At 31.7% G+C, this 116,629-nt stretch overlaps 5 protein-coding genes and 1 pseudogene across 7 annotated transcripts; 2 read left to right on the top strand and 4 right to left on the bottom strand.

Moving 5' to 3' along the window:
- Positions 1–18,028: 18,028 nt before the first annotated feature.
- LOC148194189 (putative aspartyl protease At4g16563) lies at positions 18,029–19,554 on the bottom strand. Its single transcript, XM_088096599.1, has one exon. It carries the CDS (start codon positions 19,552–19,554, stop codon positions 18,190–18,192), a length of 1,365 nt encoding a protein of 454 aa, XP_087952725.1. The 3' UTR covers positions 18,029–18,189.
- On the top strand, positions 19,427–40,276 carry LOC124834683 (protein TRANSPARENT TESTA 9-like). 3 transcript variants are annotated; one of them, XM_088096596.1, is made up of 22 exons: positions 19,427–19,568; positions 20,989–21,369; positions 21,574–21,625; positions 21,705–21,781; positions 21,865–21,998; positions 22,200–22,296; positions 22,541–22,598; positions 22,906–23,014; positions 23,109–23,229; positions 23,332–23,524; positions 24,458–24,792; positions 25,457–25,545; positions 25,641–25,696; positions 26,391–26,450; positions 26,643–26,783; positions 34,408–34,513; positions 34,838–34,912; positions 34,990–35,039; positions 38,226–38,382; positions 38,465–38,631; positions 39,080–39,350; positions 40,087–40,276. In XM_088096596.1, the coding sequence occupies exons 2-21, from the start codon at positions 21,317–21,319 to the stop codon at positions 39,347–39,349; spliced, it is 2,400 nt and encodes a 799-aa protein (XP_087952722.1). In that variant the 5' UTR covers positions 19,427–19,568; positions 20,989–21,316; the 3' UTR covers position 39,350; positions 40,087–40,276. The 3 variants fall into 3 exon arrangements, with proteins under 3 accessions (XP_087952722.1, XP_087952724.1, XP_087952723.1); XM_088096598.1 differs by lacking the exon at positions 40,087–40,276 and having other exon boundaries at positions 25,460–25,545; positions 39,080–39,507; XM_088096597.1 differs by lacking the exon at positions 40,087–40,276 and having other exon boundaries at positions 23,335–23,524; positions 39,080–39,506.
- Positions 40,277–49,070: 8,794 nt separating this feature from the next.
- Positions 49,071–53,677, bottom strand: LOC148194188 (protein SMAX1-LIKE 3-like). Its single transcript, XM_088095640.1, has 3 exons — positions 51,943–53,677; positions 50,984–51,224; positions 49,071–50,509 (listed from the first exon to the last, which is right to left on the bottom strand). Exons 1-3 carry the CDS (start codon positions 53,451–53,453, stop codon positions 49,358–49,360), a joined length of 2,904 nt encoding a protein of 967 aa, XP_087951766.1. The 5' UTR covers positions 53,454–53,677; the 3' UTR covers positions 49,071–49,357.
- A 16,832-nt stretch (positions 53,678–70,509) lies between these two features.
- On the bottom strand, positions 70,510–71,442 carry LOC148194187 (uncharacterized). Its single transcript, XM_088097137.1, has 2 exons — positions 71,335–71,442; positions 70,510–71,301 (listed from the first exon to the last, which is right to left on the bottom strand). Exons 1-2 carry the CDS (start codon positions 71,440–71,442, stop codon positions 70,510–70,512), a joined length of 900 nt encoding a protein of 299 aa, XP_087953263.1.
- A 1,825-nt stretch (positions 71,443–73,267) lies between these two features.
- LOC148194186 (protein TRANSPARENT TESTA 9-like) lies at positions 73,268–79,163 on the top strand. Its single transcript, XM_088097669.1, has 7 exons — positions 73,268–73,403; positions 73,728–73,802; positions 73,880–73,929; positions 77,114–77,270; positions 77,353–77,519; positions 77,968–78,238; positions 78,974–79,163. The coding sequence occupies exons 1-6, from the start codon at positions 73,328–73,330 to the stop codon at positions 78,235–78,237; spliced, it is 795 nt and encodes a 264-aa protein (XP_087953795.1). The 5' UTR covers positions 73,268–73,327; the 3' UTR covers position 78,238; positions 78,974–79,163.
- Positions 79,164–87,958: 8,795 nt separating this feature from the next.
- Positions 87,959–92,574, bottom strand: LOC148194185 (protein SMAX1-LIKE 3-like; annotated as a pseudogene).
- Between the last annotated feature and the right edge of the window lie 24,055 nt (positions 92,575–116,629).

Below are 116,629 nucleotides of genomic sequence, written 5' to 3'. Positions count from 1 at the left end.
TAAAGGGCGACGTTAAAGGCCTTTTTTGCACTAGTGTATAACCACCATATATAAACAAATTTCATTAAAGATTAATATTTAACACATCAAAATCGAATCAAAGAACTTGATGTTAAGGTGAAAAAAAAAATCTATAATCGAAATCTAGATGTATATATACTTTTATATATATATATATATATATATATATATATATATATATATATATATATGCATGTATGTATGTATTACTAGTACAAAAATAGCGTATAACGTCACGTGTTCAACATTTAACCACTGAATAGTCAACGTTAAAAATGACCGGTGACATTTTTGTAAATAAATGCAATTATTAAACGTCGTTTAGAATTGTAATTCAATGTAAAAGGATATAAAATGTCGAATGCTCCAGTGTTAGACGTTAAAAGGTTAGTGAATTCAATAAAAAATTGAACGGGAGATTGAAAATTCATTTACTTTATCTTAGCGCGCGAGATCCTTTTCTCTTCTCAAACTTTTCTCGAACGAAATTTGACGACCATCACATGTAATTTTTCTTTCATTTGATACAAATGCATGTTAATTAATTATTTTATGTATGATTTTCGTTTGTTTTGACCGATTATTTTCGTGCTCTTATCCTTCATAGGCGCATTCTACTTTTTGTCACTGGTGACAACACTTTATTCTGACGAACGTACCTTTTGAAGGTTAGTTTTCATTTTCGTTTTGAAGAAAACTTATTTGTTGAACTTGTTTGTTGTTTCTTTTGTTGAACTTGTTTGTTGTTGTGGTTTGGTTGAATTTGTTTGTTGTTGTTTGATTAAACTTATTTGTTTTTGGTTATTGTTGTTTGTTGTTGATACTACACTACACTTTCATAGTTATTCCTTTATAAAATACCAAAAAAACTGAAATTTATTGTTTTTCTGCTCAGGTCTTGTAAAGTTGAAAAAAAGGATCACAATTAATTAAAAAAAATAAGATAAAATTTATTAACGTCGTATATTAACAAAATTCAACGTTAAGTTAATGTCGTATATTGAAAAAATTCGATGTTAATTTAACGTCAAATTTTTTAAATTCGACGTCAATTTAATGTCTCATGATATGACGTCGCTCGCGAGTTCGCCGTTAAAAGCCCAAAATATTCGACATTATACGCGATTTTTGTACTAGTGGATGTATGTATAAATTTACATCATACCAATATATATACGTACATTTTAACTATCCATCCAAGATTCACCATCCACAAAGGATGTATATCATACTTATAACTAGGGATGACAATTTTACCCGCGGGCATGGGTATCTGCGGGTAAAATCCGCGGCGGGTAGTAACTATCCGCGGATATTTACTACTCGCGGGTAACAGGTATTTTAATACCCGCTTCTAAACGGGTCGGATACGGGTAGTATACTACCCGCCCCGCGGGTACCCGTTACCCGCAAAAAATTAAAAAGAAATAATTTATATATTTTTTAATTAAATTTAATTAAAAATTAAATAAAATGATATTTTATTAGTTTAAATTTAATTAAAATTAAATTTTAATTTACATTTAATTTATATTATATTATATTTTATATATATATATATATATATATTTGTATTTTTATTTAAATTTTATTTTTAAAATATATTAAATATTTTCTTTTATTTTTTGCGGGTATCCGCGGGTACCCGCGGGTTTTAAAATACCCATGGATATTTTTTAAACGGGTACCCGACGGGTAGCGGATACGATTTTATCCGGCGGGTCGGGTTGCGGATAGACAGTACCCGTGCCCGACCCGACCCGTTGTCATCCCTATTTATAACATGTCATGTATCTCAATATCAATTATATATGTCTATAGAGAGAATGTATAATTCGATTTTATCTAATATACATCACATCTTCAAAATAATGTGTGCATAAACGTTTTAAGTAATATCACCATATTTGACCAAGCTACTCTTCCTCAAGTGACCTCGTTGTTATATATAGAATAAAATATATTTTTCTTCATTGATATACACCTATTGTTTAAGGAAAATGTAACCTTAACAAATTCTTAGGTCTCTCATAACTTAAGTGTGAGTGGCTTAAGTGTTACAACCAACACTCAAGTGACGTTCATTAACGGGTTAAAATTCGTTGGGAAGGGAAATTGTCATGATAATCCCGACCGTATAATCATTTTCATTATTTTCTCATCAAAAACAAAGTCAAGACTAATGTTGTTAGTGATTATTAATGATTTTCTTGTTTCATATATTTGTTCACAAAATAACATAACGTGAATAGAAGAGAAACTTCTATCTTACAATGTGGAAATTGAATATTAAAACTATACTTAGTTTAAATATGTTATTTTAATTCCCAAAAATTATTAACTAAGAGTCATGAAATACATTTATAGAAAACAAATCTAACAAGTTACAAAGAGTTTTTCTATTTTAGGGTTTTTTTTTATTTCTCATATTTAAAAACATTATTATTTTGGTGAATGAATTGATTATAAATATTTGTTTACGCTTTTGATTTGATTTTCTTATATTAATATTTGATGTTATAGGTTTTTATTTCTTATATTAAAAGAGTTTTTCTATGTTACAAATATTAATTTTCTTTTTTATTATTATTTTTATCATTTTCTATTGTTTGCAAAAACTTATCACTATTTTTATTTTGTTTTTTTTGTCCTGTGACTCTCGGTTCTTGTGCGTCCAACCATGTGTAATATTGTTACACTTTGTCACTTTTTTGTCAATTTTGGATAAGTGTCTCAATTCTGAACGCAGGCATGAATTTTTATTTTATAGCAGACATGTATGATACTTTTATGTGAACACGCCAATTCATTTCTTTTCCTTTTTGGTGTCAAACTCAACGCTTCTTAAGGCTTTGTTCATTCTTAAAGAAAGTCTAGTTCACATAAATTTGCATAAACGGATTAAAGTCAAAATTCGTGTTCGGTTTGAATAGATTGTTTAAAAAAGAAAGGTCACTGAATACAGGATTGTCTTCTTTTTTATCATTCTATAAAAGGTATGATTTGAAAAGATTTATGATTATTTCTTATTTTCTTAATATTTTTTTTAAGATAACGATATTTTGATAATATTTTTTAATAATATTTTAATATTATATATATATATATATATATCATAATCAATAATAATTATAAAAATTAATATAAATGAATTATAAAATTAAGTATTAAATATTATAAAATATATTGTAAAAATATCATTATCTTACTTTTTAAGTTATAGCTTTGAAACAAAGCTACGTAACATTAGATTTACTTGCCTCATCTCCATAAACTGTGTGAAGGAAATTTCTTTACAAACCAACAGAGCCTAAGAATTTTTTAATTTTTTCTTTGGCTCATCTCCATAAATATCATTATCTTACTTTTTATTGCTTTCTTACTTTTTTTTTATTTCCAATAGTTTCTTAACGTGTAATTTTAGTTCTAATAAATATATAATAAGATGTTTAATCTTTTAAATCTTGGAAGTTAAATAATTTTTATTTGATATTAATATGTAATCTAACTTTTAAGAAAAATATTAGCAGGGTTTAAGTTATAATAGATGTTAAAGTTCATCACTAAATTTTCCTGTTAATATCTTATGTAAATAGGTGATTAACATTGTCACTGCTACCATAAGGTATCTTATATTTTTTATAATGTAAAATATTATATTGAGTGAATCAAAATTGTTTAACTCTAAGAAAAATTAGATGACAACAAAATGGGCCAATGTCTTTTTTCTTTGTTGATAACTGTTTCCTTTTAATATTTCATAGTTTTAATTATTATCGAAAGAATAATGTTTGTATCTGCAGTGAATTTATTATTTTAAGACTAAAAGTGGATTCAGAATATATTTTAGTTTGAATGACGATATTTTAACAAATTTCGGACAATAAATTATATGTCACTGTTTTTTTATTTGTATATTTAAAATCGATTAATCACAAACTATTATGTAAATTATTGTAAAAACTTGTTATAAAAAATTGTTAAAAAATTCTCTTTTTTAGCTTATGAAATTTAGAACGAACGACTTGAAAGATAATTTTTATATAATATTTTAAATATTAAGGGACTAAATTGTTTTTCTTTTTCTAGTATTGCAAGCAAATTAGTCTGTCTCTCGAAGACTTATTAAGAGAAAGAAACACAGCATCAGCAATTTCTTTAAAGAAATTTAAATAAAATTTCCAGATATATTCTTTATTTTACTATTTAAAGTTTTATTGATTATTCACACTACAAATTAATGTTTATTCTTTTAAATTTCTTTTTAATATTTTTATTATTTAAAAACTTAAAAGTAAAATTATATTAAATATTTTTATTACTTCTGTATTATCCTCTTTGTTCTTTTTTAATCTGTTAAGTAAAAACATGTCAGAATTCTTCCTTTAGGAGCTTCATTCCCACTATTCATATTTCAGAATTTAACTTCTTGATAAACAAACTATAGTTATTGACAATAAACAAGTTTACAGGTTTAATTAGAGTAAAAAGGAGCTTATTGTAGTAATTTTCATTGAAAAAAAGGTTTAATTGAGAACAAAAATTGAAGTTTCATTTTATCTATAACAAAAGTGGAATATATTATATATAGTTTTATTTTATCCGTGTAAATGGAATTATTTTTTATTTTCCATTTTGGTGTGTATTTTATGTGATCTATGTTTAGAGTAGCGTAATAAAGATAAAGGTGAAGTGCAGAAGACGTCTGTGTCAATAAAATAAGATATACTGTGAGTAGTCGTGTCGATGGAAAGAAGAATGATGAAGAAATGTAATGCAATGAAGTGTGATTGGACATTCGAGACAATCCAGACCTGCAACTCCTGAACCTCAACTTTTACATTTCAGAATTATTTTCCTAATTTTAAATAATATTTCATTTCTCTTTAGTTTTAGTAACTTTCTAATTTAATCATAAATACATCTAATTATTTAGTAAATTATTTTATATAATTTCGGACACGCAACAGATGGATTTATTTAGAAGAACAATCTTATAGTACGGTTCAGAACATCAAGAACCACAAACAAGATCGAAGGATGTTGTAGTTACGTCGACTTGTAAAAAGGTACAAAAAAATCGGTGTCGAGACCAGCACAATCGAAAGATGAAATCAAATAGAGAAACTTTTAATAAAAACATTGAAAGGAGTTTGACAGGTACACAAGACATACGACAAGATCAAAGCAAAGAACAATGTCAAGAAAAAGAGGATCGAAACGAGATTAAAACTAGTTGGAAAAGAAGTTACATGTAACAATTATAAGAAAACGTGAAATCAACAAAAATGCATGATAAGATGAGGATAATTTTAGGAAACTTACTTTTATTTACGTATTTTTTTTCTTTTATTTTACAGTGTCAAGTAATTATTAGAATAAGGAGGAAAAATACAAATTTATAGTCAAATTAAGTATAAAATATGGGTGATAAAGTGTACACACAAATTCAACATATTTATGAAAGTCAGAAATATAAAGAACATATCACAAGAACTAACTTGAGTTAAAAGCTTTTATACGTTTGATTCATAATATAAATGAATTGTCTATAAAATTTTGTTGTTTTTATAGTGGATATGTAAAACACTCAAACACTTTCAATCAAATTGAAAAATATAAAATTTGCTAATTCATTATAAACAAATTTACATTGAGAATGATAGCTCAACTTTAAAAGAAAATTCATTGAAAAAAAAACTCTAAAATGTCAAGCTAAAAGCTCATGAATGAAACCCATGGAAAAAACCACATGGTTGACCAATTTGATTGGAGTTGGAGCAATACTTAGTTTTTCTATAAAAATAGAGCATACCTATGTTATATGCATGCTGATTTTGTACATCATCTTAAGAGAAATTCAGTAGAGTTCTTAGGTATATATTAGAACATCATTAGAAAGCTATTATATGTACTTGCTTTAAGATCATTATGAGCAACTTTTTTTTTGCTTTGATGACTTAGTCAAGCATGACACTTCATTCGCCTAACACTAGTAAAAAAAAGAGGTTTTTAACTTGTACATTACGCTTCGGTTTCAAAAAAACCCGAAGCGTATCAAAATACGGTGGCCATTTCGTTATTTTTACGAAACAATATGTCTCGATTCAATTGGAATCGATGCCTAAAGGGTATACTGCCTCGGTTCTCTGACCAACCGAGGCAAAAAACTCTGCTTTCCTTCTGCAAATTAGTTTTTTCACCTGCCAACATTTTCAAAATAGGCTTACTGCCTCAGTTCTGTGCAGAACTCAGGCAGTATGTCCTGCCAAAAGCTGACAACCTATGTATTTGAACGTTTCAAATCAATTTTGTTAGCCTTTACTGCCTCGGTTCCATTTGAACCGATGTCATAAGACCTTTATGCCTCAGTTTAACCGCGAACCGATGCCTATAATTTTTTTTTTGCCATTTATAATTTCTTTTTGAATTTTTTATGATAGGTTTAGGCATCGATTTTCTTTAGAACCGAGGTAGTAGAGTCTTATTACCTCGGTTGTCTACTTAATCGAGGTAATAGCTTCTTCGATTTTTAAATTTCAGACCTTTCATTCTCCCCTTCCATAACCTTCTCACCACCACCATCCTCAACTCCCACCAAACAAACTTAACATTAGACTCACCATCCTCAACTCGCTCCGCCGCCGCTGCCTCCACCATCGGTCGTCGCCATTGCCTCCACCATCGGTCGTCGTCGTTGCCTCCACCATTGGTCATCACTGTTGCCTCCACCGTTGGTCGTTGCCGCTGCCTCCACCATTGGTCGTCGTCATTGCCTCCACCACCGATCGTCGCCACTATCTCTACTTCTCTCACGCGAACTACGTTGTTCGTTGTCGCCTTTGGCTGTACGTCATCGGCACTGGCTGTTCGTCATCGTCTTTGGCAGTTCATCATCGCCTTCAGCCGTTTGTTGTCGCCTTTAGCCGTTCGTTGCCGCCTCCGTTGTCCCAAATAAAAAAGAAAAAGAAAATAGTTTGAAAAGCAAAAGTCCCCATTTTTTGAAAAAAATAAATAAAAAAAGGCATCTACCGCCTCGGTTCAAAACCAACCGAGGCAAAAAACTCACACATATTGCCTCGATTCAGAACCGAGGCAAAAAGGTTACCCCTTTTTGCCTCACTTGTATATACCTCGGTTCAGGAACCACAGTCATAAACCCAAAACAACCGAAGCAATAGCCCTTCGTTGCACTAGTGTAAATGCAGTGGGAAATGCTTTAGTATTTAGATCCAATCAAAATTTCTAATATTTGGTAGATATAAAGGATGAATCTATGACTTTAGTTGGTTTAAATAGTCTTGTTCATTAATGCAAGGGTTACTCCACCAGGGTTGATCCCTAGCTATCGCGTAAAGGCTGAAATGATGCCAACGACGACGATGCATCATCAACATACCCCAACCATCCTGTAGACTCCTCAAACGAAGAAAGACAAAATGTTGACATTATTACATTGAGAGAGAAAGAGAACAACAAACTAGAAACAACAAAATAAAAACATAAAAATGACAGTTTAACCCTACCCTTATTTATAGAAGTCGGTGACTCCATTGTCACAAAGTCTCAACAGTCAGATATCGCTACATCTATGTGTCCAAAATGATCATACATTTTGCATTCTCTGATAAGCATAAAGTTCAAAATATCCTAATTGTTATCCTCAACGATCATGATCCACCACAAATGATAGATATTGGATAACAGACATAGAGTGTCAAATAGCTTGTGTACGGTATGTCCTATTCGGTTAATGAGTTGACCAGATAGTCAACCTATCAGTAAGCCAAGTGATATTTTTACTATATTAATCGAGCGGACAATATGACATTATTATCAAAAAGACTGAATGGCTAAAATGGAATAACTTAAAGTATAAAACCGTTTTGATTAAACTCTTAAAGGATATTAATGAAGTTTAAGTGACAGTTAGGCCGACAAAAATAAAAATATTACTATAAAAATTACAAAAGTCCAAGATAAAGTAGTGACAGACTAAACATTAAATACACATTTATTATTATGACCTTCTAACCGAACTAATTTTAACATCTAATAATCTTTAACAAATACTAAATAGTCGTTGATTAGTGTTAACAAATAAAAACTACTGAACAACCTATGTTTAAAAAGAATTTCATCGACCATACAATTTACCAAGACAAGTCCCTCACTAGTACAAAATATGTTTTTTATAACGATTTTTTATACCTGTTAAAATCCACCATGTATAAAAAGTAATGCGGTGGCAATATCGTAAATAAAATAATTTTTTATACCTATTTCATTAAGAACAAGTATAAAAAATAATGAATAAATTTTTTTATATCAGTTGCACTTGAAACAGGTATAAAAAAATATTTTTCTATGTCTATCAAACTTATAATAGGTATAGAAGTAATGCTTTAACAAAAGTATGACAAAAATATAATGCTGAAAAACTTCTTCTATACCCTTAGAAAATATAATCAGTGTAAAATTTTTTATATTGTACCTAAATTTATTTTCTCGGTTCATTTTCTCTTATGCATCTTTCTCTCTACGATTCCTTTCTCTCTACAATCCTTTTCTCTCTTTTGTAGCAAGTGTGGCGATGCTCATGATTTGGGATGTATCAGGTTGTGTTCGCGTTTGCTGCTCCGGTGGATTGTGGTGGCTTTCGTAGTGGAGATGAAAGTAGTTATATGAAGGTGTAACATATGTCGTGAAGAGGTGTTGGAAGTCCCACATCGACTACAAATAAGGCAAAATTATAAGGTTTAATAGCCAATTTAGTCCCCACTTTGGTTGAAAAATCTCAATTTAGTCCCTCGTTATAAAAGTGTTTTACATTAGTCCTAACTTTTAAAATAGTGGGTCAGATTGGTCCCTTTCGTTAAGTATAAGTTAACGAAATTAATGGATGATGATGTGACACAGCTTAAAGCTGATGTGTTAGATTGGTCCCTCGTTAGCTTTAAGTTGTGTCACATCATCATCCATTAATTTTGTTAACTTATATTTAACAGAAAGGACCAATCTGACCCACTATTTTAAAAGTTATGACTAATTAAAAACACTTTTATAACGAGGGACTAAATTGAGATTTTTCAACCAAAGTGAGGACTAAATTGGCTATTAAACCAAATTATAATATAGAAGTGGGTGCAAACCTCCCCTTACAAGTCGGTTTTGTGGGGTTGGGTTAAGCTTAAAGTCCACTTCTTAATATGGTATCAGAGTCATGGTTAGAGTCTTTCCTAGCGAGATCTATGTGTGCATTTTGTTCCAACCATTGTCGGACCACTATCGGATGACCCATTAATTCCATTATCACGCTCGAGATGTCTATACCTCGGCGAGCAGGGGGTGTGTTGGAAGTCCCACATAGACTAGAGATAAGGATATATTATAATATATAAGTGGGTGCAAACCTCACCTTACAAGCTAGTTTTGTGGGGTTGAGTTAGGCTTAAAACCCACTTCTTAACATGTTATAAGAGCCATGGTTTGAGCCTTTCCTGGCAAGATCTATGTGGGCATTTTGTTCCACCAGTTGTCGGGCCACTATCGGACCACGCATTAATTCTACTATCACACTCTAGATGTCTATACCTTGTTGTGAAAGAGGTGTGTTGGAAGTCTCACATCGACTAGAGATAAGACCAAATTATAATATATAAGTAGGGTGCAAACATCACCATACAAGTCGATTTTTTGGGGTTGAGTTAGGTTTAAAATCCACTTCTTAATATGGTATCAGAGCTATGGTTAGAGTCTTTCCTAGTGAGATCTATGTGGGCATTCTATTCCACCTGCTATCAGATCGTTATCAGACCACCCGCTAATTTCTACTCTCACGCTCGAGATGTCTATATCTCGGCATGAAGGGGTGTGTTAGAAGTCCTACATCGACTAGAGATAACGCCAAATTATAATATATAAGTGGGTGAAAACCTCACCTTACAAGCCGGTTTTGTGGGGTTGAGTTAGGTTTAAAATCCACTTCTTAACATGGTATCGGAGCTATGGTTAGAGTCCATCCTAGGGTGATCTATGTGGCATTCTGTTCCACCCGTTGTCGGGCCACTATTGGACCACCCATTATTTCTACTCTCACGCTCGAGATTTTATGGGGTTGCGTTAGGCTTAAAAGTCCACTTCTTAACATAGTATCAGAGCCACCATTAATTCTACTCTCACACTCGAGATGTTTATACCTTGGCGTAAAGAAGCTCTGTTGAATGTTCTATATCGACTAAAAATAAAATCAAATTATAATATATAAATGGAGTGTAAACCTCAATTTAAGAACCGATTTTAAGAAATTGAGTTAACTTTTACAATGAACCAGTGGTCTATGTTTGATTAGTCATCTCAATTATTCTTTCTTCCATATTAATGTCCAATATTATACAATTAAAATATAGTCACCATCACTCCATTTTAGGGTTTTCAAACTTCTGTGTCTAATAGTTCAACAATTCTACAATTCAATCACTTTTCACTTTAGGTGTCTCTGTCCTTTCACATGCATCTTGATTTCACGATAATAACATATAGTTTAGTCATATTTTACTTGGTTTTTTATGATCGGTGCATTCTTCCTGATTTCACGTGAGGGAAATATTCTCCAACTTGATAATAAGACAATAAAATGAAACAATAATTATCAAATAAACGAAATCTCGATCGCTTAACATGTGAATAAGAAAAGATAAATTAATTTGACTAATAAAATGAACCACATTTTAATTTTTTTCTTTATACAAAAATTCTTCTAAATATATTCACAGTCCAATAAATTCACCAATACATGTATCCAAATGTGCATTCAAAAATGAAAATAGCTGAAGCGACATACGTTGATGCAGTTGTGATGATTGAGAAGTCAAATTAAAACAATAATAGTTATGAAAGTGAGCAACCTTTTGAAACTGTTAAACTTGAAGAAGATGAACAAAGGTAAGCAAAATGCAAGTTCCTTTCAATTGAAAATAACATCCAACGGTTTATATATCATAAGAGTGTTGAAAATGTCTTTGGATTTCAATTTTTCATTATTTTTGTTTCTTTCATATGTTGATTTTTTGAAATGATATTTTCTTTTAAATGAAAAAGAAGAAAACTTGTTTATGTAAATCCAGTTTACAAAATAAAGTTCGTTAATTATAATCAACAAAATTTCAATGCAAGCAATCATTAAATAGACAAACCAACGAATATTAAAGGCATGTTCAAAACTCTACTTACTTTTGGTCTCCTAATAAAGATGCATATATTTATTGGTATTCGCATAATTTTTTTGTTAGCTTGTTGATAATTAAGATGTAATTCTTAAAATAAATTTGCCGACAAATAATTTTATAAATATTATTCTCATATTGCATATTGTCGACGCTCAAATTCTCTCATTGCTTTCCTTCTGAATCCATTATTTCCTTCAAAAGCTTTAGTCAAACATAAGTGTCTTTGGGTGAACTTTAGTAAACCAAATTGATTTTAAAGTGAAGCATTTACGTTAAAACATCGTTCTAAAAATAAGTTAATAGTACCATTTTTTAGGATGTCATTGAAAATCTTCCCAAAATTAAAATGAACTTTGGATTTATTATCAATTTCTCAACATTTAGAATCATACATGTTAACTGGTTTTTTAAAGAAAGAATGATAAAACATCTAAAATTTTTCATGTGAACGAACCTTTAACTTATTAAAAATGTTATCACATGCCAAGTAATTCAATAAGTGTAAAATGGTCAACTTGACTAAATGAAAGTTGGTCCATCTAACTCACCCTTTTAATCCATCAAAATTTAAGTTACATATAAATAAATTTACATATTTATATATGCATACGTATATAGGTAAAACGATGAGTGATGGATTAAAAAAGAAAAAAAAGAAAAACTTGATATTTTTATATTAAACAAAGTGAAGTATATTTTTCAACTCATATTTCAACATTGTGAATTTGTCTCATACCATATATATATATATATATATATATATATATATATATATATATATATATATATATATATATATATATAGTATAATAGATTACATATATATTTTTTGACTGGTCTAAGATCTTCATAATGTCAATCTTTTTCCGAAATTTCTGCACACTAATCATACGAATCAAACTATAGAAAAAAAAATCAATTGCCTTGTGATAATAGATTTTAGGACAAAACTGTTTTAAAAGACCATAACAGGCTCCTAGCACAAAATAATACATTTGAATAGTTCCATTTGACTTGTATAAAAGATTTCACGTATGTTAACAATAAGATTAGTGTATATTGAGTTTAAAATATACATTTAAAAGTGGTATCAAAATAATTTAAAATTTATCCTAATAAAATTGATTGTTTGTTAGATCTCAATATGATAAGATTACATAAAAATAAAAATTATAATATATAACTAAAAACAAATCTTACATTTTAAATAATTTTTTAAAATTAAATTAAAAAAGTTTCGTAAATTTTGTTTTGTGTTGAGAAACCCTAAATCCGAAAAAAATAATAATAATTTGGTTTTAAAAAGTATTTTTGATATATTAGAATGGTTTTAGGATTGAAAATAAGGATACCGACTAAGGTGAGAGAAATAAGAGCGGCAATGTGTGGTTTGAAGTGTTTAAAGATTGAATGTGCAAAACGACAAGGACAGGAAAATTCACACGACAATCTGTAGTAAGCATCAAATCCAACAGTAGAGACAGACATGTTGAATGAATCTCCTAAGATTAACTTAGATTTTTTTCGGCACTTTCCAGTACCACCGTCAATTATCTTTTTCAACATTATCCCTCTCGATATTGGGAGATACATATCAGTTATTTAGATCTATCAGAAATAAATTAAAATCAGTTATCCATTATAAAACTGCAACTGTTTGAAAACACTCTTCCTTTTTCTATTGGTTCTTCTCACTTTTATTTTTTTTCCTGATTCTTGCTCTCTTAATTTTAAAGCAGAAAACACTTCGACGTTTAAGTCAGAATTTGTTCTTGTAAGTTCATCGAATTTTTGTCAAAACAGAGAGTTTACCTTTTCAATCAACTATTATTTATATGGTTTCAGAGAATATTGTCTATTAATTTATCTCTTAGTGGCATTCAATGCTCACTTTAACTACTCAACAATGACCGTTACTTCATTGATTACGCATTCATGATCATTTAAACGCTGTCTCCAGCAAACGACTGGAGAGGCTCGACCGAACAGATTAGACTGTCGTTCCCACGTACTCGGTATTGTCTAAACACATCCGATCGATCAATCCTACTTGATAATAACAAAATATAAATATATATATATATATATATATATATATATATATATTCTTATAAAACTATATATTTTAATGCGACAACATTTTGACGGTCCATACGTATTATTTTTTATTTTATATAACTTAAACTAAAAAAAACTCCATATATAATTTTTTAAAAGTTATATATAGATATCAAAATTTCATTTTTACTAATTTCATTTAAATTTTAAAATAATTAAAATGTAACATTCAAACTTTTAACGGTTTATCACTTATAGGATAAAAAATTATAAAATTAACATAATAAAACGTATTTGTCATATTATATCAGTACACTTGTTTAAAAATAACAACTAGAATAATAAATATTTTTAAAATAATTAAAAGTAACCACTAGACTATCAAGAAGACTTTTGTAGTATTATTGTTCTCCACGAAATGCTAACACTTAAATTTCATCTATTCACATCAATAAGATGATTATCGCAAAAGAAACAAAAAAACACACCAAACATAACCAAGAGACAACAAAATGGTTCAAAGAAAAACTTCATAAACAATTTAATACATCACATATTAGTTCAACATTAAAAACATTTTATAACTCATCTAAACATATAATCGTTTGACTCTAGACTCAATTATCCATATACATGATTCGATATAGACTTCATTGAAGGTGTGCACAAGTTTATCAACCTACTACTCATGAGGTTAATCTTTCACTCTTAAAACTAAAAAGTCTAAGGTAAAGATCTTCTGTCATTTTCTTCCCTACCTCGTTCTTCTCTACATGAGGTGAATTGTTGGTAGAATATTAAGATATCTCCTTTCTGAAATCTGTATGTCAACCATACACTACTACTTTCTCAAATCATCTAATCTCTCCTTGAGATTCTTCTCACATCTCATATCATTCATACTTACAACCATATTACCATCTATAAAAAAAATTGTACATTTAAGTACACTTTAAATCAGTTCAAACAAATAATGAATCAGAAAAACATAAAAAGTATGAAAAAACTTGAAAAAGGAGACGCCCAGTGAATTAAAGGAAAAAAAAGCCCAAACTTGAAATGGAAAAGTGACGCTCAATGCTCAAAACCACCGCTCAGTGCTTAAAGAAAAGAGAGTTCATTGTCTTTGTAGCGCTCAATGCCTCGCTCAAGCGTTGAAGCCTAGTAACTCTCAGGTTTGATAGCGCTCAACATCACACAAGACTACTCAACGCTATACTAGAAGACAACAACTTTGAAACTTGATATGGATGCATTTAAGACCATCCAAATGACCAAATTGGTATTCTTGACATTGTAATTGATTTGAAAACATGTGTATACCTCAGATTGAATACCCATTTGCTCAATTGGTCAAGAGTCGGTCCATTAGATTAAACCAAGTAACCAAAAGCATACCCCGAATATCAAAATTACTGAAAGAATAATCCCTCTAGAATTTCACTTGTCAAAATCTCACTTTTTCACCAAAAACAAGTTATTACTTAAACCTATTATTAAACTAAAGTTCAATAGCAACTTACATAAGCCAAACCAATAATTCTCAACTTATACAAAATTCAACGATAGAATTCAATGCAATGATAAGCTAAATCATTCAATCATCATAGAGATTGAAACACATGTAATTCACAGACCAGCTCCAATATTTACAATCCAATTCAACAAGCCAAAAATCATTAGACAACCCAATTACTCAAATTAATTGTCATACAACCATACAAACATCAATTAAAACTTGTCTATTAGTTAAAATCAAAGTAACTAGCTCCATTACTTAACAGGCGACCAACTAGCTCTAGGGTCCTAAAACAACTTCAAAAGCTCAAGAAGCTCTATATGTTCCTATGAACAATAGAAACACAATCAAGGTACACCGTTGATCAGCAGAGACTCAAACTGAAGACTCAAAAGACTCGTCTAAGTTGAGCAGGATCCATATGCAATAGATATAAGAAAGGATTAAGAAAAATGGTTTAAAATTCAACTTACTCAAATTGAGAAATTGGTCAGTCCAGATTAAAGAACTCGCTACAAGGATCAATTCTACCATCTTAGTTCTTCAAATAGTCTAACAGCGAGGAAAAGCCATTAAAAGATGTCAGAAAACTCTAAAAAATAGTTTATAAAGAGACGGTGTGTTTTAAAATAGTAAGAATAGTTTATAATGAAATTATTTATAATAAAATAATTTAATAATAAAATAATGGATTCTCACTATTTTTAAACAATTATCACTTTTAAAATAAGTGATAAAGTTAATATTAATTGCTATCATTTACTTCTTATTTTATAAATTTATTTTTTTAATAATTATTCAATTAGATATTGATGTTAATTTTTTTATTAAATAAATATGTATAACATTTTTTAAATATAAAACATATATTGAATTCCAATTAAAGTGATAATTGAATTAGATTTATGATTTTTTTTATTATACTGAAAATAAATATATATTTACTGTACTGAATTCATTATTTAATTGCTTAACACTTTATTTTACAATAATTATATTAATAAAATTAGAGTTATGATGTGACATATGCATTCCATTCTTTCTTATATCTTAAACATGGCGTGTTGTAGTTTACTTACTGGTTTTCAAATTGAAGTCGGGCCTAATCCCTTGAAAGAGGAAACAGAAGCCGAAATTTTAATTACTGGGCCGTATTCATTGGGCTCCCATTTGAATTAGTCATCATATTAGAAACATATAAAAGTGTTTTAAGTGATTCATATCTCACTATAAAAAAGTGAAAAATGTTTTTTGACATTATTAACAACTCATTCTTTTACAATATTTTAGTCATTGAAAAAAATTTAACTTTTTAAAATAATGACAAATAAAATAGTAATTATAAAGTGTATGTAAAAATTTATTGAATGTGAATATCTAAAAGAAATTATGAAGCATACTGATGTTTAAATTTGTCAGTTTACAAAATTATAAATATAAATCATATTCAATGATCTATTTAATATTTTTTTTGATAGTATATGCTTATTTATTTATTTGTAAAAAATAGTAAATTAAGTTTACTTTTTTGTAACGGTTATACTTGTATTAACATTTTATTTTTTTAAGATACTCAAATTGGAAATTAAAAAAATTACAAAAGACATTTTATTTTATTTTCAGTTTATGTGGTGCAATTTTGTAAAACGGATCAAACTTATAAACTTGCAAATGTTATTCAGATCAGCTCATCCCAATCCATTTTCAACTTTTATTGTGATAACAATCATTATTACTTTTATCATTAATTCTGTTTTGGCATTGTTATAATCTTCGTTTGTGGGTTGTATTTATAATTTTCATTGCAACTAATATAACCATCATCATTACCCAAATTTATTAATATTTGATTTATATAATAAAACATACTAAATATATATGATTAATATTTTGGAATTTGCTATGCCTGACTTATAAAATATTCAGTAATTTAGTCCATGCTGTGCAGTATTAATCGAAGGATTATAGTAATATTATCTTTATATTTTATCACATTATGCTCTTTATTTTACATTTTTTTTCCTTCTCTTCGTCTCTTTCACAATTATAAAAAGAATCGCTTTACAAAAGCGATTTGTCTTAATTGAAGAATAGAAGAAGAAAAAAAGTGTTCTAAGACTTAGATATTAAGCAATCCAACATGAACAAAACCATGAAAAGTTAAATATAAGTGATGATACATTTAGGACCCATGCACCATGAAAATAAGTGGGGTTGGTTCTTTGAGTGCAAAGGAGAAATATAAAGGAAAAAATAATGGAAAAGTGAAGAAGGAATAAAGATAACCCTAAAACTTTACCTCTCATTCTCGAAAGAAAACTTTCCCAAAGAACATTAAATAGGAATCGATTCCTTTGGAAAGAAGTTCCCTTTTCTGAACTAGCACGAGAAAAGAAGAACGAAATAAGTGACTAAGGAATATAATTTGCAAACCTTTCTTCAATTCATATTCATATTCAAAACGGTATAATTTGTTTCTGACTTATCAAAATAAATTAAACGTGAGCCATGTTTTGTAGATACAATTTTCATTTTTATAAATTTTTAATTAAAGTTGTCGTTAGAAACATGATTTTAATTATTATTATTATTATTATGAAATTGAATTTTGTGAAAAAACCCCAAGTCTAGTTCTTCTTATCAATTCTATTATAGTGAACAGGACATAATTAAAAAAAAAAAAACTTAAGATTTCAGTAACTTTGTGCAAATAATTTTTAAAAAATATTGATACAGTGAAACAACCATCTTTACTTATAATCATCTTATGCTTATTATTTTTAAAAGGTGAAGTTATACAACTACTTTTAAGGAAAGGTTCTGTAGCTACCAATTTATACTCATACCAAATGTTTATGTAGGAAACCTGAGACACATCAATCTATCGAATATATAATAATTAACAAAGTAATAATATTAATATAACATTTTACTTAATTGATCAAATATTTTACAAATATATGATATTAAAAAATATTATGTAATTAGAATTTTAAAATTTGACTATATAAATATATAAATATTTATACCAATAAACATATATATATATATATATATATATATATATATATATATATATATATATATTAATTACTTTATGTTAGTAAGGATGAATAGATCTTATTGAATCATATAACATATTTGTTATTTTAGACCTGACACCAAATAATTTTTTTTGTTTAATATAAAAGAAAATAGTCTATTATAAAAATAACATTAAAAACAAGTGTATTCACTTCCCATAATATATACAACAGTTATTGAATAACAATAGATCAAGAAAAGTAGAAGAAAAGTAGCACCATGCAAGCTACTACAGCTCTGCAACTAATTTGAACGTTGTCAAATCCTAACTAACCTAACTTAAACGCGCGTTTTGCAACTCTGACTCCGAAACCCGAACCTCTCGTTTCTCAAGTCATACTCAACGTAGAAATTCTGCTGCTGATAGTTCCCCAATATCACAGCGGGCCCACCCGCCACGTCATCATCAGACACAATAGTCAAACACGCCACGTCGGATTTCCCGACCAACGAAAAATAATTCGTCAGAGGCTGACTCATCTTCGCGCCGCCCCTGAACTCAAACCGAAGCTCCGGAAACGACGCCGTTCCAGACACCACAAAGCACGGACTCAGCCCGGATTGTTTCTCCACCTCCCTCGCGCGCGTGTAGTTCACCTGCTTCGCAAACTCTTGTGCCACCGAATCAAAAATCGGCCTTTCCATGAACGTGAAGGTGGACCCCGAGTCCACGATAGTCCCACCGTTACCGTCAACGTCAGGCTCTAGAAGCCTCTTCGGAACCCGCACGCGCTTCTCCCCAACGACGATTCTCCTGAGAGTAAGGTAATAGTAAGCACCGAACGCGGGGTTTTTGCTCGACGGGTTTTTCCGGAAAGGCGTGTAGCTGACGCCGTTTGTTCTTTTCTTGTCGGAGGAGGAAGTGTGCAAGACGAGGTCGCTGGATTCCGGCGATTCGTCGAACTGGTGTGGGAGTAAGCAGTAAGAGAATCCAGTGAGGTTCATCTGCGACGGAAGGGACTCCGGACCGCGGCCGAAGCCAGCGATTCCGGCTGGCTGGTAGACGGAGACGATGGAGCAGCCGACGAGAAAATCGGGGAGGATCTTCCCGGGAAAGTTGAGATTTTCCGAGAGGAGAAAGCCCGCGGTTGAGCCCAGCCCGTATTGGACAGTGTAAGCAGGGCATGTGAGTGAACAGTTGGCGGTTGCAGTGTTTTGTTTGCAACAGCGCGATTCAACGTTGGCACCGAAGAGCCACGTGCATTTGGGGTTGGTGCAGCCCACTAACTTGGAGGAAGTAGAGTTCTTGGGGATGAAAGATTTGGGTGCATTGTGGAAGGAGTTGCAATTTGAGCAGAGGTAGTGGGAGGAGCATGGGAGCCAGACGAGGGTGCTTCCGGTGTCGAGAATAAAGGAGAAGGTTTGTGGCGGAGTTCCGAAATTGAGGTCGATGGAGTATCCTCCGTATCTTTTGGGGTGGATTTGGGTTTTTAGTGGGTTGGGTTGGTGATTTTTGAGGTGGTGGGCTCTTGTGATGGAAGTTGAAACAGCGAGTTTAAGGGTGTGGAATGGCTGCGAAGAAGGGTGGTTGGTGAATACGTGGGAGAGAGGGAGGGTGATGGTGTTGGGTGTGGATGATGAAGTGAAGATGAAGACAGAGAGAAAACAGAGTATAGAGAAAACAAGAGAAGGAGGAGGAGGCATTTTAGCATGCGAAGGTTAGAAAAATTTCACAGGTTTCAGTTTTGCCGTTTTGGTAGTTTATGCATAATGTATGTATATATATATATATACAATAATGGAAGAGTGCGATGCTCGAGAGAATCGTGCTCCATTCATGGGTTGTTGTGTGTGTGTGTATATATATATATATATATATATATATATATATATCACAATGAGAAGCAGAGAATCTGAATTTCATGAAACTTGAAACCAAAGAAAACGGTGGTTCTGACGTGGAAGTAGTAGCACTTGTAACGAGAGAATGTTAATTACTAGTAGAAATGGTGGAATTTTTATGTATTATCATTCTTAGGTGAAAGAAGTATTACTGCTACACAAAAATCCCTTTCTTCTGTCTCAATTATATCAAATTTACGTGTGAACGTGAACGGCGTGTGTTTACCTGTTGCGGCTTGTTTAACTTTAATCCATGTTTAATTAGAATTTAGATGCAAACTTTATTTTGAATTAATAATTTCTTTTCCTCTTAAAGTATTATGTTCTATCTTATGGAGCCATGTCTGTGGACTAATCTGTTGTATCTGCTGACAAGTCTGTTATGTTTGCGACACCAAGAGTAACTTATGATGTTTGGTAGATTTTACTTTGGTGTCGTTTATTTGCAGAATTTGAGGACCCAACACGAACCAAATGACAATGAGAATTTATTTATTTCTTGGATTAGAGCCACTTAAAAGCAGGTTTAAAAAAGAAGCAACCGTTGCATTGCTAGTGCTTACTTTTTCATTCACTATTATTCATTTGAAAAGGCATTGTTTATTACTATAAAAAAGAGGAAAACTTTAATACAACAAACACGACAAAAGATATAAACAACTTGATATAAAAAGACATTCTTTATTAGGATAAAAAAAAGGGACAAACTTTAATACAACAAACACGAAGAAAGATATGCACAGAAACTTACTAGATTGACTAGATCATCTAAATGATGTGCTAGACATATGTTTAAGGTTGGGTATATATGAGATATAGTAAACGGGGAAACTTCTAAGATTCGAAATAGGAACAGCAAAAAGTATGACATTTGTGGCTATAAGAGTATAATTATTACAAATATCTTTTATGTTTTTGATGATGAGTATAGGTATTATGATATTCAAGCTATTAACGCATTTGATTTTTTTAAAAAAAAAAATCAAACTAGAATTATTAATAAAAAGCATTAATATTGAAGAATAGTTTAAAATTTAATTTAATATATTTATATTTTTATTTAAACTTTTAAACTTAATTAAATTTTAAAAAAGTAAGTTTTCAAACCAGGTAGATAATGACTAATAAATGAAAAAGAGGATGAATGTATTAATGTATTAAAAGAAAATACAAATATAGAATATAAGATATTAAAGAGAAGAGGAGCATATAACTTAATTTAATTTAATTTTTCAGAGTGTGGAAGTACAGAAGAAGTGAGAATGTTCCTTGCAATACTGCATGGCCATTTTCCGCGTTGCAAAAGCATAACCGAAAGCTTTGTTTGGTTATGTGAAGACTGACTTGAATTTCATACATTGAAAGGTAGTTAGTTGGGTGCGACTGCAACTCGCTACCAAACAGGCAACAAAATCACTGTCAATAGCAATTCGCATTGCACCATTTGTTTTCGCTCTACAATGCGATATACTATCACAGCTTCATCCAAACGCTCTTCAACCTTCACGTTGCACAGCCACACCTCATCACTCTCTTCACTCTCATTCATTCCATCTCCGTCGCCATGTTGCGCTCTCTCTGGCGATCCACCGATCGCTTCTCCGTTCAAAACTTCCAGTAAGTGATTGATCGAATTCGCCTAGAGATTTCGTTGCTATTTTCATCGTTTACTTCATTGTTCGTAAATTTCGGTGACAAATTGAATGTCTACGATGCATTTTAAGGTTTTTATTGTTTTCAGAGTGCGGACTTGTTTCTTATGAATAATCTTGTGAATTGTTTTCGGTGCTCGTGGATTTTTACTTGTTGATGTGGTTACAGACATGTAATAAACGAACTGCGGATGATCAACGTTGTGGACAAAAGTAACAGGGTAACAAGCGTCAATTTCTGTGAGCGTTTTCTTTTGCATGAGAAAACTGTAATGTATTTATGTGTGCCTTTTATTGCAGGAGCTTGTGATGGATTTATTGCAGTCCGTTGTGGAGATTGTGATGTATGGTGATAGACAAGATCCGCAAATTTTTGAGTATGGATCTGTTTCGTTCTTATGTCGTTCTTGTTTTCTGGACAAGGTTTTTATAATTGTGACGGATTGAAAATGTTCTTTAGATGTTTCATGGAGCGCCAAGTGCTGGCGGACTTTGTTCACATTCTTAAGATCAGTGAAGATTCGAAAATTCAGGCACCACTGCTTCAGTATCTTAGCATAATGATTCAAAACATGGACAGTGAACATTCAATTTGTAAGATGGTTATTTTAGTATTTTGATGTCAGGTTAAGTTCATTGACTCCTGAGTTTTACTTGTTTATGCATAATTAGTTGATATCTGCATGATGCATTCACTTTACAAATCACAGTGTTCCTCTTCAGTCCTTGGCTCTTTGGCTTAGTACTGTCACTGGTATTTAGTATAAATTGGTGTCTCTTATTTGCATGGTGCAGACTATTGCTTCAGTAATGGTTATATTAACAACATTATTTCACATCCCTTCAAATTTGATGGACAAGACCTAGCTCCATACTATGTTTCTTTCCTAAGGTATAGTCCTTTCCTCCTCTCCTTTGCATCTCACTTTTTCACTTCAAAATATATTGCAAGTTTTCCCTGCTTGTTTGAAGACATGCAGTTATGTGTTCTACATTTTTTTCCTTTCTTTATTTTAAATAGTATTGGGAAGGGGGTCAATTTTTTAATTTCTGATATTTGTTTCACGTAATTTTTTCTTTGTTGTGTTACAGTAATTTATAGAATAAATTAACGTTTTGTTTGTTTCTTCATTCAGGGCCATTAGCAGCAAAATAAATGGGGACACACTTTGCCTTCTTGTGGATATTCAGGGGGTAAGTGAAAAACATACAAGTGCCACAGTTAGCTGCTATCTGTTAAACTAAGATCATTACCTCCCCACTTCTCATCAACAAATGTAATGCAATGCTATTGAAGTTGAGAAAACATATTGGATGAAGTTACATACTTGACTCTAGCAGGAATTAGTGTTTTGAGAAAACTTTTACCCCTTGTGGATGCACTATGAAGGGAGAACAATCATCTTCAGTTAATTTCTACTGTATATCCGAGATTGATTTTTTGTCCAGCAAAATTCAGCAAAAGTATTTTAAAATTCTTTGTTAAAATGTTTGACTGCAGGATGCTGTAGTCTCCTTTCCCTTGTATACTGGAGCTCTAAGATTTGCTCAACATGAAGAAAAGATGATTCAGACAGCTATACGTGCAATTGTTCTGAACATCTACAACGGTATACTTCTCTATTTGAATAGCTAACAGGTTATAAGCACGCCTTAGTGTAATATATTTCTGAATTTTGCATCATTTTTATCTTTTTTCTACAGTGAGTGATGAAAAGGTGTATCAATTTATATCAACTCCACCAGTTTCAGAATATTTCTCTGACCTGATTTGTAGATTAAAAGATCTATGCTTTCGGTTAGATGCTTTTGTCAATGATAAAGAGTATGTTAACTTGACTATTTTTTTTTCATCAAATAGTTGTTGGTACTTTATAGGCACTGAAGAAGAGTTTTATCTTATAGAGCTAACTGCCTTATACTGAAGCAGGAAAATGGACACTCAGAAAAGAAGAAATGGGATTATTCTTGAATCTGAAAAAATTGCAGATGAACTGTACTACTTCAAAGACATTCTTAGAGTTGGCAAGCCTCGTTTGACTATACTGGTTATGGAAAATCTTTTGAATGGCCTTGTGTTGCCTCTACTATGTTCATTTATGGCTTCAAAGAATAAAAATGTGAGATGAGAAAATTTCCTGCAAACTAGTCTACCTTTTAGTTCTAGTTTCTCTCTGCATTTGTGCCATCCATATGTTAAGTTAGGGTTCAGGTATGTTATGATAGGGTGGTTCTCTCCAATTTGTGAATGCTTGGGAATTTGACTCCTCTGAAGTGAGGTGTATAAAGTGAGAAAGTAAGAGTGTATCTGTTAATATAAGGAGAAGAGAAATTATTTAAGATAGTTAGAATATTACTTAGTAACTCAAGGTGCTAGTTAGATATAAACAATGGGAAGGAGGAAAGGAGAGAAAAAGGATGTTAATTTTGTAGATTAAGCATTAACTCTTGGTGAAGGGGGAAACCATTGGAGGAGAGAGTGCTCTCCTATTTCTTGTTCTTTTCATTCCATTCAATCAAATTCTTTCTTTCCTTTCTCTTTTCAATTCTTGGTTCCAAGCAGTATCCATGCTTGATTTTAAATGAGTTAAGCATACTAGAACTTGAATTATAATCATGGTGAACACATCCTTACTTTCTGACTTTATTCCCCTTCTTTCTTTAGAGGTCTTAAATCCAATATTTAATCTATATTATGGTAAAATGGAAATTTTGTCTTCTACGCAATTGAATGAGAGGAGAAAATCATCATTTAAACTAACCACAAAGTCCTCCTTCATACTTCTCAGTAGTTCATTCATTTTTTAGATTTGATTATCGAAGAGATTTGTCACACCATCATATTTAAATAATTTTCTCTCCCATGTGCTTGTATTTTCTATGCTTCTTAAAGTGTGCCAATTGAAAGGTTCAACACAGATTTGTTATGAAAGGAAAGAAATATGAAGAGAAGTCTGGGTGGAAACTCCAGTAATTTAGGCTTGTCATACTTGCATTTTATTCTAATTTTTTTTTTCACATGGTTACTCATTAAAATTATATCTTTGCCCCAGGGATCTGACTTATCTGCTATCACTTCGCTATATATCATATCCCGCCTTCTCCAGGTTGTTGGTGGAAGAAGCACGATTAACAATGTGGCTTTTGTTCTTCTGTATCATATATTGAACTTCAATGTGAAAAGTCTGAGTGAAGGGAATACTTCTGATTTCCATTATGATATTGTAACCTTTTCAAAGTGCTTGAATGAAGTGGAAAATGTTATATCTAGTGCTTCCGAGTCAAAGGGATCTCAGAGTATCAACGGCACCTATTTAGGTGCTCATTGGGAAGGTTTCATGTCTAGTATCAATATTTATAATCCAAATGGTGAAATTTGTTCCCAAAGGTAGGTGATTTGTTGGTTGTGATTGTTTTGATGTGTAAATTTCATTGTAGACCTTGATACTGTTGAGAGATTTTCCCTTTACTTTGTCTCATACTTTTTTGTTTCCGAGCATGTCTACCAGTAGGAAGACCTGCGGGGGGAATCAGAGGACAAGCCTTACTAGTATATGCATATTGATTTCTGATAAATGACTTTTCCAGATTAGAAATAATAGGAAATGTGTTGGTGGTTGATGTCATGTTTTGTCCTCGTTGGATATTATTGGTTTCTATTGATTTATTGAAGATTTGCATAAGGTGATCATCATCTTCATCATAATATATTATTATTTACCTGAGCCTTGGAATGTATTGTGTTTTTCCTTTATTTCTTGTTAGTTTAATGATTTTGTTTGAGCTTTGATACAATAGTGATGCATGAGAAGGTTAGATCCAAAAATTGTTGAAGATTGTATTTTCATTTTACAATTCGACTTTAATTTTCTCTTTTTCTTGTGATGCAATTAATGCTTCTATATCTTCATCAAGAACCTGTTCTTCAGCATGGGTATGCAGCTCCTGACATCAGGAGGAAGCATTTACTGAGACAGATCATTAATGTATTTAGGAGTGGTCATGTTCCAGTGTATTTAAGTATACATATAATGAAATTGCTACTTTTGCAGCAGTGGAATATTTGCTTTTCTTTTCTGTAAGGATCAAAGCCTATTGTTAGCTTCAATATTTCTCTTGCTTATCCTGATTGAGAGTAAAGGTAGTGTAATTTTGTTCATTTATGTAGTCTTACAGTTATTTATTATAAACACTGAGTTATTTGTTGTTTATTTCAATTTCATGCAAGTTTTGTAGATCTTGATTGTGACTTGTCACTGATGAGTAAGCTATCTGAGATGGGGGATGAGATGGTAAGTATTGATGGACATATTCGTTTAAATTGAAGAGGATCATCAATTTTCAGAATGTCATGGTGTGGCACATCTATTACTGACACTGTAAACTGTTAAGGATCATTTATTCTAAAAACAGTATATTTTGCTCAAACAATTTCAGAGCTTTTTATCCGTTCTAAAATACAACACCAACTAGGTTGGATTGACTACATTGGCCAAATGATTCCATAATGTTCTATAGTGAGTCCATCATGCCTTTAGACAAACCATTGTCCTTTAAATCTTTTTTAATGGTTTTGCCCGGTGTTTTGGTCTTCCTCTATCTCTTGCAATATGGCTACCCTCCAGTCATATATAATCATCATCTAGCCTCCATAATCACAAATTGATGCTTGTTGTTAACATGCTTTTTTCTCTATTTATTTTTGCTTTTAAAACCGATTATAGGACTACATGCATTTATAATTAGAAAATTACAAAGAAAAATTATTTCTTTGTAAAAATATTATAAATTTTGGAATCTGCGGCATTTGATGTGACTAAAACCTATCTTGTTAGGAGTGGATCTCAATTAAATCTAGATTGGATTTTAAAAAATCTAATACATGATCCATTATACGTTTATATCTTGTTTGTCAATAGCTGATACCAGTTTGTTTCAGATCCATTATACGTTTTATATTTTATTCTTTCTTTGTACATTTTTCAGACTCATGGCACAACATCTAAGACTGTGGATGGAAGTATCTTCGTTAAGTTTATACCTGAGGTATATCTAACATTATTATTTTATGTGTTAGATCAAACATTAAATTTATGCCTTAGGTATATCTAACATTACTTTTTAGGTGTTAGATCAAATTGTCCTTTTTATTTACTACTGTTTATGTTGGTTCAGTAGAATTGGGTTCTGTACAACATGCAGAATAACAAAGTTACCATCTCCTTTTAAATTTAACAGATTTTAAAAGCACTGCTGAACGTTTTAGCCTTCCAGCAACCCCTCTCAACAATGATGCTATGGCATGCGGGATGGTGCCTGCAAAAGCTACTGGTCTTCCATAAAATGGAGCTTGACAGTGATAATCTTCTCCTATTCACTGTAAGTGCTCAACAACTTAATCTAATTTCTTAACATTTGCAACTGGATGTCTCCTTGCGTGGAGAAATACTCATATTTTACTATTACAAGTTTGGTTAGGTAAAGTAAATTTAAAGATGTATCAATTTTGGAAACTTCCATAGCTTTTGATTATTTTTCTTTCTGGTGTTTCGGTTCAGTAATAATTCTACCATCAGTTGTCAAGTCTAGAAGATTATCTAGGTACTAATTTAGGTACAATATTTTAGTCATTATGCAGAAGAAGCGTATCATTAATCTCACGATTAGTTATGAAATTATGAAAGCTGCCAGACCAAAAACTGTTTCTCCTAATGTTCTAGGACTATAGGTTCTACCTAGAATTTTGTCTTTAAATCTAAAGATGATCGATTATGCATGTTATTGTCATCATGTCACGTTGTGTGGGTTAAAACAATGGTCATATCATTGCCCAGAAACATATTTAGCGATGGTTTTTTTATCATGTATGATAGATGACAAATGTCACAAAATATATAGCTATTTTGATAACAGAAAGACGCCAACTTACGTACGTAAATATTCGTTCAAGCTAGAATTTTGATTATAAATTCCGGAAAAGTTATTAATGTTATTCTTATGAATCAACTATTGGTACAAATATACTTGTCAAATGTAGGTGTGAATGGTTTTATATTACAAATCTTGTTCATCAACCACACGAAAAAGTCCTTTGGGTTTGAAATGTCAGCAATACACATACACACCTCATATCTTGTGCCGAAAAAGAACTTCTATTAGGAGAATGCGTTGTAGAGATATGGACTTTAATGCATACAGAAAACATTTCAGCTGAGAAAAAAATCCTATTACAAGAGACGAGAGGGTTGAATAATTACCATTAGATATTAATATATCAGTAAGGATCGATTGGCATAAAGGTTTTAAATTACATACTAACAATTCTCGAAGCAATTTAAATATGCAAAGACTAAGGAAGAATTCTATCTTGAAATATTGGAGAAAAGTTCTTAAGCATGAATCAACTGTCCTAAAACATTTCTAATGTCATGCATGAAACACATTGTTAAATTGAAACACATGAAAGATTTTATGAAAGGTCATGCAAAAGTTCTTCAGGTTTGTAATGTGGGTAACACACAAATACACCTGTCTTATGCCAAATTTCAACTTTTCTTAACGGGGTATGAAAGAAGCAGAATTTAAACCATTAGTCAGAGAAGCTTTAATGACATGTTAAGATGAACAAGAAACAAGACACATGATGAAACCAAAATTTGAACTAAACAATAGAGGGTTAATTGTTATGTTATATCTTTTTCTTTTGTTATCAGCAATACCAAATATAATTAATAAAGGCAATTGGGTTGCTTCAACCCATTTAAAAAAAGGAGAACAAAAGCTAAAAGAAGAAAAACTTATGATCTTCTCCCATAATCTCTCCATATAGATGTAGATTTTAACATTTATGATTCTGCCAAAAAGAAAAATGAAAGACAAAACATGAAGATGTCTCCTTTCCTGTGTGCATATTGACCACTGGATCAATATTGTTCTCTTGTCCAAATGCACAGTTTGATTTCTAAACTTAGTTTCCGCATTCAAGTACATATCCTGACACATTGAATTGTTATGTTATGTTACACTCAAGCATGGCATACTAATGAGTATGTTGCTGATTGTATTGTATTGTTTTCTTGATCATATATGCTTTTGGTTCTCCCTCCAAACTTCCAAAATTTGATTTCCAATTTCCAGTTTGAAATTTATGCATAACGCCTCTTGCAAAATTGTAAACAACATCCACACAGCATAAAATTTTTGAATTTTGATTCCCTAGTTCTGACCCCATCGATTCTATACCAGCATGTAAGACAGCAATATAACAGTAATAAAATTTGGGAAGGAGAATGAAATGACGTTATAATGGTTTTCGTAATCCTCTGTAAAAAAACGTCCTCCAAATATTCTGAGTATTAAAGTTCATATAACAGAAAGGGAAATGGCAGCAGAGAAGAAATGCACAGGACAAAAGAAGAAGTCAGAGAATACGTGAATGACAGCACCCCCCTCCATCCTCTAACAAACTTCTATTTAATGAATCCCCGTCCAATCATAATCATTGAGTCTAATATTCTTTTTCCTCACGCGCCTGCTTCCACGTGTTTCTTCCACCCTCATGTTTTCATGGTCTTTCCTCGTTACAATTCCTCCTCCTTTAAAATTAACCTTGTCCTCAAGGTTGAATGTTGGATAGGCTTTACGTAAGGCATTTTCATCTTCCCATGTAGGAGCTGATTCTTCTAACCCTTCCCATTGGATCAAAAACTGTTTTACTATCGTATTCCCTTGCATAATTTGACGATCTTGAAGCACAACAGCAGGTTGAATAACAAGGGGAGTCTCAGAATCAATAGTGAGTGCTGGAACATATTGCTGAGTATGATCTCCCCTGCAAGGTTTTAGTTGAGAACAGTGGAAGACAGGGTGAATTTTTGCTGTTGAGGGCAACAACAACTTATAAGCAACAGAGCCAATTCGTTCAATGATAGGAAATGGACCAAAGTATTTCATGCTTAATTTCTGATTCTTTCTCAGGGCCACTGAATTTTGTCTGTACGGTTGTAACTTTACCAGCATCATATCACCAATCTGAAAGTCCATGTGCTTCCGTTTGACATCAGCATATTTTTTCATGTGGTGCTGTGATCGTAATAAATTCTGTTTCAGTTTGCTGATCAGTTCCTGTCTCATCATAAGGTCATCTTGAACTGTTGGAGGATCAGAAGCATTAGGAGTGTATTTAGTCAATTGTGGAGGATCTATCCCATAAACTACCTTAAATGGAGTCATACCACTGCTGTGATGATAAGCAGTGTTGTACCAGAACTCAGCCCAAGGTAAAAATTTGACCCATTCTTTAGGAGACTCATACGTATAGCACCTTAAATACATCTCCAAGCATTTATTAATAGCTTCTGACTGTCCATCGGACTGAGGGTGGTAAGCTGTGCTCATGTGCAAGGTAGTTCCACTTAATTTGAATAAGTGTTGCCAGAATTGACTTACAAACACCTTATCCCGATCTGAAACAATGGTCTTTGGAAACCCATGTAATTTGATGACAGTTTTGACAAACGCTTCAGCTACCTGTTTACTGTTGTAATCCGCTTTCAAAGGGCAGAAATGAGCATATTTGGAGAGTCGGTCAATCACTACCATTATCACAGTATAGCCTTGAGAATTTGGAAGGCTGGTGATAAAGTCCATTGCCACATCCTCCCAGATCTGAGTTGGCACTGGTAAAGGTTGTAGTAACCCCAAGGGAAGAGAATTAACTGATTTTGCCTGCTGACAGATCAGGCAATTCTGAACAAAATGTTTCACATCCTGCTGCATTCTAGGCCAATAGAATTGCTGAGCAAGTCTACTAAATGTTCTCGTGATTCCTACATGCCCACCAATAGGAGAATTATGAAATTCTTTTAGCAACTTGTGAACTAATTCAGGAGATGCAGGTATGACTATCCTATCCTTCCAGTAAAGTAAGCCATCATGGACTGCATAATGTGGAGCAACCTGCTTGTTGGCTACACAAGCCGTAATGACTTTTTTTGCTTCTTCATCTGTATTTAGAGCCTTTCGTAATTCTGGTAGGAAATCTAGTTGGGGCTGTGACCATGCCATAAGAAATGATCTGGATAAAGAATCAGCAACCACATTGTCCTTGCCCGATTTATATTCTATCGTAAAATCGTACCCCAACAATTTATGTAACCATTTCTGCTGTTCCGGTGTTTGAATGGCCTGTTCAGTAAGACTTCTTAAACTTCTTTGGTCTGTTCGAATCACAAATTTATGCCCTAAAAGGTAATGTCGGAACTTGGCTACAGCTTCAGTAATGGCAAAAAACTCCCTTACGTAAGCAGATTGGCGTTGAAGTCGGGGGTTCAATTTCTTGGAAAAATATGCTATGGGATGTTTGTTTTGAATCAGCACTGCTCCAATAGCTGACCCTGAAGCATCAGTTTCCAACACAAAAGGAATGGAAAAATCTGGAAGAATTAGCACAGGGGCTTGAGTAACCGCAGCTTTTAAAGCATCAAAAGCTTGAGTGGCTTCGTCAGTCCATATAAAACAATCCTTCTTTAGAAGATTAGTTAGAGGTTCAGCAATAGAGGCATATTGCCTAATAAATCTTCTATAATAACCTGTGAGTCCCAAAAACCCTCTCAGTTGCTTGAGATTGGTGGGAACTGGCCATTGCATCACAGCTTCAATTTTGTCCTTGTTCATGGTCACACCTTTTCCAGATACTGTATGACCTAGATAATCAACTTCTTTTAGGCCAAAAGCACACTTTGATAATTTTGCATATAATTGATGATGCTGTAAAGTCTGTAGGACTGTCTCAAGATGTTGAAGGTGTTCTTCCCAAGTGGGACTGTATACTAATATATCATCAAAGAAGACTAAGACAAATTTTCTTAGAATACCTTGAAAAATGTCATTCATGAGGGCTTGAAAGGTGGCAGGGGCATTGGTTAAACCAAATGGCATGACCAACCATTCATAATGCCCTTGATGAGTTCTAAAAGCTGTTTTGTGCCTATCCTCCTCTTTAATCAATATTTGATGATACCCAGACCTTAAATCTAGTTTAGAGAAAAATTGTGCCCCATACAACTCATCAAGTAATTCATCCACAGTAGGAATAGGGAAACTATCTTTAACTGTTATAGCATTCAAAGCTCTATAATCTGTGCAAAATCTCCAAGTATCATCCTTTTTCCTAACCAATATGATTGGTGACGAAAACGGACTGGTGGATGGAATAATAATTCCTTCCTGCAACATCTCTGAAATCATTTTCTCAATTTGCAACTTTTGACTGTGAGGGTATCTGTATGGACGTACCTTCACAGGTTTAGCACCTTCAACTAAGGGAATAAAATGATTTTGTTGCCTATCAGGGGGTAGTCCTGTTGGAAGGTCAAAAACTGTTTTGTATTGATGGAGCAACAATACAATTTCCGGCTCCATATTCTTTGGAAGATCCAGCCATTGATCTTGTATGGTGGGAGAGGTTTTAACCTGCAAGGTAAATAACTCAGCAATTCCTTTGGTATGGCACATTCTCTTGAAGTGGTTGAATTGAGCAGGCTGTGGCAGGGATGAATGATCTCCATGCAGAGTCACAAATTTATTCCCAACATAAAATTTGATAGATAAGCTGCTATAATCAGAAACATGAGGTCCTAAAGTTGCCAACCAAGCGGCTCCTAACACCAAATCAGCTCCTGAAATGGGAAGTAAGTATACTGGCAATTGCAGCAAGTGACCTTGAATCTTAACTTGTAAGTCCTTGATGAATCCTTCAGCTACCAAGGCATTACCGTTGCCCACTAACACTTGAAAATTGGGAATAGGCTCGACTGGAAGTTTCAAACAGTGAGCAATTCTGGGTTGCAGGAAATTATTTGAGCTTCCACTATCTAATAAAACCTGGACCATCATGCCATTGATAGACCCTTTAAATTTCATCGTGCCAAGTCCTGAAGACCCTTTTAATGCATTGTATGAAAGGTGCTGTTCCACGATTGATGGAGGTTCAGCCTCCACAATGTCCTTCGGAGGGTCATGTTGAACATCAATAGGAACCTCTTCATCCACTTGTAAAACAAAATACTGCTTATTGGGACACCTATGATTCATGGTGAATTTCTCATCACATGTAAAACAGAGGCCCTTCTCCCTGCGTAATTGCATTTCTGCAGCAGTAAGTTTTTTTATGAAGTTGGGTTTGGGGTGGGAACTGGATGTAGATGACTCCGGTAAGGATAATAAGGGAGGTAAGGAGGTTGATCGTATGGATTGTGAGGTTGTGGGGATGGTGTTTGTGGCTTGTGTTTTGGGATAATAGGAAGTGTTTGGTAACCTGGTTCTGGGAATGTACTTCTCCTCATATAATTTGGCTAAGGACACACAACGCAGCAGAGAAGTGGGGTTTTGGGCAATAACATCACGTTTGACATCTGGTTTTAAGCCTCCTACAAAGCAATCGAGGAGAGCCTCCGTTGTGATGCCTTGGACACGGTTGGCCAGAGATGTGAATTGCGTATAATAGTCATGAACAGATGATGTTTGGGTGAGTTTAAACAAGATGGCCCTGGGGCATTCATATGGTGAAGGACCAAATTCAGTTTCCAAAGCACGAGTAAAAGCAACCCAAGTTGGAAAGGCATTGGCACGATTTTGCATCTGAAACCAAGGGATTACCTCTTTCTCCAAATGAATGGAAGCTATGATCAGACGTTGATCATCGGTTGTGCGGTAGTAAGTGAAAAACTGTTCTGCTTTGAAGATCCATTGAAGAACGTCAGTACCGTCAAAGCGAGGAAAATCAAGTTTAACATTACGCACTTGGAACGGTGGTGGCTCAGTGGAGGGTGGTGGTTTCGTTTGAAGCAAGGACCCCAACGTAGATTCAAGTGTTTGGAATCTGTTTTCTGTATCTTGTTCCCGTAATGTCAAATGTTCCATCCACTTTTGTAACTCTCGCTCACGTCTTTCCATGGCCTCCGCGATGCGACAAACTTCCGCCGGAAGGTCCTTGAGACGAGCTATTTCAGTAGCTAGTTCTTTCAGTCTCGTGTTTTCGGCCATAGTTCAGAGAATGAAAGCACCAGTGTAAGACAGCAATATAACAGTAATAAAATTTGGGAAGGAGAATGAAATGACGTTATAATGGTTTTCGTAATCCTCTGTAAAAAAACGTCCTCCAAATGTTCTGAGTATTAAAGTTCATATAACAGAAAGGGAAATGGCAGCAGAGAAGAAATGCACAGGACAAAAGAAGAAGTCAGAGAATACGTGAATGACAGCACCCCCCTCCATCCTCTAACAAACTTCTATTTAATGAATCCCCGTCCAATCATAATCATTGAGTCTAATATTCTTTTTCCTCACGCGCCTGCTTCCACGTGTTTCTTCCACCCTCATGTTTTCATGGTCTTTCCTCGTTACACAGCATTCCCCAATGAAAACCTGAACTTAGGCAACTGCCATTGTATAAGATCTTCCCTTTTTCTTTTCTTTTTTTCATCTCCATTCATTTGCACGTTCTTCTGCATAACCTCTTCTCTCTCTTTTATTTAGCTTGTTCTTCTCTGTTGTAGTTTAAATGCCTCTTAGTTACGTATGCAATAAACATAGATAAATGTATTCACGAACTATGCTTGACATGTTAACTTATTATTTTGGGTATACACGCAGTCAATTTATTACATCTTTAATTTTGGATAAGGTATACATGTTATGGGATTTAACATTGATTTATCCATGTTATTATAAGTTCATGAGTACTGTCAGAATATGTGGAAATATTATATATTTATTTTATTATTTGAAATCCCTAAAATTAGGTGATTGGGATTTTTATTTCAGGAGATTTATTTCTTTAATTAGGATATTTATTCCTTCTTAAATACCTATGTATTATTCCTCAAATAATCAAGGAAAATTATTCCACAATTATATCTCGTTTTGTAACAAGTACCATTACAAAAATTTCGTTTATGTTCAAAATTTCTAAAGTTTTATAGTTTCTAGTTTCCATCGGCAGACTTCCTATGATCAGTCACGTGTAAAGTTTATGAAAGAACTTGAAGGAGTTTGGTTAGATCATATTCCAGATACACTAATTGCAGAATTGGAAAGCTGTAAAAGAGGTATTTATTAATTTGTTCACATAGAGATTGAGCCTACTATCTTCTTGAGTAACTTGGTATTTGAACAGTTAAAACAAGTCTAATAGATGCTTAAAATAGACCAACATGGTGCATACATATTTTTGTAATTGAATGGAAAAAAAGGAAGGTCATTGAAATTTTGGTTTTTGATAGATTCCGATGGCGATGTTTGATTCAGGTAGAACAGTCCATCTGATGGGATTAAGATTGTACTACTAATATAAATTACCTTATACTAATATGAAATTAGCTTACAATGGTCTATACTTTTTTTCTAATGCGCATCCCTGTTATTGCATGCAGTTCTTGAACAACCTACTCAATACAAAGATCCATTATTCATGTTGGAGCTTGTTCTTCACCAACAACCGACCAATGGTATTGTCATTACTTAATGTTGGGCAGAACCAAGTACTATTTATATTTATGATTTCATAAAAAAATGTTTGTGACAGGTCAAAGAGCTTCATATTTTGCATGGCACAGGATGGTTGATGTAGTGAAGGTGCTGTCATATTTTTTTCCAATTGTGATTCATATTAGTTTGATTACTTTGTTCGTTTTGAATATAAATTACAAGGATAAGAAGTTTAAGTCAGATTTCACTGTTTCATACGGCATTTGATACATTTACAAGTACATGTTGTAGTTGATTAGCTAAGACGATTAAACTCTAAACTTGGGTTGTAGAAAAAGGCTTTTGAAATTTCTTAAGTATGTGTATGGATATGAAATGTAAGTTCAACAAGACATGAATTAGGTTTGATTTAGAGGTGAAAATTGGTGATCAAACACAAGTTACATATAGTTTATGCATCTTTGGATCTATATTACAACATCATAAGGATCTTATTAAACAATAGGAAAGAGAAAGATATTGAGTTGAAACTCTGGGTTTTTTAGACAACAACATTGCTCTGTTTATATCGAGAAAATGATACCAATATAATAAATAGAGGATATTTGATTCTAATAATAGTGATATGATACAAGAAAAAAAATCAAAAAGTTCCTAATAATACATAAATGATTTGCGCCTTATTTCTATAATTATTACACTTCTCCTCAAGCTTGACCAAATAAGTTGTATGTGCTTAACTTTTGCAAATATGATTGATCCTTGGTCCTCTTAGAAACTTAGTGCATACGCCAGTTGATTTTTCTTTGGACTTGACAAATCTAGTAATGTCTCTACACTCCAACTTTTGTCCTATGAAATGACAATCTACCTGAATATATTTGGTTCTCTCATTATGAGAGACATGATTAGAGACAATGTGTAATGCTGCCTAGTTGTCACATATAAAGTACATTTGAGAATTTCTTCAAATTTAAGCTTTATGAGGGGTTGCTTTAGCAATATGAGCTCAAAAGTAGTGACTAATGTTGTTGCTTGTTTTCTACTCCCACACTTGAACTTGACATAACATTTTGTTTCTTAATTTTTTTATATGAAGTTACCTCCAACAAGAATACACTGTCCCGAAATGGAGATGAAGCTTGTTTATTAAGACTACCAGGAAAAGACAGAAAATGTTCTGTAACTAACATGATTAACAATTCAAACTAGAGAAATGTTTTGAACTTCACCATCTTCTTCAATTTTGTCAACCCAAGATGTCCTAATTGTGCATGAATTATCATTCGAAAGACTGCAAATGCACATACCGATGGTGAAGAAAAGAGATAGTAAAGGCATGTGACTGACATGCAACACCAAACTATTCTACCTGATATCATACGGTTGGGTCAATCGAGTCTTTTTTTTTTCTTTTATAGATAGGCAAAAGATATATCAAAAGTAGAGCACTTGGGTGTTCTAACCCTTATCCAAAAAATATTTACATAGTTCCCCTCTCCTAGATATTCTTATGGTTTCTCATGAGATCTTTATATTACAGACCAAAACAAACCTACTCAAATTCATTTTTGTACTTTCAGCACTTTTTCTTTTTCAAAGACCTATAATCCTGGAACCTCCTTACTCTCCAATTTGTCAAATAATTATGCAGACCATGCTCACATTTATTATCAATATATGTGTTGGAGATTTGCGACAGGCCTTTTGTTATGAGCCAAACTGGGTGTGCATAGCAGTCCCTGATGTTGAAAGAATTGCTTCACTCGTAGCTATACTAATAGAGCGATGCTGCTTCTCAAAAACCACATTAAGTATACCTCTTTCCTTGCACACACGTCATTACAGCCCAAAGCATGTTACGAAAGCAGCTTCTCTGCACCAACTGGTATTTAGGCATCTTCTCTGCACCAATGCAGCCCCATTGCATCTTTCCATGTTCTTACTTTACATCAAGCCTTGGCACTGGCTAGTCATGGGCACACTGGAGCAAAAAGACAATGTGTATATGTTACAAATCTGCATGGAAAACATACTACGTCAGGCAATTTACAATAATGGATGGGAGGGGTTAGGTGATTCTAATGCTCGAAGATTTTTTTTGTCAACCATAGGCAAAATTGATGAAGGCAAATTGTCTATAGCAAAGAAAAAGAAAAGAGAACGATTACCGGATATATGATTAGTTGCACCGAAGTCAATGACCAACAGAAAGAGATTGAGATGGACAAACAAATGAATTACCAGTGTGTCACCAAGGCACTCTTATTATTATATCACGAGTCTCACACCATTTGATAATATTTTCATATGTTGCCGGAGTCATAGGAGCTAGATCAATTGGAAGTGTAGGAGTAATAGTGAGTCAATCGTAGATGCCTGGAAAATATTGGGCGGATGAATAAATGTTTCACAATTGAAATAAAAGAGGTTCCGACCAAAATTAGGAAAATTTAAGTGGACATGTATTACAAAAATGCTTTATGGTAAAGAATATTTGGTATGACGGTGCGAACAGGAGTGAAAAACAAATTGCAGAGATGAGATTGTTGTGTGGGTAAAGGGAAATATAAGACAGGGTTACAAGTGTAAAAAGTGTGTTAAACATAAGATAGTTTGAGTAGAAGGGATAGAAGACCGGATGATACTATAGAGGAAACTAGTAAAAGGAACGGAGTGATTAGTTTACTCGCATCCCCTGAGGTCAGTACGTACCCTACCGACATCCCTACTTTTTGAGAAATTACCCAATATCACTTACATTATGTAGTATGTACTCTCCTTATTGCTGTACCTTCTGATTTTTGAGCAATTACACATAATAAAGGAGGTAAGTGTACCTTTCCAAATAAAAAAGTTTATAAGGCATAATAAATGCAAAGTGAGGCATATATTGCCTGTGCTTCTTCTGTCAAATGGAATTCAATATGACTACGTTGTAAAACTGGAGCATCTTTTACGTAGTGTTTGGTTGGAGGAAAATATAGGAGAGGGGAGGTATTTTTTGAATCTGTTTTGTTTAATGAACCAGAGAGTCCAATAGTGAAGGCTGTGAATTGTTTAATGAAATATTTCATCGCACCCTTGTGGCATTGAAGTTGACTTGATAAACTTTGTATCACTTTTCTTTTACTATGCATGAAGTTCTGCCGAACTTTAATATAATCTCTGGTATTTGGCTCTGGATTCTCTTTTTTCTCTTGTTTTTATCAAATTTATCTTAAATGCGTACGTTTCCTGCATTTTTGGCGGGGATTTAATCAGCTCATGAATTTCCTTGTTTGACCAAAACATTACATTGTTCCATACTTCTAATACCAGTTGTTTATTCAGGCTTTTGTTCTCCACATCCAGTTGAGGACATTTATTTTCAAAGGAGCATTGCCAGAGAAGCCATTGTTGAACATGATTTCCAGTTCCACCAATGATTCTGGAGTAATTCGTTCTTCAAATATTTCATCTGCTAGCTTTGGGTCCAATGTTTCGTTGGGTAGGCACCTGTCTATATACTTGGTTCTGCCTCCGGCATTTCTTTTTCTTCTGTAAATTCTAACCATATGTAACTGTTGCAGAGTTCGGACTACCTTGTGGAATTTCATTTTCAAATTCTGAAATTAGGGATATATATGTGATTCCAGTAGCAAGTGGAATAGTTGGAAAATTGCTTCTAGCAGAGAAGCACCCATTCCGCAGTCGACATGGTGTTGTGATTGCAATTGCTCCGTTGGCAGGGCTATGTGTACGTGTACATTTCTGTGGCCTTCTGAGCTTTTATAGTCTTTGATGATGTTAGTCTAATTACATAAGTAGAATAATAATCATGTGAATATGTGAATATACTTTCTGTTGTCTCGTTTTTTAAATTGGTCTTCAAAGCTACCTCTTTTTTCTGAGAGATATACAGGTAGAGTGCTGTCAAGCATTACGGTTTCTGCTGACATTTTAGAGTTTTTTTCCTCTCTTTTTTGTTTTGTTTGAGAGTGCACGCATGGCCTTATATAGTTTTATCGTAAGCACTCCAATTTTTCCATGTCAGGTTTTCATTTTTAAAATTCAAAAGACAATAACAGAGAAATCCATAAATTTTTAGCTTTTAGGGGGGCAAGGGTTTGATAATCTTTTATCAACTCATCATGTTTTCATTTCTTCGTTGTGTTTCACTGACCCCTTTCACCTGGTTGATGCAGCCTAAGATAGATGAGCAGCACTCCTCATGGTTGCATCTTCGAATCAGAGAGTTTGACCCACAGTTTTATTCAATCAAAGGTAGAGGAAACCAACTGAGCATGCCTGATCATTATTGGGCAGATGGGAGTTGGACCCTTGGTTTCCCAAATGCAAGAGCTTGTGAGGAAGCTCAATTAGCGATTCTGAATGAAATGGGCAAACAGAGATCAGCCGTGGAGTATATGCTTGCTCCATTACTTGAGGATGATTTTGGATTAGCTCAAAACTGAGGTAGTTAAGTTGTTAGAATCAGTTTTCATGGTTAGTTTATATACTTCCCCTCTTTTAATTATAACGTGTTTGGAAGAGATAATTTAAGAAAGTAATAATTTATTTATTTTTGAGATAAAATAAGTTGTTTGGAATCAGAAATTAAAAGAAAATTTAAATTTTAAATTTTTAATAAAGTATTTATTTTAAATAACTAAAACAATGAAATTTGAAATTCACTAAAAAAAAAAAATTCAATTAGTCACCCCTTCTTTATATACACATTAAGCACACACATTTTAAAAAAATTGTTATATATTTAAATTGAATTTTAAAATACATATTTTCAAAATGAAATGTTATCTTAAAAGAAAAAAATCAATTATTTTATCCAAATAAGAAATTTAAAATGTAAAATATTTAAATTAATGTCTAAACATAATATTTAAAAAATACAAAGATTTTAATTATAAATAATTTAAATATTATGTATTTCAATTTTTTTAGGTCATTCAAATTTATTTTCCAAGCACACAAGGTTACATACTTTTGTATATTATTTTAAGCTACGATGTTTTATGCTGTTACCCTCCACAAGCAATGCTGTTACCCTCCACAAGCAAAATTGTGAAGTATATAAAGTATATAGTTTGTCTTGGCAGTATATATTGTTTCGGTAGATATTTTTGTGGGACCGAGACACTAACCTTTCTAACGTGGTTTTCCTTTTTCTGACCTCTGAATCTCTTGCTTCAAGTTCTTCAAGTCCGAACTGAGGGGAGAGATACCTGCAAAAGGCACTCCGACGCTCAAGTTAGGCGTCTGTTGAAGGAGCTGTTGCTCACAAATGGATATTATGGTAATTGAGTATTATGAACTCAGTATAACATGAGTAGAATGTAAATGGAATGTTTTGGAGTATGAATTGAGCCTGCCTGGTTGATGTCCCTGACCTTGTATTTATAAGTTGTCACAAGCCAAACAGACTTACCATAAATTCGGGTGGTTGAAAACAGACTTCCCTTAAAATCCGGGCGATTGCTCATAAACAGCTTTATGAATATCTTTTAACCAGATATCTTTGACTATTTTGATCATTCACTAGACACTTGGCCCAATGAGCGCTAGCCCAATTTAATAAAATCGATTGCCTTTGTTGGCTATAGTGGTGACCGAACGGTGCTGAGTGTATGACCGTTCGATATCTACATAATTGACGAGCATTGTCGCGGTTTGTCCTGGCTGACGAGCGTTGTTGTCGATGAGCGCTGCTACAGTAGATAGACCGATCGGTCTTGGATGCTAACCGTTCGGCCTAGATATCATACTATACATAATGCTCCCTAAGTACGAGTTAACCGTTTGGCTTTAGCCAAGGTTAAGTATAGGACTTATATGAGCTTGGGGAAGGTCGTCCTTGTTCTATTGGCCGATCGGCTTGTGATGGGAGTTCTTTTTAGAACTTTTTCCCTATGTTGACTAGCAACTTTGATAGCCTTTTGTTTACCTGCAATATGAAGTCGACTGACTGAATACTTTTTGGACCAAATGGTCGAATGTCTGTGAAGTCGAACAGTCTAGTACTTGTGAGACTGCATGGCTGAGCACTTTTGAGCACTTTTGAGGCCGAATGGCCGTGTACTTGTGAATGCGTATGAGCGAGCGTTCGTCGAGGAAATGCCTTTATCGTTCGGATGATAGTCCATGAGGGACTATCTTCACCGCTTTGGTTTATATAGTCTAGGGAGGACTGTCGTTAGCGCTTGGTTTATAGTCCATAAGGGACTGTCTTTGATTTATAGTCCATGGGGAACTGTGTTTGATTATAGTCCCCGGGGAACTGTCTTTTGATTTATAGTCCATGAGGGACTGTCTTTGATTTATAGTCCATGGGGGACTGTCTTTACTGCTCGGTTTATAATCCATGGGGGACTGTCTTTGATTTATAGTCCATGGGGGCCTGTCTTTGATTTATAGTCCATGGGGGACTGTTTTTACTGCTCGGTTTATAGTCCATGGGAGACTGTCTTTACTGCTCGGTTTATAGTCCATGCAGGACTGTCTTTGATTTATAGTCCATGGGGGACTGTTTTTGATTTATAGTCCATGGGGGACTGTTTTTGCCGTTCGATTTTGAACGTTCCCTGAGTTTTGTGGACGACCCTATAAAGCCGATTGGTCGAGTATCTGTGAGGCTAACGGGACCGAGTGCCTGTGAGGCCGGATGGTCGAGCGCCTGTGAATCCTGATGGTCGAGCGCCTATGAGGCCTGATGGCCGAGCGCCTGTGAGGCTGGATGGTCGAGCACCTGTGAGGCCTGATGGCCAAGCGCCTGTGACGCCGAACGACGGAGTCGAATGCATGGGATGCTGAATTGCTGAATACATGTAAGGCCGAACAGTCAAATGCATTTGATAAAGCGTGATGGCAGTGTCATAAAGGTTTTATTCCAACAAAAGAATTTAAACAACAAAAGTCTATGCCTTAAGAAATTGAAATAAGCATGATAGTAATGTTCACGTAAACTTTGCGAGTTGTTGCTCATCACATGTTAGGAAGGAATTTTTATCATCTCTTTTAGTCGATACGGCCCCGAATTGAGCGGTAAGGGCTCTGACTGCAGCTACGACTTCGCCTGTGTCTTCGTTCGGTCTTCGGTTTCTCTATGCTGAGACTTTTTTCTGGTAGGACTTTTTGTTCGGGTTCTTTCTTCTACAAATCTCTGCAGGTGCCCCCCTCGGATGAGCCTTTCTATCTCATCCTTTAATGCATCACATTCCTATGTAGTATGTCCTCGGTTTAGATGAAACCGACAACTTTTCCTTTTGTCAGCGTCTTTTGGAGAAGACTTTTTCCGAATTGTAAGAAGCTCAGTATTTAGAGCTTCCTCAAGAACTTTTACCCTGGGTGTGTTGAGGGGAGTGTAATGATTATACATGGGTGTTCGGACGAAATCCTTGTGAAACGTACCTCCATTCCTGTCACTACTGTTGAATGACTGCTTGCCTTCTTTCTTGCTTCCACCTGTAGAGATTTCTTGTTTTTTCTTTCTTTGCGAGATTCGCATGTCCTCCATACAGACGAACTCAGTTACTCTTTCTTGGAGTTCCTCCATAGTTTTTGGTGGTCGCGCATATAATATTTCAGCAAAATATCCTGGTCTCAGGCATGAAGGTAAATTGTTAATAATAAAAGAGTGACTAACCTCTTTAACCCGCCGTGCGGTTTCGTTGTACCTTTTCATGAAGGCCTTTAAAGTTTCCCCTTTCTCCTGTTTAGTGTTTACCAATTCCGCCGGGGTTATCTCTTATTTTTTATTGGAGGCGTATTGCCTTCTAAAGAGGGTTTCTACTGTGGCGAAACAATCCACTGTGTTTGGGGGAAAAGTGTTACACCACTCCAATGCCTCGTCCTTGAGTGATAAGGAGAAGGCTCTGCATATGACCGGATCATTGTCCATGTAGAACGCCATTGCGTTGGTGAAGATCTTGAGATGATTGTCGGGATCTGTCGAGCCATCATACTTCTCTAATGTAGGAGGATTCTTCTCCAGCATTGGAGTTTGTATGATGTTTGTCGTAAAAGGGAGTAAACTGTTAGGACGAACAGTTTGGAGGGGCGATGGTTCTCTCCTTCCTCGACCGTTCGGGTTGGTGTGCTGGGATGACTGCCGAATACGACTTCTCTCGTTGTCATTCTCTTGGTTTGAGGCGGACCGCTCGGTACGGGCTCGTTCCACCCTAAGCTCTGCAATCTCCTTTGCATGCTTTCGTTGCAACTCCTGTTGCGCTTGCGCCTGTGCCTGTATGGTTCTTGCCTGGGCTTGTATCTGTGCTTGCATTTCTGCTATTAAATCTCTGGTATTCTGTTGTTCGTCCATGCTCCTCGTGGTCACCATTTGGGCTTCTTCTGCTTGCTCTCGGCCCCACGGTGGGCGACAAAATGTTTGGTAGATATTTTTGTGGGACCGAGACACTAACCTTTCTAATGTGGCTTTCCTTCTTCTGACCTCTGAATCTCCTGCTCCAAGTTCTTCAAGTCCGAGCCGAGGGGAGAGATACCTACAAAAGGCACTCCGACGCTCAAGTTAGGTGTCTGTTGAAGGAGCTGTTGCTCACAAATGGATATTATGGTAATTGAGTATTATGAACTCAGTAGAGTATGAGTAGAATGTAAATGGAATGTTTTAGAGTATGAATTGAGCCTGCCTTATTGATGTCCTTGACCTTGTATTTATAAGTTGTCACAAGCCAAACAAACTTACCTTAAAATACGGGCGGTTGAAAACAGACTTCCCTTAAAATCCGGACGGTTGCTCATAAACAGCTTTATGAATATCTTTTAACCAGATATCTTTGATTGTTTTGATCATCCACTGGACACTTGACCCAATGAGCGCTAGACCAATTTAATAAAATCGATTGCCCTTGTTGGCTATAGTGGTGACCGAACGGTGCTGAGTGTATGACCGTTCGGTATCTACATAATTGATGAGCGTTGTCGCGGTTTGTCCTGGCTGATGAGCGTTGTCTGGTTGACGAGCGTTATTGCGGTTTGACCTGGCTGACCAGCGTTGTTGTCGATAAACGCTGCTACAGTAGATAGACCTATCGGTCTTGAATGCTAACCGTTGGCCTAGATATTGCATATTTTTTTCGATCATGTGTGAATGTGGTTGTTTGTTATATAGTTTTTTGTAATTTCTTACTTTTTCTTATTATTCTAATATACCTAATATATTAACATCATTCATAGGTTTTGAGGTTTTGATACTGCATCCCTTATTGACTTCCTCATAGTTGGGGGTGTCTCTGCCTTTTGTGTTGAAAGGAACAAAATTAGCATAAACAACAAATACAAACTTCTCCACTTTCATTGAGGCGCATTTATTGATGTAGTTAATGCATTAATACTCTTTAGAAATGAAAAAATAAAATTAAATAAAAGGGTTATATAACTCACTGCAACGTTTATGTACAAAAGAAAAGAAATGTTGAAACTGATTTTCATTTAATGAAAAAGGAAAACAGTAGAAGAGAACTTGATGTTGGGTCAAAAGCTACTATGGTAATTGGTAACCTATACTAATAGTAACTCGGTATTAAACGTGTCAATACTTTTGTAAATGTTAGTAATCAAACAATTCAACAACGACCTAAGTGCTTTAATACGAAATGACAGAGTACATCTCTTTTGTTTGTTAAAATCTTACTATGAAATATTAAAAAACCTATAAATATATATAAGGATATTGTTGTATTGCTTGTCTATAAAAACACAACAATTTTGTTGTTTCTTTTAGTATAAGTTCATTACTATAATAATTTGATTATTTAATAATAATATAATTATTAATTATCTAATATCTTTAAAATATAAGACTTAATTATTTCTAAGTAATAAAATTTGTTTAATATATCTAATTTCTCATATTTTAGGAAGCTTATAAATATATTATCTCATTAAAGGGATACTCAATTAATACTTTTAACACTTATTATCATTGAATAATTTTTTTGGATGAATCTTCTCCCTTTCTCTTAGAAAGGTGGAGTTTTCTCACTAGAAGGCAACAACTTAATTATTGAAGGGAAAACATTTTTGTGACTCTTGTAGCGAGACTGACTTCATATTCCTCTTTAGAGAAACCAAAATAAGTATTTGACTTATCATACAACACAACAAAAAGATCAACAATGGTAACAGAAGGTTCAGTTTCAACTACACTAGCAGAAGATTTGGAAGGAGCTGAGCTGTTCTTATTGTTGTGATTATAGCTTGGTGGAAGACCATGTTTAGTCCAAAATTTTCAGAGGTATGTTTTGTACTTCGACAATGATTACAATATTTGGTGTTGCCTCCAACATATTTATTATAATGTCTTCATGAAAGTTTGAAGAACCTCCATGATTTATGAAAGAGCTTTTGTTGGAATTGTCTTGAAAGTTATATAAGGAAGAGTGGCAAGAACAAATTTCTCTGTTTTGTTTCAAGAGCCACAATCATGTCTAGATGAAGAAAAAAAGGATTGGCAGGATTCGCGAGTTTGCCAAGAAAAATGAAGAATTGATGACAGAAACTTCAGAGGACACAAAGTATAACCTGATACCATCTAATGATTAGAGAAAAAGTTCAAAAGAAAGCTTTTTATTGTGAAAAAGGAATGAATCAAATTACAAAAATATTATGCTGATGTATACAATGATCCAAACAATACTCCTAACAAAAATTAAAAACTAACTTAAAAAAAAGATAGGAAACAAAATGAATTAAACTTCTAACACTATATGATGTAATTATGTGTCCCAATTAAATCCAATACTTTATAATTAACTATAATTAAAAAATATATGGAAAATAATTACACGAAAACTTTTGTTAGAGACTTTACTCGAGTTAGAGTACACAGATTAAAAATAATAAATTAGAAACAATAAACACTTTATGGAAAGAGACATTTATTGTCTTATAAAAAGTTGATGGCAAATGGAGAGCATAAGAAATGATCTATTCTTGGGTTTGACTCCAAATAGTTTTGGGGGTTGGGTCCTTGGTTTATCTAGTGGCAGTGGAGATATTAATGGGCTGAGTGACACTAATTAGCTGATTGATAGTCACTCCGATAATAAGAATGTGCAAGGGTAAAATTGAAAATAAACAAGTAGAGGTAATAGGTGAAACATTCTTACATAAAAAAAAAATAGAACAATTTAAGGATGTTAATCCATTTTTATGTAAAAGATTTGTAATGAAAAATCTAAGATACACTTTTTTTTATCAACAATAAAGAATGTATTAATGGAGAACACATTAATACTTATAACTACAATATACAAGAAACACTCTAGACGATTTAGACTATATGGTCTTATAGAATGAATTTACTCTAGTATATAGTGCATTGTTTTCTTTGCTTATATTCTGAATAAGGGTTAGGATAAAACAATCTAGTAAAACTCATCAGACTGATAAGATCACATTATTTTAATGATAACAAAATATTATTGAGTAATGAAAATAAATTATATTAATTATCTAACATGTGTAGTTATGCATCTGAAGGTCATCAAAATGAAATAACTTATTTAAGAATTGAACACTATTGAACCTAGTCAAACATATCTTTAGATATCGTCTAATATATCATTTATGACCTTTGATAAAAATATTATAGCCATAATGATAAATAGATTAAGAACTAAGTAAAATTACTCTTAATGAATATTTTATCTTTAAATTTAGATAAATCAACATTCCTAAATGTTAACTATACTTGATCAATAATTCTATACTGTTTAAACAAACATTGTTTTGAAGTTTAATATAATGTCTAGAACGAAATAGTGCATAATCATCTAGGACATATATGCTAGAAGCACTAATCGTTACTCTTTAAAATACCTAAATGATCTAGAGCGTCTAAAACTAAAAGTGTTTAACGTATGCTTAATAAACGTTAAACGATATAGAGTTTATAATAGAGCGTCTAATAAAAGAAAGTTAAATCGTCTAAAATACAATTTTGCTAAACACTATATCCTAAATGCTTTAAAAGTTATTCAAAACAGACAAACACTAAACGCTTAAGTCACTAATGCTTTAATGCATGTACGTATAAATATTCTTTGGTATGTTGTGTTGTGCTCTCTTTTTCTGTGTAGATTATCAACTTTATCAAAAAGTCTACTCAGAATCAGAACGACGTTAAGAGATAGAAGGGTATTTAAGGAATGTTTCTTACATGCTTTATGTATGCTCTTTTCGTACACTCATCACAATTGCTCTATCAAGACGCAACATAACTTTTGACTTTATCTTAAAGGCTACATCGCTAAAAGAAAGTGAAAAATTATGAGTAACATATCTTTTTCAAAGAAGTCTATATAAAGGAGTTTGCATGAAAAGAAGAGAAGAACTTTTGTTATTAAGAATATTGCTACGCTCTCTGCTCTCTTTCTAAAGCTCTTAAGATCTTTCTTGAAAAGATCTTTTTACAAGTTTTCATAATTTGTATTCATTTTTAAATCTCTTTAAGAGAGTTATCTTTTGTCATGTAAGTTTCAAAAACACCTTTGTTGTGTTAGATTTAGAATTCAATTCAAACACTTATAAAGTTTAACTCCGTGGAATTAAACGTTCTAAACAGTTGGTCTAGTATTGATACCATAAGTGGTGAAACTCGTCTACCTAGTCTAGTTAGTTTGTAAACTAGGAGTGACAAAACTCATTTCTAGTGGAACCTTTAAAGGTTTTTAAGGGAGAACTAGACGTAGTTCAGTTTGAGTAAACCATTATAAATCATAGAGTGTTTTTCGTCCTTTATGTTCAAACAAGTTTTCTATTCAACGTTTTCGTTAAACTAAAGTATTTAACTACTGTTGTAGACAGTTTAACCTCTGCAAAATAATATTAAATACTATTTGCGAAAAGCTTTTAAAACACTATTAAAACCCCCTCCCCTTTCTAATATTTTCCTGTGTTTCATATACACCTATACTTGATTAAACTTAAATTGTTATATTTGCACATTTTATTTAAAAAGTTTCCTTTAGTCGAGTTATTCATAAACATTGAAAAAATATCATCAAATATTTATAAAATAAGTGTTCTCTATATCATCAAGATAAAAGATAAAAATCAAGATCTCTACCTGGAGATATTACATATTAAGGCGTACCAAGCAATGATCAATTTTTTCGAGTTACAAAATGAGAATGAATTGAAAAGTGTAAATACGACTAACAATATATATTTTATCTTTTATACATTATGGTCTTTTGGGTTGAGTGAAAACATGTGTAATTCTTCATATTTTAAAACTTTCTCAAGTGAGTTTAAACTATGTTCTTTGTGAGAGTGCCTTTTTTCTCTATTTTCTTGTAAGTTCTTAATCTTAGGAGAATATTGAGAAATGGTAACCTAGAGAGACTTATGTACTCGTTGTAACACAAAGAAATTTACATACTCATTATAACTTATGTTTGATTAGTAAAACCTCTTAATTAGTGCATGAGTTTGAATGAACCAATATAAATCTTGCGTGCTAGTTCCTTTTACTAAACATCTATTATAATCATGGAAAAAAATTGTCTACCAACACTATTCTAGAGCCAGTTTGTGCTATCAATAAGACTTTTAGGTTATCATTTTCTTGATATTGTGTTTTTCTTGTTATACTTTTCCCTAATTCCAATTTAGTCTATTAATTTATATTAAAGTGGTATACTTTAGGCAAAACTTAACATTAAGTAATAAATTTTAAACATAACTCAATCTTATAAATTTGTCTCATTTATATGAAAATTGTATTTACTTACATATTATAAATTAATTTGGATATATTTCTAGTCAATCTCTTATATATTATAAATTAATTTAATTATATTTCCGATTAATATAAAATCTTCAATATATCACCATTAATATGAAAAAATTATTTTAATATAAGACAAATTGACGGAGTAAAAAAAAAATTAACAAAATGGCTTGCGACACTATTCTAGACATTATACTATAAAATGTCTCTAAAGCTTAAAATATTACCTCTCTGTTAAACATTTTCCTTCGCATTATAACACATCGCTTTAACTTTATTTTTTTATTATTTTGAGCTTTTAATTTTATTACTTATGTGTTATTTTGAACTTGTTGATCTTATTGTTGTACTTTGTTTTTCTAAGATGAAAATTAACTAAAATAAAAATGTTTTTCTTACATTAACATTTAACAATAGTTATGAAATGGACTAATGTAAAAAGTGACCCTTTTACATGAATTTTATACGGTCAATGCAAAAGGTATTTACTTTCTCTATCTTCTCAAAATAATGTAAGAAAGATAGTTGGATATGCTTGGTAATAATGTACATATCTAGTTACATAATAATATTAAAGGCATGCAATTTGTTTTGATCCCTAGCCCTAGGAAATGCCTAAGAACACAAAGACATGATGAATAAAGAGAATTAAAAGAAGCCTAAACTACAAAAGAGAAAGAAAAAAGATTAGCTATTTTTGAAATTCTTCTTCTCAGAATTCCTGAAAGTTGAATACAATCTTTCTGTCTACGGATTCAAGAAGCCCAATTTCATCCACCGATCGATCCTCAACCTCGTTCTCGTCATCAATGGAAATATTCAAATCCAAAGAAACACAAGGGCTCGTCTCTTCCAAAGTGCCAATGTCACCGTTCTTTTCTTCCTCAGACATCGATTTTTGTTTGACCGAAGGAGAACAAGTTCTTGATCTTGAACTGAAACTTTCACAGCTCAGAATGATGATTGCGTCACAAAGTGCAATCTCTTCACCGTTTGAATCCGTAACTCTCCCTCTCTCCATAGCCCTTTTGAAACCAAGTTGAGAAGAATAATCCGCTTGCTCTATATCTTCAACAAGAAACACTCTATGAGGGTTGTTCATCATTGCTTCTGCGAACCTCTCTATGTAACTGCAACTTGTTTCTTCTCTTGATCTCTTGTTCCTGCTATAATCCTCTGTTGAATCTGCTCTTGTCGACGCAAAACTGCTCAATGCTATGGAAACGACGTGGTCGTGGGACCCAAAAACAAGCCGAGCCAACTCTCTTGTTATTTTCTCTTTACCTTCCACATCAACACCTTGGAAGACCAACCACGTTTCTTCTTTCACTTCTTTAACTTCTTTAACTTTTCCTTTTCTTCTCACCATGCCAGAACGACACTGCAAAATGGTGCTCGCAATTTCCGGTATTATATCCTTCTGCCACGACACCTTCTTCTCCAAAGCATTGCACAGTGTTTTCAAGTTCTCTGAGTTTAACTCTTTGAACCTGCTCACGTCCTCCACTTCCATGACGTCACTGGAAGAAGCGGAGTTAGGGTTGGGAGATGAGAACGGTTGCTTTGTGGTGTCCTTGCTCTCTGGAATGTACACTCGCAAAGTTGGTTCATTGGGGTTGTTGCATCCATTGTTTGAGATCCAGAAATGGTGGTTGTTCAATGAGTCTTTGGGTGAACCCACTTGCCACTCATGATGGGTTTGGTGCAAATTAGAATGTTGTTGTTCGTATGAGAAACCTGAGGTTGAGGAAGAGGGTGATACCGAGGATAGTGTGAGTGTTTTGTCTGAAGGATAAGGTTGCTTTTGGATTGAACTGCACATAGAGTTCCACTTTTTGCAAAGCTCTCCCACTGGGACACAGTTCTGTTGGAATATACGGAAAAAAAGTTAATTTTCATCTTATACGATTATACTGTAACTAATATTACACACTGCATACAAATACAAAAGTAAAACATGATGAGTGTGTTTAATGAAACATGTGGTTTTCTATTGGACAACTGAAAAAAAAAATAAACCAGAAAGTGTTAAGAGAGTTGGAATAGTGGTTGGAAAAGTTTGAGCGTTTTGGGACAGTTATTGTATGAGTGAGAAGCTGAATGAGTCAGGAGAGGATGAAAAGAGAAAAAAAGAAGGAGAGAGAAATTCTTGGTAATAATAGTATCAAAATCCTTAAATATTTTAGGATACCTAAGAATTTCTCTAATTTTAATGCAAATGATATCTTAATATAATATAGTAATAGGTGTGGAATCCTATATATATATATATATATATATATATATATATATATATAGATGTTCCTTTGAAGGTGTGTTTGATTGGGAAAATGAAGACCTGATCATTGTAGGTGATTCCTTTATTCTCATTTTTGTACTGTTGGAGCCATGCAGGGAGGGTTGAAGTTGAGGAGTCACTATTACAAGTACTGCTTTGCAAGCTTCGAATTTCGGTCTCATTCTTGGTGGAAGGTTCCGCGAAGCAAGGTTGTTGTTTGTGATCATCCTCCACTCCTTCGAGTAAGAGCCAGCTACTTCTGTTGTCAGCTTTCTTGTTTATGGCCTCATTTTCTACACCACTGTGGAAAAAGATATAACATTATCAGTTACTGCCTTCATTTATTTTGGGTCATATTCCACTTTCAAAGTTATGCAGACACCAAAAAATGGAAAAGAGGGTCTAAAAGAGATCCTTATTATCAATGTTAATCCAAGGAAAACAAATAAAAATAAACAAAAAGAAGAAAAACCTATTTCCTTAGTTGGTTCTAATCAAATAAAGGGAAGTCACACTGTAACGACTGACGTCTTACTCGTTTCAGTGCATACACTTTTAACCAAAGTTTTTTGCCATTGGTTTTTTCTTCTTATACACAGTAGCCACTTGAGAAAAGAAGTGAGAAAGAAGGAAAAATTCATACAGAAAAAAAAAAAAAAGTTTTCCCAATTTTGTTCACTGTGCATTTCTTCCACTCCCACTTTTCTTTTCCAGTTTTAATCTTTAAAAAGCAAAAGCTAATTCCATTTTTCCCTTTTCCGATGCCTGTTTTGAGCTAATCAACTATTCATCCAAAGAAAAAGAAAAAACAGTTTGAGAAATGGGATAGAGAAGATTGAACAACTGAATCAAAGCCAACCAACAATTAAAAACATGTTTCATCCTATCTGAAACATGAAAATCTCAACTATTAACTTACGAGAAAATGTATATATTATATGTACATACATATATATAATATCTGTAACGTATAATCAAAGGCCTTGTAATTATATGGAACTTTACCAAAACTGATTTACCTGTCAGTGATGAGACTCAAACGCAAGCTTCCCGCAGGGATAGTAATGGGATGAAGATCCCAAAGATTCTCCAACGATGGTTGGCCATTTTTGCATCTCATGTAGGCTTGAAAAGTGGCTACACCCATCAAGCGAAACCTTCCACCATTATTCTCTTCAAACCCACTCACAAGCTTCCCAATCTCCATCACCATGTGATCCACTGGACAATAACACGCTCTCCCTTGTGATCCACAAGCTCTATAATCAAACACCCATTTGAGATCTCCCAAATACAAAACATACCCTTTGCCGTGTTCGCTTCCATTCACAAGACTCCTAAGTTCTTCAACCTTTTGCTCAACTTCCACTCTCGAAACATTCCCAAAAGAAGAAAGAGAAAGAGGGATAAACTTGACACCCCTAAGACACTCACCAGCATCCCCTTTATCAACCTTTTCCATCACTCCTCTAACTACACTCTCCAGACTTGTAACACACTCTCCTACTATCACAACACTTCTTTTTCTCTGACTCCCCAAATTGTCGATAACACTAGCAACATCCTCACCCCTAATGGGATCCAACACCAACCCTTTCTCTCCACTGCTGCTGTTTTCCTTTGCCTTAGTATTACTATTACTATTACTGTTATTGCCACTACCATTGTTCTGAGAGCATATTTCCAAAGAAACTGCCTGTTCAACGTTGCTTTTCACTTGAGTGCTAGAGAACCCAGCCTCCCTCATCACTCGGCTAACGCTAGGGTCATCCAAGATCGAAATAATTAGTTGCTCCAGTTCTATTTTCACTGCCAGAAGAGGCTGTTGTTGATTCTCAATGGATCCACGTCGTTGGTGTGCCTGAGCGCGTTTGAACGCGGCAACCAAAGCGTTCGAGATAGAGGGGCAGGCGTGAGAGTGGTGGTGGTGAGAGCCTTGCAACATGGGACTGGAAGAGGTTGAAGCCGGTAACCGATTGAGCGCAACGTTGAAGCAAAGCTCCAAGGCCTTGCACTGAAGAGGGTGAGAGTGGGATTGGAGACACGCGGTTCTTAGAATCCCGTTGGTGATCGAGAGCATGGTGTTGGCAACGTGGAGTGGCGTCACTTGGGCGTGCCCACGACGCTTCGCCAGTGTCACCGCTTGCTTCACTATGCCTGCAGCTTCCGGTGTTAGACCCTGTTGCACAGCACAGCTTCCTGTTCTCATCTCCGAGGATGATGTAACAGCACTGAAAGCAAGGTGAAAAATTGCAGTGGTGGTTGCAGTTTCGTCGCAATCTTGGATGTTGTTGCAGACAATGGTTTGGAGCAGTGAGAAAAGATTGACGTTGTGACTAGAATACAGTGTCTGAAAACGTTGATATTGAGGTTGATGAGGTTGTTGGTGTTGGCATCTTGGGTAAGAGGGTGGTGGTGTTAATTTGTAGGGTAGGGTGGGGAAGTAAGGTGTTGTTTTGGGAGCAGGGTTTGGAGGGATATGATTTGTAGAGCTAGGTAACGTGATGATAATATAACTGGTTTGATGCATATGAGATATTAAGCATAAAATAGTGAGAAACTTTTGGGGAAAAAGAGGGAGTGTATGGTACGTAATTCCATCACCTTTACATTAACAAGGCTGTCATGTCAAAATTAGAGCAACTTTTTCCACCCCGTTGTAGCCTTTAAAGCTGCCCATTCTGCCCAATACTATTAACTAATCTTTTTTGTGGAGGGTGGGTTGGTCTAAAAGACAAAGAGAGAGGGATGAGAAAACGAGAAAGCGAGAAGGAAGAAGAGAAAGAGAAAGAGGGTATGGAATTTATGGAGGAAGGAGTGTGCTTTTCTTGTGGGTGAGGTAAATTTGTGGCAGATACTATTAACTAATCTTTTTTTTCCCATTCTCTCTCTTTCTTTCCTTGTTGAGTTTCGTTTTCCCTCTCTTCCCTTGGATATTGCTTTCAGCCACATGGCCACGTAGAGGTCGAAGATGCTCATTTGAAGCTCAAAAGCATAAAATGAGCGTCCCTTTTGAGTAGATAATGCCATATTTTACTTTTAATATTGCTTTATGATAGAGCGCTTTACTTTAAGCAAAAGATGGAGGGTATATTAAAATTGGAGCTCTAATAAAATGTGTTTGAAGGAGAGATCAATTAAGAGAGGCGTTTGATGGTGAAAGAAGAGAAAAGATATAGTCATGTACCTTTCACTTTGCCTCAAATCTCATGGTGTTTCTCCAAACACATTAGTTTACTCATCAACTGTTCGGATGACCTTTTTCATACACATTACAATAACCATTATCTTTGTGTTTAAAAAATCAAAAAGTTAAACCGTTATTGGTGGGGGAGAGAGAGAGAGAGAGTATTCAGAAATCATAAATGATTTGCTGTGTTGTAAGCAAGTGTATATATTCCCCTCTTTCGTTCAGACACTCCTTTTCTTGCTAGCATTGCAGAGTGCTTTGGGTTCAAATAATTTTGGTGCCCTTTGTAAGTCTTTTTAGGCCAACAAAGATAGATAGAAGAGACTTTTTGACTGGAAGCCTCAGCTAGCTAGCTCTCTACAGTAATTCATATTCACCAAACCAAAACCATAAAAGTAACTCACAAACAGTTTCTAGATTTGTATTACCTCTTATCAGATTCATTTTGATCCTTATAGTAATTCTAACCACATAATCATCTTGTGGAGCGTGCACTTGCCACTACCCTAAATATATAAATAAAGTTTTGAGGAATTGAAGTTTTAATTTTAAGCAAACAAATCATACAAAATTCAATTCCTGCAAAAATAGTTGACAGACAATCTTATTTTTGTAATCATGCAGACACAAATTCAATTATATAACATGTCTGTTTTACAAGAATGTTGCTGTCTGTATTTGTGAGTTAGAAAAAGAGAAATTGAATATGAGAGAATGGTGTTAGGGATCTACAAAGATGACGTTATGTATTTTGGAGTTGTCAAAATGTGTTGTGAATGGTCATGTGTGTATGTGCGTTCTAGTTTGGTATCAAAAGAGACAAGTCCATGGTTATATATTTGAGTGGGTTTGCACTGTTTCTTTTTCATTGATTGCTCATCAACTAGTTATCCATTATATCACTCACTTTCTTGTATGATTGTTAGATCATTTCTCCCTTTTTTCTTTGTTGTAATGTTTCCTTAGCATGTTTTATTTAACTTCTTTCTTTCAAGATGACACGCTCTGAAATTATAATTGGCTGATTCACACACTAATGATACGTCATGGGTCATTGCACAAAACAAGTAAAAGTGGAGCAGTTGATTGAGGAGGAGTGAAAGGGAGATATCTACGTTTCAAAATATTCTTCCCATTTCTTTATGTTACTCTTTTTCGTTAACACCTAGATAGATGGAAGTGAGCATTTTTCAGTATATGTGCCTTCTCTCCTTTCTATGCAAACGCAACCTTCAACCCTTCAAAATCTATGCCCCTAACCTAAAATCGACAACCCTACCTACGCAATAAACACGACATCAACCCTCAACAATTTAACCTAATTGCTTGTTACATTCTTCTAACATACATAGACACACAAAAGATAGCTTATGTGTTCTACTTCATTTTTATTTTTGGTTGAATTACGATTTCAGTATCTGTTTTCGTTTGATTATCGCAATTTCATTGATGAATTTTTCTTTTTAATCAAATGAGAATCATAACACAATAAAAAGAGATAATATTCATTGAGATTTTCTCAAATTACACATAAATTTCTTTTCATTTTCAAAAGAGTGACATCTTTCTCAAATTATAAATATTTTTCTTTGTATATTACTCATTATTTTTACTTTTATTAAATGTGTGACTTAAATTGATATTTGAACTTTCACCTGCATACCCTCCCTCTTTTCATATACATGCACTCCATTTTTTCATACACTTGAAATTTTTGTTGTAATGATTATAATAAAAAAAAAGTATAAGTAAAAATTTGAAAAAAATAATCTTGAGAATTTCAGTATTTTACTCCAAAAAGAAATATAACTTTTGATGTATTTTTTAACTTTTAAAATAGCACCAATGTTCTTTCTTACGTTTATTTGGCCGAATGGTAGTGGCCATAATGTGTAAAAAAACTATGTGAGTGCAATTTCATTAATGTTTTTACATTTACCAGAAAATTGTTTATAAAAATTAAATTAATAGCGACTAAAAGTTAAATTGAAATATAAAGTAAAAGTAACCAAAACTTTGGTGTTTAAATTTGGAAATTGATTTACTAACTCAGAAACTTATTCAATGACAATAGAGAATTATTTGAAAACTAACAAATTAAGTTTTAAAATGATTTTAAAATCAGTTTATATAATAACTAAATACTTTTTTATCTTTAAACGAGTTTCGATTCGATGAATTTCTTATTGTGCAATTAGATGAAAGTAATTTTAAAGTTAAGAGATTAAATTAGTTGTTTTTTTATTAATAAACAGATTGAATTGAATAGATTAAATAAAAATTTAAAACAGAAATTCATTTTTTTTGTTTCATTTTTCTCTCTCTTAAATCTTGGTACGTAGTTATGAAATATTTCTATATATGTGTTATGTATGCAAAGAAGGAAAAATAAAGAGCTTTATGTAGTGTAGTTTTAGTGGTCCTATTCCAAAATAATATCAATCATGATGCAGTCAAAAGTCTTCCATAATAAATATAATAAACTTGTGTTCAGAAAATTGAAGTCAATAAATAAATCATTAGATTAAGTTTGGATATAGAGATGTGAACACTCGCCCACACGTGCAGAAAAATTCTGCTTTATTGGTTTCAGCTTAGCTGAATCAATTGCTATTGGTCACTTCTTTTCTGTCTCTCTCTCTTTTATTTTTAAAACAAAATTAGTTTGGAAAAAGAGAAAAAGGAAAACAAAATTGACATTTGAAAACAGTAATAGTCTACGCTTTTAAAAAAGAACCCTATTTACTTATGAACAAAAATGTTAGGATCAAAAATTTTAGTGTATGGTGTCACAATAATTATTATAAAAATAAAATGAATTTAGAAGATACATTATTTGTGATTGAATAATTGTGTATTTACAATAAGGAAATATTGAATTTACGTTTTTCAGTTTTTGAAAGGAGTTTACACTTTTCATTATTATAACTTTTTTTTAAAATAGACTAATAATATAGACATCAGACGTTTAGCTTCATAATGTGTGATAATATATCATACTAATTAATTTTGTAAGCATTGATAATCACAAATTTGAATTATAAGAAGAGAAATTTTAATTTTGGATTAAATATGTTTGTATTTCTTTAATAATAAAGTAGAATTGATTCTACATGAAATTTGATTATGTTTGATTCTTAACTTTAAAAAGTGGTGAATATAGTCTTTCAAATTAAAGAAGTTAAATTTGGTCAAACATGACAACCGATTTACATTTATCCATGTTTTCACGTGTTAATAATTAATTTTTAAAATAAAATAATTTTTTTTAATATTTTATTGTCATGTGCGTGCAAATATTTGATCGTCAAAATTCAAAATTTAATATTCAAGAGATTGTCAATATGAAACTAGGATACCACCCTTACGTCATACAATGTATACAATGTTAAATTAAAGAAATAGTGTTGTAATTGTGGTGAATTCCAAACTCTTCAGTTGTTTTGTCCTTATGTGTTTGTGGATTATTTTTTGTCATCTATAGATATTAACATTTGTTGTCTCTGTATACAACCTTTACAATATTTTCAAGGCTTATGAGACTCGACTATATCCAATTCAAAATAAAGATTATCGGTCTACTTACACTGGACCACGTTTCATTGTTGATCCTATTATGAGACGTCATCAATAAAGAAGACTATTTTTAGCCATATCCGTAATGAGATACATGAGCAAACTCCTAACAAACCTAAAAAGTGCTCTTACTATCAAAATGATGAAAGACACAATAGAACAATTGTTCATATAAACAATCCTGATGAATTTTCCTTGTAATTTCAATTATATTAATAAATATCTTAGTTTTCAATTCAACTTTTCTCTGAAAAACTTAAAATTATCTAAAAACATACACCAAAATTAAAAAAACCTAATATTACCACAAAAAATGCACCACCTATGCCAAGTTAACTTATAGAATCAACAAAAAAAGAAATTAAAAATGGTCTAAACTGAAGTCGGCAATGTGGTGCATGACTTCAATTACCTGTGGATGTATGTTGAAGTTACTAATATGGTGCACGACTTTAGGTTAAATTGGTTTAACACTAAATTTGTCAACTTTAGACATAACTTCAGTTCAAAATTTATTTATTGTGAAATTGTCATTGAATTAAAGGTGAAATAGTCATTCTCTTGCATAACTTTACTTATGTTTTAAGTGATGATTAAAGAAGATTAATCTAATCGAAGTCTATGCAATTCATTCTTCATAATAAAGTCGTCAACGCTGTATACAACTTAACCCTTTCGGTAATAAGTTTAAAATGTGACTTAGATACGTAAGTTTAAAAAAAAAAAATCTTTATTCTCACCTATCTTTGCCTAAAGTTTTTCTCACTGTTATATACTCATTTGTCACCTTCGCACTGTATTATCTCCTCTTCTCTTCTCTTTTTTTACCATAGGAGAAAAATGGCTACTTTGTTAGCTGAGAACCGTCACAATGAAATGAATCAATATCTCATATTAATGTTATTTGTTGTTATTGAGTCCACACAAATTCTAAAAAATGAAAGTATGAAGACTAAAGGACGTTTTGTTTTGAATCATAATTATTAAAAAAATATATAAAAATATTAATCATGTAAAAAGGTTTCTAATAACATTTCCCTTAAGAAAGTATATATTTGTTCTAAATGTCATTCCCTGCTTTCTAGGCATGAGAACAGAATGTATGAATAGGTTTTCATTTTTATATCAAAATAAAATTCCATTCTCATTCTCATCCCATCTTCATACTTATATGCATAAAATTTTTATCTCATTCACATTCTTATTGGACAACAAATATACTTATATCCATATTTATATTTATTTTCTTATTATTTCAATATTAATTAATTATTTTTTATAAAAAAACTAAAAAATACATAATATTATGGAATATTTAATATCATAAGAACGTATTCAATGTCAAATATTTAAAAAAACATAATAATTATATAAATTTTAAATTAGAGTATCCGATAACTAAATAAAAATAAAAGAATTATATAAAATATTAGGTAATTGCACTTCATAACAACCATTAATTTTGAAAACAATAATAAAACAAATTTGATAAAGTTAAAAATTATTTTTTTAAAAATTGCAAAAAGAAAACAAAGTTTAAAAATATTTCTCTTTACTTCTTTTTTTTCAATTTATAATGAAAACTCTTTTTATACGTTAATAAAGATTATAATTCATTATTTAAACTAATAATAATTTGAGTTTAAAAATATATCATTATATTTTAAACTCCAAGACCACAACATTAAATTATTATATTATAATAAATTGAATATCTTTATGTAACTATAGTGGTAAAATTACAATTACGAAAATGAGTTAGAAAATTAACTAATTATATAAAAACTCATTAAAAAAATATTCTACATGATAGAAAAAAACAACAAATAAAAATATTAAAAAGTAAAAGTCATCAAACATATTCTAGAAATGATTTGATATACCACGAAATCACATAAAGGAAAAAAAAATGCATAATTAAATGTATAACAAGGTAGAAAATACTTTGGAGATTTTAGAAATCATTGATTGATAATGAAAACTATTTAAGCAAAACAAAAAGTTATTCAAACAAAATAAAAGTTAAAGATGAAAAAGAATAAAGAAGATAATTTTTATTTATTTTACATGATAAATGAAGGATTGATGCAATTAAACACAAATTGAGAGAATAAAATATTTTCATGTGAAAAAATAAATAATAAATAAAAATATTTAAAAGTAGTATTTTAGATTACCTAATAAATTATAAGTATTTTAGTAATATAAAGACTGAAATAAAGACAAAAATAGATATAAAAACACGAACAAAGTAATCTTAAATATTAAAACTTAAGTATTATCCATAAACAGTTATTTACCAAATGATCATGGAATTCCTTTCAAATCATAAATAAGTTAGAGGTCCCATAATATAATTAGCTCATAAATAAGATCCATCTATTTACCGCTTTTTAATTTAACTAATATAAGACTATGATTAAACACATATAATATTTGAAAACAATAATTTCTTTTTCTAATTTACAAAGTTGTGCTCTCTCTTTTATTATTTTACATTTGGGATTGTTATGTTCTTTCTATTTTCAATCTTTGTATTTTTAATCTTCAAATCACATGTTCATGGAATCTTCTTAGGAACTTGAACCTACAAGGATCAATTCTTTGCAACAGTTTCACAATCGATTTATTATTAGATTGTGAATTGCTTGAATTTGTTTTTAAATTAATGAAATTTTGATTTAATTATTGTTAGGGTTTAGAAGAGTTATTTATCTAGATTTTAATCCTAAAGCAACAAGTCACTAATTTTCAAAGTTATGATGTATACATCTAAGTCTAATAAGTGACTTTATCTTTTATTGTTGAAAAATCTTGATTTTGAAACATTCACAGTATGATGTGTAAACTATGTATCACCATTTATGTCTAAGTTTAATTAAATAAGAATAATATTAATAACTAAATTTGATAATGCATCTTACTATGCATAATTGAATGAAATATTAGGGTTTGATATATTGACTAAAGCATGATCCATAGCGTAAGGATTGTGCAAAGTAGAAGCAACTTTTTTATTTGGGAAGGAAAAAGTAAAATCTTCACTTAGATATATCAAAAGAGCACTACTTTTTATGCTTTGTGTGAAGCATTTTGTAAAAGAATAACTTTCCTTTCTTTGATTTTCGTAACCCAACATTCTCATCTTTGGAAAGCAAGAAAAGGTTGCGGTATATGGGTTCAATTATATATAAATTTATGATATAATATAATAAGTATTATTTAGAAAACAGTATTAAGAAAAAGATAGATAAGCATCTCTTCTTTAAAACCTTAAAGATGTTGCTACTTTAGAATCACTAAAAGATCATTATCTTCTCTACTTTAATTAAAACCCTTAAGCATAAGTATAGAATTTGTCGCTTATATGGCTTTTTAAAAGATAGCCTCTTTAAGAATTAATGTAGTTATCTGGTCGACAAAAGTTAAGGTTTTCTCTCATAACCTCACAAAATCTAACGTATTATATGTCCTATATAATTTTTACTTCCTTCGTTTCTTCACTTTTTTTTTCTATGGTTCATTTTTCTTTAATTTCTTTCCACTTCTTTTTTTCAACTTTTTTGACGAACACTTGTGTGATTAAATGACAATACATCATTAGTTCTCTTCAACAACACGACATGTGTAATTATTTCTCCATGTACGGATATGAATTTTGCAACAATTTGAAAAATTAGCAAAAGGGTTTATATATAACTAGGTTTCTCACCTTAATCCTTCTTTCATACATTAACATATATTAAAAAAATTAAGGATTAATAGTTTTTAATAAAAATATACCGATATGATCAGGTTAATATGGCTTATAAAACTAAACACATACTTGGTATTTAACGTTTATAAATCACGACAACTAGGGAGAGAAATAAATGTATAATAACTATGTTGGAGTAAAAGAAAACAAAAAGAAATTTTGGAAGAAAGAGGGAAAGAATAGAAGTTGACTATTCTCTCTTATTTCATTGTTTACACAAACATAGAAAAATAAATTAGTGGAAGACCATTCTTCATATGAATAACTTGAAATAGATCTAAGATGTTAATGTTAATATGCTTTCACTTGATTAAAGAAATCTTAACAGACAAAAGCTAATGTTGTTACTTTAATGAGTTACTTTAGTTTCTTTTCATCCTTAATCTACATCATCTTACGCTAAAAAATTTCCCTGTTGTTTTTCCTAAGCTTCTGAATTAACTATTATTTGTCGCCACTTCTACTCATTCTGAACTAGAAAAATATTTTCTTTGAAAAGGTGTCCCCTTTGAAATTTAAGGTAAATTTTAGGTGCATTTCAACATTAAAGAAAAATTATAACTATAGCCATAATATCATTTATGATCTACCCTAAACCCTAAATTGATAATATAGTATAAAAAAAATTGACTGTTTTCTTCACTAAATTAATCCGTGCTAGACATCAAGATTTTATTAAAATATAAAAAAAACATGCGAGACTACACAAAATCTTTGATAAAATTACATATTATATATATATATAATATATATATATATATATATATATATATATATAGACCATTATGAATAAATTAAATAAAATCACGATTTCTTTCAAAAAAAATCCTTCCATAATTTAAATTTTATATACTTTAACACTCACTTTTTAGAAATTTTTGTTTTAAAAAATTTAATATTAATTTTCTTTAGTCTATCTTTATTAGATTTTCTTTTAGTTCATTGTTATTTTCAGTATTAGATTTTATTTTTCTTTCATAAAGTATATTAGTCTATTTAAAAGCTAATGTAATGTTTTTTGAGAAGTAATACGTTGAAATATGAAAAAAGAAAGTTAAAATTGATTCTGTAAACATAAAAGGTGTTATTATATTCTTCTGGATTTGAATGGGTTATGAAAGCAATTAATGGATTAATATTAGTTGTTTGAAATGACTATACATATATATGAATTGAAGTGATGTTTATGTTTGGTGGATATACTTTTGTTATTGTTATATAATAAATAGAAGGGTGGGATGAAATGGAATCCATTTTTCCTGAAAAGCAGGAAGATAAAGTTGGCAGCTGGTTGTTATATACAAAATTAAAAATAAAAGTGAAGGAATAAATGTGGAAAGTGCTTCCCCCTTTTACAACAAAGCTTTCTCTTTTTCTTCATCTCTGCCTCTTCTTCAACCATTCCTTACTTTGCTTATTTTCATACTTCCACCTTTTTCCATAATTTCGATGCTTACTAAGCTTTCTTCTCTTTTTCTTCACTTACATCTATTAATAATTAACTTCATCAAATCAAACCAAAGGTGCTAAGTTTGCTTAGTGCCAACGAAATAATACTCCAAAAGCTTCACCCTCAAAAATATGCCTTATTTTTCTATTTCAATTATCTGCCCACTAGGAGACAACCATCGATCATTTCTTTCTTTATCTAGTGGTTTTCAATTCTTCCTTTTTCTCAACTTGTAATCACAATATATCTATATCATAATCAAAAAGATATATATACATTAATTATGTCCAATATCTTTAAAAGATGTTTTAGAAATTTAAAAAGGAATATATATGTAATTTTTATTTTAAACTATGTGAACTATTAATAATTATATATGTCGTGATATTAAAAACTATATGAAAATAATTTATATTTTGTCCAAAAAGATATTAGTAAAAAGAATCTTAAAACACATACTTTATTTTTTTATAGTAAATGGTAATTATTGTTTGTAGTGATGCATGTGCAGAAGTTTCCTCCTTTTTGGCATATACCTTTTTAGAGAACAAATTGTGATTTGAGTTTCCTTAGGGCATAATTTTTGTTTTTTCTTTTGTTCTCTTTATCATAAACAGTAGTTAGGCCAAACTTTTGAATACATCTACATTCTTTAGATCTTACATTCTTTGCTTCAGTATGTCACCTTTTACTTTTTATGTGTGTTTTTTGTTACACCTTTTATGTATGTTACGATAGTGAACAACAAATGTACAAAATTCAGATCTACCGACATATAAATCTTTAGTTTTTTTTTTTTCACTTTATACTAAAAGTACGCACGTAATTAAATTTTTTTAAAGCAAATGACCAATCAAGAAGGATCTGAGAAATTTTTTTTACAGGCATTATAATAGTAAAATAAGTGAAAATACAAAAAGTTAAAGGGAAAGTTTGGAAAAGTTCAAAAATTAGATCAAGTTGAATCAATCTTTATTTTTAAGTTTCAATTATGGATTAAATAAATTCAAAGATTCATTTTCGGTTTTTGCACCAAAATAGGCAAATATGCCTTCAATATTACCAAAATGGACAAATTTTGATCCAAAGTGAAGTCATGGGGGGCCAAAACGACTTCAAATGAAGAAGTCGTGTCTCCCCAACACGACTTCACACTGTTCATTTGTTCAGTGTTGAAGTCGTGCAACCCAAAAACGACTTTAGAACATGGTAATCGATTACCAGAGACTTGTAATCGATTACAAAGTCATTTTTCATAAAAATTAAAAAAAAATTAAAGTTGTGTGGGGGTTAACGACTTCTCTTATTGAAGTCGTGCACCCTCCTCCCATTCTTACTTTTTATATTTTTTAATTTTTTTATTAATTAAAATCATTTATAATTTGTAAATAATATTTTTAAATGTATTTAATATAATTAAAATTATATCTAATTAATAATTATATTTTTTAATATTATTAAATAAATAAATTTTATAATTTTAATCATTTTTGTAATTAAATTAAATTTTTTATAAAATAATTTTAATTAAATAATTTATAACTATAATTATTTTAATTATTTAATTAAAATTTAAAAATAATTATATTTTATTATAATTTATTTTTTTGAATTTTTATGATTGTAGAATATCTTTTAACAAATTATAATTAATTAATAATTTTTTTTCACTATAAACTATTTAATTAATAAAAATACTAAATATTAACTATTTAATTAATTAACTATTTTTGTAATTAATTATAATAAAAAATAATTTATGATGAAATATAATAAGTTTATAATTTTTATTTATGTAATCACAATAATTATGGTTAGAAATTATTTAATTGAAATATATTTTATAAAAAATTAATTTAACTACAAAAATAAATAAAACCATAAAATATATTTATTTAATAGTATTAAAAAACTTTAATTATTGATTATGTATAATTTAAAATGTTTTATATACATTTAAATATATTATATAAAACTTATAAATCTTTTTAAATAATAAAAAAGTAAAAAAATAAAAGTGTGAAAGGGGTGCACGACTTTAAGTAAAGAAGTCGTGAACCCCAAACGTTTTGAACTTTTAAAATTTTTTAGGGTTAAATATGTTTTTAGTCCCTAAACTATTGGTCGTTTCTGGTTTTCGTCCCTCTTTCAAAGTAAGGTACAATTTGGTCCTCATTCTTTTTGAAACGTTCGTTTTAGTCCTCGAAAACTAAACACTGTTTAAAAATTTGGTCCTCATTTAGCAACAAATGAGGACTAAAACCAAAATTCCGATGACTAAAACGAACGTTTCGAAAAGAATGAGGACCAAATTGTACCTTACTTTGAAAGAGGGACGAAAACCAGAAACGACCAATAGTTTAGGGACTAAAAACATATTTAACCCAATTTTTTATTATTTTAAATAGTTTATAATAAAAAAATTATTAATTAATTATAATTCAAGAAAAAAAGGTATAATATAATAATTAAAATTCATAAAATTAAATTATAATGAAATATAATTTTTAAATATTAATTAGATATAATTTATATTATTTTAAATATATTTAAAAATATTATTTATTAATTATAAATCATTTTAATTAATAAAGAAATTAAAAATTAAAAAAAGATAAAAGTGTGTGGGGGGTGCACGACTTCTCGTATTAAAGTCGTGACCCCCCGATACAACTTCAATACTTTCATTATTTTTAACGAAAAAAAGACGTGGTAATCGATTACAGTGTTTGGTAATCGATTACAGCACCCCGAAGTCGTTTTTGGGGTGCACGACTTCAACACTGGTCAAATGAACAGTGTGAAGTCGTGCAGAGGGGGCACGACTTCTTCAATTGAAGTCGTTTGGACCCCATGACTTTCCCATTTTCGTAATTTCGGTTGAATCTGTCCATTTTGATAATATTAAAGGCAGATATGTCTAGTTTGATGCAAAAACCTTCAGTTACATGTCACCAACTTTTCATTTTATAATATTACCTCCTTTTTTTTGGCTTTAATTCTTTTGTTGATGATTGATTTAGATGTGGTTAGTTTTTTCATCTGTAAGAATTGAATGCCTATAAGAAAATTTATCATGCTCAATCAATTGAAATAAATGGATTTCTCTTAATTGAAGGAATCTGATTTTACACTCAAATATGAGGTGATAGAAAACGTAAATTTTATTCAAATGTATTGTATTATTTGTTGAAATTTATTCAAAATTATAAAATTAAATGAGATAGACATTCATTAAATATAAGTTTAAGATTCACAGTTTTTATATTTTTAAATAAGTTTCAACTATATGTTTCTTGTTATGTATAACTTTGTAGAATTATTAAATGAGTTAAACTACTTTGTTTAATAATGAATTTTTATTATAAAATATATATATATATATATATATATATATATATATATATATATATTATATTATTTAAATTGTTCTAACTGTCTTTTATTACTTCTTAACTTCGAGTGAGAAAAACTATTGTTTTTATATTATGTCATTGATAGAGAGGGAATGAAAATTAAGAGACGTGACATAGACGACATACAAATCGACGTGAGAGGCAGCGAAAAGGTATTTGGGCTTGAGCCAGATCAGACCCATTTTTTTCATAAGTGGGCCCTCTTTTCAGCGTTATTCATTTACATTACTGTATTTATTTATTGACGATAAATATTCGGTCATGCAGAAAAAGGAAGGGATGAGAAAAATGTGGTAATTATGTGAAGAAATAGATTTGAAGATTAGATAATAATCACATAACTAATAAAGTCACGTCCTTCTTCTCTTTATCTGAGATTTGTCAATATATGAACAGTACAAGGTTTGGCTTAGCCTAAAAGAAAGAAGAATCAAAAAAGAAAATCACGGGAAAATTCGTTGGTTCTTTAATGAGTGTGGGTCTGATTTGAGACATGGAAAGTAGAAATGTTAGTGTGTTTGTAGGGCATGTTTGTGATGGATGATCCCTCATGCAAAGAGAGCTAGGTTTTAAAAAGGGTTAATGGATCCCAATGGTTCCACTAAATTGATGGTGGAGCCCTAGCAAGTTGGTTGTCGCATAAGGACACAACCCAAAATTGTCTTAATGGAGGATGGTAAGAAAAGGGGTGCGTCACCAAGGTCTTAACGGTTGGACATCCAACGTTATAAAACGATTTCATGAGTGGATGTAAACTTTATCTTACAAAACCGATCGATTTTATAAGATTGAATTAGATTTAAAATTTATTTCTAACCTAAGATCTAATAATTATAAATTAAATTTTATTCTAACAAAACTTATTATCACTTAAAGAAAGATTTATTATATTTTAAGTTTACTATTTCATTTATTGTTAAATGCACCATTTATTAATGTTTAGTTCTACATTAAATATATCTAAAGTTCACTTCTTAGTATTACCATTTAATCATAATATAATCTTTCTTGGATTAAGAGGCACACTCATTAGGGTAAACAAGGACCCTCCAAACTTTGTTCCACCCAATCACTCCCTTCTTTATCTTTTTTCTTTCTTTCTCTACCTTTAAGACCTATCTTGCTCTTCACTTTACTTTCCAAACCTTTCTTTCTAACCACCATAAAATTCAAATACCTAAACCTTTTGGAAACTACTCTTATATATTTAAATTTATATATAATATATCTTTCTCAAGATATGGGTTTTATCTAACTGGCTTTTTTTTTGTTCAAATAATGGTGGCTGCCTCTTCAAATTCTCCGTCTTCTGCTGCCACTTATTTCTCATAAAGTTGCCTTAAATATTCTTTTTGATCTTTCTGATATATCGGCATATATAACTTTATTAAGTGGCAGCAGGTGATTAAGATTGATTGGATTTGACCATGCTCTAACGTTGCTAATCTAAATTACCAAACAGCTTCCAATAATGTTTTTTTATTATGACCAAACTTTTATTGGTAGTCTAGCATATCAATTAACAATGACAGAACCAAGCTACAGATTAAACATTGAAGTCAAAAGTAATATCATAAAATACAATTCTGTTACCCCTCACCCAAGTAAATCATACCACAATGTACAAAGATACTACTAATAATCATAATATAATTAACTACAACAATAATAATAACCTTGAAAAGCTACTGCACGTTTTATATATATATATATATATATATATATATATATATATATATATATATATATATATATATATATATCATGTTAATCTTTTTTCTACAAGAATCTTCTTGTAGTTGGAAAAAACATGTTTGGAGCAGCTTGTTTGTTATGATGATTGAAAATGTCTGCATATGTTCCCGAATTCCTAATCATTTGTAATGAGTGCATTTATACTTAACAGGAACAAAGTTACAAGTTCTATGCTTATTAATTAATACATGTGATAAAATTACAAATTAATCACTGAAACAAGATAGTGCAACAGTGAGGAATATAAATATAAATTTGATGGCCAAATATGACTGTGTATATATTTAAATTTAAAGTACTATCAATCTTTGATTCACAGATATTCGTTATCCAATTTTGATTCTTTTATAACTTAAGATATATAGGTGAACTTTATCTGCGACGGTAATTAAGTTATAAGAGTGTAGTAATTAGTATGTTTTTGATTGAAGAAAGAAGAATGATACGACGTGAATCGAAGAACAGAAGGCATCGTATACCATATCTTGTTGGTTTGGAACAAAAGGGAAGAGTGGAGAAGGCCCCTCTAAAGACACTGTTGCTTAAGTCCCACCAAAAGAAAAGGGTATTGGCATCTACAAAAGACAAGGATTTAGGATGGAGACAAAGTTTCCACACACATTCGAGGCTTTCGCAGACTTTAAGAAAGGGGGATAAACATTTGGTTCTTTTGCCTAAGGTCACTATCCAAAGCAATTCATTACACCGTCCTCTCTTTCCTTATTTTTTTTTTCTCTCTTTCCTTTTGTCCATGACTTCGTGCATGAAAGTAAGGGAAAGTCTTGGATCCAAAATTCCCTCACAGAAAAAATCTATATATGGATGTGTAGATTTTCCTAGTAACGCACATATTCTGCGCCTTTGTCCTCTTTGGGATATGCTTTTCATGGACTTATCATTTGAAAGTGATGAGATTGAAGGATCCAAGGCACTTGCATGTGCTGCTATTTCAGAGACTTGGTTAACACTGTCAGTAGTGATGATGATGATGATCATCAGCATCATAATCATGGAGGTACCACCATTTTGTAGCTGTTAGTAACCCCCACCATTCATGCATGCATGCATATATGCTTTTGTGGTAGCCCGGTATGGTGGGTGTGTGCAAGTGGTCTCTGAAAGAGTTGGTCAAAAGAGAATGCATGTGATGGTGGAACTAGCACACGCGATTCTTAAACCAAGAATGTTTTTCTGTGTGTGTGTCTGAGGAATACATCTCAAACGGACGAATAATTCGGCTTTTGATGTGTGTCGTTAGGTCACTTTCGCGCATATGTGTGTTGAGGATGAGAAAAAACATTTCCCTCGTAACATGTTTGGAACATCTTGTGTCATTCGACTCTCTAACGTAAATAAATACTTAATATAACAAACTTGACTTATGCTCTGACATACATTGGTTTGAAATTCACAAAAGGATTCAAAAGTTGTGTCCATGTTCATTTCCCCTCGAGATCAAGCCTTAATTGTTATTACTTTTTAGGTTTTCAGAATAAGATTATTTCAAGACATGTTAGTTCTATGAAAGCTTCGTGTTGGATTATGTTGACATGGTATAAAATATAGGGTGATGGCAAACAAACAAACATTTTGTTTTTTATTTTACACCCATCCTAATGGTATTTTTATTTTAAAATATAAAAAAAATTAGATGAATCAAGTAAAAAATAAAAATATTATTATTTTCAGATGTTAGAAAGATATAGAAAAATTTTACCATGTATATTATAACTATTCTAAAATATAAAATTTTCTGGATCATAAAATTTAAAAATTATTTTTCTGTCTGAAAATATATATATATATATATATATATATATATATATATATATATATATATATATATATGATACCTTTTTAGTAAGTATACCAAATCGTTCGAGTAATACAGTGAATTAAGTTAAGAGTATCGTTCTCCCAAGAGAATTTGAGTCATGTTATTCAATTAAAATTACTGATAACATTTGAGGTTTCAAATTGGCAATTAGCATGAAATTAACTACAAATATTTAAGATTTAAAAATACGATAAAAGATCACTGGAATTGGTCTACGACTAACATTATAGTAATATCCTAGACAACATATATTCTCTGTTCAAGCATTCACACAAGAGTATCTTGGTTTAATTCCTTAAAACAAGGTCTAAAATTATCTATTGTATTATTAATTCCTTAATTATTTCATCACATAATTTTGCATTAAATTCAGATGTTGAGAATGACCAAAAGCACAGAAGTTATTCCTAGCGTAGTTACTTTTAGTTTCTTTTCTTACGTTTATGGTTCTAAAAATACTTCCAAGTACAAAAGAACTTTTAAAGAGAATAATACTTCCGTATGATCAAAAACAAGTCAAGAAAAGAACAAGAACAGATACATATATTACACAGAAAATTTATATTAATGTGTTGTCATACAACCAATTCCAATGAATAGAAAATTTAGCCTATCCTAGACATCTCAAACATACTCTTTACAGCAATTCCTTGCAAAAAGTGAAGTCTAGATGTCTTGAAAGGTCTCCTGAGTTCNTTAGCACCTTCAACTAAGGGAATAAAATGATTTTGTTGCCTATCAGGGGGTAGTCCTGTTGGAAGGTCAAAAACTGTTTTGTATTGATGGAGCAACAATACAATTTCCGGCTCCATATTCTTTGGAAGATCCAGCCATTGATCTTGTATGGTGGGAGAGGTTTTAACCTGCAAGGTAAATAACTCAGCAATTCCTTTGGTATGGCACATTCTCTTGAAGTGGTTGAATTGAGCAGGCTGTGGCAGGGATGAATGATCTCCATGCAGAGTCACAAATTTATTCCCAACATAAAATTTGATAGATAAGCTGCTATAATCAGAAACATGAGGTCCTAAAGTTGCCAACCAAGCGGCTCCTAACACCAAATCAGCTCCTGAAATGGGAAGTAAGTATACTGGCAATTGCAGCAAGTGACCTTGAATCTTAACTTGTAAGTCCTTGATGAATCCTTCAGCTACCAAGGCATTACCGTTGCCCACTAACACTTGAAAATTGGGAATAGGCTCGACTGGAAGTTTCAAACAGTGAGCAATTCTGGGTTGCAGGAAATTATTTGAGCTTCCACTATCTAATAAAACCTGGACCATCATGCCATTGATAGACCCTTTAAATTTCATCGTGCCAAGTCCTGAAGACCCTTTTAATGCATTGTATGAAAGGTGCTGTTCCACGATTGATGGAGGTTCAGCCTCCACAATGTCCTTCGGAGGGTCATGTTGAACATCAATAGGAACCTCTTCATCCACTTGTAAAACAAAATACTGCTTATTGGGACACCTATGATTCATGGTGAATTTCTCATCACATGTAAAACAGAGGCCCTTCTCCCTGCGTAATTGCATTTCTGCAGCAGTAAGTTTTTTTATGAAGTTGGGTTTGGGGTGGGAACTGGATGTAGATGACTCCGGTAAGGATAATAAGGGAGGTAAGGAGGTTGATCGTATGGATTGTGAGGTTGTGGGGATGGTGTTTGTGGCTTGTGTTTTGGGATAATAGGAAGTGTTTGGTAACCTGGTTCTGGGAATGTACTTCTCCTCATATAATTTGGCTAAGGACACACAACGCAGCAGAGAAGTGGGGTTTTGGGCAATAACATCACGTTTGACATCTGGTTTTAAGCCTCCTACAAAGCAATCGAGGAGAGCCTCCGTTGTGATGCCTTGGACACGGTTGGCCAGAGATGTGAATTGCGTATAATAGTCATGAACAGATGATGTTTGGGTGAGTTTAAACAAGATGGCCCTGGGGCATTCATATGGTGAAGGACCAAATTCAGTTTCCAAAGCACGAGTAAAAGCAACCCAAGTTGGAAAGGCATTGGCACGATTTTGCATCTGAAACCAAGGGATTACCTCTTTCTCCAAATGAATGGAAGCTATGATCAGACGTTGATCATCGGTTGTGCGGTAGTAAGTGAAAAACTGTTCTGCTTTGAAGATCCATTGAAGAACGTCAGTACCGTCAAAGCGAGGAAAATCAAGTTTAACATTACGCACTTGGAACGGTGGTGGCTCAGTGGAGGGTGGTGGTTTCGTTTGAAGCAAGGACCCCAACGTAGATTCAAGTGTTTGGAATCTGTTTTCTGTATCTTGTTCCCGTAATGTCAAATGTTCCATCCACTTTTGTAACTCTCGCTCACGTCTTTCCATGGCCTCCGCGATGCGACAAACTTCCGCCGGAAGGTCCTTGAGACGAGCTATTTCAGTAGCTAGTTCTTTCAGTCTCGTGTTTTCGGCCATAGTTCAGAGAATGAAAGCACCAGTGTAAGACAGCAATATAACAGTAATAAAATTTGGGAAGGAGAATGAAATGACGTTATAATGGTTTTCGTAATCCTCTGTAAAAAAACGTCCTCCAAATGTTCTGAGTATTAAAGTTCATATAACAGAAAGGGAAATGGCAGCAGAGAAGAAATGCACAGGACAAAAGAAGAAGTCAGAGAATACGTGAATGACAGCACCCCCCTCCATCCTCTAACAAACTTCTATTTAATGAATCCCCGTCCAATCATAATCATTGAGTCTAATATTCTTTTTCCTCACGCGCCTGCTTCCACGTGTTTCTTCCACCCTCATGTTTTCATGGTCTTTCCTCGTTACACAGCATTCCCCAATGAAAACCTGAACTTAGGCAACTGCCATTGTATAAGATCTTCCCTTTTTCTTTTCTTTTTTTCATCTCCATTCATTTGCACGTTCTTCTGCATAACCTCTTCTCTCTCTTTTATTTAGCTTGTTCTTCTCTGTTGTAGTTTAAATGCCTCTTAGTTACGTATGCAATAAACATAGATAAATGTATTCACGAACTATGCTTGACATGTTAACTTATTATTTTGGGTATACACGCAGTCAATTTATTACATCTTTAATTTTGGATAAGGTATACATGTTATGGGATTTAACATTGATTTATCCATGTTATTATAAGTTCATGAGTACTGTCAGAATATGTGGAAATATTATATATTTATTTTATTATTTGAAATCCCTAAAATTAGGTGATTGGGATTTTTATTTCAGGAGATTTATTTCTTTAATTAGGATATTTATTCCTTCTTAAATACCTATGTATTATTCCTCAAATAATCAAGGAAAATTATTCCACAATTATATCTCGTTTTGTAACAAGTACCATTACAAAAATTTCGTTTATGTTCAAAATTTCTAAAGTTTTATAGTTTCTAGTTTCCATCGGCAGACTTCCTATGATCAGTCACGTGTAAAGTTTATGAAAGAACTTGAAGGAGTTTGGTTAGATCATATTCCAGATACACTAATTGCAGAATTGGAAAGCTGTAAAAGAGGTATTTATTAATTTGTTCACATAGAGATTGAGCCTACTATCTTCTTGAGTAACTTGGTATTTGAACAGTTAAAACAAGTCTAATAGATGCTTAAAATAGACCAACATGGTGCATACATATTTTTGTAATTGAATGGAAAAAAAGGAAGGTCATTGAAATTTTGGTTTTTGATAGATTCCGATGGCGATGTTTGATTCAGGTAGAACAGTCCATCTGATGGGATTAAGATTGTACTACTAATATAAATTACCTTATACTAATATGAAATTAGCTTACAATGGTCTATACTTTTTTTCTAATGCGCATCCCTGTTATTGCATGCAGTTCTTGAACAACCTACTCAATACAAAGATCCATTATTCATGTTGGAGCTTGTTCTTCACCAACAACCGACCAATGGTATTGTCATTACTTAATGTTGGGCAGAACCAAGTACTATTTATATTTATGATTTCATAAAAAAATGTTTGTGACAGGTCAAAGAGCTTCATATTTTGCATGGCACAGGATGGTTGATGTAGTGAAGGTGCTGTCATATTTTTTTCCAATTGTGATTCATATTAGTTTGATTACTTTGTTCGTTTTGAATATAAATTACAAGGATAAGAAGTTTAAGTCAGATTTCACTGTTTCATACGGCATTTGATACATTTACAAGTACATGTTGTAGTTGATTAGCTAAGACGATTAAACTCTAAACTTGGGTTGTAGAAAAAGGCTTTTGAAATTTCTTAAGTATGTGTATGGATATGAAATGTAAGTTCAACAAGACATGAATTAGGTTTGATTTAGAGGTGAAAATTGGTGATCAAACACAAGTTACATATAGTTTATGCATCTTTGGATCTATATTACAACATCATAAGGATCTTATTAAACAATAGGAAAGAGAAAGATATTGAGTTGAAACTCTGGGTTTTTTAGACAACAACATTGCTCTGTTTATATCGAGAAAATGATACCAATATAATAAATAGAGGATATTTGATTCTAATAATAGTGATATGATACAAGAAAAAAAATCAAAAAGTTCCTAATAATACATAAATGATTTGCGCCTTATTTCTATAATTATTACACTTCTCCTCAAGCTTGACCAAATAAGTTGTATGTGCTTAACTTTTGCAAATATGATTGATCCTTGGTCCTCTTAGAAACTTAGTGCATACGCCAGTTGATTTTTCTTTGGACTTGACAAATCTAGTAATGTCTCTACACTCCAACTTTTGTCCTATGAAATGACAATCTACCTGAATATATTTGGTTCTCTCATTATGAGAGACATGATTAGAGACAATGTGTAATGCTGCCTAGTTGTCACATATAAAGTACATTTGAGAATTTCTTCAAATTTAAGCTTTATGAGGGGTTGCTTTAGCAATATGAGCTCAAAAGTAGTGACTAATGTTGTTGCTTGTTTTCTACTCCCACACTTGAACTTGACATAACATTTTGTTTCTTAATTTTTTTATATGAAGTTACCTCCAACAAGAATACACTGTCCCGAAATGGAGATGAAGCTTGTTTATTAAGACTACCAGGAAAAGACAGAAAATGTTCTGTAACTAACATGATTAACAATTCAAACTAGAGAAATGTTTTGAACTTCACCATCTTCTTCAATTTTGTCAACCCAAGATGTCCTAATTGTGCATGAATTATCATTCGAAAGACTGCAAATGCACATACCGATGGTGAAGAAAAGAGATAGTAAAGGCATGTGACTGACATGCAACACCAAACTATTCTACCTGATATCATACGGTTGGGTCAATCGAGTCTTTTTTTTTCTTTTATAGATAGGCAAAAGATATATCAAAAGTAGAGCACTTGGGTGTTCTAACCCTTATCCAAAAAATATTTACATAGTTCCCCTCTCCTAGATATTCTTATGGTTTCTCATGAGATCTTTATATTACAGACCAAAACAAACCTACTCAAATTCATTTTTGTACTTTCAGCACTTTTTCTTTTTCAAAGACCTATAATCCTGGAACCTCCTTACTCTCCAATTTGTCAAATAATTATGCAGACCATGCTCACATTTATTATCAATATATGTGTTGGAGATTTGCGACAGGCCTTTTGTTATGAGCCAAACTGGGTGTGCATAGCAGTCCCTGATGTTGAAAGAATTGCTTCACTCGTAGCTATACTAATAGAGCGATGCTGCTTCTCAAAAACCACATTAAGTATACCTCTTTCCTTGCACACACGTCATTACAGCCCAAAGCATGTTACGAAAGCAGCTTCTCTGCACCAACTGGTATTTAGGCATCTTCTCTGCACCAATGCAGCCCCATTGCATCTTTCCATGTTCTTACTTTACATCAAGCCTTGGCACTGGCTAGTCATGGGCACACTGGAGCAAAAAGACAATGTGTATATGTTACAAATCTGCATGGAAAACATACTACGTCAGGCAATTTACAATAATGGATGGGAGGGGTTAGGTGATTCTAATGCTCGAAGATTTTTTTTGTCAACCATAGGCAAAATTGATGAAGGCAAATTGTCTATAGCAAAGAAAAAGAAAAGAGAACGATTACCGGATATATGATTAGTTGCACCGAAGTCAATGACCAACAGAAAGAGATTGAGATGGACAAACAAATGAATTACCAGTGTGTCACCAAGGCACTCTTATTATTATATCACGAGTCTCACACCATTTGATAATATTTTCATATGTTGCCGGAGTCATAGGAGCTAGATCAATTGGAAGTGTAGGAGTAATAGTGAGTCAATCGTAGATGCCTGGAAAATATTGGGCGGATGAATAAATGTTTCACAATTGAAATAAAAGAGGTTCCGACCAAAATTAGGAAAATTTAAGTGGACATGTATTACAAAAATGCTTTATGGTAAAGAATATTTGGTATGACGGTGCGAACAGGAGTGAAAAACAAATTGCAGAGATGAGATTGTTGTGTGGGTAAAGGGAAATATAAGACAGGGTTACAAGTGTAAAAAGTGTGTTAAACATAAGATAGTTTGAGTAGAAGGGATAGAAGACCGGATGATACTATAGAGGAAACTAGTAAAAGGAACGGAGTGATTAGTTTACTCGCATCCCCTGAGGTCAGTACGTACCCTACCGACATCCCTACTTTTTGAGAAATTACCCAATATCACTTACATTATGTAGTATGTACTCTCCTTATTGCTGTACCTTCTGATTTTTGAGCAATTACACATAATAAAGGAGGTAAGTGTACCTTTCCAAATAAAAAAGTTTATAAGGCATAATAAATGCAAAGTGAGGCATATATTGCCTGTGCTTCTTCTGTCAAATGGAATTCAATATGACTACGTTGTAAAACTGGAGCATCTTTTACGTAGTGTTTGGTTGGAGGAAAATATAGGAGAGGGGAGGTATTTTTTGAATCTGTTTTGTTTAATGAACCAGAGAGTCCAATAGTGAAGGCTGTGAATTGTTTAATGAAATATTTCATCGCACCCTTGTGGCATTGAAGTTGACTTGATAAACTTTGTATCACTTTTCTTTTACTATGCATGAAGTTCTGCCGAACTTTAATATAATCTCTGGTATTTGGCTCTGGATTCTCTTTTTCTCTTGTTTTTATCAAATTTATCTTAAATGCGTACGTTTCCTGCATTTTTGGCGGGGATTTAATCAGCTCATGAATTTCCTTGTTTGACCAAAACATTACATTGTTCCATACTTCTAATACCAGTTGTTTATTCAGGCTTTTGTTCTCCACATCCAGTTGAGGACATTTATTTTCAAAGGAGCATTGCCAGAGAAGCCATTGTTGAACATGATTTCCAGTTCCACCAATGATTCTGGAGTAATTCGTTCTTCAAATATTTCATCTGCTAGCTTTGGGTCCAATGTTTCGTTGGGTAGGCACCTGTCTATATACTTGGTTCTGCCTCCGGCATTTCTTTTTCTTCTGTAAATTCTAACCATATGTAACTGTTGCAGAGTTCGGACTACCTTGTGGAATTTCATTTTCAAATTCTGAAATTAGGGATATATATGTGATTCCAGTAGCAAGTGGAATAGTTGGAAAATTGCTTCTAGCAGAGAAGCACCCATTCCGCAGTCGACATGGTGTTGTGATTGCAATTGCTCCGTTGGCAGGGCTATGTGTACGTGTACATTTCTGTGGCCTTCTGAGCTTTTATAGTCTTTGATGATGTTAGTCTAATTACATAAGTAGAATAATAATCATGTGAATATGTGAATATACTTTCTGTTGTCTCGTTTTTTAAATTGGTCTTCAAAGCTACCTCTTTTTTCTGAGAGATATACAGGTAGAGTGCTGTCAAGCATTACGGTTTCTGCTGACATTTTAGAGTTTTTTTCCTCTCTTTTTTGTTTTGTTTGAGAGTGCACGCATGGCCTTATATAGTTTTATCGTAAGCACTCCAATTTTTCCATGTCAGGTTTTCATTTTTAAAATTCAAAAGACAATAACAGAGAAATCCATAAATTTTTAGCTTTTAGGGGGGCAAGGGTTTGATAATCTTTTATCAACTCATCATGTTTTCATTTCTTCGTTGTGTTTCACTGACCCCTTTCACCTGGTTGATGCAGCCTAAGATAGATGAGCAGCACTCCTCATGGTTGCATCTTCGAATCAGAGAGTTTGACCCACAGTTTTATTCAATCAAAGGTAGAGGAAACCAACTGAGCATGCCTGATCATTATTGGGCAGATGGGAGTTGGACCCTTGGTTTCCCAAATGCAAGAGCTTGTGAGGAAGCTCAATTAGCGATTCTGAATGAAATGGGCAAACAGAGATCAGCCGTGGAGTATATGCTTGCTCCATTACTTGAGGATGATTTTGGATTAGCTCAAAACTGAGGTAGTTAAGTTGTTAGAATCAGTTTTCATGGTTAGTTTATATACTTCCCCTCTTTTAATTATAACGTGTTTGGAAGAGATAATTTAAGAAAGTAATAATTTATTTATTTTTGAGATAAAATAAGTTGTTTGGAATCAGAAATTAAAAGAAAATTTAAATTTTAAATTTTTAATAAAGTATTTATTTTAAATAACTAAAACAATGAAATTTGAAATTCACTAAAAAAAAAAATTCAATTAGTCACCCCTTCTTTATATACACATTAAGCACACACATTTTAAAAAAATTGTTATATATTTAAATTGAATTTTAAAATACATATTTTCAAAATGAAATGTTATCTTAAAAGAAAAAAATCAATTATTTTATCCAAATAAGAAATTTAAAATGTAAAATATTTAAATTAATGTCTAAACATAATATTTAAAAAATACAAAGATTTTAATTATAAATAATTTAAATATTATGTATTTCAATTTTTTTAGGTCATTCAAATTTATTTTCCAAGCACACAAGGTTACATACTTTTGTATATTATTTTAAGCTACGATGTTTTATGCTGTTACCCTCCACAAGCAATGCTGTTACCCTCCACAAGCAAAATTGTGAAGTATATAAAGTATATAGTTTGTCTTGGCAGTATATATTGTTTCGGTAGATATTTTTGTGGGACCGAGACACTAACCTTTCTAACGTGGTTTTCCTTTTTCTGACCTCTGAATCTCTTGCTTCAAGTTCTTCAAGTCCGAACTGAGGGGAGAGATACCTGCAAAAGGCACTCCGACGCTCAAGTTAGGCGTCTGTTGAAGGAGCTGTTGCTCACAAATGGATATTATGGTAATTGAGTATTATGAACTCAGTATAACATGAGTAGAATGTAAATGGAATGTTTTGGAGTATGAATTGAGCCTGCCTGGTTGATGTCCCTGACCTTGTATTTATAAGTTGTCACAAGCCAAACAGACTTACCATAAATTCGGGTGGTTGAAAACAGACTTCCCTTAAAATCCGGGCGATTGCTCATAAACAGCTTTATGAATATCTTTTAACCAGATATCTTTGACTATTTTGATCATTCACTAGACACTTGGCCCAATGAGCGCTAGCCCAATTTAATAAAATCGATTGCCTTTGTTGGCTATAGTGGTGACCGAACGGTGCTGAGTGTATGACCGTTCGATATCTACATAATTGACGAGCATTGTCGCGGTTTGTCCTGGCTGACGAGCGTTGTTGTCGATGAGCGCTGCTACAGTAGATAGACCGATCGGTCTTGGATGCTAACCGTTCGGCCTAGATATCATACTATACATAATGCTCCCTAAGTACGAGTTAACCGTTTGGCTTTAGCCAAGGTTAAGTATAGGACTTATATGAGCTTGGGGAAGGTCGTCCTTGTTCTATTGGCCGATCGGCTTGTGATGGGAGTTCTTTTTAGAACTTTTTCCCTATGTTGACTAGCAACTTTGATAGCCTTTTGTTTACCTGCAATATGAAGTCGACTGACTGAATACTTTTTGGACCAAATGGTCGAATGTCTGTGAAGTCGAACAGTCTAGTACTTGTGAGACTGCATGGCTGAGCACTTTTGAGCACTTTTGAGGCCGAATGGCCGTGTACTTGTGAATGCGTATGAGCGAGCGTTCGTCGAGGAAATGCCTTTATCGTTCGGATGATAGTCCATGAGGGACTATCTTCACCGCTTTGGTTTATATAGTCTAGGGAGGACTGTCGTTAGCGCTTGGTTTATAGTCCATAAGGGACTGTCTTTGATTTATAGTCCATGGGGAACTGTGTTTGATTATAGTCCCCGGGGAACTGTCTTTTGATTTATAGTCCATGAGGGACTGTCTTTGATTTATAGTCCATGGGGGACTGTCTTTACTGCTCGGTTTATAATCCATGGGGGACTGTCTTTGATTTATAGTCCATGGGGGCCTGTCTTTGATTTATAGTCCATGGGGGACTGTTTTTACTGCTCGGTTTATAGTCCATGGGAGACTGTCTTTACTGCTCGGTTTATAGTCCATGCAGGACTGTCTTTGATTTATAGTCCATGGGGGACTGTTTTTGATTTATAGTCCATGGGGGACTGTTTTTGCCGTTCGATTTTGAACGTTCCCTGAGTTTTGTGGACGACCCTATAAAGCCGATTGGTCGAGTATCTGTGAGGCTAACGGGACCGAGTGCCTGTGAGGCCGGATGGTCGAGCGCCTGTGAATCCTGATGGTCGAGCGCCTATGAGGCCTGATGGCCGAGCGCCTGTGAGGCTGGATGGTCGAGCACCTGTGAGGCCTGATGGCCAAGCGCCTGTGACGCCGAACGACGGAGTCGAATGCATGGGATGCTGAATTGCTGAATACATGTAAGGCCGAACAGTCAAATGCATTTGATAAAGCGTGATGGCAGTGTCATAAAGGTTTTATTCCAACAAAAGAATTTAAACAACAAAAGTCTATGCCTTAAGAAATTGAAATAAGCATGATAGTAATGTTCACGTAAACTTTGCGAGTTGTTGCTCATCACATGTTAGGAAGGAATTTTTATCATCTCTTTTAGTCGATACGGCCCCGAATTGAGCGGTAAGGGCTCTGACTGCAGCTACGACTTCGCCTGTGTCTTCGTTCGGTCTTCGGTTTCTCTATGCTGAGACTTTTTTCTGGTAGGACTTTTTGTTCGGGTTCTTTCTTCTACAAATCTCTGCAGGTGCCCCCCTCGGATGAGCCTTTCTATCTCATCCTTTAATGCATCACATTCCTATGTAGTATGTCCTCGGTTTAGATGAAACCGACAACTTTTCCTTTTGTCAGCGTCTTTTGGAGAAGACTTTTTCCGAATTGTAAGAAGCTCAGTATTTAGAGCTTCCTCAAGAACTTTTACCCTGGGTGTGTTGAGGGGAGTGTAATGATTATACATGGGTGTTCGGACGAAATCCTTGTGAAACGTACCTCCATTCCTGTCACTACTGTTGAATGACTGCTTGCCTTCTTTCTTGCTTCCACCTGTAGAGATTTCTTGTTTTTTCTTTCTTTGCGAGATTCGCATGTCCTCCATACAGACGAACTCAGTTACTCTTTCTTGGAGTTCCTCCATAGTTTTTGGTGGTCGCGCATATAATATTTCAGCAAAATATCCTGGTCTCAGGCATGAAGGTAAATTGTTAATAATAAAAGAGTGACTAACCTCTTTAACCCGCCGTGCGGTTTCGTTGTACCTTTTCATGAAGGCCTTTAAAGTTTCCCCTTTCTCCTGTTTAGTGTTTACCAATTCCGCCGGGGTTATCTCTTATTTTTTATTGGAGGCGTATTGCCTTCTAAAGAGGGTTTCTACTGTGGCGAAACAATCCACTGTGTTTGGGGGAAAAGTGTTACACCACTCCAATGCCTCGTCCTTGAGTGATAAGGAGAAGGCTCTGCATATGACCGGATCATTGTCCATGTAGAACGCCATTGCGTTGGTGAAGATCTTGAGATGATTGTCGGGATCTGTCGAGCCATCATACTTCTCTAATGTAGGAGGATTCTTCTCCAGCATTGGAGTTTGTATGATGTTTGTCGTAAAAGGGAGTAAACTGTTAGGACGAACAGTTTGGAGGGGCGATGGTTCTCTCCTTCCTCGACCGTTCGGGTTGGTGTGCTGGGATGACTGCCGAATACGACTTCTCTCGTTGTCATTCTCTTGGTTTGAGGCGGACCGCTCGGTACGGGCTCGTTCCACCCTAAGCTCTGCAATCTCCTTTGCATGCTTTCGTTGCAACTCCTGTTGCGCTTGCGCCTGTGCCTGTATGGTTCTTGCCTGGGCTTGTATCTGTGCTTGCATTTCTGCTATTAAATCTCTGGTATTCTGTTGTTCGTCCATGCTCCTCGTGGTCACCATTTGGGCTTCTTCTGCTTGCTCTCGGCCCCACGGTGGGCGACAAAATGTTTGGTAGATATTTTTGTGGGACCGAGACACTAACCTTTCTAATGTGGCTTTCCTTCTTCTGACCTCTGAATCTCCTGCTCCAAGTTCTTCAAGTCCGAGCCGAGGGGAGAGATACCTACAAAAGGCACTCCGACGCTCAAGTTAGGTGTCTGTTGAAGGAGCTGTTGCTCACAAATGGATATTATGGTAATTGAGTATTATGAACTCAGTAGAGTATGAGTAGAATGTAAATGGAATGTTTTAGAGTATGAATTGAGCCTGCCTTATTGATGTCCTTGACCTTGTATTTATAAGTTGTCACAAGCCAAACAAACTTACCTTAAAATACGGGCGGTTGAAAACAGACTTCCCTTAAAATCCGGACGGTTGCTCATAAACAGCTTTATGAATATCTTTTAACCAGATATCTTTGATTGTTTTGATCATCCACTGGACACTTGACCCAATGAGCGCTAGACCAATTTAATAAAATCGATTGCCCTTGTTGGCTATAGTGGTGACCGAACGGTGCTGAGTGTGTATGACCGTTCGGTATCTACATAATTGATGAGCGTTGTCGCGGTTTGTCCTGGCTGATGAGCGTTGTCTGGTTGACGAGCGTTATTGCGGTTTGACCTGGCTGACCAGCGTTGTTGTCGATAAACGCTGCTACAGTAGATAGACCTATCGGTCTTGAATGCTAACCGTTGGCCTAGATATTGCATATTTTTTTCGATCATGTGTGAATGTGGTTGTTTGTTATATAGTTTTTTGTAATTTCTTACTTTTTCTTATTATTCTAATATACCTAATATATTAACATCATTCATAGGTTTTGAGGTTTTGATACTGCATCCCTTATTGACTTCCTCATAGTTGGGGGTGTCTCTGCCTTTTGTGTTGAAAGGAACAAAATTAGCATAAACAACAAATACAAACTTCTCCACTTTCATTGAGGCGCATTTATTGATGTAGTTAATGCATTAATACTCTTTAGAAATGAAAAAATAAAATTAAATAAAAGGGTTATATAACTCACTGCAACGTTTATGTACAAAAGAAAAGAAATGTTGAAACTGATTTTCATTTAATGAAAAAGGAAAACAGTAGAAGAGAACTTGATGTTGGGTCAAAAGCTACTATGGTAATTGGTAACCTATACTAATAGTAACTCGGTATTAAACGTGTCAATACTTTTGTAAATGTTAGTAATCAAACAATTCAACAACGACCTAAGTGCTTTAATACGAAATGACAGAGTACATCTCTTTTGTTTGTTAAAATCTTACTATGAAATATTAAAAAACCTATAAATATATATAAGGATATTGTTGTATTGCTTGTCTATAAAAACACAACAATTTTGTTGTTTCTTTTAGTATAAGTTCATTACTATAATAATTTGATTATTTAATAATAATATAATTATTAATTATCTAATATCTTTAAAATATAAGACTTAATTATTTCTAAGTAATAAAATTTGTTTAATATATCTAATTTCTCATATTTTAGGAAGCTTATAAATATATTATCTCATTAAAGGGATACTCAATTAATACTTTTAACACTTATTATCATTGAATAATTTTTTGGATGAATCTTCTCCCTTTCTCTTAGAAAGGTGGAGTTTTCTCACTAGAAGGCAACAACTTAATTATTGAAGGGAAAACATTTTTGTGACTCTTGTAGCGAGACTGACTTCATATTCCTCTTTAGAGAAACCAAAATAAGTATTTGACTTATCATACAACACAACAAAAAGATCAACAATGGTAACAGAAGGTTCAGTTTCAACTACACTAGCAGAAGATTTGGAAGGAGCTGAGCTGTTCTTATTGTTGTGATTATAGCTTGGTGGAAGACCATGTTTAGTCCAAAATTTTCAGAGGTATGTTTTGTACTTCGACAATGATTACAATATTTGGTGTTGCCTCCAACATATTTATTATAATGTCTTCATGAAAGTTTGAAGAACCTCCATGATTTATGAAAGAGCTTTTGTTGGAATTGTCTTGAAAGTTATATAAGGAAGAGTGGCAAGAACAAATTTCTCTGTTTTGTTTCAAGAGCCACAATCATGTCTAGATGAAGAAAAAAAGGATTGGCAGGATTCGCGAGTTTGCCAAGAAAAATGAAGAATTGATGACAGAAACTTCAGAGGACACAAAGTATAACCTGATACCATCTAATGATTAGAGAAAAAGTTCAAAAGAAAGCTTTTTATTGTGAAAAAGGAATGAATCAAATTACAAAAATATTATGCTGATGTATACAATGATCCAAACAATACTCCTAACAAAAATTAAAAACTAACTTAAAAAAAAGATAGGAAACAAAATGAATTAAACTTCTAACACTATATGATGTAATTATGTGTCCCAATTAAATCCAATACTTTATAATTAACTATAATTAAAAAATATATGGAAAATAATTACACGAAAACTTTTGTTAGAGACTTTACTCGAGTTAGAGTACACAGATTAAAAATAATAAATTAGAAACAATAAACACTTTATGGAAAGAGACATTTATTGTCTTATAAAAAGTTGATGGCAAATGGAGAGCATAAGAAATGATCTATTCTTGGGTTTGACTCCAAATAGTTTTGGGGGTTGGGTCCTTGGTTTATCTAGTGGCAGTGGAGATATTAATGGGCTGAGTGACACTAATTAGCTGATTGATAGTCACTCCGATAATAAGAATGTGCAAGGGTAAAATTGAAAATAAACAAGTAGAGGTAATAGGTGAAACATTCTTACATAAAAAAAAAATAGAACAATTTAAGGATGTTAATCCATTTTTATGTAAAAGATTTGTAATGAAAAATCTAAGATACACTTTTTTTTATCAACAATAAAGAATGTATTAATGGAGAACACATTAATACTTATAACTACAATATACAAGAAACACTCTAGACGATTTAGACTATATGGTCTTATAGAATGAATTTACTCTAGTATATAGTGCATTGTTTTCTTTGCTTATATTCTGAATAAGGGTTAGGATAAAACAATCTAGTAAAACTCATCAGACTGATAAGATCACATTATTTTAATGATAACAAAATATTATTGAGTAATGAAAATAAATTATATTAATTATCTAACATGTGTAGTTATGCATCTGAAGGTCATCAAAATGAAATAACTTATTTAAGAATTGAACACTATTGAACCTAGTCAAACATATCTTTAGATATCGTCTAATATATCATTTATGACCTTTGATAAAAATATTATAGCCATAATGATAAATAGATTAAGAACTAAGTAAAATTACTCTTAATGAATATTTTATCTTTAAATTTAGATAAATCAACATTCCTAAATGTTAACTATACTTGATCAATAATTCTATACTGTTTAAACAAACATTGTTTTGAAGTTTAATATAATGTCTAGAACGAAATAGTGCATAATCATCTAGGACATATATGCTAGAAGCACTAATCGTTACTCTTTAAAATACCTAAATGATCTAGAGCGTCTAAAACTAAAAGTGTTTAACGTATGCTTAATAAACGTTAAACGATATAGAGTTTATAATAGAGCGTCTAATAAAAGAAAGTTAAATCGTCTAAAATACAATTTTGCTAAACACTATATCCTAAATGCTTTAAAAGTTATTCAAAACAGACAAACACTAAACGCTTAAGTCACTAATGCTTTAATGCATGTACGTATAAATATTCTTTGGTATGTTGTGTTGTGCTCTCTTTTTCTGTGTAGATTATCAACTTTATCAAAAAGTCTACTCAGAATCAGAACGACGTTAAGAGATAGAAGGGTATTTAAGGAATGTTTCTTACATGCTTTATGTATGCTCTTTTCGTACACTCATCACAATTGCTCTATCAAGACGCAACATAACTTTTGACTTTATCTTAAAGGCTACATCGCTAAAAGAAAGTGAAAAATTATGAGTAACATATCTTTTTCAAAGAAGTCTATATAAAGGAGTTTGCATGAAAAGAAGAGAAGAACTTTTGTTATTAAGAATATTGCTACGCTCTCTGCTCTCTTTCTAAAGCTCTTAAGATCTTTCTTGAAAAGATCTTTTTACAAGTTTTCATAATTTGTATTCATTTTTAAATCTCTTTAAGAGAGTTATCTTTTGTCATGTAAGTTTCAAAAACACCTTTGTTGTGTTAGATTTAGAATTCAATTCAAACACTTATAAAGTTTAACTCCGTGGAATTAAACGTTCTAAACAGTTGGTCTAGTATTGATACCATAAGTGGTGAAACTCGTCTACCTAGTCTAGTTAGTTTGTAAACTAGGAGTGACAAAACTCATTTCTAGTGGAACCTTTAAAGGTTTTTAAGGGAGAACTAGACGTAGTTCAGTTTGAGTAAACCATTATAAATCATAGAGTGTTTTTCGTCCTTTATGTTCAAACAAGTTTTCTATTCAACGTTTTCGTTAAACTAAAGTATTTAACTACTGTTGTAGACAGTTTAACCTCTGCAAAATAATATTAAATACTATTTGCGAAAAGCTTTTAAAACACTATTAAAACCCCCTCCCCTTTCTAATATTTTCCTGTGTTTCATATACACCTATACTTGATTAAACTTAAATTGTTATATTTGCACATTTTATTTAAAAAGTTTCCTTTAGTCGAGTTATTCATAAACATTGAAAAAATATCATCAAATATTTATAAAATAAGTGTTCTCTATATCATCAAGATAAAAGATAAAAATCAAGATCTCTACCTGGAGATATTACATATTAAGGCGTACCAAGCAATGATCAATTTTTTCGAGTTACAAAATGAGAATGAATTGAAAAGTGTAAATACGACTAACAATATATATTTTATCTTTTATACATTATGGTCTTTTGGGTTGAGTGAAAACATGTGTAATTCTTCATATTTTAAAACTTTCTCAAGTGAGTTTAAACTATGTTCTTTGTGAGAGTGCCTTTTTTCTCTATTTTCTTGTAAGTTCTTAATCTTAGGAGAATATTGAGAAATGGTAACCTAGAGAGACTTATGTACTCGTTGTAACACAAAGAAATTTACATACTCATTATAACTTATGTTTGATTAGTAAAACCTCTTAATTAGTGCATGAGTTTGAATGAACCAATATAAATCTTGCGTGCTAGTTCCTTTTACTAAACATCTATTATAATCATGGAAAAAAATTGTCTACCAACACTATTCTAGAGCCAGTTTGTGCTATCAATAAGACTTTTAGGTTATCATTTTCTTGATATTGTGTTTTTCTTGTTATACTTTTCCCTAATTCCAATTTAGTCTATTAATTTATATTAAAGTGGTATACTTTAGGCAAAACTTAACATTAAGTAATAAATTTTAAACATAACTCAATCTTATAAATTTGTCTCATTTATATGAAAATTGTATTTACTTACATATTATAAATTAATTTGGATATATTTCTAGTCAATCTCTTATATATTATAAATTAATTTAATTATATTTCCGATTAATATAAAATCTTCAATATATCACCATTAATATGAAAAAATTATTTTAATATAAGACAAATTGACGGAGTAAAAAAAAAATTAACAAAATGGCTTGCGACACTATTCTAGACATTATACTATAAAATGTCTCTAAAGCTTAAAATATTACCTCTCTGTTAAACATTTTCCTTCGCATTATAACACATCGCTTTAACTTTATTTTTTTATTATTTTGAGCTTTTAATTTTATTACTTATGTGTTATTTTGAACTTGTTGATCTTATTGTTGTACTTTGTTTTTCTAAGATGAAAATTAACTAAAATAAAAATGTTTTTCTTACATTAACATTTAACAATAGTTATGAAATGGACTAATGTAAAAAGTGACCCTTTTACATGAATTTTATACGGTCAATGCAAAAGGTATTTACTTTCTCTATCTTCTCAAAATAATGTAAGAAAGATAGTTGGATATGCTTGGTAATAATGTACATATCTAGTTACATAATAATATTAAAGGCATGCAATTTGTTTTGATCCCTAGCCCTAGGAAATGCCTAAGAACACAAAGACATGATGAATAAAGAGAATTAAAAGAAGCCTAAACTACAAAAGAGAAAGAAAAAAGATTAGCTATTTTTGAAATTCTTCTTCTCAGAATTCCTGAAAGTTGAATACAATCTTTCTGTCTACGGATTCAAGAAGCCCAATTTCATCCACCGATCGATCCTCAACCTCGTTCTCGTCATCAATGGAAATATTCAAATCCAAAGAAACACAAGGGCTCGTCTCTTCCAAAGTGCCAATGTCACCGTTCTTTTCTTCCTCAGACATCGATTTTTGTTTGACCGAAGGAGAACAAGTTCTTGATCTTGAACTGAAACTTTCACAGCTCAGAATGATGATTGCGTCACAAAGTGCAATCTCTTCACCGTTTGAATCCGTAACTCTCCCTCTCTCCATAGCCCTTTTGAAACCAAGTTGAGAAGAATAATCCGCTTGCTCTATATCTTCAACAAGAAACACTCTATGAGGGTTGTTCATCATTGCTTCTGCGAACCTCTCTATGTAACTGCAACTTGTTTCTTCTCTTGATCTCTTGTTCCTGCTATAATCCTCTGTTGAATCTGCTCTTGTCGACGCAAAACTGCTCAATGCTATGGAAACGACGTGGTCGTGGGACCCAAAAACAAGCCGAGCCAACTCTCTTGTTATTTTCTCTTTACCTTCCACATCAACACCTTGGAAGACCAACCACGTTTCTTCTTTCACTTCTTTAACTTCTTTAACTTTTCCTTTCTTCTCACCATGCCAGAACGACACTGCAAAATGGTGCTCGCAATTTCCGGTATTATATCCTTCTGCCACGACACCTTCTTCTCCAAAGCATTGCACAGTGTTTTCAAGTTCTCTGAGTTTAACTCTTTGAACCTGCTCACGTCCTCCACTTCCATGACGTCACTGGAAGAAGCGGAGTTAGGGTTGGGAGATGAGAACGGTTGCTTTGTGGTGTCCTTGCTCTCTGGAATGTACACTCGCAAAGTTGGTTCATTGGGGTTGTTGCATCCATTGTTTGAGATCCAGAAATGGTGGTTGTTCAATGAGTCTTTGGGTGAACCCACTTGCCACTCATGATGGGTTTGGTGCAAATTAGAATGTTGTTGTTCGTATGAGAAACCTGAGGTTGAGGAAGAGGGTGATACCGAGGATAGTGTGAGTGTTTTGTCTGAAGGATAAGGTTGCTTTTGGATTGAACTGCACATAGAGTTCCACTTTTTGCAAAGCTCTCCCACTGGGACACAGTTCTGTTGGAATATACGGAAAAAAAGTTAATTTTCATCTTATACGATTATACTGTAACTAATATTACACACTGCATACAAATACAAAAGTAAAACATGATGAGTGTGTTTAATGAAACATGTGGTTTTCTATTGGACAACTGAAAAAAAAAATAAACCAGAAAGTGTTAAGAGAGTTGGAATAGTGGTTGGAAAAGTTTGAGCGTTTTGGGACAGTTATTGTATGAGTGAGAAGCTGAATGAGTCAGGAGAGGATGAAAAGAGAAAAAAAGAAGGAGAGAGAAATTCTTGGTAATAATAGTATCAAAATCCTTAAATATTTTAGGATACCTAAGAATTTCTCTAATTTTAATGCAAATGATATCTTAATATAATATAGTAATAGGTGTGGAATCCTATATATATATATATATATATATATATATATATATATAGATGTTCCTTTGAAGGTGTGTTTGATTGGGAAAATGAAGACCTGATCATTGTAGGTGATTCCTTTATTCTCATTTTTGTACTGTTGGAGCCATGCAGGGAGGGTTGAAGTTGAGGAGTCACTATTACAAGTACTGCTTTGCAAGCTTCGAATTTCGGTCTCATTCTTGGTGGAAGGTTCCGCGAAGCAAGGTTGTTGTTTGTGATCATCCTCCACTCCTTCGAGTAAGAGCCAGCTACTTCTGTTGTCAGCTTTCTTGTTTATGGCCTCATTTTCTACACCACTGTGGAAAAAGATATAACATTATCAGTTACTGCCTTCATTTATTTTGGGTCATATTCCACTTTCAAAGTTATGCAGACACCAAAAAATGGAAAAGAGGGTCTAAAAGAGATCCTTATTATCAATGTTAATCCAAGGAAAACAAATAAAAATAAACAAAAAGAAGAAAAACCTATTTCCTTAGTTGGTTCTAATCAAATAAAGGGAAGTCACACTGTAACGACTGACGTCTTACTCGTTTCAGTGCATACACTTTTAACCAAAGTTTTTTGCCATTGGTTTTTTCTTCTTATACACAGTAGCCACTTGAGAAAAGAAGTGAGAAAGAAGGAAAAATTCATACAGAAAAAAAAAAAAAGTTTTCCCAATTTTGTTCACTGTGCATTTCTTCCACTCCCACTTTTCTTTTCCAGTTTTAATCTTTAAAAAGCAAAAGCTAATTCCATTTTTCCCTTTTCCGATGCCTGTTTTGAGCTAATCAACTATTCATCCAAAGAAAAAGAAAAAACAGTTTGAGAAATGGGATAGAGAAGATTGAACAACTGAATCAAAGCCAACCAACAATTAAAAACATGTTTCATCCTATCTGAAACATGAAAATCTCAACTATTAACTTACGAGAAAATGTATATATTATATGTACATACATATATATAATATCTGTAACGTATAATCAAAGGCCTTGTAATTATATGGAACTTTACCAAAACTGATTTACCTGTCAGTGATGAGACTCAAACGCAAGCTTCCCGCAGGGATAGTAATGGGATGAAGATCCCAAAGATTCTCCAACGATGGTTGGCCATTTTTGCATCTCATGTAGGCTTGAAAAGTGGCTACACCCATCAAGCGAAACCTTCCACCATTATTCTCTTCAAACCCACTCACAAGCTTCCCAATCTCCATCACCATGTGATCCACTGGACAATAACACGCTCTCCCTTGTGATCCACAAGCTCTATAATCAAACACCCATTTGAGATCTCCCAAATACAAAACATACCCTTTGCCGTGTTCGCTTCCATTCACAAGACTCCTAAGTTCTTCAACCTTTTGCTCAACTTCCACTCTCGAAACATTCCCAAAAGAAGAAAGAGAAAGAGGGATAAACTTGACACCCCTAAGACACTCACCAGCATCCCCTTTATCAACCTTTTCCATCACTCCTCTAACTACACTCTCCAGACTTGTAACACACTCTCCTACTATCACAACACTTCTTTTTCTCTGACTCCCCAAATTGTCGATAACACTAGCAACATCCTCACCCCTAATGGGATCCAACACCAACCCTTTCTCTCCACTGCTGCTGTTTTCCTTTGCCTTAGTATTACTATTACTATTACTGTTATTGCCACTACCATTGTTCTGAGAGCATATTTCCAAAGAAACTGCCTGTTCAACGTTGCTTTTCACTTGAGTGCTAGAGAACCCAGCCTCCCTCATCACTCGGCTAACGCTAGGGTCATCCAAGATCGAAATAATTAGTTGCTCCAGTTCTATTTTCACTGCCAGAAGAGGCTGTTGTTGATTCTCAATGGATCCACGTCGTTGGTGTGCCTGAGCGCGTTTGAACGCGGCAACCAAAGCGTTCGAGATAGAGGGGCAGGCGTGAGAGTGGTGGTGGTGAGAGCCTTGCAACATGGGACTGGAAGAGGTTGAAGCCGGTAACCGATTGAGCGCAACGTTGAAGCAAAGCTCCAAGGCCTTGCACTGAAGAGGGTGAGAGTGGGATTGGAGACACGCGGTTCTTAGAATCCCGTTGGTGATCGAGAGCATGGTGTTGGCAACGTGGAGTGGCGTCACTTGGGCGTGCCCACGACGCTTCGCCAGTGTCACCGCTTGCTTCACTATGCCTGCAGCTTCCGGTGTTAGACCCTGTTGCACAGCACAGCTTCCTGTTCTCATCTCCGAGGATGATGTAACAGCACTGAAAGCAAGGTGAAAAATTGCAGTGGTGGTTGCAGTTTCGTCGCAATCTTGGATGTTGTTGCAGACAATGGTTTGGAGCAGTGAGAAAAGATTGACGTTGTGACTAGAATACAGTGTCTGAAAACGTTGATATTGAGGTTGATGAGGTTGTTGGTGTTGGCATCTTGGGTAAGAGGGTGGTGGTGTTAATTTGTAGGGTAGGGTGGGGAAGTAAGGTGTTGTTTTGGGAGCAGGGTTTGGAGGGATATGATTTGTAGAGCTAGGTAACGTGATGATAATATAACTGGTTTGATGCATATGAGATATTAAGCATAAAATAGTGAGAAACTTTTGGGGAAAAAGAGGGAGTGTATGGTACGTAATTCCATCACCTTTACATTAACAAGGCTGTCATGTCAAAATTAGAGCAACTTTTTCCACCCCGTTGTAGCCTTTAAAGCTGCCCATTCTGCCCAATACTATTAACTAATCTTTTTTGTGGAGGGTGGGTTGGTCTAAAAGACAAAGAGAGAGGGATGAGAAAACGAGAAAGCGAGAAGGAAGAAGAGAAAGAGAAAGAGGGTATGGAATTTATGGAGGAAGGAGTGTGCTTTTCTTGTGGGTGAGGTAAATTTGTGGCAGATACTATTAACTAATCTTTTTTTTCCCATTCTCTCTCTTTCTTTCCTTGTTGAGTTTCGTTTTCCCTCTCTTCCCTTGGATATTGCTTTCAGCCACATGGCCACGTAGAGGTCGAAGATGCTCATTTGAAGCTCAAAAGCATAAAATGAGCGTCCCTTTTGAGTAGATAATGCCATATTTTACTTTTAATATTGCTTTATGATAGAGCGCTTTACTTTAAGCAAAAGATGGAGGGTATATTAAAATTGGAGCTCTAATAAAATGTGTTTGAAGGAGAGATCAATTAAGAGAGGCGTTTGATGGTGAAAGAAGAGAAAAGATATAGTCATGTACCTTTCACTTTGCCTCAAATCTCATGGTGTTTCTCCAAACACATTAGTTTACTCATCAACTGTTCGGATGACCTTTTTCATACACATTACAATAACCATTATCTTTGTGTTTAAAAAATCAAAAAGTTAAACCGTTATTGGTGGGGGAGAGAGAGAGAGAGAGTATTCAGAAATCATAAATGATTTGCTGTGTTGTAAGCAAGTGTATATATTCCCCTCTTTCGTTCAGACACTCCTTTTCTTGCTAGCATTGCAGAGTGCTTTGGGTTCAAATAATTTTGGTGCCCTTTGTAAGTCTTTTTAGGCCAACAAAGATAGATAGAAGAGACTTTTTGACTGGAAGCCTCAGCTAGCTAGCTCTCTACAGTAATTCATATTCACCAAACCAAAACCATAAAAGTAACTCACAAACAGTTTCTAGATTTGTATTACCTCTTATCAGATTCATTTTGATCCTTATAGTAATTCTAACCACATAATCATCTTGTGGAGCGTGCACTTGCCACTACCCTAAATATATAAATAAAGTTTTGAGGAATTGAAGTTTTAATTTTAAGCAAACAAATCATACAAAATTCAATTCCTGCAAAAATAGTTGACAGACAATCTTATTTTTGTAATCATGCAGACACAAATTCAATTATATAACATGTCTGTTTTACAAGAATGTTGCTGTCTGTATTTGTGAGTTAGAAAAAGAGAAATTGAATATGAGAGAATGGTGTTAGGGATCTACAAAGATGACGTTATGTATTTTGGAGTTGTCAAAATGTGTTGTGAATGGTCATGTGTGTATGTGCGTTCTAGTTTGGTATCAAAAGAGACAAGTCCATGGTTATATATTTGAGTGGGTTTGCACTGTTTCTTTTTCATTGATTGCTCATCAACTAGTTATCCATTATATCACTCACTTTCTTGTATGATTGTTAGATCATTTCTCCCTTTTTTCTTTGTTGTAATGTTTCCTTAGCATGTTTTATTTAACTTCTTTCTTTCAAGATGACACGCTCTGAAATTATAATTGGCTGATTCACACACTAATGATACGTCATGGGTCATTGCACAAAACAAGTAAAAGTGGAGCAGTTGATTGAGGAGGAGTGAAAGGGAGATATCTACGTTTCAAAATATTCTTCCCATTTCTTTATGTTACTCTTTTTCGTTAACACCTAGATAGATGGAAGTGAGCATTTTTCAGTATATGTGCCTTCTCTCCTTTCTATGCAAACGCAACCTTCAACCCTTCAAAATCTATGCCCCTAACCTAAAATCGACAACCCTACCTACGCAATAAACACGACATCAACCCTCAACAATTTAACCTAATTGCTTGTTACATTCTTCTAACATACATAGACACACAAAAGATAGCTTATGTGTTCTACTTCATTTTTATTTTTGGTTGAATTACGATTTCAGTATCTGTTTTCGTTTGATTATCGCAATTTCATTGATGAATTTTTCTTTTTAATCAAATGAGAATCATAACACAATAAAAAGAGATAATATTCATTGAGATTTTCTCAAATTACACATAAATTTCTTTTCATTTTCAAAAGAGTGACATCTTTCTCAAATTATAAATATTTTTCTTTGTATATTACTCATTATTTTTACTTTTATTAAATGTGTGACTTAAATTGATATTTGAACTTTCACCTGCATACCCTCCCTCTTTTCATATACATGCACTCCATTTTTTCATACACTTGAAATTTTTGTTGTAATGATTATAATAAAAAAAAAGTATAAGTAAAAATTTGAAAAAAATAATCTTGAGAATTTCAGTATTTTACTCCAAAAAGAAATATAACTTTTGATGTATTTTTTAACTTTTAAAATAGCACCAATGTTCTTTCTTACGTTTATTTGGCCGAATGGTAGTGGCCATAATGTGTAAAAAAACTATGTGAGTGCAATTTCATTAATGTTTTTACATTTACCAGAAAATTGTTTATAAAAATTAAATTAATAGCGACTAAAAGTTAAATTGAAATATAAAGTAAAAGTAACCAAAACTTTGGTGTTTAAATTTGGAAATTGATTTACTAACTCAGAAACTTATTCAATGACAATAGAGAATTATTTGAAAACTAACAAATTAAGTTTTAAAATGATTTTAAAATCAGTTTATATAATAACTAAATACTTTTTTATCTTTAAACGAGTTTCGATTCGATGAATTTCTTATTGTGCAATTAGATGAAAGTAATTTTAAAGTTAAGAGATTAAATTAGTTGTTTTTTTATTAATAAACAGATTGAATTGAATAGATTAAATAAAAATTTAAAACAGAAATTCATTTTTTTTGTTTCATTTTTCTCTCTCTTAAATCTTGGTACGTAGTTATGAAATATTTCTATATATGTGTTATGTATGCAAAGAAGGAAAAATAAAGAGCTTTATGTAGTGTAGTTTTAGTGGTCCTATTCCAAAATAATATCAATCATGATGCAGTCAAAAGTCTTCCATAATAAATATAATAAACTTGTGTTCAGAAAATTGAAGTCAATAAATAAATCATTAGATTAAGTTTGGATATAGAGATGTGAACACTCGCCCACACGTGCAGAAAAATTCTGCTTTATTGGTTTCAGCTTAGCTGAATCAATTGCTATTGGTCACTTCTTTTCTGTCTCTCTCTCTTTTATTTTTAAAACAAAATTAGTTTGGAAAAAGAGAAAAAGGAAAACAAAATTGACATTTGAAAACAGTAATAGTCTACGCTTTTAAAAAAGAACCCTATTTACTTATGAACAAAAATGTTAGGATCAAAAATTTTAGTGTATGGTGTCACAATAATTATTATAAAAATAAAATGAATTTAGAAGATACATTATTTGTGATTGAATAATTGTGTATTTACAATAAGGAAATATTGAATTTACGTTTTTCAGTTTTTGAAAGGAGTTTACACTTTTCATTATTATAACTTTTTTTTAAAATAGACTAATAATATAGACATCAGACGTTTAGCTTCATAATGTGTGATAATATATCATACTAATTAATTTTGTAAGCATTGATAATCACAAATTTGAATTATAAGAAGAGAAATTTTAATTTTGGATTAAATATGTTTGTATTTCTTTAATAATAAAGTAGAATTGATTCTACATGAAATTTGATTATGTTTGATTCTTAACTTTAAAAAGTGGTGAATATAGTCTTTCAAATTAAAGAAGTTAAATTTGGTCAAACATGACAACCGATTTACATTTATCCATGTTTTCACGTGTTAATAATTAATTTTTAAAATAAAATAATTTTTTTAATATTTTATTGTCATGTGCGTGCAAATATTTGATCGTCAAAATTCAAAATTTAATATTCAAGAGATTGTCAATATGAAACTAGGATACCACCCTTACGTCATACAATGTATACAATGTTAAATTAAAGAAATAGTGTTGTAATTGTGGTGAATTCCAAACTCTTCAGTTGTTTTGTCCTTATGTGTTTGTGGATTATTTTTTGTCATCTATAGATATTAACATTTGTTGTCTCTGTATACAACCTTTACAATATTTTCAAGGCTTATGAGACTCGACTATATCCAATTCAAAATAAAGATTATCGGTCTACTTACACTGGACCACGTTTCATTGTTGATCCTATTATGAGACGTCATCAATAAAGAAGACTATTTTTAGCCATATCCGTAATGAGATACATGAGCAAACTCCTAACAAACCTAAAAAGTGCTCTTACTATCAAAATGATGAAAGACACAATAGAACAATTGTTCATATAAACAATCCTGATGAATTTTCCTTGTAATTTCAATTATATTAATAAATATCTTAGTTTTCAATTCAACTTTTCTCTGAAAAACTTAAAATTATCTAAAAACATACACCAAAAAAAAAAACCTAATATTACCACAAAAAATGCACCACCTATGCCAAGTTAACTTATAGAATCAACAAAAAAAGAAATTAAAAATGGTCTAAACTGAAGTCGGCAATGTGGTGCATGACTTCAATTACCTGTGGATGTATGTTGAAGTTACTAATATGGTGCACGACTTTAGGTTAAATTGGTTTAACACTAAATTTGTCAACTTTAGACATAACTTCAGTTCAAAATTTATTTATTGTGAAATTGTCATTGAATTAAAGGTGAAATAGTCATTCTCTTGCATAACTTTACTTATGTTTTAAGTGATGATTAAAGAAGATTAATCTAATCGAAGTCTATGCAATTCATTCTTCATAATAAAGTCGTCAACGCTGTATACAACTTAACCCTTTCGGTAATAAGTTTAAAATGTGACTTAGATACGTAAGTTTAAAAAAAAAAATCTTTATTCTCACCTATCTTTGCCTAAAGTTTTTCTCACTGTTATATACTCATTTGTCACCTTCGCACTGTATTATCTCCTCTTCTCTTCTCTTTTTTTACCATAGGAGAAAAATGGCTACTTTGTTAGCTGAGAACCGTCACAATGAAATGAATCAATATCTCATATTAATGTTATTTGTTGTTATTGAGTCCACACAAATTCTAAAAAATGAAAGTATGAAGACTAAAGGACGTTTTGTTTTGAATCATAATTATTAAAAAAATATATAAAAATATTAATCATGTAAAAAGGTTTCTAATAACATTTCCCTTAAGAAAGTATATATTTGTTCTAAATGTCATTCCCTGCTTTCTAGGCATGAGAACAGAATGTATGAATAGGTTTTCATTTTTATATCAAAATAAAATTCCATTCTCATTCTCATCCCATCTTCATACTTATATGCATAAAATTTTTATCTCATTCACATTCTTATTGGACAACAAATATACTTATATCCATATTTATATTTATTTTCTTATTATTTCAATATTAATTAATTATTTTTTATAAAAAAACTAAAAAATACATAATATTATGGAATATTTAATATCATAAGAACGTATTCAATGTCAAATATTTAAAAAAACATAATAATTATATAAATTTTAAATTAGAGTATCCGATAACTAAATAAAAATAAAAGAATTATATAAAATATTAGGTAATTGCACTTCATAACAACCATTAATTTTGAAAACAATAATAAAACAAATTTGATAAAGTTAAAAATTATTTTTTTAAAAATTGCAAAAAGAAAACAAAGTTTAAAAATATTTCTCTTTACTTCTTTTTTTTCAATTTATAATGAAAACTCTTTTTATACGTTAATAAAGATTATAATTCATTATTTAAACTAATAATAATTTGAGTTTAAAAATATATCATTATATTTTAAACTCCAAGACCACAACATTAAATTATTATATTATAATAAATTGAATATCTTTATGTAACTATAGTGGTAAAATTACAATTACGAAAATGAGTTAGAAAATTAACTAATTATATAAAAACTCATTAAAAAAATATTCTACATGATAGAAAAAAACAACAAATAAAAATATTAAAAAGTAAAAGTCATCAAACATATTCTAGAAATGATTTGATATACCACGAAATCACATAAAGGAAAAAAAAATGCATAATTAAATGTATAACAAGGTAGAAAATACTTTGGAGATTTTAGAAATCATTGATTGATAATGAAAACTATTTAAGCAAAACAAAAAGTTATTCAAACAAAATAAAAGTTAAAGATGAAAAAGAATAAAGAAGATAATTTTTATTTATTTTACATGATAAATGAAGGATTGATGCAATTAAACACAAATTGAGAGAATAAAATATTTTCATGTGAAAAAATAAATAATAAATAAAAATATTTAAAAGTAGTATTTTAGATTACCTAATAAATTATAAGTATTTTAGTAATATAAAGACTGAAATAAAGACAAAAATAGATATAAAAACACGAACAAAGTAATCTTAAATATTAAAACTTAAGTATTATCCATAAACAGTTATTTACCAAATGATCATGGAATTCCTTTCAAATCATAAATAAGTTAGAGGTCCCATAATATAATTAGCTCATAAATAAGATCCATCTATTTACCGCTTTTTAATTTAACTAATATAAGACTATGATTAAACACATATAATATTTGAAAACAATAATTTCTTTTTCTAATTTACAAAGTTGTGCTCTCTCTTTTATTATTTTACATTTGGGATTGTTATGTTCTTTCTATTTTCAATCTTTGTATTTTTAATCTTCAAATCACATGTTCATGGAATCTTCTTAGGAACTTGAACCTACAAGGATCAATTCTTTGCAACAGTTTCACAATCGATTTATTATTAGATTGTGAATTGCTTGAATTTGTTTTTAAATTAATGAAATTTTGATTTAATTATTGTTAGGGTTTAGAAGAGTTATTTATCTAGATTTTAATCCTAAAGCAACAAGTCACTAATTTTCAAAGTTATGATGTATACATCTAAGTCTAATAAGTGACTTTATCTTTTATTGTTGAAAAATCTTGATTTTGAAACATTCACAGTATGATGTGTAAACTATGTATCACCATTTATGTCTAAGTTTAATTAAATAAGAATAATATTAATAACTAAATTTGATAATGCATCTTACTATGCATAATTGAATGAAATATTAGGGTTTGATATATTGACTAAAGCATGATCCATAGCGTAAGGATTGTGCAAAGTAGAAGCAACTTTTTTATTTGGGAAGGAAAAAGTAAAATCTTCACTTAGATATATCAAAAGAGCACTACTTTTTATGCTTTGTGTGAAGCATTTTGTAAAAGAATAACTTTCCTTTCTTTGATTTTCGTAACCCAACATTCTCATCTTTGGAAAGCAAGAAAAGGTTGCGGTATATGGGTTCAATTATATATAAATTTATGATATAATATAATAAGTATTATTTAGAAAACAGTATTAAGAAAAAGATAGATAAGCATCTCTTCTTTAAAACCTTAAAGATGTTGCTACTTTAGAATCACTAAAAGATCATTATCTTCTCTACTTTAATTAAAACCCTTAAGCATAAGTATAGAATTTGTCGCTTATATGGCTTTTTAAAAGATAGCCTCTTTAAGAATTAATGTAGTTATCTGGTCGACAAAAGTTAAGGTTTTCTCTCATAACCTCACAAAATCTAACGTATTATATGTCCTATATAATTTTTACTTCCTTCGTTTCTTCACTTTTTTTTTCTATGGTTCATTTTTCTTTAATTTCTTTCCACTTCTTTTTTTCAACTTTTTTGACGAACACTTGTGTGATTAAATGACAATACATCATTAGTTCTCTTCAACAACACGACATGTGTAATTATTTCTCCATGTACGGATATGAATTTTGCAACAATTTGAAAAATTAGCAAAAGGGTTTATATATAACTAGGTTTCTCACCTTAATCCTTCTTTCATACATTAACATATATTAAAAAAATTAAGGATTAATAGTTTTTAATAAAAATATACCGATATGATCAGGTTAATATGGCTTATAAAACTAAACACATACTTGGTATTTAACGTTTATAAATCACGACAACTAGGGAGAGAAATAAATGTATAATAACTATGTTGGAGTAAAAGAAAACAAAAAGAAATTTTGGAAGAAAGAGGGAAAGAATAGAAGTTGACTATTCTCTCTTATTTCATTGTTTACACAAACATAGAAAAATAAATTAGTGGAAGACCATTCTTCATATGAATAACTTGAAATAGATCTAAGATGTTAATGTTAATATGCTTTCACTTGATTAAAGAAATCTTAACAGACAAAAGCTAATGTTGTTACTTTAATGAGTTACTTTAGTTTCTTTTCATCCTTAATCTACATCATCTTACGCTAAAAAATTTCCCTGTTGTTTTTCCTAAGCTTCTGAATTAACTATTATTTGTCGCCACTTCTACTCATTCTGAACTAGAAAAATATTTTCTTTGAAAAGGTGTCCCCTTTGAAATTTAAGGTAAATTTTAGGTGCATTTCAACATTAAAGAAAAATTATAACTATAGCCATAATATCATTTATGATCTACCCTAAACCCTAAATTGATAATATAGTATAAAAAAAATTGACTGTTTTCTTCACTAAATTAATCCGTGCTAGACATCAAGATTTTATTAAAATAAAAAAAAACATGCGAGACTACACAAAATCTTTGATAAAATTACATATTATATATATATATATATATATATATATATATATATATATATATATAGACCATTATGAATAAATTAAATAAAATCACGATTTCTTTCAAAAAAAATCCTTCCATAATTTAAATTTTATATACTTTAACACTCACTTTTTAGAAATTTTTGTTTTAAAAAATTTAATATTAATTTTCTTTAGTCTATCTTTATTAGATTTTCTTTTAGTTCATTGTTATTTTCAGTATTAGATTTTATTTTTCTTTCATAAAGTATATTAGTCTATTTAAAAGCTAATGTAATGTTTTTTGAGAAGTAATACGTTGAAATATGAAAAAAGAAAGTTAAAATTGATTCTGTAAACATAAAAGGTGTTATTATATTCTTCTGGATTTGAATGGGTTATGAAAGCAATTAATGGATTAATATTAGTTGTTTGAAATGACTATACATATATATGAATTGAAGTGATGTTTATGTTTGGTGGATATACTTTTGTTATTGTTATATAATAAATAGAAGGGTGGGATGAAATGGAATCCATTTTTCCTGAAAAGCAGGAAGATAAAGTTGGCAGCTGGTTGTTATATACAAAATTAAAAATAAAAGTGAAGGAATAAATGTGGAAAGTGCTTCCCCCTTTTACAACAAAGCTTTCTCTTTTTCTTCATCTCTGCCTCTTCTTCAACCATTCCTTACTTTGCTTATTTTCATACTTCCACCTTTTTCCATAATTTCGATGCTTACTAAGCTTTCTTCTCTTTTTCTTCACTTACATCTATTAATAATTAACTTCATCAAATCAAACCAAAGGTGCTAAGTTTGCTTAGTGCCAACGAAATAATACTCCAAAAGCTTCACCCTCAAAAATATGCCTTATTTTTCTATTTCAATTATCTGCCCACTAGGAGACAACCATCGATCATTTCTTTCTTTATCTAGTGGTTTTCAATTCTTCCTTTTTCTCAACTTGTAATCACAATATATCTATATCATAATCAAAAAGATATATATACATTAATTATGTCCAATATCTTTAAAAGATGTTTTAGAAATTTAAAAAGGAATATATATGTAATTTTTATTTTAAACTATGTGAACTATTAATAATTATATATGTCGTGATATTAAAAACTATATGAAAATAATTTATATTTTGTCCAAAAAGATATTAGTAAAAAGAATCTTAAAACACATACTTTATTTTTTTATAGTAAATGGTAATTATTGTTTGTAGTGATGCATGTGCAGAAGTTTCCTCCTTTTTGGCATATACCTTTTTAGAGAACAAATTGTGATTTGAGTTTCCTTAGGGCATAATTTTTGTTTTTTCTTTTGTTCTCTTTATCATAAACAGTAGTTAGGCCAAACTTTTGAATACATCTACATTCTTTAGATCTTACATTCTTTGCTTCAGTATGTCACCTTTTACTTTTTATGTGTGTTTTTTGTTACACCTTTTATGTATGTTACGATAGTGAACAACAAATGTACAAAATTCAGATCTACCGACATATAAATCTTTAGTTTTTTTTTTTTCACTTTATACTAAAAGTACGCACGTAATTAAATTTTTTTAAAGCAAATGACCAATCAAGAAGGATCTGAGAAATTTTTTTTACAGGCATTATAATAGTAAAATAAGTGAAAATACAAAAAGTTAAAGGGAAAGTTTGGAAAAGTTCAAAAATTAGATCAAGTTGAATCAATCTTTATTTTTAAGTTTCAATTATGGATTAAATAAATTCAAAGATTCATTTTCGGTTTTTGCACCAAAATAGGCAAATATGCCTTCAATATTACCAAAATGGACAAATTTTGATCCAAAGTGAAGTCATGGGGGGCCAAAACGACTTCAAATGAAGAAGTCGTGTCTCCCCAACACGACTTCACACTGTTCATTTGTTCAGTGTTGAAGTCGTGCAACCCAAAAACGACTTTAGAACATGGTAATCGATTACCAGAGACTTGTAATCGATTACAAAGTCATTTTTCATAAAAATTAAAAAAAAATTAAAGTTGTGTGGGGGTTAACGACTTCTCTTATTGAAGTCGTGCACCCTCCTCCCATTCTTACTTTTTATATTTTTTAATTTTTTTATTAATTAAAATCATTTATAATTTGTAAATAATATTTTTAAATGTATTTAATATAATTAAAATTATATCTAATTAATAATTATATTTTTTAATATTATTAAATAAATAAATTTTATAATTTTAATCATTTTTGTAATTAAATTAAATTTTTTATAAAATAATTTTAATTAAATAATTTATAACTATAATTATTTTAATTATTTAATTAAAATTTAAAAATAATTATATTTTATTATAATTTATTTTTTTGAATTTTTATGATTGTAGAATATCTTTTAACAAATTATAATTAATTAATAATTTTTTTTCACTATAAACTATTTAATTAATAAAAATACTAAATATTAACTATTTAATTAATTAACTATTTTTGTAATTAATTATAATAAAAAATAATTTATGATGAAATATAATAAGTTTATAATTTTTATTTATGTAATCACAATAATTATGGTTAGAAATTATTTAATTGAAATATATTTTATAAAAAATTAATTTAACTACAAAAATAAATAAAACCATAAAATATATTTATTTAATAGTATTAAAAAACTTTAATTATTGATTATGTATAATTTAAAATGTTTTATATACATTTAAATATATTATATAAAACTTATAAATCTTTTTAAATAATAAAAAAGTAAAAAAATAAAAGTGTGAAAGGGGTGCACGACTTTAAGTAAAGAAGTCGTGAACCCCAAACGTTTTGAACTTTTAAAATTTTTTAGGGTTAAATATGTTTTTAGTCCCTAAACTATTGGTCGTTTCTGGTTTTCGTCCCTCTTTCAAAGTAAGGTACAATTTGGTCCTCATTCTTTTTGAAACGTTCGTTTTAGTCCTCGAAAACTAAACACTGTTTAAAAATTTGGTCCTCATTTAGCAACAAATGAGGACTAAAACCAAAATTCCGATGACTAAAACGAACGTTTCGAAAAGAATGAGGACCAAATTGTACCTTACTTTGAAAGAGGGACGAAAACCAGAAACGACCAATAGTTTAGGGACTAAAAACATATTTAACCCAATTTTTTATTATTTTAAATAGTTTATAATAAAAAAATTATTAATTAATTATAATTCAAGAAAAAAAGGTATAATATAATAATTAAAATTCATAAAATTAAATTATAATGAAATATAATTTTTAAATATTAATTAGATATAATTTATATTATTTTAAATATATTTAAAAATATTATTTATTAATTATAAATCATTTTAATTAATAAAGAAATTAAAAATTAAAAAAAGATAAAAGTGTGTGGGGGGTGCACGACTTCTCGTATTAAAGTCGTGACCCCCCGATACAACTTCAATACTTTCATTATTTTTAACGAAAAAAAGACGTGGTAATCGATTACAGTGTTTGGTAATCGATTACAGCACCCCGAAGTCGTTTTTGGGGTGCACGACTTCAACACTGGTCAAATGAACAGTGTGAAGTCGTGCAGAGGGGGCACGACTTCTTCAATTGAAGTCGTTTGGACCCCATGACTTTCCCATTTTCGTAATTTCGGTTGAATCTGTCCATTTTGATAATATTAAAGGCAGATATGTCTAGTTTGATGCAAAAACCTTCAGTTACATGTCACCAACTTTTCATTTTATAATATTACCTCCTTTTTTTTGGCTTTAATTCTTTTGTTGATGATTGATTTAGATGTGGTTAGTTTTTTCATCTGTAAGAATTGAATGCCTATAAGAAAATTTATCATGCTCAATCAATTGAAATAAATGGATTTCTCTTAATTGAAGGAATCTGATTTTACACTCAAATATGAGGTGATAGAAAACGTAAATTTTATTCAAATGTATTGTATTATTTGTTGAAATTTATTCAAAATTATAAAATTAAATGAGATAGACATTCATTAAATATAAGTTTAAGATTCACAGTTTTTATATTTTTAAATAAGTTTCAACTATATGTTTCTTGTTATGTATAACTTTGTAGAATTATTAAATGAGTTAAACTACTTTGTTTAATAATGAATTTTTATTATAAAATATATATATATATATATATATATATATATATATATATATATATTATATTATTTAAATTGTTCTAACTGTCTTTTATTACTTCTTAACTTCGAGTGAGAAAAACTATTGTTTTTATATTATGTCATTGATAGAGAGGGAATGAAAATTAAGAGACGTGACATAGACGACATACAAATCGACGTGAGAGGCAGCGAAAAGGTATTTGGGCTTGAGCCAGATCAGACCCATTTTTTTCATAAGTGGGCCCTCTTTTCAGCGTTATTCATTTACATTACTGTATTTATTTATTGACGATAAATATTCGGTCATGCAGAAAAAGGAAGGGATGAGAAAAATGTGGTAATTATGTGAAGAAATAGATTTGAAGATTAGATAATAATCACATAACTAATAAAGTCACGTCCTTCTTCTCTTTATCTGAGATTTGTCAATATATGAACAGTACAAGGTTTGGCTTAGCCTAAAAGAAAGAAGAATCAAAAAAGAAAATCACGGGAAAATTCGTTGGTTCTTTAATGAGTGTGGGTCTGATTTGAGACATGGAAAGTAGAAATGTTAGTGTGTTTGTAGGGCATGTTTGTGATGGATGATCCCTCATGCAAAGAGAGCTAGGTTTTAAAAAGGGTTAATGGATCCCAATGGTTCCACTAAATTGATGGTGGAGCCCTAGCAAGTTGGTTGTCGCATAAGGACACAACCCAAAATTGTCTTAATGGAGGATGGTAAGAAAAGGGGTGCGTCACCAAGGTCTTAACGGTTGGACATCCAACGTTATAAAACGATTTCATGAGTGGATGTAAACTTTATCTTACAAAACCGATCGATTTTATAAGATTGAATTAGATTTAAAATTTATTTCTAACCTAAGATCTAATAATTATAAATTAAATTTTATTCTAACAAAACTTATTATCACTTAAAGAAAGATTTATTATATTTTAAGTTTACTATTTCATTTATTGTTAAATGCACCATTTATTAATGTTTAGTTCTACATTAAATATATCTAAAGTTCACTTCTTAGTATTACCATTTAATCATAATATAATCTTTCTTGGATTAAGAGGCACACTCATTAGGGTAAACAAGGACCCTCCAAACTTTGTTCCACCCAATCACTCCCTTCTTTATCTTTTTTCTTTCTTTCTCTACCTTTAAGACCTATCTTGCTCTTCACTTTACTTTCCAAACCTTTCTTTCTAACCACCATAAAATTCAAATACCTAAACCTTTTGGAAACTACTCTTATATATTTAAATTTATATATAATATATCTTTCTCAAGATATGGGTTTTATCTAACTGGCTTTTTTTTTGTTCAAATAATGGTGGCTGCCTCTTCAAATTCTCCGTCTTCTGCTGCCACTTATTTCTCATAAAGTTGCCTTAAATATTCTTTTTGATCTTTCTGATATATCGGCATATATAACTTTATTAAGTGGCAGCAGGTGATTAAGATTGATTGGATTTGACCATGCTCTAACGTTGCTAATCTAAATTACCAAACAGCTTCCAATAATGTTTTTTTATTATGACCAAACTTTTATTGGTAGTCTAGCATATCAATTAACAATGACAGAACCAAGCTACAGATTAAACATTGAAGTCAAAAGTAATATCATAAAATACAATTCTGTTACCCCTCACCCAAGTAAATCATACCACAATGTACAAAGATACTACTAATAATCATAATATAATTAACTACAACAATAATAATAACCTTGAAAAGCTACTGCACGTTTTATATATATATATATATATATATATATATATATATATATATATATATATATATATATATATATATCATGTTAATCTTTTTTCTACAAGAATCTTCTTGTAGTTGGAAAAAACATGTTTGGAGCAGCTTGTTTGTTATGATGATTGAAAATGTCTGCATATGTTCCCGAATTCCTAATCATTTGTAATGAGTGCATTTATACTTAACAGGAACAAAGTTACAAGTTCTATGCTTATTAATTAATACATGTGATAAAATTACAAATTAATCACTGAAACAAGATAGTGCAACAGTGAGGAATATAAATATAAATTTGATGGCCAAATATGACTGTGTATATATTTAAATTTAAAGTACTATCAATCTTTGATTCACAGATATTCGTTATCCAATTTTGATTCTTTTATAACTTAAGATATATAGGTGAACTTTATCTGCGACGGTAATTAAGTTATAAGAGTGTAGTAATTAGTATGTTTTTGATTGAAGAAAGAAGAATGATACGACGTGAATCGAAGAACAGAAGGCATCGTATACCATATCTTGTTGGTTTGGAACAAAAGGGAAGAGTGGAGAAGGCCCCTCTAAAGACACTGTTGCTTAAGTCCCACCAAAAGAAAAGGGTATTGGCATCTACAAAAGACAAGGATTTAGGATGGAGACAAAGTTTCCACACACATTCGAGGCTTTCGCAGACTTTAAGAAAGGGGGATAAACATTTGGTTCTTTTGCCTAAGGTCACTATCCAAAGCAATTCATTACACCGTCCTCTCTTTCCTTATTTTTTTTTTCTCTCTTTCCTTTTGTCCATGACTTCGTGCATGAAAGTAAGGGAAAGTCTTGGATCCAAAATTCCCTCACAGAAAAAATCTATATATGGATGTGTAGATTTTCCTAGTAACGCACATATTCTGCGCCTTTGTCCTCTTTGGGATATGCTTTTCATGGACTTATCATTTGAAAGTGATGAGATTGAAGGATCCAAGGCACTTGCATGTGCTGCTATTTCAGAGACTTGGTTAACACTGTCAGTAGTGATGATGATGATGATCATCAGCATCATAATCATGGAGGTACCACCATTTTGTAGCTGTTAGTAACCCCCACCATTCATGCATGCATGCATATATGCTTTTGTGGTAGCCCGGTATGGTGGGTGTGTGCAAGTGGTCTCTGAAAGAGTTGGTCAAAAGAGAATGCATGTGATGGTGGAACTAGCACACGCGATTCTTAAACCAAGAATGTTTTTCTGTGTGTGTGTCTGAGGAATACATCTCAAACGGACGAATAATTCGGCTTTTGATGTGTGTCGTTAGGTCACTTTCGCGCATATGTGTGTTGAGGATGAGAAAAAACATTTCCCTCGTAACATGTTTGGAACATCTTGTGTCATTCGACTCTCTAACGTAAATAAATACTTAATATAACAAACTTGACTTATGCTCTGACATACATTGGTTTGAAATTCACAAAAGGATTCAAAAGTTGTGTCCATGTTCATTTCCCCTCGAGATCAAGCCTTAATTGTTATTACTTTTTAGGTTTTCAGAATAAGATTATTTCAAGACATGTTAGTTCTATGAAAGCTTCGTGTTGGATTATGTTGACATGGTATAAAATATAGGGTGATGGCAAACAAACAAACATTTTGTTTTTTATTTTACACCCATCCTAATGGTATTTTTATTTTAAAATATAAAAAAAATTAGATGAATCAAGTAAAAAATAAAAATATTATTATTTTCAGATGTTAGAAAGATATAGAAAAATTTTACCATGTATATTATAACTATTCTAAAATATAAAATTTTCTGGATCATAAAATTTAAAAATTATTTTTCTGTCTGAAAATATATATATATATATATATATATATATATATATATATATATATATATATATATATGATACCTTTTTAGTAAGTATACCAAATCGTTCGAGTAATACAGTGAATTAAGTTAAGAGTATCGTTCTCCCAAGAGAATTTGAGTCATGTTATTCAATTAAAATTACTGATAACATTTGAGGTTTCAAATTGGCAATTAGCATGAAATTAACTACAAATATTTAAGATTTAAAAATACGATAAAAGATCACTGGAATTGGTCTACGACTAACATTATAGTAATATCCTAGACAACATATATTCTCTGTTCAAGCATTCACACAAGAGTATCTTGGTTTAATTCCTTAAAACAAGGTCTAAAATTATCTATTGTATTATTAATTCCTTAATTATTTCATCACATAATTTTGCATTAAATTCAGATGTTGAGAATGACCAAAAGCACAGAAGTTATTCCTAGCGTAGTTACTTTTAGTTTCTTTTCTTACGTTTATGGTTCTAAAAATACTTCCAAGTACAAAAGAACTTTTAAAGAGAATAATACTTCCGTATGATCAAAAACAAGTCAAGAAAAGAACAAGAACAGATACATATATTACACAGAAAATTTATATTAATGTGTTGTCATACAACCAATTCCAATGAATAGAAAATTTAGCCTATCCTAGACATCTCAAACATACTCTTTACAGCAATTCCTTGCAAAAAGTGAAGTCTAGATGTCTTGAAAGGTCTCCTGAGTTCTCCACTATTTTTCTGGCTTTTTCGTGTGTCAGAAGCTGGTTTCTGCCTTTCTGTCACGTCTTTTAAAGCCATTAACTTCATTAGTTCGCTCAGCGCATAGGTGTGTGTGCGCTGTGCGAATTTTCTTTAACTGTTTCACTTTAACTGATGTTATTCGCTCAGCGCACAGGTACTGGTGCGCTATGCGAATTTTCTTTTTCTGGCAGTGCGAATTTTGGCTTTCGCTTTGCGAAAATTGGCTGACAAACTCCAAATTATACACCCTTTCTTGTCCAATAATTTACCTAACAATCTACTTCCTATTACAACTTTTCACTGAGTAATAACATGAATAATTATAAGATTGAGATAATTTATAAGTGTAGAAACAACTTTTTTTCACACTTATCAAAAAAAAAAAAAATATATATATATATATATATATATATATATATATATATATATATAATATATATATATATATATATATATATATATATATATATACATAATATATATACATATACATCTATATATATACATATACATATATATATATATATACATATACAATATATATATATACATATATATATACATATATAATATTATATACATATACATATAATATATATATATATACATATACATATACATATATACATATACATATATACATATACTACATATACATATACATATATATATACATATATCTATATATAATATATACATATAATATATATATACATATATATATAGATATATATATACATATAATATATATATATATATATATTATATTAAAAATAAAATATATATTATATATATATATATTATATATAATATACCAATAATAAAATAAAACATTAGCAAAGTGAGAGTTTGATAAAACTTTTGCATTCGAGTAAAATTATATATAAAATAATCTTAAAATTGAGGTAAAAAAATAACTAAAATATGATAATATGCAATATGTAATAGAAATGTTCTAAATATTCTAACCTCTCATATGTTTAGGATTTAAAAAAAATTAATGAGAAATTTAATGAACTAAACTTATTTTTATTCAAATTCCATCACACATTGTCACTTAAACCCATAGTTTTGCATGAATAATTGGAATCTGATTAAAATATTAATTGGTTAATTTTTTTTTTTACATTATTATGTAATCATTGATTATCACATATGATAAATTAATAATTTTTATAATAACTACTTTTAAAATAACTTATGAAAAGAATTTTAATTAGTTAACAGTATAGAAGTTTCTGTATATGAAAATACTTCTTTAACTGTACTAATATAAAAGATCTACCACGTAAACATTCTAAAATTACATGTATATATTCAAAAGTAATACCAACCTACACAGTTACAGGAGATCCATAATACAATATGATGGGGTGCAGGAAGAAACAGTCTATACAATATTACATACGGCTCCTGGCCCAAAATAGAAAACAACCAGAAATTCGGTTTTTTCAACATATGGATTTCTTTTTAGTGAATTTGTTTTTTCATCTTCGTAATTTCCTTTAGTATTTTCACAAAGGATCCCGATATATTAACAATTATATTTTAATAACTTTTTTATAAAGTTACGTGTGAGCGTATCATTAGATCGTTTGGAATAAAAGTAAAATGTGAAAGTGTGATGTGCACAAAGTCATAGGGTTAAGAGATTGGTCATTTCAAAATTACCTCTCACCGTACTTGATCTCTTCATTCTCTCATATTTCTCAATTTTCGTTCTCTCTCTTCATTTTGGTTCTCTCTCCTCATTTCCGTTTTCCTTCCATTTTGGTCCTCTTTTCAACCTTTGGTGAAGCTCCTGATTTGCGAGGGACGAACCCAAAGCTCCAACCTTTGGTGAAGCTCCTCATTTGCGTGGGACGAACCCAAAGTCCTCTTTCCTCAATTTAGTCCTCCATTTCGTTCGTTTTAGTGGTGGGTTTTTTTTCTCGAGAAAAATTTGTAGAATTCAAGGAAATAGATGTGTGATCAATAAAGCTAATTGTATTATTTTTTAGGATGACTGTATTATTTTTTATGATTAATGTATAATGGTATCACTGTAATGAACATGGTCAGGTTAATAGTAATGGAATACAATGAACCTATGTGGTCATCATTGAATGTTAAAATATTTTACCATCATTGCACTTGAAAAACAACCATTCACATTCAACTCACTCACTCATCTAAAAAAATTGAAAAAAAAATGAGCAAAACCATTCATGGGGAGTGTTATTCATCCAACTGGGGAGTATAGTTAAAAATTTTGCACAAATGGCCCTCTGGCGTCTAGTAATGGATTACAATACCCTTGTAATCGGTTACCAAGGCAGAAAATGACCATCAATGCTCATGGACCTCATCTAACTTACACGAAAGCACCTAAATGACTTTTTTTTTTCAATAATTCAATGACCTAACGTTTGCATTGTTGCGCTAAACACCACCCGTGACCATTAAACTCACTCACCCATCTAAAATAAGAAACATGAAACAATAACTTGAAAGTAAACTCATTTAGAAAGCTTAGAAAAAATTTGTTTTTTGGAAGTTAACTGCATCTAGTACAGTGGTCTAAAAATTATGGGTTGGTAGTCATTTGGAAAATCTTTGAGTCTAGATTCCAACAAAAATCAACTCATTTGGAGTTCGGTGAAGAAAATTAAGAGAAAAAACCCAGACAGAGTTGGCAAAAATTACAAATTAGTAGTCATTGGAAATATTTTTGAGTCTAGTTTCTAATAAAAAAAGAATCACATCATTTGGAGGTCGGTGGGAAAAGTTATCATTAAAATAGCCAGCAAAGGTCAACGCTTGACAGCATGTTATCTCACTTGATGGAGAAGGCAAGAGAGGTAGAGAGTCAGAATGCTACAACGATGGAGCAACTTTGGGAGAGGTCATTTCGATATCCCAATGGATGAGAAAACAAGAGCAAATCACGAGAGAGAGACAACACAAAAATGTGAAAACAAAATGAGACAACATATAGATGAAGAGAGATTTCACTGGATGTTACGGTGGTTGGTGAGAACGATGGGTAACCAAGAGACAAGAGTGAGAAAAAGACTTGAGATAGAATGAGAAAAAGACTTGCTGAGAGGAAGAATATGAACTCTTTTCTCATTTCCAAAACACCCTCTGCATAAGATTTCATTTCTGAAAATATTATTTGAAATGGACCAATCAAATACCACCACTTGACTTGACATTATAAAAAAGTTGACAAAAAATGAGTTGTTAAACAAACATTTTCCTTTCACAATAATTATCACTTTGTTTGGAGCATGAAAAAACAAATTTTCGAATTGTGTGATCTGGGAGCTTCTTTACTTCTAAATTGTAAAATCTGGATTTTTTTTAAATTGTATAATCTGGAAAATCTGAAATTGTATGATCTGTGAGCTTTTTTTTTAACTTTTAAATCTTTTCTAATTTAGTCAGTTGAATAAATTTAGTTTGATTACGCTTCCACTGTTCAATTGATTGGGGCATTTACTTTCTCCATTTCATAGTTTTCATGTGAAACCCATGCCGTTGCTTAAAAGATTAAATTGTTCGTCTTGCCATTTTTACCACCGCGTACTTTTTTCACACACCTATAAATCGATATATTAATAAAAAATATTTATTTTTTAATTTTAATATATTTGGTAGGAAATGATTTTTAAATTTAATTTGATCTTACAAAATCTGTTCGTAAGATTTGCACTCACTTATATATTGTAAATTAATTTTATCTCTTATTAATGTGAGATCTCAAATACATTTTCTCGTGTCGAAACATGTAAATTAATTTTATCTCTTGTTAATGTGAGATCTCAAACACATTCTCTCGTGCCGAAACATATATATAATCTTAAATGTGAAATTAAAGATAATCGATGGTATGATAGTAGTCTAACCGCGGATGGTATAATAGATCGAGTCCACATTAAATATTTCAAAAGTAATATAATAGACCTAATAAATAACTTAAAAACTCACTTATAACATGAAATTTACACCAAATTTTATATTGTAAACTTATTATATCTCTAATTAATTTTGAATCTTCAATAAAATTTTATATATTTTGACATTTTTAAATTTCTAAAATATTTTTTTGAAAAGCAATCATCCATTGACATTACTTATTATCGTTAGTTATTATTGCTTTCTTGATGTCATATACGTTTTTTTACTTATAGTTGTCATAAATGAACTAAAAATTAAAGTATTTTAAATATGATAATTTGAAAATCATTTTAAATTATGTAACTTTTATGAAAAAAAAAACGATTTTTAAGTTTTATAATTTGAAAGTTTTTCTTAGAAAAACAATTTCTAGATTACACAATCCAAAATTAAAAAAAAAACTTCTAGATTACATCATTTGAGAAAGTAAAATATGACTTTTACATTATGCAATTTAAATTATTTTTATGTAAAAGTGAATTTTAAATAGTGTAATTTAAAAAATATATATATATATACTAAAAAATAACTCAGATTACATAATCCCGAAATATGTTTTAAGTACAAAGTAAGAACTTTTTATATTTTTAAGGGTGCATAAAGAAAATATAGGGTAAAGAAAGAAATCCCCTGAAGTGGGTGTAGTAAGCCCAGAAAAGGTGTACCATCTGCTTCAAGCCGAATTAGGTATGGTATGTTTTTTTTTCTTCATCACCTCTTACTAACTTCAAGGCCAGTAAAAAAGTTATTTTACATTATCGTTTCATAACATGTTTGGCCTAGTGAAAACATAATTCTATAAATTACATGTTTTAAAATTTTAAAATACTTTATTTAAAACTGTATAAATGGTACTTACTTTTATCTTATTTCGAAAATTTATGTTTGTGCTGTTGGAATTATACATTGGTGAAAAAACCATTGGTAGATCTAAACACATGTTAAAATGTGCAGTTGTCGGTTCAAGTTACAAGAACCAAAAAGACAGTGTAGTGATGAACTGTCGTCTTACTTTCAACAACATTTCTTAGCAAATCAAGAACATTCTAAAATGCCACGTTCATAGTATCTTCAAACCAACTAAAGTGGCTAAGGTGTCAGGAATGTCCAATTAATCAACCTCTTCAAAGTAATGTTATATTAAGAATGATTCCATCAACTAAAATGTGTCAAAGGTCCAAATATAAAGATCAAATTAATAATTAAATTTATTTATTATAAACATTGTTTAATTTAGCTACCATTATTATCATTTTATCTTTTAACTAATTTTTTTTTTCAAAATATATTAGAGAGAACAAAATTATTATTACTTGCAATAGTATTTTATTTTATTTATCAAAGAGGATTGCCATCCATGTGATTAGATGATCCTTTCGAGAGACATTTATATTAGAAATATTTTTTTCACAGTAATAAATAAAATTTGGATATGATCTCTGAAAACGAAAAAGTTAACCTTTTCAAAATATATATCTTTTATATAGTTTACATTGTCTATTTATTATAAAAGGAGAGCTAATTATAAACTTTTAATTCTTTAAATATCTATGTCATTTCACGTTAAAATCAAATAAGTTGTTATTTTATAGATTGCAACTTCCACTTTTTAGCATTTTTCTACTCCCTTGTATAAACCTTCAAGTGTCACACACACATTTTTTCTTTTATTTATTTTTCATTAGTTTCATATCATAAACTCAAATCAACAAAACTCCAACTACAGTGACATTTAAATCTGACATAACTTTCCGTTACTTAGCACTCATATTAAAATATGACCTAACATAAAAAAATCATAAATATAGAACACAAAAAAGGTCTTGTATATATACTATGAACTATTAAATAGATAGCTATCAACCCTTCCCAACGTCTTACTCTTAAATATATAGCTATCTATAGCTATAATAATTATCTCGTACCTTATTATTTTAATTTCTTTCTGTTTTGCTATTCTTATACATTCTTTCTTAGGCTGACAATACCATTGATATCAATTTAATATTTGGTAGCCATAATAACTCATAATTTTCTTACACTCACCCAATCGGAGATAAAACTAAATGTTTTATGTATTCTTGAACGTTTAATAACTAAATAAATAAAATAGAAACAAAATGACAAAGTTATATAAACTTCCTAATAATTCGTAAGAAAAAGGAGAAAAAAATAGGGAATATGTGGTCACTAACTTTCCTACCAAATCGTCCTTCTTTCCTTTGTTATAGTAAATATGACAAATAGAGCATTTTATATTCATTTAATGTCTAATCAATTTGGTGGAGAATAATCCACAATATCTTCCCATCTTCTTTTCCTTGTAAAAATATTTATTCAGACAAATTTAAAATTGTAGAAGTATGCATTTTTTTAGTGAGATTTGCTATTCTTGATCATTAAAGAAAAAACATAGTTATGAAAATTAGTGAAGCTCTTTTTCCTTTGTTAACCAAGTTGTTTTTCTTTCTCATAAATGTCTACGAAACATAGAATATCACAGAGCATGCTCCAAAAGCAGAACTTTGAGATTATGTTTTGTGTCATTATCATCAATCACCAACTTCAGGTTTTTTTTGGCTAAACCAGGACCATTCACAGTAACACTATGCTTCTTCTCAACATAACACTCAACTTACTAAAATAAAACCTTGATTTTTTATTAAACAATGTGTTACAAACACTTGGAAGCATTAATTAAAGAAATATTAGGAATTTCTTTTACAGAATCTTTTTCATGCAAATCTTTATTTTTAACAAATTAAAAATTCTCAATGATGATCTGCCTTAATCTTTCGTGCAGTTGTTTATTACTCAAATAGAAAAAAAAAAATAATAAAGAAAAAAAGGAAACATTTAATGTATATACGCCCTTGAATATGAATATAGTTTTGATATATTATTACTTCCACGGGTCTTCCACCTAAGAAACGTAGACTTATTTATAAAGCATTACTAACGGTCACTTTTCTTTTACATCTTTTATGTATTGAGAAATATATTAATGAGAAGTGCTAGTAATGTTACAATTTCATATTTTACTTATTGAAAGTTTTCAAGACGAGTAGAATCATAAAAAGTTCATTATATGCTAATCTATTTTTTTAATGAAGTTTAACTAATGAGAGAGCATCATGATAAAAACATAAAACATACCAAATTCCGTTTTTCCTTTATAAATTTAACTAATGAGAA

The sequence above is a fragment of the Vigna umbellata genome, chromosome 8 (assembly GCF_029865625.1).
Source record: "Vigna umbellata cultivar VRB3 chromosome 8, Vumbellata_1.0, whole genome shotgun sequence".
Lineage (NCBI taxonomy): Eukaryota > Viridiplantae > Streptophyta > Magnoliopsida > Fabales > Fabaceae > Vigna > Vigna umbellata.
The sequence above is the reverse complement of the archived record's forward strand: the minus strand, read 5'-3'. Positions and strand labels throughout refer to the sequence as shown.

Excerpts from the sequence above, each read along its gene's own strand:
- LOC148194189 (XM_088096599.1), bottom strand. The coding sequence starts at position 19,554 with ATGCCTCCTCCTCCTTCTCTTGTTTTCTCTATACTCTGTTTTCTCTCT.
- LOC148194186 (XM_088097669.1), top strand. The coding sequence starts at position 73,328 with ATGAAAGAACTTGAAGGAGTTTGGTTAGATCATATTCCAGATACACTA. Across the intron at positions 77,271-77,352 it reads TGGGTCCAATGTTTCGTTGG|AGTTCGGACTACCTTGTGGA; the intron begins GTAGGCACCTGT and ends TAACTGTTGCAG. Across the intron at positions 77,520-77,967 it reads CTCCGTTGGCAGGGCTATGT|CCTAAGATAGATGAGCAGCA; the intron begins GTACGTGTACAT and ends TGGTTGATGCAG.
- LOC124834683 (XM_088096596.1), top strand. The coding sequence starts at position 21,317 with ATGTTGCGCTCTCTCTGGCGATCCACCGATCGCTTCTCCGTTCAAAAC. Across the intron at positions 21,626-21,704 it reads TTGTGGACAAAAGTAACAGG|GAGCTTGTGATGGATTTATT; the intron begins GTAACAAGCGTC and ends CTTTTATTGCAG. Across the intron at positions 26,451-26,642 it reads TCGTTAAGTTTATACCTGAG|ATTTTAAAAGCACTGCTGAA; the intron begins GTATATCTAACA and ends TAAATTTAACAG.
- LOC148194188 (XM_088095640.1), bottom strand. The coding sequence starts at position 53,453 with ATGCATCAAACCAGTTATATTATCATCACGTTACCTAGCTCTACAAAT. Across the intron at positions 51,225-51,942 it reads TTGAGTCTCATCACTGACAG|TGGTGTAGAAAATGAGGCCA; the intron begins GTAAATCAGTTT and ends CTTTTTCCACAG. Across the intron at positions 50,510-50,983 it reads GAATCACCTACAATGATCAG|AACTGTGTCCCAGTGGGAGA; the intron begins GTCTTCATTTTC and ends ATATTCCAACAG.